The 135,628-nt window shown below is 34.3% G+C and overlaps 7 protein-coding genes and 1 long non-coding RNA gene across 11 annotated transcripts; 4 read left to right on the top strand and 4 right to left on the bottom strand.

Moving 5' to 3' along the window:
• Positions 1-19,661: 19,661 nt before the first annotated feature.
• Positions 19,662-22,907, top strand: LOC149910178 (uncharacterized). The gene is made up of 2 exons (XM_090111055.1): positions 19,662-19,901; positions 20,996-22,907. The coding sequence occupies exons 1-2, from the start codon at positions 19,878-19,880 to the stop codon at positions 21,497-21,499; spliced, it is 528 nt and encodes a 175-aa protein (XP_089967181.1). The 5' UTR covers positions 19,662-19,877; the 3' UTR covers positions 21,500-22,907.
• A 21,730-nt stretch (positions 22,908-44,637) lies between these two features.
• On the bottom strand, positions 44,638-53,484 carry LOC149910177 (centromere protein I-like). Its single transcript, XM_090111093.1, has 13 exons — positions 53,158-53,484; positions 52,897-53,049; positions 52,723-52,808; positions 52,383-52,490; positions 51,622-51,768; positions 51,478-51,540; positions 51,135-51,250; positions 49,239-49,399; positions 48,767-48,924; positions 48,364-48,510; positions 47,245-47,377; positions 46,552-46,795; positions 44,638-45,296 (listed from the first exon to the last, which is right to left on the bottom strand). Exons 1-13 carry the CDS (start codon positions 53,324-53,326, stop codon positions 44,918-44,920), a joined length of 2,064 nt encoding a protein of 687 aa, XP_089967219.1. The 5' UTR covers positions 53,327-53,484; the 3' UTR covers positions 44,638-44,917.
• A 10,297-nt stretch (positions 53,485-63,781) lies between these two features.
• Positions 63,782-74,042, top strand: LOC149910176 (uncharacterized). Of its 2 annotated transcripts, none has more exons than XM_090111072.1 (6): positions 63,782-63,945; positions 64,085-64,259; positions 68,297-68,591; positions 68,664-68,832; positions 68,922-70,805; positions 71,172-74,042. In XM_090111072.1, exons 1-6 carry the CDS (start codon positions 63,885-63,887, stop codon positions 71,333-71,335), a joined length of 2,748 nt encoding a protein of 915 aa, XP_089967198.1. In that variant the 5' UTR covers positions 63,782-63,884; the 3' UTR covers positions 71,336-74,042. The 2 variants fall into 2 exon arrangements, with proteins under 2 accessions (XP_089967198.1, XP_089967188.1); XM_090111062.1 differs by having other exon boundaries at positions 70,872-74,042.
• Positions 74,043-76,810: 2,768 nt separating this feature from the next.
• On the bottom strand, positions 76,811-89,165 carry Got2 (glutamate oxaloacetate transaminase 2). Its single transcript, XM_090111084.1, has 9 exons — positions 88,954-89,165; positions 88,466-88,622; positions 88,084-88,227; positions 86,321-86,527; positions 83,717-83,812; positions 83,014-83,164; positions 80,570-80,744; positions 79,604-79,754; positions 76,811-77,099 (listed from the first exon to the last, which is right to left on the bottom strand). Exons 1-9 carry the CDS (start codon positions 89,043-89,045, stop codon positions 76,977-76,979), a joined length of 1,296 nt encoding a protein of 431 aa, XP_089967210.1. The 5' UTR covers positions 89,046-89,165; the 3' UTR covers positions 76,811-76,976.
• An 11,523-nt stretch (positions 89,166-100,688) lies between these two features.
• On the top strand, positions 100,689-101,924 carry LOC149910174 (uncharacterized). Its single transcript, XM_090111020.1, has one exon. The coding sequence runs from the start codon at positions 100,759-100,761 to the stop codon at positions 101,902-101,904; it is 1,146 nt and encodes a 381-aa protein (XP_089967146.1). The 5' UTR covers positions 100,689-100,758; the 3' UTR covers positions 101,905-101,924.
• On the bottom strand, positions 100,994-105,475 carry LOC149910173 (uncharacterized). Of its 3 annotated transcripts, none has more exons than XR_016457616.1 (5): positions 105,402-105,475; positions 103,485-103,586; positions 102,665-102,837; positions 101,610-101,674; positions 100,994-101,121 (listed from the first exon to the last, which is right to left on the bottom strand). It is a non-coding gene; the product is annotated as an uncharacterized LOC149910173 (long non-coding RNA). The 3 variants fall into 3 exon arrangements; XR_016457614.1 differs by having other exon boundaries at positions 102,665-102,826; XR_016457621.1 differs by lacking the exons at positions 100,994-101,121; positions 101,610-101,674 and having other exon boundaries at positions 102,249-102,837.
• Positions 105,476-105,769: 294 nt separating this feature from the next.
• Wdfy2 (WD repeat and FYVE domain containing 2) lies at positions 105,770-124,626 on the top strand. Its single transcript, XM_090111008.1, has 9 exons — positions 105,770-106,007; positions 106,326-106,506; positions 107,232-107,398; positions 107,670-107,783; positions 108,065-108,190; positions 108,514-108,710; positions 110,870-111,011; positions 111,739-111,847; positions 122,108-124,626. The coding sequence occupies exons 1-9, from the start codon at positions 105,847-105,849 to the stop codon at positions 122,165-122,167; spliced, it is 1,257 nt and encodes a 418-aa protein (XP_089967134.1). The 5' UTR covers positions 105,770-105,846; the 3' UTR covers positions 122,168-124,626.
• Positions 123,234-126,932, bottom strand: LOC149910171 (chitin-binding domain protein cbd-1-like). The gene is made up of 3 exons (XM_090110997.1): positions 126,856-126,932; positions 125,395-126,700; positions 123,234-125,227 (listed from the first exon to the last, which is right to left on the bottom strand). Exons 1-3 carry the CDS (start codon positions 126,923-126,925, stop codon positions 124,930-124,932), a joined length of 1,674 nt encoding a protein of 557 aa, XP_089967123.1. The 5' UTR covers positions 126,926-126,932; the 3' UTR covers positions 123,234-124,929.
• Between the last annotated feature and the right edge of the window lie 8,696 nt (positions 126,933-135,628).

Here is a 135,628-nt window from a genome sequence, read left to right as displayed (position 1 = left end):
TTATATAAATTTATTGTACATCTTAATTGCTCTACCGGCCACTTATATATTTTTTTTATAACAGCAATCTTACATATACTTGCACATTTTATTTAAAAATGGCAAGCATTTTAAAGGTTATAGCAAAAAGGTGTTTATAAACAGCGATCGTGCAATGAAGGGGCAATGATCTATACGAAAGGGTCAACTGGCGTGGCGGTGCGCGGAAGTTGGCAAGGGCTTCCCTCTTCTCGTCCACTTGCACCCTCGGCCTTATGTAACTTATACTTGAATCATAGTCTAAGTGTTCGTATGGACTTGCTATAACAATTTTAATAGAATTGTTTGTTTATGTAGTATTTTCTGTGTCAAATGATTATTATTAATTAATCGTATTTAAATGATAATTATTTTCAAAGAATAGAGCTATTTAATCAATGCTATAAAATAAAAAAAAATATAATAACTATATACATTAATATATCAGAATAAAAATAAGTCTAAACAAAACTAGTAGATTGTAAGAAGAATGATTTAAACCTTATAACAATAAACTCTATACGTACCTATTACCGCTACAAATAAAATGTATTATCGTACGTGTTAACGTTACCAATTAGAGGTTATTCAACAAAAATGTTAAAAGAACCTAATCCGAACATGATACCGTGGAACTAACATAAATATTTGAAATGCCAACAACAAAACGCAGCAAATTTATGTTAAGTACTGTTACAGGTCATTTGTGGTAACGTCATTATAGAGGTGCACATTTTTCTGCCCCTTTAATCTCTTTTAAGCCTTGAATCACATTCTACAATCGATCAAACTACGTATTATTAAATTGGATATGGAATCTTAAAATAGCAGATTGCTATTCTCGTTTAATTTGTATCTTATTACATATTTTAATCAGTATACAGTAACATAAAGTAATTATAGTCTATCTAGATTTTTCTTTTACGTATTTTTATCAAGATACTTTTTCAATTTAATTACCAATAAATAAGACTTGTCGTAGTTTCTCTTTAATTAATTAAATAATTTTTCTTTTCACGACAGTTTCAATACATTGATAAAGCCATTCCATAAAACATAATCGAATTGATAGACTTACCACAAGGCTAATCACAAAACTCCGGCTACTTAAGGTGTACTATAGACAGCCCCTCAGTGACCCCACGTGAAATAATTACCCATTGTTTACATGCTTTCACCATGGTGAGTGCAGTACAGCCCTTGTCCACTATTTGACTACTCAGAGTGTGATTGACCAGAGCAAACTAGGGGAAAATCGGTAGAAATGTTACACGTTTTAGTGTATTTGTATCACAATATGTATCTAACACTCAATGTAAAATGGTTATTTTACAAAATGTAGAGAGAGTTTATTCGGACGGTTATAAGCTTAATAATTTTATTACATTTGTAAAATCTATTCAAAATAAAGGTTTAATTTTTAAAATACTTTTGTATAAAAACTAACAACTGCTTTTTTATTTGAGGTATTTGCATTGACAAACGCGTATAAGCTTTGGAAATATTTCATTTTAATTAATATTGTTAAAATAACAATTAATAGGTATTTTTTTAATAGAGATAGGTACTAGAACAAAGAAAGTTCTTTAGTGATCATTGATCACATTTCTAAACCTTATTCTCTATACAATTTACAAGTAAACATAACGACAATTACTGCTTCTCATTAAAATTGAAAGCCATAAGTCCGCCTTTGAAATCAATCTATTTGTATTACAATTTACCTGTATTGAAACAAAACCGATCAATGCCCACACTAACCTAATCGTTTATTTTGTTTACTTAAAATGATTGAACGCGGTTTGAATACGAAGCAAACGTAGTTTATTGTGGTGCTTAGATATTCTATAAATTAAAATTTAATACGATAGAAATATTCAAGTATAAATATTGAAAATATGTAACGTCGGAAATTTAATCACATTATTTAGATTTCAACTTATAACATTCTGTAATGTATTGTCTTAAGATTATCACTGTAAAAATTTAAAATTAAAATTTATATATTGAGATATAAAATGTGTGTTTATTATGTACATGAAATGTAACGTCTCGTGATTTCAAATATGTAATTATGATATGATTTCGTTTGAGATTGAGATTTAATAAGAATTTATTGAGCATTTAGTACCGTCTATTAATTTAAACATGTCTTCAAAATTATCAATCATTAAAATAAAATAAATTGCTATTCCCATTAAAAAAAAACAATTTACAATTTACTTCGTTCAGAAACGAGAAAATTCATTAATTATCTACTCAACTATCTTAACTTGAAAACTTCAGCAAAGCTAGCGTGCCTACGAATTGTGAAGGAAAACGAAAGTATCGTAAGGGCTGTGACGAGTGATCGCGATCAATGGTACCTCACTCCGCCAGCTACAGACCTAATATCTGTTATAAATAGATTTTGTTTCTTCTACACACGAACCTTTTTGTCTTCAATATGCCTTAAATCTTAGTCGTTCTAAACATAAAAGTCGAACTTGCTCCAAATCTGGTTTCTTATAATACTTTACTTTTCAATGAAATATTAATAATAAATTATAATAATAAATACAACTGAATCTTAATTTTCATACTTTTTATTTATCTTTGTGATGTAAAACGTAAAAGTAAGTAAAAATATTTATATAGAGACAAAAGCATATAAACTTGCAAATAGTATAGCAAAAATATTTCATGTAACTTACGATATAGAATTACGATATTATAGTAATAATTTACACAAATATAATTCTAACTAGTAATATGAATTCAAGTACAAAATGAACGAAAGAAAATGAACGTTGATATAAATCCTCTATAATTCTAGATGAATACAACTTACATAACCAAACCAAAAATAATAATTTATGTGCATCTAATCAAAACAGCATATTATATTTTTATACCCGTCTAACAAAATAAGTAGCCAAATGATTCCCTGCGCGTGTGACAATACGACAGCTGCATCTCTAGCCTTTGTACTATGCACCCCAACTAACGGTAGTGTGTGTAGAATGCGCATGTCTATGAAAAAACTAACTTTCCAGTTTGATGGGGTTCACTGGCCGTTTTAGAGTAAAAGCCGTGCCGTTTTTTAATGTTTAAAAACATTTCTAAACTGACGTCACTGTGAGAACCGTGGATGGAACAGTTAAAGCATGTTTTATTCAACGTTTGACGACTCAAGGAATAGAGCATGAACTACATGAGAACCCATATTTTATGGAAACCAAGTACAAACCAAAGTAATGTTACGAATTTTTATGTGGCGCCTAATTCTGTAATTTGAATTTTTACATGAGTTACGATAGTGTAAATATTTATGTGTAGAGTAAGAAATGCAACAAAGGAAACGAATAAAAGGAGCTTTTTACGTAAACTTTAAATAGTTTATGAGTTTTAATAATTTATTTAAATAATAATTGTATCCTTTACGCTTTCATGCATATATATGACTTACTGAATAAAAACATTGTACATAATGTAGGTTAAGTTAAAAACTTAGGGTTTTTTAAGGAACTTTAACTTTTTATTAATTTTGAATATAAGACAAAATTATCTATTAATAGAAACCATATTATTCAAAAGCATATTATAAAGTCAAAACTAATAGTCTCATACAGCATATTATAATTAAAATTTGTGTTAATATGTTATCTACTTAAAAACTTGCGCCTACAGAACGTACAATTCAAACTTTTGTACTCCTGAATAAAGTTTAGGCGCAAAAATTATGCAGTAATTTATTGTTTTTTTTTTTTCATTCTTTCTGTTGATCCATTTTAAATGGTCAGGTTTACTTACGTGATACCTATGAAATCAAAACAACTTTGCGGATTACTAATACATATTATTATAATGTGTGAAAATATCAAGAAGACAACTTGAGAGAAAAGAGAAGAAAGGAAGACTCAGGAAAATTACAGAAGAAAACAGTCCACCTCCTCGCGTTCACTGCTGGCCGTTATGTTTATAACACAGTCATAAGGCACGCGGTGAATGCCAAGAGCGGGCTCATACGACGATCAGATAGAAGAGAGAAGAAAGAAGACAGACAAGAGAAGATTACAATATCAACTCTATATTTTGTGTATATAAATTAAGTGTTACTTTGCGCTGACGCAGCATATTTAAAATAGTAATTTGTTTATTTTGATGATTAAAGTTATAAACACCTAATTATCTATTCTTATTATATTGTACTGTAAGTTATGACTATAAAAATCACCAGAATTCCTAGCATTCTCTGTAACTTACCATTTCTTAGAACTTCTCACGGTTTTATAAATCTTAAGATGTATTAATAAATAAACTTATGTTTTTATTTACCATATTTGTATTGTCCTACAAACCAACAAGAACCAGAATTGGCCTTAAATGTGACATTATCTTCCGCAAAAAGGATTGCTTACGTCATTTACCTTAAATTTAAACAAGCAAAATTAAAAGTCTCTATACGCTTACTATATATTATGTATGTATATGTGTATTATATATATATATATATATATATATATATATATATATATATATATATATATATATATATACACAATTTCCTTCCTTTTATTCTCGAACTCAGATCCGAAATGTAGATTTTTCAATTTTATAATGTGTCATTGTATACGAATGAATATCGTTATACAATATTAAGTTGGTCGGTTACCTCGTTCTAAATAAAACAGCTGAATTTGCAACTAAAATATGCAATGTAGAGACGAGAGACATCCGTGACAGCGGTTCTGGGTCGACGATCGTTGTGTAGCTACTTTGGCGAATTTGTTCTAAATCACCGTATGTTACAGTCTTATTGATGTTTTCATAGCAGATATATTAAGTAATAGACGATTAATACGTTCTACTTTTTTACGTACGTGCTTAAAATATTTTTTTTTTTTCAATATTATGTTCGCCTGGATGTGCGTTAGCAAGCATTAAAATATTGAGTCATTTTTATTAGATTTTGGTCCATTTTTATCAAAATTTTAGTCTATTCTAAATCTTTGTATTTTCAAAAGCAATGAGGTAATTGCCAATGTCCTTCTCCTGGCTCTAAACTACCTCCCTGCCAATTTTCAGCTTAATCAGTTCAGCCGTTCTTGAGTTATAAGTGGAGTAACTAACACGACTTTCTTTTATATATATATAGACTAGCTTCCGCCCACGACTTTGTACGTGCATCCCCGTTTTTCCCCGTTCCCGCAAGAATTTCGGGAAATCCTTTCTTAGCGGATGTCTACGTCCTAAGTCCTAACATCTGCATGCCAAATTTCAGCCCGATACGTTCACTGGTTTGGGCTGTGCGTTGATAGATCACTCATCAGTCACCTTTGAGTTTTATATATGTGGGTGATTATACAAAAATGGGGTAACTCGATGTCATCAGCCAATTTAAACAAAGTCTTATTATATTTTATTCAAATAACAATCTATTTTAAAACAATGAAGCGTCCTTTATTTGGTCACTCAATTTCACTTCTTTATCTTATATATAAAAATGAATCGCAAAATGTGTTGGTAAGCGCATAACTCGAGAACGGCTGAACCGATTTCGATAATTCTTTTTTTATTATATTCCTTGAAGTACGAGGATGGTTTTTATGTAGAGAAAACGTAAACATGTACCACGGGCGAAGCCGGGGCGGACCGCTAGTGTATAATATATGCATCAAAAATGAATATAACTACCTCTATAATATGCTGGCTGGTTATATAATAATTATGTCACGTCACACTAAATTCAAGATGGCGGCCTTTACACAAAGCACTATTTTAGAGCTCAAATTCTTAACAATGAGCACTAATACACGGTCTTGGTACATTTGTTAATTAATGAGTGCATAATCATTATGTTTTCTTTGATATTTATAAAAATAAATACCTGATTAAAATACCACCATTTTCTTCCAAAGAACAACGCAGTGCCGGATGGTCCATAATTGCTGAAAATTGGCGCGTAAGGGTTGACGTTCATGTGGTCACCGTCCATCTAGAATTGCGTAATTTAATATTAAATTTAGTCATTGAATGGAATGCTATACTAACGAGTTAGAGTACAATGATTCAATTTTCTCTACTTGAAAAATTACAATTAAATGATGTTTTTACCAAAAACTAAAAACTGCAAATTAAAACATGTACTTAAGTCCAATCGTGCTTATAGTTTACGTGTTTTTAATATAATAACTGTATTAACTCCTGTGTATTTGTCTAATATCGATGAATTCTAGCTCGCATAAGCGGATATTTTTAAGGCTATAACCATAGATATAATCTATTATGTAATACCTTATGATTCCACATCCAGTTTTGTTTATATTTATCCTTGTGTAGGGTATACGGGTTTCCAGGGTTCTTCTCATAATCTGAGCTCGCTGATGATGGAGACGTTTCAGAGGAAGACGTCGATTCACTGGAATGACGGATCCTGTATGCTGACTTTATTTTTCTGGTTCTTCGTAGATTTACCTTAAAAAATTGTTAAGCTGTTTTGCTGCTTGTTTAAAATACAAATGAATAAAAATAATAAATTAATACCTCAAATGTCAGTACTTTGGCATGTCACAACTCCGAAAACCAACAATCAAGTGACTATCGTTTAAACATTATCATCGATTTAAGAAAACTTACTAATTCACTACAATCTTTGATGTACATAGTATTATATACTACAACTTTCATAACGCAATGTTTTCCATTTTATTTAAAAAATAAAATTAAACTTTGTCATCGTTTTCACTAGTCAGTCCGTTGTGTGTTTTTTAAATTCGAAATTCTCGCTAAATATCACCAAGTCGAGGTCAAATCCCTGTCTAAGTATTAATGTTGGTAATGAAGTTACTTGTGCACCGCATATTTTGACGGCCGTCATAACTGTACCAGCGCTAGGGTTGTGTTTGTCCTCAAAAATCTTGCTGCGCCAGTCAACATTTCAGTCCTATGGTGAGTCGTTATTTTATTGTTAATCCGATTTTTATTTTCATTTATAAATGGTTAACTATGATTTGTAAAAATATAGTTTGTTGATATTAGAAATTAGGAAAAAAAACCTAATTTGTGATTATAACCTCATATTAAGTCCCTTTTCATCAATCCGCTGGCATCAGTCCTTTGTCAGATATCGCGCCAGAGGACTGACGCGGCCCCATAGTACTGATGACTCTATCATTTTTGAGAACTTTTATCTTGATTGCTATTGGTATAAGCATTTCTATATTATATTTCAGTTAAAAACATCATGCGCCACGCTAAAAGAAACTGAATTTGACTAGGGAAGAAACATTTAAAAAAGAGTAGCAAAGAAAAGAGCTATTGAAACAAACTACTAATAATTTTATTAAAAAGATCTTATTTTCTTTTAATTATTGATTTTGATGCTTTCAGGGCATAGCTTTTTATATTTATCAGATAAATACGTATACGTATAATACTGTGAAGTAAAATTACCTCAAAATAACATAAAAGTTAATTAATATACTTAATAACATTATAAAAATGTCAAGGGGCTCTTATGAAAACTCAGATGAGACTTTCATTCGAGCCTTTGGTTTTTAATTTTATAATAATTAGTACTTTTAACATAAATATTGGTAGATTTTTAGGGCTCCGAACCTCAAAAGGAAAAAACAGAATCCTTATAGGATCACTTTGTTGTCCGTTTGTCTGTTAAGACGTTTTTTTTGGAACGCGTGGAGGTATCAATCTGAAATTTATATTGGATACTCAAGATTAAGAACCCTTGGGGCTGTAAAAAAATCAAACTTATAACGCAACGCAATCAAAAGATACCTACATCCGTTAATACTACAAATTTCCACAAAATTCAATATTCGCAAGGGAATAAAAAAATACACAGGATGCTTGCCGTGTATACAGTCTACTATAGTTTACTTCTACTCGGTAAATAGCAACGTCTTATAACACAGATAAAGGAAAAATTGCTAAAAGTGTAAATTTTAAGTTACAAACATAATAAACAATAGGTTTGTTAGGAGTCCAACTCGCACTTGGCCGTTTTTTTGTTTCTATTGTTTGTGAATTAACTAATTCAAAGTAGTAAAAGTTAAGTAAGAGAGTAAGAATATTCACGTTGCGTTAAATGTCAGAAGGCTGTTTTGAAAATTGAGACATTGTTTTTCCCAGTATCACATATTATTAATTATCATTTTTAAACATGTTAAGTACGTAAAAGACATGTGCCATTATTAAAACTGAGAGATTTGTAGTAATTTTCATTGAATTTCTTTAAGAATATTACAAGTTATAGTTTTTTATCAGTACCATGTTAGCCTCGTCAGTCCCCTGGAGGCCAAATCCAGAAAATTTAAAATATCTCACAATCTATTTAAAAAAGTGGCTGGCCCGATTTGGAACAATATATTCATTAGATTAGCTATCATATACACCCTAATTTGTAACAATCTGATATAAAAAATATAGTAAACAAAATATCCTCAAAAGTTACCCCATTTTTGTATAATGACCCATATAGATGAAGATTAAATATCTATCCTCATAGGACATAGATGAATATTATAGAGTCTATGTTTTCACAGTAGTTATGCTTTTTATATTGAACAAAAGGGCTACTGCCGCTTTAAATAGAAATTAAGAACTATTAAATAATAAATATAAGGACTCATTATACAAAATATAAAGCTATTTACTACATAGTATGTTACTTTGTAATAATAAGTACCCGTAATTCAGATCTAGTAGGTAGGTAGAGATGGTTTGACCATCTTGTTTTGTAACTGTTTATTATATGGCTGAGAAGTATTTTTATTATTTAAATTAAAAGTGGTGCTATTGAAGTTTATTCATACTACTAGCTTTAGCTGGCTGTTTCGTTCACGGATAAAAGTATGCCTGATAAAAGTAATGTTTCTATTTTAGGCCTTAGTCTATCTGCATACCAAATTTCAGTGAAACCAGTTCTATACATACGTCATAAAGGCTTTACACCTTTTTATTTTTGTTATTTGGATTTATTATATTCATTGTATTAAATATATAAAAATTGTGAAGGAAACCTCAACAGGATGAGTTAAATTAATTTTTTAACATATAAATTATATATCCTATATCTTAATATATATAAATCTCGTGTCACAATGTTTGTCCTCAATGGACTCCTAAACCACTGATTATAATAAAATTCGCACACCATGTGCAGTTCGATCCAACTTGAGAGATAGGATAGGTTTTATCCCGGAAATCCCACGGGAAAGGGAACTATGCGGGGTTTTCTCTGAAAACGCGGGCGAAGCCGCGGGCGGAAAGCTAGTATTAAAATATATTATGAATATTTATGTGACGTCATCAACATTAAAGTTATAATATGTACATACAATGACAAAGTGGCATGTACATACGTTTGATGTCTATTACAGCTAGGTTGAACTTTCTCTCGTCGTCCTACATCCTTTTCCTTTTTTCCGATTCCCATCGCCCGTTATATTTAGCATGATTTTTTTTTAATAAAAAGGACATAGAATAATATCTCTATCGACGCACTGCCACAATTTTTGTTGATTAAATGAAATTACAGTGAAAGAAATTTTCGATTAGTGTTTTGTAGAGTCAATTTTTGACGTCACGATCGCGTTATTTTCCAATTTTGAAAGAGTATTTTTTATATTTAAGTAAAGTTATATTTTTGCAGTGTTTTTTCAATTGTATTAAATTGACTTCTTCTTAAGTCTTCTTCTATATCCTTTATAGTTTATAGTATAAATTTAGATTCTAATGAATAAATAATGAGTGATAAGATTTTATATTATAAAAATATTACGCAATCATCAGAGTATTGTTGACAAGTATGATTATTTTTGCATTTACAGTTTTGTTTATTATAGTATAAATAAAAATGTTCGAAATGAGAATACAATAAGTAAACCACAAGCAGGAAAGTCACGTAGAGCAAGGTCCAATATGTTTGTTTCGATTGACTTGTTGGATAATACTGATTTATATACTTATAAGGACTTGACGCAATAATCTAAGAGCTTCGTCAAGGATATACGTCGCAGGAGATTCATATGATTTTTTTTATCTGAAAATAAAGGGTGGCTTTGGATTTTCAACTTTTTTATTTTTTAATTCAATTTTTTTGGGTGTGCTCCCCGATTTTGTTTAGTTATGACAAATTGAAGACTGTTTATTTTGAAAAGTGTATTACTTGTACAATATATACTTAGATAATTTAAATAAAATGATTGGAATCATTGATCGTGAAAAGTTTAATTTGTTGATAACATAGAGTACATAGAGACACTTGGACAAAACATACAGTTATTTTTGTTAAATATAGATAAATTATATAAACGATGAATATGAAAACGAAAAAGAACATCCTGGTAGCTCTCATTACAAGCAGAAAAAAGAAAATCTATACTAATATAAAAAGGGAGTTTCGATTAAGATCGAGGTAAGATCCGATTCTGAAAATTTCGGGAGTGACTTAGGTTACATATGTGTTTTATCGTGAGTTCAAATCCAGTTGAGGTTTTTTTTCTTCATTTTAATAAAAAATATTTTACACCAAGATTTTAATAACAATATAGAGCGCAACAAAGTGGGCAAAGACCAGCTTGTTAATATATTTATAGCATATAAGATCTTATGTGTTAAATGACATTTATAATTGCTCTGCACAAAAGCCTAGTCATAGTCACGTCACAAATATTGGTTAGGGAGCCAGGTGCAAATTTGGTTAACTATTTCCTCTCAAGAGATAATTCGTCAGACGCATGAGAGTATAGTATTATAAAGCCTCGTGAACGTCAGCTGGCGCTCGGTTGGGGGGGGTGAGCGGTTGTAGCCTCCCACGCACATAGGAAAAAAAATACATTCATTCATTCATTTCCTCTCAGCTAAAAATTTGTCAAATTGTAGCTAACCCAATATCTCAACGAAAAAAATAGTCAGCTGGTTACAACATGGTGTATTATACGTCAGCTGGTGTCTCGAACATGAAAGTTAAATTTAAAGAAAAATTTATTTTCCGTTATTTCCTCTCAAACAAAAATTTACCTGATGATAGCTTATATGTAACTGTGGATAAATATATATGTCAGCTGGCTGTATCTTGGTGGAAAAACCGTCAGCTGATACGGGAGGCTACAACCGCTCTTCCCCCCAACCGAGCTCCAGCTGACGTTCACGAGGCTTCATAATACTATACTTTGATGCATTTTACTAATTACCGCTTGAGAGGAACTTGGTCATAAAATCTGCTGCTGGCTCCCGGACCATATCTTAATACTAGCCTTATATAAAGGCGAAAGTTTGTAAGGATGTATGGATGTATGGATGTTTGTTACTCTTTCACGTAAAAACTACTGAACCGATTACAATGAAATTTAGCACACATATAGAGGGTAACTTGGATTAACACATAGGATAGGTTTTATCCCTGAAATCCCACGGGAACGGGAACTATGCGGGTTTTCCTTTGAAAACGCGGGCGGAAATCTAGTATTTAATAATGCACAGGTTCTTGAACAAGGAGTAATAAACATTGTGAAATAACTACAATTTACAGAAACAATATCACGAATCCGTGATGTCTATGCAATATTATGCAAACGCCACATTACTTTCAATTGTTAAAGGAGAATGGGCAAATTGGGCCTGAAACTTTGGCTAAGACCAATACACACGAAATATTGTTTTTGTGATAGATCATTACACATAACTTACGAAAAAAATAAAATAAAAAAATAAATCAACCGGGTTCTTGTACAGTCAAGGCAAAAAGTTTTATTTATTTGGCTATTATTTTGCGCACAATAATGGTGTTTTTAATTCGAGTGAAGTAAATATAAATCTAAATGTCACTGAAGTGACTGAGCTTAACCACAAAAAACGTCTAACTACGTTGAATTATAATAAACACGGTATAGGTACCTGTTACAAAACATAATATTAGTGTATTTCGGTTATTAGAAGGCTTAAGATTAGTACGTATTTGTAAGTGAAAGTGAATTGGAGTAACATAAAGATATTGTCATTGTCTTATAACAGTTATTTATTGCAAAAAATATTAAAGACAAAGAAATAAAACTTGATGTGACTGTACAAAAACCCGGTTGATTATTTTTTTATATATATTTTTCCCGTTATGTATGTGTTATGATCTATTATAAAAACAATATCTCATGTGTATTGGTCCAACTCAAGGGTTCAGGCCCAACTTCCATAGTAAAATGCCCATTCTCCTTTCTTCAGAAATTACCCGACCAAAACTTATTATTTACTTATTTTTTTATTTCTCTTCAATAATGTGACCTTTAACAGCCAATATTGAATTATTATCACATTCAATATAGAAAATTATCAATTAAATTGTTTTCAATAAGATTTTATTTACAAAATATATAATAAAATACGTTTCCCTATCTATAAAATACATTTGCTTATATTTTAATTGCTTATTAATTACTTCACTAAACTCTAACAATTATTTAATCTTCCGCAATTATTCTAATTATCTACATTAGGACCACATTAGTACTATATTTGGCAAATGTCTATTTGCAACCTTCATGATAAGAAATTTTGATTAGAAAATTTTGTCATTCAAGACATTTGTGTCGAAGGCAATCACACACATGTAAATTCTGAAACCTATAAAAATACGATTGCGCGAATTGGCAAGTGTATCTATAGATAGTGCTGAAGTGAAGAAACATGCGATAAGATCTTATCAGTCGCGGTCGCTACACCACGTACTGAAACTGATAGCTATGAACATGTTCACGCTTTTATATTTATACAATTCCTTTTATAGTTCTATATTTTTCTATAATTACATGTATTTTTGTTACATACTTGATTGGAGCCAGTGTGGTGATCTCTAAAAGTCAGCAAACAGCTGATAGAAATTCCTGTCATAGTTATCGTAATTAAAATAAAACTGTAATTAATTTCACTGTATTCGTTAATATGTATTAAGCATTGAGTTACTATGCACTACGTACTAGAGAGGACATCGCTACTAGTAACACGAGTTAGAGTCAATCGCCTCAAACCAATTTTTATTTTTACATTGATTGGTTTTAATCGATAAGTTTATACATATTTTTTTTAATAAGATAACCAAAATTTATTGATTGGTTTTAATTTATAGGTAATAAGAGGCAGAATATCTACAAAGTGTATGACTCTAGCCGCCCCACGCGCGCCGCGCTTGTCGCACAGATTTTTTTCGTGGTGTTACTTTTCTCTGTATACGTAGTAATAATACCTCAATGGTATTAAGTAGGTATTTTCTTAACTAAGTTATTCATAACTACATATTCTTACAACACATTTTTCAAGTTTTATACCTATTCATAAGCGATGATAATCGATCTAGATTTAAATATAGGACTTATGATGACGATGAAATAAAATAAATATTATAAGGGAATTCGTCCTCTACCGCGTGCACGCCGCGGGAGAGTTGGGGTTTAACCCGGTGACTCAGACGTTGGCTACAGTTCTACTGCGGAATTTCTTCTTTGTCATAATGTGATAAGTATTCTGGCACCACCTCAATAGTTCGATTGCAAGAAACTCAACCAGGCTCCATTTTACATACAAAAAGTGCAGCTGTAATGTTTTTATCAATATTTGTCAAACGCTCGTGTAACATTGCTTGTAGCCATAATACTGGAACGGATTGACAGATTTTTTTTTTTTGTAATAGTTATACCCTATAATACATCGTTACCTTTTATTCCTCTAAAGTCTAAGTAATAAGTGTTTCTTGGCAGAACAACGTTGGCCGGCGAGTTTCTAGTTATTTTTAAGTAAAAAAGCAATATTATTTCGAGTTATTAAACAATAAATAATAACATAATTTATGTATTAGAAATAAAGAAAAAATTGTTTTTTAGGAAATTTTTATATTTTATTGATTTTTTGTGCTGAATTTGACCATTTCATCTTTTTGTTATGTTATTCTAGACACACCGATTATATTTTAAGGCTGCAGTCTAGCAAAATTGCGTTTTAAACAAGTTATTTGACAATTTTTTCCCGGCTAATGAAATGATAAACTGAATTTTTTTTTCTTGTTTATCAATTAGTGTTATATACGCAATGCGCGTGAATTTTTTCACATTTGTAAAGTTACTTTATGTTACCTTAATCAGGCCTTCAAGATAAGTCTCTTTCCCCCAAAGACATTTCGAGCTAAGTTTGTGCACTCACTACGTTGCAACCGATTACAATTTACACAATCTGATCAGCACATTATTATCCTTATATAGTCGTTATTAAAAACTGCTGAATACAATTGCCGAAAAACTTATGATTTTCCTAATTAGAACGTTATAAATTCATTAAATTTCCCATTTTTTGCCTTACAAAATCTATTGATAAATACTGCTAAAAGTTATTGTTTCCATTAATTTATTCGAGTTGGTTGAAGACCAATGAGTATTAATCCTTTAAAATTTTTTTTTTTTTAATTTTGATAATTCTTTAAATATTAAAAAAATATTTAAAATAATTAGGAAAAATCATAGCGAATTTCTTTAGTCGCGCTCCTTGGGCCGGAGCGTTCTGACGTGTGCTCTACGCTCGATTTTCCTTCATACCGAAGTGAAAGTTGCTCTACTTCATTAAATTTAATATTTTTGTTAATTGATTATTTTTATCTTAGTTTTGTGCAAATATTCGTATTTTTAAACATTTGATTTCGATATGGAAAATAAACGAAAAAAATATGCGTGTAACTATGTACTTACTAGAAAAAAAATTATCTTCGAACATAAAGTTAATGAAACCAAATACATTACAAAGGTGATTGGCAACAATTTCTTTATTTTACGGGGTTTCAGTAAAGGGATGAATGTTTCTTTTAAACTAAAGTAAGCTCATAAATTTTCTTATAATATATTATATATTTTTTTGAAGTTCCAAAAATGTTTATTTTTCGTTTGAGAAATACGAAATATATTTAATTATATTGAGAACTTGAACTTGGGAAATACGGGGAAAATGATTTGTTTACTCCAAAATTCCAAATATGTCAAGGTGTTTTTTTTTTCTTCTAGTCATTTTAAACGTAGCGGCATGTTGTTTGATTATTAATTTTGTAACTTAAATACAGGATGTTGGTTTTATATTTTGATCTTACAGACGCGCTGACAAATTTAGTCCACCATTTCTAGTTTAGTCCACCAACTCTAAGTACCAATATTAAAACGAATGGATTATCATCACATCATAAAAACTCAGATGTAATGGAAGATCGCAATAACATAAAAAATTCAATGGGTGTTGAACTAAACAAACACAAGTAACAAGTAAAAAGAGCAACTATGGAGTTTCTTGCCGATTCTTCTCCGTAGATACTGCTTTCCGAATCGGTGGTAAATGTTAAAAATATGTACCTAATGACGTTTCAAAAGTGCTTCTAGAAGAAGTCTAATTGAATAAATAAATGTTTGAGTTTGAGTTTTGAGTTTAACAGAGACGCGAAGAATAAAAAAAGAGGACGAAAACGATAATTCGTTGATGCTTTCCCTTTTCGACGTATTGTTAGGGTACATCACCAATCTGCAAAAAACAAAACTGATGATTCCCAATTGCTGATTGAAAATGAAAAACAAATAATCGACAACAGTGGTGAAAATTTGCTGATCACAATGAAACATCCTTCAGTGGTAGCAGATTTACTCATTTAAAATGTATCGGTGAACAGCGTAAAGGAGAGGAGGACAGGAAAACATTATGAATGTGGATGGTGGATTGTATACAGGGTGTAATCGATAAGTATGTGCAGGCGATTATGACGTTATTATTGCAGGTATCAAAAAACTTAAAACTGATATCGAAATTACTTTACCTAATGAGCAAAATGACAATAATAACTTTTTAAAAGTATAACGAGAAAAATTTACTTTATACACTCCCATATCAAGAAGGGAAAATGGGACTAGTAGAAGTTAAATGTCTAATTCCGGCAAAAGAGATGAATGCGGAAGATGCGGTTAAAAATAAAAAATTTAATATTTGAAATACAATGCAAAAAAATAACACTTTTGTCATAGATAAGAATCATGACTATTTTTTCAAAATTCAGGGACAACTAAACGTTGCAGAAGCAGAAGTCTGCTTATTTGCTGTTTGGACTGGAGTGAATCATTCGTTAAAAATAGAATATATAAGTTTAGGCAAAAAAAATAAAATGATGGACCATTATCAAGATTTTACATAAATTGCCTACTGTCAGAATTGATTGATTCGAGATTTCAGCATTCCATGCCCATCAAGGACCCATCCTATGTCATTCAAGCGATTGAAAAAAGAAAAGAAAAATCCAGTGCAACCGATAAAGCATCAGACTGCTAGCAAAATATTTATTAGGTTTATCCATATAAATATATATATTATACATAATATAATAAATCCGTAGAAGAGTCAATTCTGTACTTTGAAAATATGTATTTAAAAAATAAATAGCAGTGTTACTGGATCGATACCAAACACAAATATGTGATTAAAAAAATTTTTGTCTGTCTGTCTGTCTGTATGTGAAGGCATCACGTGAAAACTAATCGTTCGATTTCAATGAAACTTGGTATAATTATACCTTATTATCCTGGTCATAAAATGGAATACTTTTTATCCTGGAAAAATACGAAGAAAAAAAATAAATCTTAATTTTTCAGTTTTATCCATAGACGTTGTTCTGTAGAACCGCGAACACACGTTGCGTTACCCGCAGTGGATTCAGCGATGTAACCTGTAGCGCCAAAAGTCGGATTTGGCTTGAACCGTTTGCGGCACACGCGGGCCGCACGACACCACGCCTCCTCGACTCCTATATAAGGACGGCGTTCCGCGCGATGCATATATGTAGTTTATGAATTTTGATGCGAGCGGACGTGTTAACATTACATTTTTTTTTATTATATACAAAATTTGTTTATCCGTTTTATTAGTTAAACTGAACAACTTTCACTAAGAAACTTAGGTCGAAAAAAATGTATAGAGTTATGCATTTGAAGATATCAATAGAACGTATTCGCAAATTTTGTGTACTGATAAAAAAAATCACCTGGTGTAATTTTCACGAAAATTGTTTCAAATTGTCATGTCTGGTACTTATTACGAATATTAAATTATGCATACGAATGATTTAATTTTTAAAAATGAAGTGGAGCAACTTTCCCATAGTACATTTGTATTATTTACATATAGGATGACAGGATGCATTTGTTTGCACTACTAGACCAAGCCCTTAAGAGAAGTTTTTAATGGTAAGTTAAGTTATACAATTTTAATAATATACTAGTGGTCCGCCCCGGCTTCGCCCTACATGTTTAACCTACATGTATCTCTCAAGTTGGATCGAACTGCACATGGTGTGCGAATTTTATTATAATCGGTTAAGTGGTTTAGGAGTCCATTGAGGACAAACATTGTGACACGAGATTTATATATATTAAGATTTGTATTCGTATAAGTCAATAAATCATGTATTGTCACGTTATGATAAGTTATCAAAGAACTGATTTAAGAAAAGCTCTACTGAAAACAGCATCGACCAGATATATTTAGATAATGGAGAAGAAGTAGCAATCTAACAGCTATGATATTAGATGCGGGTCTTCCCCTTAATCTCCTGTATATCTGCGTGCAAAGGAAAAACTTATTCTACTGTTATATTATGGAACTCTACATCTTCTAAGTGATAGTTTAATGACAATTTTATGGAATTTCTATGGAAGCAGAACTCTTGAATGCATTCTTAGGAACATTTTACACAAAGGTATTTGTGTAAAATAGGTACTCTTTACATGAAAATTGCACACAGACAACTGAGAAATGAGAGTATAAACTAGAGAACTACCACATTATGAATACGACCTATAAAGATTTTTTTTCATCTATTAAATTTCAGAATTACTTATTTTGCCGAATTTACCTACCAATATTTCACTATTTGCAGTAAAATCAATTTCATGATAAGATTTTCACTCAATTTTCAAACGAACCCGAAATTGTAGATGAATATAATATTTTTTAATCTTAAAAAAAACAAGCACCAGATAATTAAAACAATGTTATTGCGCTTTGTTTTGCAATTCTACAAATGTCATTGCAGTTGTTGCCCTTAATTTATAATATCAATAAGTGCAAATTATATCGGGTCGGTTTCTTAGTGTTTATAAAAAAGGTTAATCACCCTGTTTGATAACATGTAAAATGTGCTAATAGTTAATACGAGAATGTAAATGAACCTTATATCAAATTATTTCTGGTTAGTTTAATTTTGTATGTGGCTTTAACAAGTTTCGCTTAATACGCAGCTATTGCTATAATAATGACTAGCTTTTGAGCTGTATCAGCCAAGCAAACGTGGATACTTTTGTTTACATTCAAATGAATGTTAATTTTTAACAAACACGTTCCCTAATGATGTCCGCAATTAGCGCAGTAACAATGTTGCTAAATAGCTGTTGCTACATGTGTATAGTACTCCATTTTAACCATTAATAAATAATCACTGAAAGTAAAACGTATGTTGTTTGTTGGCGCTTCAGGTGACACCAATGAGATGTGCTGATTCATCACAACTGCAACGTCGGATTAAAGAATGAATGAATTGAAAGTAATAACACTTTTATACTAGGCATAGGCTCCTAAAACAAAGACTACCGATTTGTATAGCGCTATGTTTGTTCTCAATTGATTGCTGGTTAACGAAATGTTAATTAATAAATGCTAATTAGTGGTATGTGCGCAAGCCATTGAGCACTGTAAATGCACATGCAAAACCAGATTGCCTTTTCAGTACATAACATTTGATTGGACAAAGGAAGGCGATAATTAGTAGTGGACAAAAATAGTCGTACAGCCGGGCCCTGGGCCAGGTGACGTAAGCGCGTCAGGGCCGCGGAGGGGCAAGACGGGCCCCGCGCCAGTGTCGCGCGCGCCGTCAGCCGGGTCGCACGCAGTCTCGCAGCTCCTCCACCCGCCGCCCGCCAGCGCCACTCTGCCGCCTCCGCTGCCGACAGCCGCCTCCATCACTCACCCTCGACTACTCCGACGCCTCCTCTCGTGAGTACACCCCTTTCACCCTCGACCTGCGAAAGCGACTGAAAGCCACTTTCCACTCGGTGCATCGCAAATCGTGTTACTATCGTCCATCGATGCAGTTTCACTCATGAGCATATACTACTATGATGAGATTCCTCGTCGTTTTGTTCGCGCTCCACCGAGATCCACAATGTCGTTAGTTCGTATTATTCTCATAATTAACTAGGTCTTAGGTTTCTTGTATCGACACGGAGGAGCGTGGCAACCTTGGCGCATCGTGCAATGCAGCGGGGACCTTGCAAGTCACACGTCACAGTAACCTCGGCTCACGCTGTGCTCGTGCCGCCACTGTGACGTGTATCTATCTATCTTTGTGTTGTTTTCCCGCATTGCACGTCATCCATTGCTTTATGCTTAGATTGTACAGTATAAATAGATTGATTATAATGGACGATGTACTCCTAGCATCGTTTTTATTGGCGAATCACATCTGTTGTTATTAAGGTAAATTGATGGATGCGTATGCATCGAATACAACAGCTGAGCGTCGACGTCGTTGTGATACAGATAAAAAATAAGACGCGGTCACTCAAGGACGGTCAACTACTATCGAGTGGTATTTCCCGTTCAACGGGCGCCGGAGTGACACACTATTCACCAATGACGTGGGATTATAATCGCAAAGGAATTATATCCAAACGTAGTGTATGCATTCGTAGTGGAAGCTTGTGGATGTTTTCTATGAAGGGGCCTCAGTTTCCCGAGTTATCGCAAAGGAAAAACACGCCATACTTAATCGCGTATTGTGCTCACTATCAGCTGTTGCGACGATGCGGTGTGCGGTCGCTAACTCGGTTAGTCACTTCATTGTATACCATTATCAGTCTTATTGCAAGCGGATACCGTGCATTGTTCTTTGCCTTTTTTTGACAGCTAATAACAACTACATACCTATATTTTATATTTTTTTCTTCAGTATCCTCTGTGAACGCTCGTAAAGTATAGTTATCTACATGTTAATAAGGCTTTCCACACTTATTTGTAATTCAAGATAATTTTTCGCTTAACCTTTTCTTATTTACATATTAATGACTTATTAAAAATTAAACTTGTCTGTTAATTTTAATTGGTTACTAAGGCTATTTATATTTTGTATTTATACAACTACGCAACGCGATTAACTAAGCATCTCCATGACCCATGTTGTTTATTTTTGTCATGATTTAAGAATTAAATAAATGATAATGTCTATAGTAGATAAACAGTTTTGTTTTTAATTGTTAGTAGTACATATTTTTTTTAAATCCATATGACAAAATAAATAGATTAGCTGTACAATGTGATACACCCTACCTTAAAATAGATTCTTGTTTTGATATATTTATGTTATTTATTTAAGATATTATAAGAAGTATGACATGGTTTCAGCTTGAAGGTATTAGGTAGATTGAATTAAGTAAGCGGCTTACGACCGTATTATACTATAACAATGAAAAAATCTCAGTTGTTATTATCAACACACATAGTGGCGCAAAGTGGGAAGGAGTAATATTTACATATTCATCAATGTTGCTTCAAAGTAACATTGAAGATAGCCTCTAAACATCTTTAGTCACATTTTTTTTACCTCGGTTCGACATTGATCGAAGTTTATAAAACCGGTAGGCCACGGTTACCCTTCGCTGGACACTAAACATGGCAAAATAAATGTAATGAACACTGGACACCACGATAAATTTAATTATGTAAAGACGTTAATTGTTGCAATCTAATTTAATATTTTTAAGGAAATTCTTATAATAGAGCCACTCAATTTCCAAAATTTAACGGTTAATTATTGTAATATATGGACATTTTTGCATAATCTAGTTAACCTTGAATCATACCATATGCTGTATTATGAAATATCTAAACATAAAATTATAATGATGTATATTTTTACTTGCAGATAGCCATGGTAAGAAAATATGAAAGGATAAGCGGACGCTTGTCATGGAGCGAAGAAGAAATGGCTAAAGCGGTAGCGGCTGTGGTCTCAGGTAAGATGGGCTACAAGCTCGCCGCCAGAACCTTTCACATACCTCGCTCCACACTCCAGAGGAGGGCCAGTAAGGTCCGCTACCAACAGCCGGACGACCCCAAACCCCTTATGGGCCACTATAGACGAGTATTCACAGACAGTCAAGAAAAAGATTTAGTCGGATACATAAAAAGCATGGAGCAGTACTTCATGGGGGTCTCTCGAAGGGATATACGCGAGCTAGCGTTTCAATATGCCGAAGATAATCATTTAAATCATCCCTTCGATGTCAACACTAGAATGGCTGGTGAAGATTGGGTCAGGAATTTCTTAAAAAGGAATCCTGAGTTATTGCACAAGTCGGAGAAGGAACACGAGCTGGAGCCTGTAAACTTTGACCAATTCTATCACTTCATGTGTCAGTCGTCATGATGACTAGTCGCCGAGGAACTTGAAACAATCTAGTTGTAAGCAAAGGTCATGTGCCCACCCACCCGAGAGAGCCTCTCGATAAACGCATGGTAGTCCCAACTTGTATATAAACATTAGCATCGGTTAATGCAACGAATTTTTCTCCTTTTTAAATTTTTTACTTGCCTGACGACCTTTATGTGCGAGGTAAACTGATTTCCTTATGATTAAATCGCACTCACGATACATGGCCAGGAAGTGATAGCGGTGAATGTTAAAAATGAATATTTTATATACAATTTGCAGTTCGGACTTCGGATCATAATTAATACTAGGTAGGTAATTTTTGAGGTTTTTACGCAATTTAATTAGTTAAACAAACGGGAGCATAGCTCAATATAGATATCAAATCCATGTTTAACATAATATTTAAATAATATGTTCAATGTCAAAATAATTATATTATATAGTTGAAATTTTGCATGCGTACCGTACTTACTGAATGTCAACGTTTGAAAGTTATTTCTTATTTATAGTTTAACTTATGTTATTTATTGATAATAGCAAAATTAAGGGCTGTGATAAGGAGAAATTGTATTTATGGGAACATATCATCGTCTTTCGATGTTTTGTATAAGCAAATGGCTAGTAGGTATACTAAGTATATATTACAAGGGAAAATATCCAAAACTGTTACTGTTACGTCATACCATATTATAATTAGAAATATTGAATTGCGTTGATTGATTGATGATTGTTTTTATTATACAAATTATAGCAAATTATTGGATAGAAGATACATACATATTTTAAATGTTTAGCATACCTAGTTAGATACTTTTATAAATTTGATAAAGAGTTTCAAAAACAGAAATTAAATACTTAAACATAGATACGTATAAGTGAAATTGTATCCAAAATAGTTCGATTTAAAAAATAATCAGTAAGTAACTGAATAATTCGTGATTACTTTCATTAAATATACGTTATGACGATGTCTTGTCTTGCTTATAAAGCCCTAATTAAGAAATGTGATAATGGTGAATGGTGATAGTAGCGGGATTACACTTTAGGAAAATTCTTTTATAAACTTTTTAAGAGTTGTACTTATTCCAATATAACCTTTGGGATATATTTCTTATTTCCTTCATAAATTATCTACATATTATTACAAGAAGTACCTTTGTGAAGTACCTACAAAGAAGATGTTACCTGATTTAAGTTTGATCTCTTAAACTTAGTTTTAATAAATAGTAAATTATATATTTTATTCCTTTGTGTATATGTGATTGGGAAAGGAAATTTTATTTGATCTATATTTATGGGGTGGAAATATATATGGATAATAATGTCGAATGCCAAACTACGTTGTTAATTTTAAACTAATTTTATTATTTAAGTACTTAAGTTTTTAATACAATAAAATGATTATACAAAAATCTCTCTTGTTTTTATATCCCTTTGTAAGTTATGAAATATCAAACAATCTAGAAAAAAGATAAAGTTAAGTATATAGGTATAAAATTTTCGTGGCACAATGTAAGTTACCATTCTTTTCTGAAACGACTGGACCGATTCTCATGAAATTTTATGATCCTATCTGAGAATTGGCCAACGTCTATTTTTCATATCCCTGTGATGTTAGACTCAGTATTATTATATTATTATTCAATTAAATTATGAACAATTATTATGGAAGAGAATTGCTCTCGCTTCATTGGCTTTCTTGTTCACAATACCTTCATATTCTATGTCCATTGTTCATCATCTATCCCATAAGTTCAAGATTCTATCTATCTTAATTACAAAATTCATCGAAATTGTTTCCTGAATTCCTTGATGAAAAAGTTAATAATAAACGGATATTGGTGGATTCATTAAACATCTGAAATTAAACTTGTAAAATCTACCGTCTGGTCACTGAATAATAAAAATAGTTTGGAAAATCCAAAAGTGCACGCCTCATAATTTTTTTTTAATAATTATTTATTAATTATTATTTTTGTTTATTTAATAACAATTAAACCACATCGAATCAGACCCTGAAAAATGAAAGGGTTCTATTCCTGAGCATACTCAAGCGTAAGAGAAAAAAAAAGACTCGATTAGTAAAGTATTTCGGTCGCTATCGTGTTAACAAGAAAAAGGATCCGCACATACAGACACACGGACGTCCAAGACAGAACTTTTTTAAACTGTTTTTTAACTAGTTTAAATAACAAAAATGACATCAAAAATATCATGAACGTTAAAAATAGTGTTTTTTCTTAATATGTGTGTGTATGTATTATCTTACAAGTGCAATGTATGATACATAAAGACATTTTAAGTTTGAAAAATCAGATGTTTTGCGCGAAGTGACAGTAGTACCCAGTACCCACCTCAACGCTTCGCTTATGAGGCGTGCAAAATAGTAAAGGTCAAAGGTCAAAATAGGTTTTTCGCAATTTTCACCAAAACAGTACTTACCTAAGTTTTATCATAAAATCACATAATCTAAACTGTACCTAGAGCATCATTACGTTTTTCTAAAAGGATAAAAAGGTGAAAACTTACGACCTAAAGGTGATAAATGATTACTTGAAAATTAAAACTCATTAGAATGAGTTTTAATTTTTGTAGTTCTCTCATCATGTAGTATGTGATAGATCACATACTACATAATTACATAATATAATGTAATAAATAGGTATATTAGGCAATAATTTTTACTGTCATTTGGCTTTTTTATGGAGCGCTCTTAAGTAAGTATATTTCTATTGAGTATATGAATAACCTAGAACTAACAAAACTTCAGGTACACTAAGTGACGTATAATTATAGTTTACTCTGAATAAGCTTTATCCTGCTTCAATTAGTGCCCTGAGTTTTCCAACATAATGAGTTTACAACTTGTAGACAAGCTTTGCACTGAATACTTTATAATTCTACGAAAGCTTATAAACTATTATAAACTTCCAAACTTGCTCTTTTCGAGCTGCATTATATTTAATCAAAAGGCTTTTAACTAATTGCAACTTTGGTAGCATTAAGGAATACAGATCTGTTGGGAGTACGGCTCTATAAATTCGCTACAATTCTACTGTTACGACGCTGTCCTAAACGTTATGATTTTACAATTTTCAAGGGAATTTTCAAGAACTATGAATAAAAATATCATAAAGAAATGAACCAACAAGAAGTAAAAGCTAATTAAAGAAGAACTTCTTATTCCTCTACCGCATAGTCTTTGACGGAAGATCTGACATAAGCAATGAAAGAGATTTCGCAATCGGAGCTCTATATTCTAGCTGTTTAGTAAAGATAACTTGAGCTTAAAACAAAACATTATAAACATTTGCTCTGTATTTTTTTTATATTAAGAATAAGGATACAAGGATAAGGATGAGAGCGATAATTTCGAGTAAGTAATTAAGTGTTTCTATGAAGAACAATCTCATAGGCTCTTTTATTAAATAATACCTAAATTTTAGGTACACAATAACTTGATTACATATATATAAGCTTTCGGTGGCTTCGCTAGCTTTGTCTAAAACCCTAATGAATTATATACTAAAACCTTTCTCGAGAATCACTCTATCTATTAAAAGAAAACCGCATCAAAATCACTTGCGTAGTTTTAAAGATTTAAGTATACACAGGGATAGAGAAAGCTACTTTGTTTCATACTGATATCTAACTATTTATATGAGTATCCACTTCCACTTGTACAAACTATCATACAACGTAATTTCTCTTCAACAAACTACTCTAGAATAAGCCAAATTAATCGGATTTAAGTGAACGTAAAAAGCAAGCTCTTTCAGAAAATATTCCTTGACTTGAGTATTGCGCATGTTATTCCTTAGAGGTCCTCCACAAAGAGCTTAGCGGAAAATAATAATGAGATGCTTATAGAAAAGATCTATTGTACAAAGAAAGCGACACGAGTCTGGTTTGAATTTTGCTGCGGTATTACAATAAAAATAACTGTAAAATCTGCTGAGGTCCTTACTATTTTATGTTCTATTACTACGATATGTTAAACCTAGATTTTACGATCAACGAGAATCAATAAACTTACTCCCGTCGGAAGTATTATTTTAACTGTTTTCGAATATTTCAGTAGGTTTTACATAATTAGGATAATAAATTGAAAACAAGTGGCGACATATATTACTAGCTCCTACCCGCGATTTTTTTCACGTGGACTTTAGACGTGACCAATTGGAGGATTTCAATTAAAATAGGTACCTGTAACTTAGATATAAAGGTATAAAACTTTTGATTGCATCGAAGTATTCATTAGTTTTTAACTTTTCGAATTCAAAAATAAAAATCAATTTTAAAATAAATGTGGTAAAGTTACAAAAGTATACGGAACTGCATTTTTTTAAACTAGGTAAAAACCTAAGATTGTTAAGTTGACATAAATAAATTTATATTTATATTAAAATAATTATTGGCATTTTCACGTTGCCTCAAAAAAACATCACACGAATTTCAAAGAAATCGGAGCTAGTCAGACCTTTCTCATAATTAAAAGTGTATTGAATCATTGGCTGCTGGTACAGTCCATTCCCCGAGCAAAAGTAAGTCGGTATCGAGTTCGTTGTTTAGTTAAGCATCCCGAGGCAATCCAATTACATCGATGTTTGCTGCCTCAAAGGCAGGGTCTCAAAGCTCACAGCGCACCTCCTTCCGCCCCGGTGCACTGTTGAAAGGATCCAAGATCCACCCATCTGTAGTTTGTACCAAAGGTCTTTTAACCGAAGAAAAGCCAATGTTTCATGTTCCAATGCTCGTTAGCTACTGTAATGGTATTGACGACGTCTATCGAGGAATTTAACAAATGTACTTTTGAAGATGTCAAAGGTAAGTGAGCGACGAACATTTTATGAATTAATGTTGGTATCGATCAAGTATATGCCGCTCTATGTGCAATTTTTATTCACTCCAGCAAATAATTGAATGCTGATATGAAACATGGTGATTTTAAATCTGAAAGATTTAGTTGTGTTATGAATGAATATGAACTAAGCAAATCTGTTTTAAATGCGTCTTGAAATTTAGAATCCATCCGATTTAAATAGGAGATGGAAAATCTAGGATTACTAAATCTAGGTTCTAGGTCTATATAAAATATGAATTATTATTACCATATTTATTATACAGGGTGTCCCACTGTTGGTATACTAAGCGCAAAGGAGGTTATAGTTTTGCATACGCTGAGTACGTAAAAAATACTTATATAATTCCAGACGCATTTTTTTTTTCAAATAGATGAATTCTTAAAACTCTATGTGTACACCCATAACAAGCAACCCGCCCAACTTTGCCACCAACACGTGAGCTATCATTTAAGATTATGTTTTCATAGACAAAATGCTCACATTAGAGAAGCGGTATATGCCGGCTGCGCGAAGCTAGAGAAGAAAACATGAATTTTCAGGAAAAATTTAACAAAAAATTTTTGACGTAATTTTGTTGTTTAAGTATTTTTTACGTGATCAGTGTATACAAAACTACAAGTCCCTTCGCGCTTAGTATACCAATAGTGGGACACCCTGTATAAGTTCGATATCGACAACGCATTGCTCCCAAGAGAGCTTTAATGTTATCATATTATTTGTTATCATATTATTTAACAGCTATGGTAAATATGGTATGGTAATGCGTTGAACGAAAAAATAACGTGCCTCCCAGAATAGTATTGACTATTGACTTTAAGTAACTTATGCTCATATTATGTGTAAGTGCGTAATTTTATACAGTAAACTTATTAAATAACAGAGCTACTAAGTAGAATAGAATAAAATTTTTATTTATTCGTTGTAAAAAAATAGCAAGACATGCACATAACAAGAGACCGTTTACCACGAAAAAGAAAACCTAAAGGAATTAGAAAAATATTGACAAAATTTAAATAAAATATCAGCATCTTATGTTTCTTTTGAATAAACACAGCAGCTTAACACTGCTACCTATATCTATTGTATTACAATAATATGTCTAGGGACCAGCCGCCACATCACTACTTGTCGATACTGCATCTCATTAGCGTCTCATGGATGATGGAACCGAATATCTTTACAAACACCCCAAGTTTTTTGCTTATACATATTTTCAATTTGATATACCTACCTGCACCAAAAAAATTTCTTATTTCCAAATCGTTAATATTTCAATACCTAGTATTTCACCATCACCATAAAATACATAATCCTTATGGTTTTGCGGGTTGTCTGGCAGAAATCGCTTACAGCGATAAGACCGCCCTCTGCACATATTTTAACTTGTATCGCTCTTATTTTGTAATCCTGTATGTGTGCACAATAAAGAATTTTTCATTCATTCATTCATTCATTCATCCTTTATTTCTAGATATAATAGAAATAATACAAGATTTTTTTTTCCTCGATAATAGCTTCTTTGTTCGTAAGCTACGTGTTTCCCGCAGCTTGTCATGACAAATTTTCTCATTTTAATTTCTCAAAGTAGAAACCTCCTTCGTATAGCACGTAGGTATACCTACGTAGATGAAAACATAAATGCTTCTCCAATAACACACAGATCGTAAACTTTAAAAGAAAAGGGGATCCCTTTCCATTATCCTAAAGGTAAGAAAAATGACGCCTCAAATTTTTCAAACTTGTTGACGCATAACAATGGGCAAGTACTCACGTCGTAAGAAAATATTTTTCGGTTAACTTTTCTTATTTACCATAACTATATATAACCATATCTAAGATTACATACAGAATATAATACTAAGTTATATAAAGTTTCTCGCTGTTCACAGATCTAGAATTGCTATGTCATCAATTCTATGCCCTGGAGAAATAGGTTGAGTTCGCAATGTGAAGTACAAATTCATGAAAATATACCTCATATACTAGACTGTGTATAATACACAGTCTATATGTACATTGTACGTACCTATTACTTATATAACATCTATTCTACTATTTTCAGCAAAGTCCAAATCACAAAATTCAGCTATTGCGTTTTAAACAGAAAATTGCTATTAAACATTTCTTCCCTTAGTTACAAAAGTGTTTTTATAAAAACATTTTTGTGAAAAAACAGGGACAGTTCTAAAGTTTAATAAAATGCAATATGAACGCAACAAAACGAAAAATGCTGTTCCACGGCCACTCGAGAGACAAAAGCTCACCGCGAGATAAATATTCATGTAAAAAGCACTAAAAAACATTTGAATGTGAATTCTATCATCCGATATTTAAATCTGGCAGCGGGTGTGCGGTCGGGCGGGAGTCTCCTCGGGCAGGGCGGGCGCGGCGCGGGCGCGCGGGGGGGCCGGCCCGGTAATTAGGCGGCCCGGCGGAGGCTGTATTGATCGCCCGGTCTCCTAGCAACGCGCGAGATGGCAGCACATCCCTCGCACCGGTGCCGGGATCGCGTTTTTTGTTCAAGTTCGCTCTAGGTGAGACCGTATTGATGTAATCTCAAAGGAAATGATTCAATTCGATTCGCTATATTCAGCGGGAGATTATGCTCCTATTAGTCAAAGCGTTTCGGAACGAGTCGTATCTAAGTAGGTAATTCCTTAAATTATTTCTCTGTCGTTCTGTAAATACGTGGCGTGCAGCTGTTCTGTGAGGAAAAATTTAATAAAGAATCAGTCGTGGCAGCAATCCAAGCGGTGGCGTTGCGAAGGCTGTGTAAACATAATTACAGAAATATTATGAGGAGCCGCACATTTATCTAGATCATCCGAAGCATCCGCTGCAAGGCACGTCTCGGCGCCCTTGTTTGTTTCTCACTTATATCTGTAATATATCGTTACACAAGAAAACGGAGAATTATAGCATTGTAAGGGGACATGTAGAAACTGTAGAGTCTCCGCTGACATTAAATTATTGCGAGAATGCTGTACTCTCAGGTTTCATCTTAAATTTTACCATAATATATTTTATACTAATATATAATATTATAAATGCGAAAGTAACTCTGTCTGTCTGTCTGTCTGTTACTCAATCACGACTTAACTACTGAACCAATTTGCATGAAATTTGGTATAGAGATATTTTGATATTCGAGAAAGGACATAGGCTACTTTTTATCCCGGGAAATAGGATAGGTTTTATCCCGGAAATCCCACGGGAACGGGAACTATGCGGGTTTTTCTTTGACTGCGCGGGCGAAGCTGGAAAACTAGTATTTTATATACCTTGAAGTCAGATGTAAGGAACATGAACATCATTATACAGCATAGTACGATTAATTACAGTGAAACCTGGTTAAGTGAGACATCAAGGGACCTGCAATGTCGTTTCACTTATAGAGGTATTCCACTTACCCAGTGTCTCAGATATACAGGTATAAATAAATATCTGTCTCATTTACAGAGGGTTGATAACGATTGTAGCTTTCGTTTTGACATTTTTCAAATAAACATCTGTATGATAGTAAATCGAAACTAAAACTGCAGGTAATTGAAGCTCAAAATTTGTACTTACGTACTTGGAATTACGTGTGGAATTTGTGGGTAGAATAAGAATGAGTAAACAAACAATGTTATCTCAGTTACAGAGGTATATGCATATAAAATTTACTCGCTGTCTCAGTTATAGAGGTAACTATGATGATAAATCGAAAGAACAAATCCCAGATATAGAGGTTTACCTCGTCCCACTAACAGAGGTAATTCAGTGCCAAAGTGTTGGGACCTCAGCATGAGTTCCAGTTATGGAGGTTTCTCACTTATCCAGGTCCCACTTAACCAAGTTTCACTGTATTTGTATTTATTGTCCTTTATTGTCTAATATAAATGTGTGAAATGATGAAGCGAAGGGAAAGTTATAAATTATATCCATTATTCAGATAAAAAATAAAATGAATAAACGTGTGTCGTATGTAACAATGGAGCATGTAATAAAAGTGATCATAAATAGAAAAGTGTAATAATTCCACGAACGTAAGCTATAATAATGGAAATCCGTATTATATTCGAGTAGGTATTCGTTCTTGCAAGCGCGTATTTTTGAGACTCAAGCAAAATGTAATAATGTCGTAGCGCCATCCTTGCGCTCCGCATTTTATCTGACATATTTCACCCTGTCCTACTTCCTTATAAGTATTCCCCCTATAGTAGAGAATGATAAGTCGCAAACAATTTTTAGTTATAAGTATCAACGTCGGACTTGAACTCTGATAGTTTGTTATACAGGGGATGATAGATTGTTGATAAATTGTAGGTTCATTATGGGCAAATATTATGTTATAATTTATTTCTTAGCTACTTGTATTGAAATACCATCATATAAAACTATTTTATGCAATGATATTTTATTCAACACATTCTCTCGACGACGGGAATTTGTATAAAAAATAAAGTTTAAATACCGTCATATTAATTCATACCACGAGCAATATTTTATGTAAACAAAACATCTATGTTTTCTTCGTCTATTCAATGTTCCTATTATACTAAAGAAAAAATAAACAAAGGAATATCAATGCTCGTATAAGCCGAGAGCAGACTTGCAAGTAACGTCGTAGCGGTTCTACAAAGAACAACTTGGTAACGAAAACGAACCGTTTCCCAGCGATAGTCTTTGTGTTTATGTACTCAGCATTCTCAGTGAGCCGAGAAATTGATGCTTAGAGCTAGAATTTATACTTCATTGTGCTGGTAATTACCATATACTGATGTTGTGCATTTCGTTTCTCTTTTCGCTCCACTAGTGCCTTTGCATCGACTTTTTACTTTGTTCTAACATTCTATAGGTAAAATAGTGGATGTAATTATCAACCATTTGATGAGTTCTTTGCAATATTTACTATATATACAATTGAACATTGCAGTAAACATTAGCTTTATTAAATTCGATTTCAGAAATAGCACAAAATAAGAACTCTTGTATAAGCCCGGTTTTAGTACAGTTTTTAATTCCAATAAAAATAAGCAATGAGTACATACGAGTGTGAGATTGCGGTTGCCAAAATTCATGATTAAAAATCCACCCCAACGTCCATCATTTCTGTGATGCTTGTCGAACGGGCGACCAAATAACTTCGCTAATTGAAAAATAATATGCTTTGATACATAGCAGACGAAAAAAGATATGCAAATTATATTTCATCATTTTATTAGAATTCATGAATTATGACTAGTAGGAATAAACGTAAAATAAAAAAAAGTTCTTTTTGCTTTTTCTCGTCCCAATAATCGATTTCTTTGTTTGGCTTTCAAAATTAAATTGAAAATTAAATAAACAGAGGTATAAATCTCCTTCTATTTCTTACCCTATATTGTCTAAATCAAAAGCAGACTTCGGGTAAACACTACATGGGGTCTTTGCAGTGGAAAATTTTGTAGTCGAAAGCACTCGAACTGCGTAGTACGTTTAATTTTAAATAAGACCCGTACCAAATTGGAGAAATATATTATTATCACTCATGGAAATGACCATAATCGAAAAAATAATGTTATGTGCTCTTATTGATAAAACTGAAATATGTGAATGGAGCTGAAGAAGCAAAGTTTCAATGACATTCTAGAAATTGAAAAATACTTAGTTGATGGATATTCACAAAAATATTGAAATGTTAATGTTCATTAAAAGTTTTCAATAACTAGTGCCACCTATACTGCCGACTCCTTTTCATGGGTTTTTTTTTCGTTTCTTTTCTCCTTGTTATCAGCTAAGATACCTATTTATAGATATATATACGTTAATTACCGTTTGCCAAAGATATTTTTAAATTTGAAAGACGGTTGGCTACAACACTGAACCTAGATTAGATGTTAATTTAATCAATTAGCAGACTCGTCACTCCCAAGTTATAATTTAATATAATCAGTAATTCGATATAAATTTAGCCCTCTGAATAATTAAATATTGTAGAAATAACGATGAATCCAATTTATAAAATATAACGTAGAACGGGCTAACGGGCTTACCGAATCACTAATCAGAAAAGCAATTTTATTCATGAACATATAATATTTACCAATAATAAAGCGATGATCGAAATATTCAACGCTACAGTAAACTTCAATCAGTACATTAAAGGGTGGCTCTCCTTTGTAAGCTCCAATCCAATATCAATATATAATTTAGGTACGTTCCCCGAGCGGAGTATTAATTTACAGCTCCGAATTGCTAGCACAGAACTAGGTATTTACCATTAATATATAATAATCCATGTATAAATGTTAGCTGACTGGAACATGTCGGCCCGGATGTAACTATTGGCAACAGCCACCCGGCGAACCTCCTAACGCCCTCTGCGACCCATTTTAGCGAATAAACCAATAGATATACAGACTGGAATTGCATGGTGTAAGGGTGCCGGTTACGATTGTATCCCGTTGTCAATTGCATCACCTCGCTGCCACCTGATTCCCGTTGCCGGGAGGGCGCCTCTGGCTGTTTGCCGGTTGCCTTCGCTTTGTGCCCGCTTAATAAGTATATTCAGCCATGTTGACTGCACACGACAGCGTTGATGTGTAGTAATTACTTTTCGAGTAGATGTTCGATATAACCATTGTTATGAACGTCCGACGCTAAATGGAAACCCGACGTATTTATGCTAGCGTTTAGGCCAAAGTGGGTGTAATTCGATGTCCAGTTGTCGAAGTTAATAATTTAAGTGTACAATTACCCACTTTTCTGTTTTGAAAATGGTTAAAGAGTTTTTAAATAAAACCATAAGCATCAGAATTATATTTTCATCTCAAAATAAACATTCAGAAGGCAATGTGATGGAATTGAATGAAAACAACCTAACTAGAGAGGTAGTGATGTCTTTGTTACCATCCACTCATTTATGAATAATAAAAAGACAATTTTACACAAAAAATCTTGCTATTTCTGCCAAAGTTTCAAGGAGAAAAGTAATCAAAAAGCGCGCCATAGAATATAACTGTTCACATTATATCATCTCATTTGTAATTATCTATCACCAAAATTCAAAGCCAAAGCACTATATAATAATACAAATTAATCCAAAATTAACTGAAGCGCGTTTGAAATCTCACGAAACCCATCCGTTAATTGTGTACGAACCGAGACACGTGCTACAACTATGCGAGGCATGTACGAGCATTGTGCGATATGTGCAGTATGTATGCCCGCCATGTAGCTATGCTTTGTTCTAATTTACGCGTCTTGGAGATGTTGCAGCAGCTACTAATTAAACATTACCACATAGCATGTGCTCCAAATTCCCTCTCAGTACATAATTGCCTTATTTACATAAATGCAAAGTCATGAGTGTTGCCGTATTTAGTAAAATTTAATTATGTTGAGGGCCTATGAGGGTGTAATGACATTTTCATTTATATTACCTACAGTGCTTATCGGTTTTTAGATGTTGACAAAGTTTTTGGATATAAAATCATGTTAAATATATGTATGTAAATTGTAAACCTATTTACCTACAAACGTATACACTTACACTTTTAATAATATAATTGCTACGAAGAAAAAATACGATATAAAGGCTTATCACCGCTTTCCATTGTAGGTACAACAAACACTAAATTAACTTGCATGTTTGTGATGTACAATATTTAACCAAATTGATTTGATTCCTTTGTTCTTAACGTCTTTGTGTAAAGGCGTCGGCGTGTAAATGACTCGAGCACCAGATCCATTAGGGCCAGCAAATGGGCCCTAAGAGAGATGAGGCGCCGTCCGCATGCCTCGATGGATGATATAACTTGATTGAATATCCTCCCGTCCGCCCGAGTCTGTTTATTATGATGTAGGTTTATCTTTTAGGTAGGACTACGAAATTTCAAATGGGTTGGGGAAGCGTTAAATCTTTTTAGAGATGGTTAGATGCACGCGTAATTAAAAGAAGTTCATGAAAATAGGGTAAAACGAATATGTAGAGCCTTACGTAGAGCAGCAACAAATGCTCTTTATCAGTACTAATATAGAGGGACACGAAAAAGTAACATGCAAAGGAGCTTGTTCAAATAATTAAACACTTTTATTATAAATTTCTTATTTATTTTTAAATTATAATTTTTTATCATTATAATTTAATCAAACAATTCATTTGTCGCATATAATTTCTGCAAGACAGAGGGCTGCTCTACTCTACCTTCCTTTTCGGTCTAATAACTTCATTCAGCCTCAATAATTTTTTTTCCTTTTAGAGCTTTCAAAATAATATCATCAGGTGACAGTTTTCCCTCTACTTATGTGTTATATTTTTACTTCGTTATGAAAATTTGTTAGAAAATATTTTACCAAACTTATTTTATATAAGACCCTTCTTGTTTAGGTAATATAATATGAGACATTAGACAAAATTAACTTGAACGTATTGTATATGTGTCTTATGAATGCTATAAATAGTTAAGACAACCACTACGCAATGTATTTGTTATATTATATTTATTCACGACAAACTCTCTGATCACTGAACACCAGGCTACATTCCAACAGCTGTGCAAACCACATCTATTTAATAATTTACAACAAATACAAGCTGAGCTTTTTTATAGATAATGAATAGCAAAGGATTGCCCGTATTTTTCTGCGTCAGCGGTTAGGAGACACAATAAGATTGATGTCGTAGAGCTAAGAGATAGCCCTAACAAATAGACATTTACAATAAACGGATTACACGTCGATACCATGTGGGGTCAAAGAGATCAGTGATTCTGGGCATCCTTAAATGATCCTATTTTTCCCATTTGGAGAAATTTCTCGTTTTCTGGCAGCTGTTTCAAAAAATAGTTTGGTAAGGTTGGTAAGTATTCTTTCACATTCTGAAAAATTACTCGTTCTCTAGAAGTCATTTCATAAATAGGAGTCGGAATATCCAAGAGTAAAGGTGTTTGGATAAAACAGGATTGTGTAAGTACAAGCATATATTTTTTAATAACAACTTTCAAAGAACTTTGTATGTTATAACGTCATGCATCAAATATGTAGGTAATAGGTTCCTGCTCCTAGCACCCATTGACAACCGATCCTCAAATATAATCATATAAAATGATTACATCACATATATCTTATTAGTAAGAAAATCGGGTTACTTTCATTTTAAACGATTTTGGTTTGTTGAAAACTTACAATAGTTTTAATAGATATTTTATATATTTTTTCAAATAAGCAACAAACAATATAATTTTGCTGCAAAAATCGACTGGAATGCTGTATGGAAGGCGGATTCTATAGAAGAAAAAGTGTCAGTATTTAGCAATCTTTTAGTAAATCTATATGATGTTCACGCTCCTATAAAGCCTGTTAAAATTAAACACCTCCCTGCTCCATGGCTTACGCACGAATTAAGAGTCCTTTTGCACAAGAAGAATAAATCTAAAACTCAATATAAGATGAAGCCGTCAGATATTAATCGAGAGAAATATAAAATCATCCGTAACAAATGCAACACTGCTTGTAGAGATGCACAGAGGCGTCATATACATACCTCTATTGAAAACGGCGATCCAGCCAAGGTATGGAAGTTTCTGAAATCACTGGGAGTAGGGAGTAAGGATAGTAGCTGCCCTTCAAAGAACATCAATCTAGAATCATTAAATCAACACTTTACTTCATCATCTTTTTCCCTTAATAATAGCAACAAAACTAAAACTTTAAACTACTTATCTTCCTTGCCCTCTTCTAATTTCCCATCTTTTCATTTTAAATCTTTCTCTATTAGTGAAGTTGAGAAAACTATTTTGTCTATTACCTCAAATTCTGTTGGTGTGGATGGCATTAGTCGTAATATGATCGTTCCAATCCTAGACATCATCAATCCTGTCATAACCCACATCCTGAATACCTCTATTACATCTAGTGTTTTTCCTCAAATGTGGAAAAAGGCTAATGTTATTCCTATCCCCAAAATTAATTCACCTAAATCCTCATCTGACTATAGGCCTATTTCCATCTTACCCTTCCTGTCCAAAATCCTAGAGCGTCTTATTCACCAACAACTCAGTTCCTTTCTAAATAAAAATTCCCTTCTTAATCCTTTCCAATCTGGTTTCCGCCCCGGTCATAGTACGACTACTGCCCTTCTCAAAATCACGGATGACATACGCTGGGGTATGGACAATAGGATGCTCACAGTTCTTGTACTCTTAGACTTTAGCAACGCCTTCAATACCGTAGACTTCGATTTATTATTGGCCATGCTTCGATCTATTAACTTATCTCCCAATGTCCTTCAATGGTTTCAGAGCTACTTGGCTGGTCGTCAGCAACGCGTTCTTGTTGACAACTCCTTCTCTACATGGCGCAATGTAACTGCTGGCGTGCCGCAGGGTGGTGTGCTTTCTCCTTTACTGTTTGCCATGTTTATTAACTTCTTAACTCCCCATCTGACTTCCTTATATCATCTTTATGCAGATGACCTCCAAATATATGCACAGTCATCCTTAGCTGATCTTAATACTGCAATTGATAGCATCAACGATAACCTAAACAAGGTGTCCGACTGGTGTGTGAGCTATGGACTCAAGCTTAACCCTCTTAAGTCGCAAGCAATTATTATTGGCAGCCAGAGTCTTGTGGCCAGAATTAACTGGACTACCTTACCACCTATAATTATTGATAGCGTAATCGTGCCTTATAGCAAATCCGTTAAGAACTTGGGTTTACATATGGATGAAACACTGTCTTGGTCTGTACACCTAAAAAATATAAGTAGAAAAATATTTTTTACAGCATCTAGTTTAAGAAGGCTGCGCAATTTCTTGCCTATTCCCACCAAAATTATGCTTGCCCAGACCCTAATGCTTCCAACACTGGATTATGCCGATGTTTGTTTCTCAAACCTTACACAGGCGCAACTAGATAAACTCGAACGCTTACAGAACCTTGCTGTGCGCTTCGTTTTTGGGTTAAGGAAATATGATCATGTCACAGCCTTCCGGAAACAGTTACATTGGTTACCCATCCGGCTTCGTCGTAACGCTCATGTTCTTTCTCTCCTTTACTCTATCCTATTTGATCCCCGTATCCCGTGCTACTTAAAAGATAATTTTGAATTTTTATCTGCCAGGAGTCTGAACCTACGTTCTAATGATAACCTAATGCTAAGTATTCCAGTCCATCATACGAAATTCTACAACGCCTCTTTCGCCGTAAAAGCTGTTCAACTATGGAACCAATTGCCCACTAGCATTAGGAAAGCTCAAACGCTTCATTCTTTCAAAAATATGGTCAAGAGTCATTATTTGCATACCTGTTAAATATTTTGCTTATTAATTTTTATTTTCTTTTTGTTTGCTGTTATACTGTTTGTTTATCAACTTCTTTTTTTTTGCTGTGTGTTTATATGTATAATTTTTTGATTATTTTTTTTGATTATTTTTCTCGGTTTGTTTTTGGTTATTTTTTTTTTTTTATTTTGTTTTTTTTAGAATTGTTTTCTTTTTTATAATTATGTTTTTACGTAATATTTTATGTGATGTCCTTTTTTTTTTTTTGTTCTATTTTATTGTGTACATAATCATCCCTAGTACTTTTAACTATGTCACTGATCGAATGGGTTGCTTGGAAGAAATTGCTTGTAGCAATAAAGCCGCCTTTTGACTAAATATGTCCTATTAAGTAAAATTTGTATTTTCTGTTTGTGTGCAATAAAGCTTATAAATAAAATAAAAAATAAAAAACAATATAATTTTCAACAGTATTCATCGAAATATTTTCAACCACTCTCCAACCAAAAATCACCCAGCTTCCTTTATTAAAAAAGTATCGATTCGATTTTTTGTGGAAAGAGGGTGCGTCCATCAAGGCTGGTCGCATCACGCGCTGATAGCGGTCCCTCCGGCTCGCGGAGGATGGAGCAGCCCAATAAATCACTAATAAGATTCATGGCTGCACGTCACACAACCCCTTTGCGATTTCCTGTTTTTTGGCATTGTACTTTTAACATTTATAGATGTATGTTAAAAAAAAGAATGTGTTGAAATAACATCAGTTCATGTGCTTGATTTTACGCGAGTATTATCTATACCTACATTTAGAAATTAAAGAATTTAACGGATTTTAAACGCGATTTATTCATTATATTATTATCCTGACGTTTCTCACACTTTACAGCATCTCACAGGGAGATGTTAATTTCTAAGCATCAGTTCAGATAATTATCACGTTTTCTTCGATTAAAGGACGTCATCTGTCAAGGAAGAAAGTAATGTATCCGTTAATTAATATGTTGTAGGTTATTGTAATTTTCCTTTTCTTACAACGTGTGTTAATTACCTTCTAATTAAGCCCCGGTAATTGAGTATTGTATCTGACAAAAAATACCTAGTGTGTTTGAAACAGCTAGGCAAAGCCTTATAAAACTTCTACTCGTTTACATCCCTGGTACACATTTATGAAGCACTCTTCAACTTACCTTGAACTTAAAGTAATTAAACGTTAATTAAAGTTCTACCAAAGCAAAGTGACTCAAAGTCGGTGTTTTCATTTAAAGTAACAAATATTTCGTTAAAATATCACATTTACAAAGCCCACGTAACTAAGTAGGTACGTCATTATTGCTTTCCTTATTATCTGGCCCTCAGCGCTGAAACAACAGTGTGTCGTGCGTTACGGGCTCTGAAAGTGGCATAAAAGAGAATAATTAAAAACCTCGTTACTCTCAAAGCAATAAGAGGGACCGGCAAAGGAACGTCGAGCGCTCAAAATAAAGCAAGAACCGTTTTAGACGTTCCGTGGAACCTGTATAAATGCAAGCACATTTGCAGGCGTCTGCCTCTTTATTGCCTGCCGTGCAAGACAAAAGAGCTAAAAGTGCGCCCGGGGAATATTAATAAGAATTTATCCCGACGCTTTTAAATTTAAAACATAGAGCTACAAAACCTACATAATGTACGCGTCGCGCCAGAAATCCGTTTTCACTTTAAATGCAATTTACTTATTCATCGCTGAATAATCCCGACCCGCAAAGAAATGTTTAAGCTCTCAGTGGGTAAACAGGGTTTATGAGTGAGAGAAAGTTTGCGCGCCCCCGCGGAGGTGGCCGGGCGCCCGGGCTCGCCGAGCGGCCCGGCCGGGGACCGCCACTGTGTACTGTGATACCTAAATATACATTTATAATTATCTGTTCCTTGTCACATGAATCGAAAACGTTTTGCCATGCTCTGTTCTCTGTAAGGACCTATTACAATATTGCGTAGATTGCCTTTGTAATAATTTTGCGTAATTTTATTCCCTCTGCAATTTTAATAATGAAATTGAATTAAGTGTTAGGTAATTATTAACTATTATTGCATATATGAATAAGTATGTTGAAATTACTGAAGGATAAATAATTATCTAATATTTTCTTGAATTAATGCATTAATGCTATATTGATTCATATTTTTAATAAACTGGTGACACATTTATAAAATCATGAATGGCTACAACCCGTAACAGCACAACAAGGAAAGCACAAATGTGCAAACTCACGCAAAACGTAGCGTTGATAAATAGCACTACGAACGTATAATTTGAAATGGCGTCATGCCGTCTACCAAAATGGTGAACCGACCTTCACAAGCAGCCGGGAGAAAACGAGAAACGGATATTATAATTCATTTATTTTCTTTCCAAACAGTAAGACGTAACTCGTAAGGACTCTTCAGAAAATTTTCGTTAACCTAAACGTCAAACACTTTAAACTCCTTTTACATGTAACCTAAAACCATTAATAAGCCTCTTACCCTATCCGTCTAAGTCAACATCGGTGTAGCCCGAGCCTGAGATGTGAGGGGGAGGCCCGGAGGGTTGTCATGGCGACGTACGGGGGCGCGGACCCGAATTTTATCGATTCTGCTACAGACAGCAGCCGAGTTCGCCCACACTAACGCGATTCAACGCTCGTGTTTGTAGATCTCAGGGTTTTAGAGAGCTTTGACATCCAGCAACACGTACCACCGCTTCTGTTTAAATAGCTATTTACAGGCTCTCCGCCCGCGCCGTCGTCGTGTGCAAATTTTAGGCTAAACGTTTTATGCTCTTGACGTGGGTTAGTTTTTAAAATGCGCTGAATTATTCATTATCTTAGATGCAAAAGTTACATCACGTGCTCTGCTTCAAACTCTCTTGAGAATATTTGCAATTTTAATTAAACACTGGAGATATTTTCAACCTAGATATTTGCTAAGATAGAAATGAAAGTCAATATCTTCCTAGTCTATCTAACAAATTGAATCTAGATTGGAGACTTGTTTTCTTATAGAGAGGTGGTTTTAATTTTAATAAATAACAAAAACAGAAGCTACCTATAATATTCTAATTTGACTTACCTACCTACTTAATTTTTTTTCTTCTTGAAAGCTTCTTGGTAGGTTGGTAGGTAGATACGATTTCGATAGGAAATATAGGAATAGGTACTATTCATTATTTAAATAAGTACATGTTTTTACAAAAGAGAAATATACTGTATTTAATAATACAATGTTTTATTTAAAACCTAGCCTGCCTAAACAAGAAAAAAACAAATATATGCTAATAAATTTTTCGATAAAATCAACATATAGGAACAAAAAACAAACACGAAGCACGCGTCAAGTTGAGAAAACCGATTCACCCTTAGGGAATCGAGATCAGTAGTGTAGTTCCGAAAACACAAGCCTCGAAGCGATTTTTGAGTAGGGATAAAAGGAATGGGATCACAAAGGGTTCCGCGATATCAACTACTTTACCCTTCGCACAGTTCCCCTATCAATTGTTACCAGTTACGCATATTTTTACCCGCAAAACCCGGGCCGTGGGACGACGTCACATTGCGTGAGTATGCGAATACCATATAACACAGCATTTGTAGCAAGCTATATAATATGTAGCTAGTAAATCTGCTAGCGATCTTTAATATGTTTAATGTTGTCTCCTTTTTTATATACAATGAATTGTATTAAAAATGATCAACATAAAGTTTTTGTGATGCAGATATTTTATGTCAAACATTCCTCAGTCTCCTATAACAGAAATTCCAAAAATATATGAATGTAGGTAACAATATACGACGCCAACTGAACCAGATGACATCATTTCTTCCAAACGACTTAAAGAAAAATTCGGCAAAGTATCGCAGGGTCCGATTAACACAATATCTTTGACGATGTCGTTCACAAAAAGGGGCATAAGGGGACAAAAGTCCCTGAAACATTTCTCATTGAAGCGTGGGGGCTCCCCACACCACTTGCATAGCGCCCAGCTTCGTAGCACTCTAACCACGGTGTCCATAATTTATGCTAGCGAGCGGACCACGAAAAATAAATGAGCATCAGTAAGGAGAGGAAATGGAAAAAATAAGTTACGAAGCGGGATTGCGATTGCATTATGAAAGCAAACATGGACGGGTTATCTGTAGACTGTAGTTGAGTTCCGTCTTCCATTTCTTTGCTACCGTTCGTTAGACTGGTTTCATTTCCAGAGCCACTATTCTGAGTTAACTATCTTTTTATTGGCTTTAAATCTAGAACATAAAATACCGTTTGATTGTTGATATTCCCGAAACCTAAAATCTGTTGCGAATTACGAGTATTGCTTCGACGATATTTACTACCATCTTTCCAGTAGGTCCCTACAAGTTGGCATTCGTAGGAGGACCGTACTAAATTAATTTATTGCGTATGTGCTTTATTTTTCAATTGACGAACATAGACATAAAAATATTCAAAAGTTTCCAAGTAGGTATGTATAAAACCTTCAAATGTAAAGCTTAGGCAGTTGCGCTTATCCCCAATGTTCCCACGCTCGAGGCAACAGCGAAAACTTTTTAGGAAGGTAGGTACGCGTATTTAATGGGGCCCCAAGCACCTCTCCAGCTTGTTTTAATTCCTCGTTTCTTTACAACTCTGTCAAAATATAATGGATGGGCACGGGCCGGCTAATTGAATCCATTTTTCATAATTGACGAAACTGTAAGTACTTTTTGTGTTGTGTTGCTATTTAAAATAAATGAGCGACTGCTAACTATTCGCTCTTTACTTCTGTTTAGAAAAAGTTTAGTTTAAATTTTAATGAATCGTACACTAAACAGAGTGGTCAATTTAGAGATAAATGCAGTTTTTCCTTTTAGAAAGTATTTTAATAAATGCTTGCAGAATTTGTTATCTTTCTAATTATTGTACACTAGCTTCCGCCCGCGACTCCGTCCGCGCGGAAAAATTAAGATTTTTTTTTTTCTACGTATTTTTCCGGGATAAAAAGTATCCTATTTTATGCCCAGGATAATAAGGTATAATTATATCAAGTTTCATCGAAATCGAACCGTTAGTTTTCACGTGATGCCTTCACATACAGACAGACAGACAGACAAAAATTTTTTTTATCACATATTTGGGTTTAGTATCGATCCAGTAACACCCCCTACTATTTATTTTTTCAATATTTTCAATGTACAGAATTGACCCTTCTACAGATTTATTATATGTACCTATAGATAACAAGGGGCGTTTTATGGGCGGATTTGCTCATATCTAACCATTTCAGTTTTCACGTTACAATGCAAAAGCGATTTTTTTATCTTCTTTTGCACGCTATGGTAATCAAATTCCCTAATTAGGCCACAGGATTCATATCTGAACATGTACATATTTGATGGTAATTGGTATCCCACGTTCGAGTAGGTACCTACATCTGATCTAATACTAAATATTTTTAACTTGGTACACAACTACCTACATATAATCTTGGTAGAGCACTTTTTAAAGCGATTAGTTTCAATAATCTTTTTACAGGTATTACTTTCATCATGTGTATGCGAGTCTGAATTAATGTCTGAAAGAAACAGATTTTTTAATATGCTACATTTTCGGTGGCTTCATGAATGCATTTTTTGGATATCGCAAATCGTTGATAGTTAGTCCATTCAGGATGAGTATGAAAAGCGATTACTAGAGAAAATGTATGGGTATTAAATAAAACACAAAATAAAACAAAACTTACATAGGTAATATTATTTATCTTACAAAGGTGGGCTTACAGTACATGCGACTCGTACAATTGTACTTAACAATCATTAATTAATATAAATTATCACCATAACAAAAATATTAGCAATTTGAGTTTTTGGTGGTTTTTTCTTATACATATTTCCTATTTGGAAAGGCAACGTATATTTTTGAGTCATAAATGTTCCATTTTCACATTTTCAAATTGCATCAGTTAGTAATTATTTTATCTAATGTTATCACTGAAAAGTATAGAACAAGACTTTTAATTATTTATTATGAGGGTTTTATGTGAAAAAGGATATATTTAGTTATATTCAATTCTAATGTAATAACATTAAGCAAATATTGAAATGTTCGCTAGATATTCAGTAACGGTCAAAAGGGTAATCCAGTGTTCGCATACAAATTTGTAGAATTACGAAATTGGACATTAATCATATATTTTTACGAAAAGGATTTTACCTTTTTTTTCTTGATTTAGGAGAAAAAGAATTTTACCTTATTCCTCAATTTTGATAAAAAATAATTTCGTCTTTATTTTACATGTTATAAGTATACTAGCTGTTCCCCGCGGTTTTTTTACCCGCAGTGCTTCGCTCCTGTTTATCTTAGCGTGATGATATATATATCCTATAGCCTTACTCGATAAATGTGCTATCTAACACCGAAAGAATTTTTCAAATCGGACCAGTAGTTCCCGAGATTAGCGCGTTCAAACAAACAAACAAACAATCAAACAAACTCTTCAGATTTATAATATTAGTATAGATTATTAAAATTTGAAACTTATATCGAGCGCGGTCATTGACAGGCGTGTGAAAAACATTCGAAGAATAACTTCTTTTTTATAAAACGCAATTAAATGTATTTTTAAAATACCTTTTTATACAAATTAATAGCTATCACTTAAAATGAACATTTGCTTAAAATTTAACTTTGTTTGAAAAATAATTCGTTTTGATCACATTCCAGTGTTTTTTGTGTAATGACAGTGTGTGTATGTATAAATCTTATCTATATTTATCGATATTATAACTTAATCTAAAAGAAAATAAAAATTAAGGCGGCATTGTTTTTCCTCCACATAACCTAATTATTAAATATCACTCGTATTATCTTTTAAAAGCATGCTTTGATTGTAGGTATAATTTACTTCGTATATAAATAAACTAGTCGTATATACCGGTTCTGCCAATAGCAACCCGGTATATAGACAAAAAAGAGACGGGTTGCACTCCGGGAGTGCCGGCAGAAGTGAAAACTTGATTATTAACATGTTTGATATTTTGGAATGGTATCCGTCATACGCTTTTTCGATCAGGTCACGTGTCCTGACGCGAGTTTAAGATTTTATACCCATTACAGAAAAAGTGCTCAACGCCGCTAAAGAAGTTTTCGCTTCAAAATCATAGCTTTCAAACTCAGGAACAGTGTATCTACAATCAATTAAAGAATTACAATTGGTCCGTTTCATATGAGATGAAAACCCGATGACACTTTCCGTTTCAACAAAAACTTACAAATACGTGAATCAAAGGCACATTTAACTTAATTACAAATCAACACAAGTCCGGCATAGCCATTTTGACAAACTCGCTCAAGTTGACAAACTCATTATCTATAACCGTATCAAAAAGCAACTTGTTCTCTGCATCCAACTGATTAATCGCTTGCAATTTCATATACGTGTATGGGGAAAACGCCAAATGATTGCGTATACTCAATTTCGCGTCAACATCGGGCAACAAATTGGCCAACTTGTTGACGATTTGCGGCTGCAGGTTGCTGAAAATCAGGCCTTTTTCTCGATTCGCTAGAAGCTGTTCATAGTAGCAGCTGACGAAATCAGACGTATACGCTTGGAGCATACGCATCGGTCGTTGGTAACGATCGTCTTTGCCGTAACTCGCTTTCATGGTAGAGAAGATTTGTTTGTACCTGCAAATAAAATTTAATTATACTATTTTTTGTAACATATTACATAATGTTGGATATAAGTTATACTTGCATTGAAGTATTTATAAAAAAATATACTCATATTAAAAAAAAAAAAAGAAAATTCACAAAAAATGCATCGATATTCGATATGATAATATTAGAATTGTAATATCGATTAGCGAATAATTACAAAATATTATATGTATTATAAAGTTAGAGGTAGGTACATTGACACAGAGGTGAAAAGATATTTTCTAGCAATTTATCTCATTTGTAATCAGAATGAACAGCCACTGTTCAAGGAATCCTTCGCAGACAATAAAAATTTATTGGGTATTGTAGCCATTTTTTTTCTTACTCAACGAGGCGTTAAGATGTTATTTCGCCTTTTTCCTTGTTTTTTCTTGAATTTTGTGTGTTCAGTGAGCTTAATGAAAACATGAACCACTAAACTAGCCGATTATACGGTAACCTTGTCGATTTGCAATGTAGCTTTATTTACCACCAAAACAATAATGCTTCTCATAAATTATTGTGTTGACAGTTTATCTTAATATATATAAATCTAGTGTCACAATGTTTGTCCTCAATGGACTCCTAAACCACTTAACCGATTATAATAAAATTCGCACATCCATGTGCAGTTCGATCCAACTTGAGAGATAGGATAGTTTAAATATGTAGGTACCACGGGCGAAGCCGGGGCGGACCGCTAGTATTACAATAAAAAAGTAAAATAAACTTTTATAACGAAAAATTAAACACCGCCTTTGAAAAAGCAGAATGGAACTTCATTCTATTTTTTCCTATATTTTGAAGACAGCTCAGATTTTTATTATCAAAACAAGTACATAAAAACAATTAGTTATGAATTTAGTAACATGAAATTTTTGATTCAAAACTGTTCCATGCCGTGTGCAAGGAGACATTTCAGTCAGATACCACATACTTACTGTGGCGTTGCCACTTTTATTATCAATATTTTATTAACTGTGGCGTTACGAAAGGGACCGTTAATTTTCTCTAGTCAATGCGCAGTTAATACTGATTACTGAAACACAATTCATTGTCTTCTGTTGTATGTACTGAACTCATTGTGGTGAAACATTGTATAGTATTAACATATTGTAATAGTAAAAGATTGATTAAAAGTTTAATCAACAAAGATCTTTCATTTGACATGGGTAACAAAACCCCATACTACCAACTGAAAAATTTACCTTTAACCTTAAAAATAATAAAAAACCATACTTACAACAATATCAATTCAGCGAGGTTATCCTGCAACACAGCAGAGGGCGCTAGCAGCGGCAGCGCGAGCGGCAATAGCGCGGGGGGTCGGCAAGCACCAACCCCCTCCCGACCCCCAACCCCCGTGACCATAACCCCTTGCTGGTTCTTTCGACCCCTGTGACCCCCTTGAGCTGCACACGCGAGTGCATCGCTGCGGGCGCTCTGACGTAAGGAGCGCACGGATGAGAATAGTACACGCGCATCTTCTACGGAAGAAAAACATAATTTCAACAAAAATTATAGTTAGCTAACATAGGAAATTAGGAATGACAAGGAATTTTTCATTGGTTTTTACTGGTATGGAGAAAAACGAGAGTATTTTACAAAGTTTGATTACAAATTATAGAAAACTAGCTGTGCCCTGATATATAACCTATAGCCTTGCTCGATAAATGGTCTGTCTGACACCGAAATAATTTTTAAAATCGGACCAGTAGTTCCTTAGATTAGCGCGTTCAAACAAACAAACCAATTCTTTAGCTTTACAATATTAGTATAGATAATTCATAAAACTCAATAAGAGAACATATTACTTGTTTTGTAGAAGCATAGTCTTCATCAATGATCACTCATTCAATAACATTAAATATAGGCTCCTCATTGCTCCTGACGTTAGCTAATTAATTAATTCTAATGTAAGGAAAAAAGTACTAACCAGGATTAGCCTGCAGTGCTTTGCTGCACATATCATTCAGTTTCGACGCAACCATCTGTATAGTTGCTGCAAAGCTGGCGGCCGATGTCTCCATACTTAAAAAGTATTGTCGAGATCTCGTACTAGCATATACCTGAGAAAAAACTGCATTGAAATAAACATTTTGTAATTTGTAAAAACTAGTGGATATAAAAGTCTAAATAATCATTTCGAAAAGCAGTATAAGATAATGCAATACATACGTCATACTATTATATTAAATATATTAAATATTTCGTCGGCGCGGAAAAAGTTCATGCATTAAAATAGCGACATATTATACGTCCCATAAAATAATTATGAGTTAAGAAGAAGTACTCAACATGATAATTAATTTTATCCGAAAATTGAAGAAAATACTTAAGGTGCCTAAGGGCGTTTGTCCACTACAAGGAATTTTACGGTCCGGCATTCCGATTTTTTACGGTCCGGTATGGCACGCCATTAATCTATATACTAGCTTGTGCACTATAAGTAATTTTACTGTCCGACATTTTACTTTTCCCTATTCCGGATGGTTTTTTGTGTCTACGAGTCGCTGTAGGTATAATTGTTTTCGAATGCCCACTTGCTTGGATTTTACTGGTTTTTACTGCATATGCCAATTAAAAGCAAGCTTTTGTTTTACTTTCTTTTAGTTGGCAATGTGATTTGAGAAGTCGGTATTGTTATTTTATATACATTGACCAAGCATTAACCTATAATTATTATCTAAGTAAGTGTTGGTAAGTTAAAGTTCAAGTGGGAATAGCTTTAGCTCCTCGTCACCGATTAAAATAAATAAGTGAAACACGCATTTTAAATCTCTTACGGAACTTTACTTTTTATTATAACGAAGTAATATAATATTTCACCTTCTATATTTTTTACTCGTTTCTTGTAAAATGCAAAAACAATCATTTATGATAGCATTATACCGCCAAACTTCCTTGAACTGTACCGCACTGATCCGAGTAAAAACGGACAGGTGCACAAGCCAATTCATCGGTTTTTTCATGCCACACCGGACCGTAAAAAATCGGAATGCCGGACAGTAAAATTCCCTGTAGTGCACAAGCGCCCTTAAAATACTTTTCTTACCAAGTTAGTATACATAGCTGTGATACTCTTGAGTATAGCACACTGTCGAATCGGGTGCGCTCTGCAATATATCTTTGTGAATGCATCCAATATGTCACCGATGTGCTCTGGACTCTCCACGTTGACCCATTCTATTAGATCTAGTATCTGAAAATATTTTTATTGTTTAATATGAGCTTCAATTAAAACAATATATTATCAATTTTAGTGAAATTGAGAATTTTCTTTTATTAATTCGGCTGTGTTATTGGCGCACTACAAGCCAAGGGTTGTTGTAAAATTTAACAATACAAAAATTATTAATTTGAATTTTTAACTTCAAATTTTTATGCAAAATGTATAAACTTCAAAAGTGGACACCACAAAATTTTTTCGGTAAAAATAAATCAATACAGCATTTTACCTCGACAAAATAGTCATCTTCATTCCAGAAAGGCAAGAACTGCGCTAAGAATCTTGTGATAACTGGTAACCCTTGCATCAGGGTTGATTGGAAGACGTCCAACTGACGAAGTAAATTCTGTTTCTCAGTATAAGTGTGGGGCGATATGTCCAGGAAACCTGCAATTTTTTATAAAAATATAACCCTGTGTTTTTTTTTTAATCATAATCAGACCTGTTGCTTGTTAAAGAGGAAAATATTATTTATTAAATTCTTATTAATGTGTGCCAATCACAACACAATACAATTTACTTTAACACAATATATAATATTTATGTACATAATATTATTCTAAAAATTATCTGTTTTAAATTGTATTTTCACTAAGTTAATAGTCAAGGAAAATTAATTAACTATTACTGCTACATAGTACCTATATGAAAGAAATTTACAAATTACCCTTACGGCATTTTAATATACATAAAATACTTACAATTAATAAGCAAATGGTGCAAATCGTGTGTGAAGAACGCTTGATCGGTTTGATCGGCCAACGCAAGCAGGGTGAGGCCAGTTTCGTTACACAGCAAAGCGCGAAGACGCGCCGGCCGAGACACGTTGTGGTTCAAACTATATTGCAACAGTGATACTGGCCTGAAATATAAGAGTATTATAATCTATTAACAGTTATTTTTTTAAATTTAGCATTTACTGGAAACACTGCTTCCTGCTCAGGGGCGTAGCTACCGGCGTATCTGCCGTATCAATTATACGGAGCCCCCGTGCCAAGAGGGCCCCCAACGTGCGCTTTTGTGAGAAATCTTTACCCTTTCTAAGGGCCCCCAAACAAATTTTTATACGGGGCCCCGCCATGGTACGCTACGCTTCTGTTCCTGCTTCTAGCATAAAAGATATCTAAAATTCTATAATATAGGCAGTTGCAGTGGGCAATACATATAAAAGGGTACAATTATGCAAATAAAATCAAATGCTTTTCCTAGCATTTATTTTCTAATGAACAGTTTACAGTACAAGCAATCTCTGGTCAAATTTTTTTTTATTTTATTTATTTTATTTATTTAACATAATATTAATTCTTAGAGCGTATACGCACTATGCGGGTAGCCGCATTGCGGGTAGCCGTCCGGCTGACCGCAATCACAATTATGTATGTAATATTCATTTCTATGTGCACTGCGATGCGGCTACCGCAGACCGCACAGTGCGCATAGAAATGAATATTACGTACATAATTGTGATTGGGGTCAGCCGGACGGCTACCCGCAATGCGGCTACCCGCATAGTGCGTATACGCTCTTAGATGATATAATTTACATTGATGCAATCATAAACTCATTCAAGTTTTTCTGTGCACCATTAGCCCACAAACCGCTACATATTATGTTTTAATACTTATTGTTAGTTCTTAATCCTAATGAGGGTACTTAGAAAATTTTTAGTAACGAGCGACATCGGTAATCTTGCTGGCCGTGTAAAGTGTAAACATACAGTATGCTCCTTTCGTGAATCTATAATTTTGTATTATTTGTATTTATATTTAGATAAAATCTATACTTATAATAAATCTGTAGAGAGGCCAATTCTGTACATGAAATATATTTAAAAAAAAACTATGAAGGGGTGATAAGGGATCGCTACTGATGCCAAAAATGCAATCAGTAAAATTTTTGTCTGTCTGTCTGTCTGTCTGTCTGTATATTCGTTATAGAAACAAAAACTACACGACGGATTTTAACCAAATTTGGCACAATTATTCTTCATACTCCTGGGCAGGTTATAGTAAAAGAATCATGTAAATCGGTGTAGAAACACCAAAGTTATACATAAAATACGCTATAAGTCATCGCGCGTGAATAACAGAATCATGCCATAAGGATTATTTTTGTGTATCAGTTGCCGCGTTCGACGCGCTTCGCGGCGGGAGCTATAAAAAGGCGGCGGGTCCGCACCCGTTTCGCGTTGTCACGGCATCACGTGTGAACGGCTGAACCGATTTCGATAATTCTTTTCTATTATATTCCTTGAAGTACGAGGATGGTTCTTATGTAGAGAAAACGTAAATATGTACCACGGGCGAAGCCGGGGCGGACCGCTAGTTAGTAATAAGTTCTTATTATTTTATGAATGAACAGATTAATTATATTTTAGAGTTATTAGAAGGTTAGAGTTAGAGTTATTATATTTTAGAGTTATTAGAAGGTTTTTTTTATAATAGTTTATTTATATTTACTAAAAAGTATTGCTTTAGTTTGAATTTTAGATTTTTGTGAGTGAATCTCTTAAAGATATAGGTAGTTTGTTGATGAGAGAAATAAAAAATATATAATAAGTATTCTCAACGCTTACTAAAAATTTAAAAACAACTTACTCAGAAAAGTCCAAATAGTTCTTCTGAGGTGCTTTATTGTTGTATTGCATTGAACCCACATGAAGGAATTCCATTTTAGGCACAAGTGGCTCCGCTTTCTTATTTCTGCTGTTTTCCTACAAAGATAATGTTTAAAATCACTTTCAGATAGGAAAATTTTAGTGTCAAATGTATCTTTTTTATAAAATGATGTGAAATAATGTTGGAAAAGATTGTAAAATTTTATTGAGATTTGAACGTAGACTGAAATAAGTGCAGATCAGCAGTTTCTAAAAAACTACAGAGTTAATCAAGCACTTAATATGGATATATGAGTAGCAGGATAATACTAGAATAGACTTACCATATTCATGGCATTAACCCAAATAAGTCTCTGTTTTTCTTCAGTTTTTATATTTCTCCTGTTCTGCAAATAAATATTCATTAATTTAATTATTTTTTTAAATAAAGTGTATGTATAATTAATAGAGCAGATAAACAAACTTACCTGACAATTTTGGAATCTCATCAATAAATTAGCATTTATTTTCCTAAATGCAGTGTGTATAGATATAGAAGGAATATCTTCTGGGCAACATTCTGGTTTGTAGGATTTGAACAAACCTATGAGAACTTGCAACTGTCTGAATAAATTCTATAAAATAAAAAAAACATATTTAAGAAATAACAAACATAAATCATCAAAATATATTACATAGTTAAATAGTTAAAAGATAAATTTACCTTTCTGTCATATTGCCAACGGCCAATATGACCAACTATTCCATAATATGCCAGAGAAAAAGAGAAATATTTCTTGAAAATACAGATAAAAATATGGATACTTAGTTATTAATGTGTTTATTATAAACTGCCCCCTAGTCAAGTGGCTTTCTGTTAGCGCAGCGTTCAATAGAATAGACTACGAATGTATGAGATTGACGTAAGCTGTAGATACGTTTTATCTACAGCTTACGTCAATCTCATTATCTACAGCTTACGTCAATCTCATACATTCGTAGTCTATTCTATTGAACGCTACGCTAACAGAAAGCCACTTGACTAGGGGGGCAGATCATTCAAAAAACTATGTAATTTCATAGTAGCATTTGTGTAGTATGTTTACACAAAAATATCTAGTAGTGAATTACACAAGTCACAACTGCACTAAATCATAATTTTTTGGTTCAATACCTTTGCCAACAGTTACTTTACTTTTAAATATATTGGGTTCAACTTAGTATAAAACACAATAATATGTGTACTAACCTTTTTGCTTTCCCTATTTTTAGCATGCTCCATCAATTCTAAAACTCTATTCCTTGTAACATCCGATGGTTTTGTCAACATATAAACAAGTTTCATTGCATGTACAGTCTGAAATAATAGTAAAGCTCACATTATAATTAAACTCAAACTTTTATTTATTCAATTAGACTTCTTATAAAAGCACTTTTGAATCATCAAAACATTTTTTAACATTTACCACCGATTTGGACAGCAGTTCTATGTTTAAACCTGTACATAACAATACATAATATTAAGCATGCCTGTACATTATAAATTCACATTCATATACATTATATATTATTCTTTAATAAATACTCACAAGCACTTCATATGTCAAAAATGTATAAAACAATTCATAGCCCATGTCCAATGCAGTCATATCTATAGAGTCTGCATCCATTGCCGCTGCAATGAATGAAAATATTTATAGTTATTAAAAAATATACCAATATAAAAAAAAATATTCCATACCTATTGTTTGTGTGATACCCACCTGTGAGCCAATCCAATACATGACCAATTCTAGGGAAATTGTTCAGGTTTTTATGATTGGCTAAGAGCCATTTTAAGCAATACTCTACGGTATTTTGAGCTACTTTTTCTTGAGGCACGATACAAGAGCCAAGGTTCACCCATTTTGTAATGGCTATAAAAATCAGGTCAATCAAAACATATAACAATATTATACAATAAAATATTATAATAGTTTGGAAATTGTATCAGAAAATAAAAACATATAAGAACAGCTCCTTACGTATACTTAGATTCAGCCAGACTTTAAACAAAGTATGGAAATCATCGTAATCTAAACCAGAAGTATCGGCGAGTGAAGCTAACTCTTCTATTTTACTTTCAAACAATTCCTTATCGAATCCTTTCTTTAGAGATTTTATGTAATCAATAATGTCTTCGACGTCCGTCATGTTAAAATCACCAACAAAGTATTAAATTATCACTTAAAATTAAATGAAAACACTAAAATTGAATTTCAATTTCAAAATTTAAATTATACGTTGACAATTTGACATTAAACATTCAAAATCATTGAACTTTTCAAGTGACAAGAGCTCGGGACAAGAGAGAAGACGAGATGTTTGCAAACACGATCAGTGTTGCACTATTTCTCTTAAATCTTTGTGGATAATAATTGACTACCTATTGAAATTTGAAAATATAGCTCTATTACATACACATCCTTTTTTCAACGGAGGTTGAAGTGCTCCACCTGCAGCAGTTCCTGTTAATCCATTTATGGTATATGTATTAAAATAAATAAATTATTTTATTAGTTAGTTCTTTAAAGAAACGAATCTTCAATGGCGGCGCTTATCATTCCCTCTCGCTCACACACGGCCGTACGGTATGCAAAAATAAAATGGAAAAATAAAATTACTAAAATGTATTTGATTTTCCCTATAATAGTTTTTATCATAAATTTACAATGACAATTATGCATTTGCGAAAGTAAATAATGTTTTATTGGAATTTGACAAAATATGTTCTTTGGGAAAAGTTGTTCAGTTTTATGGGCTTATTACAAGTATTATGGGGATTTTATTACATTCTGTATACGCAAATATGATAATTCATATAAATACACAAATACAATAACAAAAAAGTTTGTCAACAAACAATTTGAAATAATTAATAAAATAATTATCAATTTACGTTATTTTTATTTTCTTTTTTGATGATCCTACCATGGACGTATAAAAAAAGACGGACGCCGTTTTACGAACAAACAACGTGAAGCCACCGTAGTAAGCTAGCGATCGTGTAAAGACAATGAACACGCACACACTCTCACCATAGTAAGCTAGTCGGCCGCCATTACGTCGTGAACTACCGACTGATTAACTGCGTCACTGTTTCCCAAAAAATATTTAAAATGCTGTCTTGCGTGGTTAAATGGTGTCGCAACAGTACAATTTTAAATAACAAAACACAAGGGATTACATTCCACAGGGAAGCAAGTTATTTCTTTTATGTTTTAATGACAAAATTATTACGGCAAAATTTATAGAAAAAAATACAGCCGCCATTGTCAGGACAGCTGTTGCCATAGTGTTGCCATGGCAACATGGCACACACACATGTATGTGTCACCGCCATTACTAGGCTTCACTCAATGTTTAGGCGATACTCCAGTTACTCTATGGATACTCCGTCCGTCGTAGAGTGAGAATGAACCATAGAGGAGGCACTAAAATGACAAGTAATGCGTGAGAGAAATACACTTATGACTATAAAGCTAAGAGCAAGCGAGACAGAAACATTGTTTTTTGTTTCTCTCATGTTATGCGATTTCTTTTGTTGGGGACAAAGGCAGTTTGTCCCAAACAAGCGGCTACAGTCCATTGTTTTGCTAGTTTTCTGTTTTTTCTCGCTGTTAGGTGACTTCAAAGTTTAATAAACGTTGACAGTGATCTGTTTTAATCCGACTTTAAGTGAAAATATGGTGCGTTGTAGTGTGATTGGTTGTAAAAATCGGCCGGAACGAAGATTACCAAATATTACCTTTCACACGTAAGTAAACTTATTTGAAGTATATTGTTTTATAGAACTGGATATAGTTGATACATTTTCATTAACTGTAATGTGAAATTATCTACAAATATATAATATTTTCATCGAAATAGACGTAAACATTTCTTTGTGTTATCCGACTAAATTACGAAGTATTCTTGTTGTTCAGGACGCCATTTGTTTTTACGTAGTTTCAAATTTATGGTATAATCATGTGATTAACATTAGGGATACCAGTACAGGGTAAAATTTTCCCCAAAATCGTGAAATGTTTTTTTAATATTAAATGCTAATGTTTGTGTAAAGTTTGTTACACGGTTCGGTTTTCCGGTTCAGTTTTCCTCATTTGCATTGGTTTAAGTATTTTTTTTCAATGTCGGTTTTTTTGTATATTCCAGGTTACGATGCACATCATAACGCTGAAGACTGCGAAGCTGGCCCTTTCACACGAGCTGCAGCTGCCACTGAAGGCAGCGAGGACGCTGCACTGCCCCGTCAGGAGAGGCCGTGTTGGAGTAAAATCCGGAAGGCCACCCCCCGTGCCTTCCTCACCGCGGTGCGGCGCGCCTTTATAAGAACGAACGAGCGGCGGAGTCGTCCATTTTCGTCTGCTACTCGCGCGCACATTATCGCGGAACCTCTGCCCATTTATTTCTACCGTCACTTTGCTGTTCATTTTCAAATAAATGTATTTCGTTTAATTTGCTTTTAATTTGAACTATTTCCAGTACTTTTTTATTAAAGTAGGTCGTTTTTATGGTGGGTCGCTAGTTAAGTTAATAAATAACAAAATCTTTTCAAATCTGTCTTTTTCTTCATAAACCTATCTTACAAAAAAATACCCAAACATTTATAGATATTTTGCCAGTTTTTCGGATAAAAAGTTTTTGTAATAGTTGGCAACATTGACGTAAGCATTCGCCATCTCGTTCGGGTATACGCCGATGTCGTCTCTATAGTTCATTCTCACTCTACGCCGTCCGTCTTTTTCGTAGAGTGAGAATGAACCATAGAGGAGGCACTAAAATGACAAGTAATGCGTGAGAGAAATACACATATGACTATAAAGCTAAGAGCAAGCGAGACAGAAACATTGTTTTTTGTTTCTCTCATGTTATGCGATTTCTTTTGTTGGGGACAAAGGCAGTTTGTCCCAAACAAGCGGCTACAGTCCATTGTTTTGCTAGTTTTTTGTTTTTTCTCGCTGTTATGTGACTTCAAAGTTTAATAAACATTGACAGTGATCTGTTTTAATCCGACTTTAAGTGAAAATATGGTGCGTTGTAGTGTGATTGGTTGTAAAAATCGGCCGGAACGAAGATTACCAAATATTACCTTTCACACGTAAGTAAACTTATTTGAAGTATATTGTTTTATAGAACTGGATATAGTTGATACATTTTCATTAACTCTAATGTGAAATTATCTACAAATATATAATATTTTCATCGAAATAGACGTAAACATTTTTTTGTGTTATCCGACTAAATTACGAAGTGTTCTTGTTGTTCAGGACGCCATTTGTTTTTACGTAGTTTCAAATTTATGGTATAATCATGTGATTAACATGAGGGATACCAGTACAGGGTAAAATTTTCCCCAAAATCGTGAAATGTTTTTTTTAATATTAAATGTTAATGTTTGTGTAAAGTTTGTTACACGGTTCGGTTTTCCGGTTCAGTTTTCCTCATTTGCATTGGTTTAAGTATTTTTTTTTCAATGTCGGTTTTTTTGTATATTCCAGGTTACGATGCACATCATAACGCTGAAGACTGCGAAGCTGGCCCTTCCACACGAGCTGCAGCTGCCACTGAAGGCAGCGAGGACGCTGCCCCGTCAGGAGAGGCCGTGTTGGAGTAAAATCCGGAAGGCCACCCCCCGCGCCTTCCTCACCGCGGTGCGGCGCGCTTTCGTCTGCTACTCGCGCGCACATTATCGCGGAACCTCTACCCATTTATTTCTACCGTCATTTTGCTGTTCAAGTGTTCATTTTCAAATAAATGTATTTCGTTTAATTTGCTTTTAATTTGAACTATTCCCAGTACTTTTTTATAAAAAGTACTGGGAATAATAGGCACTAAAATGACAAGTAATGCGTGAGAGAAATACACTTATGACTATAAAGCTAAGTTTTTGATGTGAATATCAATTGAATACATTACAATATTTGCGTTCATGAGTAAAGGGGTTATAAGTTAAAAATAAAAATATTTTTTTTTTATATAACGTAATAAAAAATTTTTGTCTTTCGTAATTATTCCCGTATCTGTTTTATAACATATTATTCTGTCTTCTGATTCAAATTCAATTTGAATTTGAATCAGAAGAAATAGCAATTAAAACCGCATATTCTGAAACTAGCAACTACTTGCAAGGGAATCACAACCTACAAGGTACTCCCCACGTCCAATAGCACAGACAAACAAAAAATTGCTACAAGCAACATTTAAAGATACAACAGTCAACATAATAAAACAATTACCTAAGTTTGTTCGAAGCCCTCGGTGCGCGAGTCCGACTCGCACTTGACCTTTTTTGTCCTAATTTTACTGTATTTTCTATTATTATTTACCATTGATTGAAATGATATCTAAACTTTAGCCTTGTTTTTTTATAAAAAATATATGAACTGGGATATTTCGATATTTGTGGTTAATTGCGAGAAGTGTAAAAGCAAAAGTTGTAATAAATATTTTAAATACCTACAACTTTACCATTAAACTTTATTCCACAGTTATAGTTTTTTTTAATCCCGATCTCAGATCGATCGTAAATAACTTTTCCTCTAATTTTTGTTACCTATATTCTCTTCCGTTTGAAATTGATTTCATTGTTCTATAATATTACTTTTATGTTTCAAAAGTTAATAAAAAATCATGTTGAACAATATTACTTTGTTAATTTCAAAAGTTAATATTATATTGCCCGACTATATATTTTATACCCGTGCGAAGCCGGAGCGGGCCGCTATGTTTTTATATACAACGTTCACAGTTTTTCTGTAGTGTATTTACTATTTAGTATCAGCATTGCACCCGTGCGAAGCCGGGGCGGGTCGCTAGTTAAGTTAATAAATAACAAAATCTTTTCAAATCTGTCTTTTTCTTCATAAACCTATCTTACAAAAAAATACCCAAACATTTATAGACATTTTGCCAGTTTTTCGGATAAAAAGTTTTTGTAATAGTTGGCAACATTGACGTAGGGATTCGCCATCTCGTTCGGGTATACGCCGATGTCGTCTCTATAGTTCATTCTCACTCTACGGTCTTTTTTTATACGTCCATGGATCCTACCATCTGTCAAAGTCAGCTTTGGCCGCCATTGAAGATTCGTTTCTTTATTGAATTTTAACATTTTATAAGCGTCGTATTCACGGTCCATCTTGACGTACGTCCCGCCAAGGTCATACACGATGCACGATGCAAAACGACAGTGAATAGTGTTGACGTACGTCAATAATTATTATTATTATCTTGCTGGATGTGCACGACCAATTTTTCATCCAGCGAGCACCCCCACCACCGCGAACGTCGTGCAGATGGACAGTGAATAGGCTTGCTGTACAGCAGATCAGTGTTGCCAACAGAAATTAATGTAAATACTTGGAAACGTGGCCTATTGATATGATTTTTTTGTGATAACTTAGTGAGTAGTGAGTACATGAGCAAGCACGAAACAGTTATTTTATATTTTTATGTACACAGGAAATACCCAATTATCATTACTTTTGGATCAACCTAGTGCACATGGACAGTATATATTCAGAAGTTATAATTTTAAAAGAACTCCAAGGCGAATTGATGAATAACACAGATTTTATGCAAAAGTCCACTGCAGAAAAATGGCAATTTATTTAAAAAAAATGTTTAATTAAATAAGAATTAAATTAAATTAAATTTTAATTTGTTTGTTTAAAAAAATGATTAGCTATATACTCTCTGTTCCTGCCACTTCAGCATTTACTGAAAGAGTCTTTTCGGTCATGAATGTGAAGTGGCGGGAAGAGAGAAACCGAGCTTCATTAAAAATTAATTAAAAATGAGCTCTTGAAATATATAAATTAAGATTTGGAATGTTTGGATTCATATAATTCATTTAAAAATAATGAAAAATTGTTAGGTACTGCAAAAAGTACAAAAAATACATTTTTAAAAATATTTATTTACTCTATATTTACCTCCTTTAACATCAGATAGAAAAATATATCTCTATACTCTATACTCTATATCTTCAAATAAAAGTTGGCAACCCTAGCCATGCTTGATGAGCGCACGATCGTCAGTAGGATACATCCAGCACTGCGGCCTTGAGCCGACGTACGTCGGGGATGGACCGTGAATAAGACGCTTGAGGCAACATTTGACAGTTCAACAAAATTCAACAACGTAACCTAGTAACGACGACATAGAATAACATGATATTTCATTTTGTTAGAACTGCATATTTGCTTAACTTTTTTAACAATTTCGATTACATATTTATAATAATAATGACCGATACAAGTAATATAGACATTTCATTTTACTGATAAACCATTCTAAACATAGTAAACAATTTCTGATTTAAAGAACTGACGTCGCTACAATTTTGTGTCAATAAACCTTTTCTTTTTAAATACCAGAGACGTTGCATCTGACATTTAGAATCGAATGCATTGATTACTTGTGAATTGCTTGTGAATAAAAATCACCATAAATTATTATAATAAATGCGTTGTTTTTTTTGACTTATGTATTATACTTATCATATTTTACTCCTTAATTTTACGAAAGAAAGTGTGAAAGAAAGTATATTACTGGGACAGGGATTTGCCTGATGAATTTTAAAAATGACATGTGTTTAAAGTTCGATTGACAAATGTTTGAAGTCCGTATCGATTAATTCACTTTAATCGATGTTTCTAAGCAGGTTAGGTACCTCTCTTCGAAGATAAAATTGATAGACGTCAAATGTTGCCTATTTTAATTGGCTCGACTATAATTTGATCAAATTAGAGCGAGCGCCCACGAGCAACTTTGTCTCCGCAACAATTTTGTCTCCGCAACTATTTTGTCTCTCCAGCCATGGGCTAGTATGAAAGTGCGCGTACGTAGCGACGCAACTCCCGGGAGACTTTTTTGTCCGCGGGTTCGGAGACAAGCCCGCGACGCAACTGTCGCCCTATCTATTGGTTTCAATGCAAGTGCGCGCACGGCGACAAAAATGTTGCCAGGCGACGGCCGCCGGCCAGTTGCCGCGTAACCGGCGTAGCGATAATACCTATTTATGTCAACGTATTTATTCTCGTACACTGTAGTTTTAACCGACTTAAAAAAAAGGAGGAGGTTATCAATTCGGCCGGTATATTTTTTTATGTATGGACACCGATTACTCCGAGGTTTCTGAACCGGTTTACGTGATTCTTTTTTTTTTTGATGCGGAAGGTGTGGAATTGGTCCCATAAATTAAAATGGCTCTAATATAGACAGAAAAACTACTAATAATAAAAATAACTTCATTAAAAACAATATTATTTAGATGTGTTATTTATTAAATAGGTTTGAAGTTGGTGCCAAGCACTAAGCACTTAGTATTAAGCCCGTGCACCGACATCAAACCTTATTAGTAAATAACACATCTAAATAATATGTAGTAATGATTAATATCAAACCTTTTTTATTTTTTACTTTTCCGTTTTTGAAGTAGGTTGTTTTTAACGAAGTTATTTTTATTTAATACTTTTTAGTTTATTTTTCAACACGAATCAAACGAGCCCAAACTCGATAAAGTTGAGTCAATATATTACTAAGTTCCTATGGCCACCTTCCGATTCCATCATCAAATCAGTGCTATGTCATAATAATGTTTCATCGCTATCCAATTTACATACGTATACAAAATTTCAGCTCAATCGGTTACCTGGAAATGAATCAAAGTTACTTGCTACATTTCAATTAAGTCATCGAGACCAGACGAAAATGCTCATAAAATAAAAACTACTGGGCTTATCCGAATAAAATTTATGGGACCAATTCCACACCATTCCGCATCAAAAAAAAAAAGAATCACGTAAACCGGTTCAGAAACCTCGGAGTAATCGGTGTCCATACATAAAAAAATATACCGGCCGAATTGATAACCTCCTCCTTTTTTTTAAGTCGGTTAAAACTACAGTGTACGAGAATAAATACGTTGACATAAATAGGTATTATCGCTACGCCGGTTACGCGGCAACTGGCCGGCGGCCGTCGCCTGGCAACATTTTTGTCGCCGTGCGCGCACTTGCATTGAAACCAATAGATAGGGCGACAGTTGCGTCGCGGGCTTGTCTCCGAACCCGCGGACAAAAAAGTCTCCCGGGAGTTGCGTCGCTACGTACGCGCACTTTCATACTAGCCCATGGCTGGAGAGACAAAATAGTTGCGGAGACAAAATTGTTGCGGAGACAAAGTTGCTCGTGGGCGCTCGCTCTAATAGTAGCTAAACGCTACAGAACGGGCACTCTCCACCTCCCGCCAAAATTAAAATACCTCACCCTGCGCGATCGTGGTTAAAATGGGCCATATTTTTCTGCAAGGACGATACGCAACGAAGATTGACAACATTAAGGTGATGAATTAATTTTTCTAACATTTACGGCCCTTTTTAAACCTTCGTAATTTTTATATTATTAAAGTTGTCGTGATGAAAATTCTTGACAAGAAAGTTCAATAGTAACACAATACGTCTACATGATTCCATGATATTTTCTCGATAGAAAAAAAATACAAAGTTCTCATTGTTATTTTTTTTTAATCTCTGGCATCTTCAAAATAACAAACGTAAAGTTACGACTTTTTGGATATTAACTATAAAATATACAACCTATACGTCTACCGATTTAGAATTTTGAAATATGTGATGGTTTTGAAATAAACAAAAAATACTTGAAATTAGCGCGCGACCAGCCAATATAGCGAGAGCCGCCCTGTACCTTCCTACCCCGATCGCTGCACGAGTCATTAGGGATGTGACCTGGATTCAGAAAAATCGATTACTCAATAATCGATTTTTTTTGTTTAGAAATAAATCGATTTGTGAAAAATCGATTAAAAAAATCGATTTTTGTTTTCACCTCGATTTTTTATGCGAAAAAACCTATTCGATGTAAGGTAAAAGCCCCAATACCGGACCATGTACCAGTACCAGAACACTCATTTATATATATACCTATATATTTGTGAATATAGATATACAAATACATGGAGTACAGATGGCGCTGATTTTTTTATCGACTTGTTCAGTAAACTAACTTACCAATTTTTTCATAATACTGAAGTTAGCTGTCAGGTGTAAATTTTAAAATTTATCACAAATTAATTACAGTAAAAAAATACTTCTAAAAATTTTCATTTGTAATTTTTATTAATTTTCACGTGAAAATTTTGAATTAATTTTTTGAAGTGAAACTTCTTTATCGGGGTTGGAAAAAATATTTAGTGTAAGTAACATTTTTTCGTTACGCGTGACATTTTTCCGTTACGCGCCATCTTTTTCTTATCCCTACCACGCGTGATTTGACGTATTTCTGTAAAGTTGCATATATAGTAAATTATTTTTTGAAAAATAAGGTCATAAAGAAGTTTCACTTCTTACGTGTGTACACTAGTACACGCACACATTTTTTTTTGAAGTGAAACTTCTTTATCGGGGTTGGAAAAAAATGTAGTGTAACATTTATTCGTTACGCATGACATTTTTCCGTTACGCGCCATCTTTTTCTTATCCCTACCACGCGTGATTCGATGTATTTCTGTAAAGTTGCATATAGTAAATTATTTTTTGAAAAATAAGGTCATAAAGAAGTTTCACTTCTTACGTGTGTACACTAGTACACGCATACATTTTTTTAAGCTATTGCATAGCTTCTATCGCAGGCCTTAAGCGCGGGGACTGAATCGAGAAACTACTACTACTAAGTAGTAGTAGTAGCTTTTTGCCTCGTGCTACGGAAATTTGGAATCTGCTCCCGCGGGCAGTGTTTCCAATGAGATACGATTTGGGGACCTTCAAGAAAAGAGCGTACACATTCCTTAAAGGCCGGCAACACACTCGCCATACCCCTGGTATTGTGGGTGCAAGTGGGCGACGATGTTCACTTAACATCAGGTGACCCGTCTGCTCGTTTGCCTGCTATTAACATAAAAAAAAAAAAAAAAAAAAAAAAAAAAAAGTAATCCGCTTAAAGTATGATGAATGATCAGCGTGTTTTACTGTGAATAATCAAATACACCAGACTTGCACCAGACAATATCCTTGTTGTAATAAAATTACTCGTACAATGTCTAAAATTTTAATAATATTCTGATTTTATTACAATTTACAATATTATTGAATGAAAACGTCATAATGACATTAGTCTTAATTTTAAAACAGTCTCCGTAAATGCATAGAAACGCAAAACTTCGTCTATGGTTATAGTAAACAGTGTGGTGCACTAAAAAAACTTCGCCTAAAATAGGAACAATTAAGTTTTAATATTAAGTTAACACTTATTTATTAAAATGAATATGGAATTTTAAAAATATACGGAAAAAAATAACATACAAACTAAAGTAAATGTTTTTAATATAAGGTTCAATATCGGAATTTAAAACATATTATAAATCATTTATCAATGTAATGTGTATCTAAAATTTGAAGAAACATTAATAAACTTTTAAAATTATCTTAATGTAACATTCTCAAGTAACAATATTCCATCAAATAATACAATTTAGTATAAATTATTTCAAATTTTAGAAAAGTATTGTAAACCCTTAACCATAGACAATACTCAAGCCATCCGTTAATCGCATCTGAAATGTCAAAATGAACGAATTGTCGTTTGAAGTAAACAGTATGGATATTTGCCAGTAAGATATTCTAATGAAATATGGTCAAAATCATATAATCAAGAAGTGATTTAAAAGTGTTTTATTCCAAGGAATAAACATGTGGCCCATGCTCTTAGACCTGACCCGCGATGAATGCCGCCGGACGCTTAGAAGACTCGGTATATATTTAGTTTTATAAATGGCATTCGTTTTCCCTCCTATGGTTTTCTTGTGTCCAACACAAGCATTTTAACAATTGAATCCTATAATATTATTTACTTTTTCTGTGCAAATGAGTGCTTATATCCTTGTTTATAGAATTGGAGGCCTACTCGAATATGGTAAATGTGTTTAGAGCACAGGGGGCATTAGAAGACAACAGAAAAAAGTTGTTGGAGGAACTGCGCGCCGTTTTGCATATAAGCCACGATCGTCACAGTGCTGAGGCGCGGCGCGTGTCCAATGATGAGCTGTTAGCTACTATTGCTGAACAGTAAGTTAAGATTTAGCATATTATCTATAAAACTTATGATTTATTTTCAATGATGTACCCTGTACAGTTAAAGATGGCTGATCACACTTTAGTAATGCTTATGTTGCAAAGCTAATTTTAGTACAAATTTCCCCAAATTCATTACATTTCTGATCAGAAAAAAGAATTGAAAAGTTTTAATTATATTATTTTTATATTTTATGTCATTTCTCTCCATGGCCATATAGAAGTTGGTACCTGTAGTAATATGGGTATGTTTTACAATGTATTATTGGGAAATAGAGGTAATAATAATAAATTTATTTCATAAAATATATTTTGTATTAATATTAATATAATGACAAGCATTGACAGATAGATAACCTATCAAAATGACATTCTTTAATTTCAGTTTTTAAAGAGTGAAAAAAGGATATAATATCTATTGTCACAAAAAAAAATATTGAAATGTAGTTATGCAATTTTTAAATATATTTTGTGAATGAAACTTAATTTCAAGAACTTTCTTTATTCAATTCGATTTAATTCATATAAAGTACAATTGATGAGTAAGTAAATGAAAGAAAAATAAGAGAAAAAAGAAGATACTCAAAATTTTTCATGATACAAATATTGGTTTGTGTAGAAAAGTTTTATAATTTAATAAATCATAATTGCACGCCTCATAAGCGAAGCGTTGAGGTGGGTACTAATGCAAAACATCTGATTTTTCAAACTTAAAATGTCTTTATATATCATACATTGCACTTATAAGATAATACATACACACACATATTAAGAAAAAACACTATTTTTAACATTCATGATATTTTTGATGTCATTTTTGTTATTTAAACAAGTTAAAAAACAGTTTAAAAAAGTAAAGTGGACGTCCGTGTGTCTGTATGTGCGGAGGATTTTCTTGTTAATACGATAGCGACCGAAATACTTTACTAAACGAGTCTTTTTTTTTCTCTTACGCTTGAGTATGCTCAGGAATAGAACCCTTTCATTTTTCAGGGTCTGATTCGATGTGGTTTAATTGTTATTAAATAAACAAAAATAATAATTAATAAATATTTATTAAAAAAAAATTATGAGGCGTGCACTTTTGGATTTTCCAAATTATTTTTTAAAGTTTTTAATCTTAAATTTCTAACTGAACTATTTAATGGATTAAATTTTATAAGCTCTTCTTGAAGCTATTCCCGATATAGAATAAGGGTGCACTCACACACATCAGTCACCGTCACGGCACGTCACCGGACAGGATTAAAAAAAAATATGTATCAATAGTTCTAGTATGACTCTGTTCCCACACGACAGTCGCCGGCACGAAATCTATCAGTGACGTCACCGGTCAGGCACGTCAAATAATCTTTCCATACATGTATCATACTTTTATCCCCACTCACCCGGTGCCGTCACGTCTCAGTTCAGTCAGCGTCGTGCTACCGTCAATTGCTACATGTTCTCTAGCGTGACACACGTCTAATCACTGACTAACCTGATGTATGTGTTCAATGATTCAGTCAAACCGGCGACGTGACTGACGGACAACATGACGGTGACTGGTGTTTGTGGATACGTACACGAACCGTCACCGATCAGTCATCGGTGACTTGACGGTGACTGATGTGTGTGAGTGCACCCTAAAGGTCAAAACACTTTTTTAAATATTTTCTAATACATATATCATTCTACAAATATATTATATATACTATATAGGTATGTAATACAATTTATATAAAATATAAATTATACATAGTATGTTAATGCTACATATTTATATGATAATATGAAAACTAGGTAAAGGCAAATGCTTCCAGGTTGCAGATGCTGTGACAATTCATAATACAATGTGTAAAACCTTTTTGGAATAATATATAAGTATTGTATATGTATGTATGTATAATACCTATTAGGGTATTATGTATAATACACAGGGTGGAATTTTATAATGAAACTTGAAGAGAAAGTAGTGTTCATACTATAGATAGAAAATATCTTATACAGTGGAATCCATTTATAATGACATCGAAGGGAATCGACAAACACGTCATAATAAGCGGACGTCATACAAAGCGTTATGTGAAATGAAAAATCTTTTTTATGTAAATATGTATGTATTTAAGTATTTTAATACAGAAACATAGTATACTTGCATATGTATACGTACATATTAAATCAAAATCAAAATTGCACGTAATCAGCAGATTATTATAATAACACATACAAGTGTATTTTTTACTGTAAGTACATTGTAATTTTTGTGTGATTTTTTTTTCACCTAATTGTAAAAACAGTCTCTAATACTATTGTGTAAAGAAGACAAAGCTATGGTCAAATTATCATTTTCAATATTTCTGTGAACAAATCGAGATAATAATTCTGCAGCTTTTAATGCCTCTTCTGCGGTAGGTAATACTCACTGAGATTCAAAACAAAAACGAGCCACGTGCCGAACGTCGTCGAGAATCAACGAACATTATTGAAGGTGTAAAGAATCATGCCGGTCATTATAACCAGACATAATTTATTAAAAATGGGTCATAATAACCAGCATGTCACTGTAAGGGAAGTCAATATATCCGACTTTTTTATAAAGAATTTAATATGAAAACCAAACTTCGTAGTGTAATTACGTCATAATAACCTGTTGGTCAATATAAGCGGAGTTTATAATAAACGGATTCTACTGTACTTAAAAATACTCTTTAAAAAAAAACTCATAGAAAACTTACCTTTATTTTTGATAGAAACGCAAACTGCAATCAAAGATTTCTGAAGATTGCTTGCTAGTGCCTTAGAATCGAATAGATTAAAATCTGTGTGATACACAGTTCAACCCTGTATATATAAATAAAAATGTACAATGTGTTGCTAAGAGCGACTCAACCACTAAGACTCTTATTAACATTATTATTCGTATGCATTTTTGAAAAATGATAAAACTTAATATTTTAACAGACTTAGAATCAGCCAATACTAGCTTTGCGCCCACGGCTTAGCTTGCGTCGACTGCTAGGTACTTTGTGGATTTTATAACAAATTGTATCATTTTTGATGACTATTTATATATATAATTAGCAAAGAACTGTTTTTATTAAAATTTTCCAAGTGGTGTTTACAAGAGTATACATATACACACAAACAGATAAACGTAAAAAAAACTAACATAGTTTTGGGGTCTATAAATCGTGCATATTGCGTAGCAATTAATCTTTTTAAAAAATATACATAAAATACATATATGTACATATACTTAGGTAAAAATGAAAAGGCTTACCAAAATTTAAATCTAACAATAATCTTGTTGGGTTATCAATTATGGACCCATCCTTGAACCTACGCATATATTTGGGTATTGACATTACACAAGTTAAGTTGGGAAAATAAGTGTACATATGTATAGTCAATTTCTCATCATATACAATATTCTGTTGTTTATAAATAAATATTAACAACTCTGAATATAATTTTTGCATTATTATTTACTAGCTTTCCGCCCGCGGCTTCGCCCGCGTTTTCAAAGAAAAACCCGTTCCCGTAGGATTTCCGGGATAAAACCTATCCTATGTCCTTTCTCGAGTATCAAAATATCTCTATACCAAAATTCATGCAAATTGGTTCAGTAGTTAAGGCGTGATTGAGTAACAGACAGACAGACAGACAGAGTTACTTTCGCATTTATAATATTAATAATATAGTATGGATTTGTTACAAATAAATAGTATTATTGCACTGTTGCAGTTATTACAATAATGCAATGTGGCTTTATATTTCATTTTATTGTATGATTTGATGAATAGGCCTAAAATACATTTCACTTAAATTAAATAAATAGTGACAAAGATTTGTGTTAAATATATGATAGTCATAGTCAGGTAATATAAAAAAATTATGTATTGTAAAATTTAACTTTTCAACCGAATACTTCGTAATAAATAAATAATCCAGAATCTAGATATTATGAGTCAAAATTTACAACAATTTTACTTATGGGTAAGTTCACACATTAGTATCTATTTTCTTAAAGTTTATTTGGAATATTGCAGACTATCTGGCCCAAACACAGGTCTAGGATGGATCATCGAAGGTCGCAGAAAAATTCCCTTAATGCCGCGTGGCATCGCGCAGACTATGTACACCGAGATTGCGGATAAAGTGCAAGAAGCCACAGTGGCAGAAAATAAAGAATTACAAATGAAAATTGACGCTGAAGAACTTGTTGCGCCAAAGTCTAATGAAGAAGAGATTCGTGATTCGGAATCAGCTGACGCGGCGCTGCAGTGCAATGAAAGCATGGAGGAGATATACCCTCCAGTTGCCATGGAAGACCACTCAGCCAAAGTTGGTGATCACTTTATTGTCGTAATTCTTCTGCTAAGTACTTTAGTTCTAATAACCCTCCACTTTTTCTAGATCTGGGAAACTGAATTAATATGTCGTAAAAGAAAAATTCCCGAAAGTAGCGTATCAAATGAAGATGTGCCGCCACCAGTAAAGAACATGAGAAATATACCTGTGAATGTAAATCAGAAACATCTCAATATATCACAAGTATACTCGAAATATTCACAACCAACTATCAGTAAGTATATAATATAATGCAATAATTATTAATTATTTATACTATGTAGCATAATTTATAATTACTAACTTAAACTTTTGTTTTTACAGGCAAGTCCTCAAGTCAATCCAAGCATTCATATAATCAAGTTAGCAAACTTTCTTCGACTAAATCAAGTCAAACACAAGCACAACGCTCACAACACAGACATAGAGCGCATAAACAAAGAATGCCAAAGTCTCATAAAAAATCTCAAGAATTACAAATGTCGCCTAATAAACAATATAACCCAGTTTCAATGCAGCTAGAATACTCAGGGCCGCCTAACTCATTCCAGGCTTCCTATGCTCAGTCCGTATTGGGAAATAAAAACAAATCTGATTATATTGAGGAAATGAAAACAAAAGTAAAATCATCACCTGGTATGGTGAGCGAATCGCCTACAATGCATTTGCTAAGTCAGCCGGCGACTGTACCTCATGAATTAGGCGTATCAGAAAACGCACACCCTGACGATCATTCGTCATTACAAGCTCAAAGTACCCCAATACCTAAACAGTCCGCTGCGGGCAAACAATGCCAACTATTAATTAAAAATAGAGCTGAAGCAGACAAAAAAGTACAAATGCAAGACTTTAAAATTGTACAAAAGCCTAATGATAACATAAAGATTCTCTCTAATCGACAAGTCGTCGTTGCGCCAAGTTCTACTCAAAAGGCGTTGAATACACGAAAACTTGTCACAACAAAAGTTATCGGTTCGATACCAAAGGGGCGATCGTCCACAACTCCAGTTAAATCCATGTCAGAAAAGATGGTTGTGGTATCAAAACCTATTGACAACAGAATATCACATCCAAAATTTGTTATAACCTCTTCATCTAGTACATCAATGAAAAACCTAACACCAATAAGTGCAAATAACTTATCACCCCCGACATCGGAGCCTTTGACTCCCAAAGGGATTCCAGCGACCGATTTGAAAGTATCAGCAAAAACATTTGTTCTAAATCCGAAATCTGGACAAAAAATGGTTGTTTTACCGGCGAAACAAAGCAAAGAGGGTCAAGTACCAATGTTCCATTTTAAAGGAATACCCACTGCAATGAAGCTAGTGTCTGTAAGCTCGCAGCCAAACACGCCCGTTGCTAAATTAAATCCAGGCATTGCAACACCGAAGCCAGCCGTTCCTTTACCTTCAAGCACAAAAATAGTAGGTGTTGAGCCTATTAAAACTGCAAACTTAGCAGATATCGTCCCAGTGAAGGGATCAACGCCAGTGACGACACAGAAAATGACGAATCCCATTGTTCGACCTGTCAATACGAAAGGAAATGTCATTGTTGTTCCGAAAGGCGCCACAATCGGAAAAGCATTGACTTTTACCAAAAACGGGAATGATATGTCAAAAATTATTATGGGAAAAAATGTAAATAAACTTCTACAGGCTAAATCCGAACAAGGAGAGTCGTCTAAGTCAGGCAATGTAATCGTTTTAGAACTTAACAATGAACAGTCCGGTAGAACCACTACCATGTCTGAAATACTAGATGGTCGCGTAACTAATACTACGCGTTCTCATGAAGAGAGTAAACAAGGTGTCAATCAAACGATTACTCAAGATACGCCTGTATTATTTGAAAATCAAATCGCCGCAGAGAGTTGCACCACGGCGAGTCTAGACTCGTCTACGAGTATGGGTGATATAGTTCCTATGGAAGAAAGTTCTCTCAACATGATTGAAAAAAGTGAAGAACCGAAGTCCACATTTAGTCGAGATACCGAAGTCGCAAAAGATTCTGCAAGCGTCACCGATTGGGAAATGGAGCTCGAAACGGTGACATCGAGAAAAGAGAAGGACGACGATAAACTGAACTCTTTACATCTAGATCTGGGCATGTCCAGTGAAAGTGAAAGCGAATACATGGGTGACAACGGGAAGAACAAGAGCGAGCACTCGTCTCAAGACAGCATACAACAAGAGACACAGCGAGGTAAGTTGCGTTCCTAGCTACTTAACTTACCGAGAGATCCTAGTTTAACATTGATGCCATTTTTAGGGATGAGCAGTGAAATATATAGCGGGTCGGGTCTCTCGCTAGCGACGAGAACGTTGCTCAGCCAGTTGCAGGACGAGGGCTCGTCCAGCAACGACTCCTCGTTCGCGCTCAAATCCAAAAAGGCGGACGACGGCGAGGGTTGCGGCAAAGCGGACAAGTCCGAGTCGGACGCGCTGTCCAAGGCGAAAGCGAAGCTCACGCAAAAGGTGGCGGAAGCGCAGTCCCGGCAAAAGCGGATAGACGTGTATAGTACGGCAATAACGACGTCGGAGATAAACCTAGAATCGTTTTCGTATTTAGATGAGAGCCTGATGGCGGGCGACGACGAGTTCGACTCGAAGCGGGCGCCGCGCCGCAGCACGCTGGACGAGCAGCTCAGCCGCTTGCTCGGCGAAGACTCGCAGGACTCCACCGACTCGCAAACTGTAAGTGAACGATTGCCTCTAGCCAGTAACGACCAGTGAGCGGGGGCGCTGTGCGAGGTTGTGCTTGTGATATGCCGTGTATATATTATTACTGTCCGTGGTGAACTCTCTTGTTTTCTGTGAAAATATATTGACACTCGCGTGCGTTGCGTCTTTGAATGTGAAGAGGCTAAATTGAACGACATGACCTGACTAATATTTGTATGAAATGGAACTTCATATTTTTATATACTTGTATGTACATTATATATCGTTTATTCTTTTTGTATTGTTTTACTCGAAATGTTTACAAGGATTGGTGTAAAGTTTCAGTGATCTTGTACGTTATCGCCAAAACAAGTAACGTGTGCTCGCTAAATTGCCTTAAGAAAAGTAACAATTGAATAGTTGCGTGTCTTTTACGATAGTCTTTCTAAAATCTTATCTTCTCGCACCTGTTTATAATATGGAAAACACTGACGGTATTTTAAATAATCAGGAATAATTTTACTAAGTACTAAGTTAAATTTCAAATGTATTAATTCATTATGTTCAAACATGAAATAAATCAAGATCAAATAATATGATTAAAAAAGATCTTCAATTAAAAATCAGTCTTGATAAATCTTATGTAGTAGTTTTTCAATTATTATTTTACTTGGTGCAACTTGCTTCAGCTATTTTTACAATAAAATGAACATATTAAATTAATATATATTTGTTATTATGTAATAAAACTCAAGAACTTCCTTGCCTGTATACCACAGGGTTGAAATGTAGTAACATAAAACTTTATTACCCTAGATTCAAAACCAAAACTATAACAATTCGTCAATAATCAATTATAACATGCATGCAACCCTTGAATAGCCCATAAATTCACACTTTTTAGCGTATCTTGCCTTCTTTTCCTGTCGTAAGCAATAACATTAATATATTTACTATATAAAATACAAAACCAAATAATATATTCATAATATTATGTAGATACATTGTTATATAAATCCATTAAATATTTATTACAATAAATGTACTTTTTCATAACAAAATATAGATTATTATACAATATGTATTAGGGCAACTATAATGTTAGTTATTTTATTTTACGAAGCATTATTCTGTATTTAATTTGCTTGGCAACAAAACTTGAATATCTTTTACTTGGTGTTTATAAAAACTTTTTAAATTAACATATCCATTTTTATATGAATAAAATAATTAAACCAATGGCATAATAAAAAACTATATATTACTAATAAGTGGAAGGAAATGCTCAAGCAATAAATTAATTATTTATATAAATTAATAATAGGTCTATTTATTTGGATAGAATTTGGAAATATTTATTATATTATTGTCATTGTAAGATAATTCATGTTTTTATGCCTGGAATGTTGTCTTTGGGATATAAATAAGTACAATATAATGTATTATAACCATTGAGTTACTATGTACTAGAGAGGACATTGCTACTACACTATTTGTAACACGAGTTAGAGTCAATCGTCTCAAACCATTTTTTTTGTTACATTTATTGGTTTTAATTGATTAGTGTATTCATATTTTTAATAAGATAAACAATATTTATTTGTTACATTGATTGGTTTTAATTTACTTATAAGTAATAAGAGGTAGATTATCTACAAAGTGTATGTATATAGTCACTAGCCGCCCCGCGCCGCCGCGCTTGTCGCACAGATTTTGTTCCTGGTGTCCTCTATACGTAGTAATAATACCTCAATGATTATAACTTAGAATATTCACTACGAAATGTGTCAGTAAAAACGCACTCTTCTTTAATGACGCAAATTTTAAAATATCAAAATTACTATTGTAATCATTATAACTTCGTTTCAATATAAAATCAAACTTTAGCAATCATTATAATATCAATTCTCTGTAAGTAGAATAATATATTTTTATTTTATCAGGAATAAAATGTAAGTGATGTTATGAAATATAACCATTGTGCATAGATTTCAAATGAGACCAATGTTTGTTGGTGCAAAGTTACATCTTAGCTGGAGTCATTCAAATTTGTAAATTGTCTTCATCAAGTTAGTCATTCATAAATTCAATTATTTTCGACCAAAACACAAAGTAATAATTTTCCTCTTTTCTTTTAATTGAAATTTAAAAAAAATACCTACATGACATTTGTACAATTAGGTACCTATATTTTTATTGCATTTTTGAAGCGATGTCAGTATTTCTAAATCCATATATTTCGTAGGATTAACATTATAATAATTGTAATGTAATGAATATGGAAAAGGATCATTTAGACTTATTATTTTCATACAAAATAGATGTCTATAGTCTGTCCACTATAAGAATTGCTTTTTGACAGCTCGATGGGTGATACCAGAAGTGATGTTCAAAAGATTATCGATTGTGAAACCATTTCAATTATAAATTCAAAATATTATCATAAATCGAATCAGGTACGTAAATAATAATTACAACGTAAACGTACTAGTAAGATATGTAATAATAAGACCACATATCAATGCATTGTATGTTAAAACTAAACTAAACTAATATTTTATTATTTATTGGTTTCTATCTTACAATTTGGTTGTCTTTACGTTTAATTTATATACCATAATAGTAGAGTTTTTCTGTATCGGATATATTTTACAGAGTATTTCTATCGATTATTTTAATGTATCGACCTATCATTGAATAGTTCTGTGTGGGCATCACTAAGTGGGCGGGACCTGTCCATGAAGTACGACATTTATTTGTATGACATTTTAACATAGATAATACATAGGCGTGAAGCTGTCAAAAAGCAAATAATATAATGGACAGAGTATAGCACATTTTAACTTTTGTTCATTACAATTCTATTTAAAATAGCATCCATATATTAAAATTACACGATAGTTTTCTTATCGTGTTCCTGCAATAGTTGTCTATAAAATAATAATGTTATTTGTTAGTTTCATGTAAAATACACTAAGTAACGATCAGTGTTTTATGGACATGTTTTGATTTACAATCATTATATCATAGCATTGTATATTACGCATACGCACAAATTAAAATACTTTTAGTTTTATTTAAAGCTCTTGGCAAAAAACGAACACTCACATTGATAATATATTATTGTGTAAATCTCATAAGTTTTGAACCTAAGATACAGTGTGATTTCCAAACAATTAGATTTCAACGCAAATAATGCATTCAAATTGACATTAGCAAATCTCTTATCTCAAAAGTACCAGGAAATAGTGTAGTTACAGTGGATTCAAGTTCTCATAGAGCGGGTTGTATGTTCAATGGTGCATAATTATTTTAGGCTAATCAATCTGTTATAGCAATATTATTTGTTTTAGTTTAATTTTATACTTGACTCTGTCCAGGCCGCTAGAGTATTTGTTAATATTTTATTTATTTAATCTTTATTCTTATACAATTTTATTCCTTGCTAACAAAAAACTGTTTTTACACATTTATGCCTACATAGTTACATACAAAACATTAAATTGCCAATAAGTGGTTTTAGTAGTAGTTACCCAATTAAGATTTTATTTTTATTTAGATTTCGTTTTCAAAGAAAAACTCGCATAGTTCCCGTTCCTGTGAGATTTCCGGGGTAAAACCTATCCTTTGTGTTAATCCACGTTACCCTCTATATGTGTGCTAAATTTCATTGTAATCGGTTCAGTAGTATTTGCGTGAAAGAGTAACAAACACACACACATCCTCACAAACTTTCGCATTTATAATATTAGTAGGATAGATTTACACTAACCTAAATAAACTTCTGGCAGCTTGGAGAGAGTTAAGTAATATTAGTTTATAAACATCGCAATGGTATATGAGCAGGGTTTTATTGAAACGTTAAATGTAGTGACTTTGGTCCAACGAAGATGTGGGAAGCAATGTTCCAATAGGAAAATATATTTAGTCTCATTGAATTTTTATTCAAAGACAAACATGAATGATAGGTTTTTCTTCAATTTTAGCGTAACGTCATTTGTGCACTAACACCAATTTTTAAATGAATTTCATTAATTCTTAGCACCATTTTCGTTAAAATTTACAGTATTGTAAAAAATAAACACTGTTTAATAATTTTATCTGTTGCCAATGTTCAATATACAATATTCGAATTAAGTGGTGAATAAAATAATACATAGGGGTACGGAATTGTATTACTGTTTTTTGTTAGTAACAAATGAGAAATGTACATATTTTATTAATGTTTTAGTTTCGCAACTGTTGATGTGCTATAGTGTAATAAAAGTTATTGGTAAACTTTTCCACCTTTCTTTTCTTTGATTGTATTATACATATATTCAATCGGCCGAGCAGTTATCGGCTTTGTTGTTAAAGCCTCAGATGTAAATCTTTGAGTTGAGAGTTATATACGCGCAAAAATGAAACTTATTTACCTGTACATTATTCACAACACTATTTATAATCGATAATAGATTAAATCGGTTAGGCGCGAACTCACGACACTAAAAAAAACTCAAAGTAACTAAGTACAAATAAGCTGAAGAGCGTCTGAAAAAAAGTCCCCAATCCCACTTATGTCCGCCAACCATTTATGTGTTGCTTTAGCGGCAACAGAAATACATCACCTCTGATAACTTGAACTACCTTATTCTGTCCTCAATCCTTTTGTAGTGGAATCCAATATAGGATGATGATACTATAAATCTACATAAATACATATTATAGAATAATAATTGGATTGTATTTTTTGTTTGGGACAATCATGTTGTAGTTTTGAATTACGATGAAAGTTTATCAACAAAAACAAGTTGTACGCACAAATGCATAGTAGCACATCAACCATCGCTGTTAGGTAAATTTTTTTGATGAGCATTATCATTGGAACGATTCTTTTAAAACTCTTGAATAAAACAAATTAATTATCAAAGTCGTAACACAGCATGTTCGGTAATATGGTACATATTTTATAATGAAACGAAAAATGTGCATTAATATATATAGTGCCATTATTAGATATAGAAAAAACAAATTGTAAATATTATATTATTGTTTTTATTGATATATCAATAATAATAAAATGAGTTAGTATATTTGTATTATATTATTACTAAAAGTAATTTTATTAAACACATTTTGTATGTGTATGTACGTACTACAAGTAGTATAGTCTAGCGAAATGTTATAGTCTTACATTTTGTATGGATGCAGGTGAATATGCTTAAGATTGTTACCACGATGCGATCGAGTCGTGGATAAAATGTGTTCCAAAATATATTTAGGCCGCAACCGCAAGGCGTTGTTGTAAAAATTGTACATTTATTTCGTTCAATGCAATGTTAACGATTGACCTGCATCAAGTTTTTAAAATAGAATAAGGATTTTCATTTGTTTGTCGGCTGTAAATATATCGCATAGAATTAGTTTCGTTCTAGAATCACTGCAAACATGTTAATACAATTTTGTGTTTTTGGCATCGAGTTTATTTTATCTACTTATTTTAAAAATAAACAGTTAAATAATTTGGTGTGTTTCATTGGGGTCGGACGGGTGGAATAAAATACGTCATAAAAAGTTATACTTTTATTAACGCTAACAAATAAAGTAAATAGTATATAAATCTCGATTGGGTGATTTCTATGAAGTAAAAGGCTAGTGAAGCATAAATACTGCATTCATCTGGTACAGTGAAACAAAAAACATTTAATGCTTATGGCAGTGCCTATGCTTATATCTAAGAGGTGACCTTGTGCATGGCTTCGGCAACATAGTCCACGTTCTTGGAGGAGATGCCGGCGACAGAGATACGACCGTCCTTGGTCAGGTAGATGTGGAACTCCTTGGTGAGACGGTCCACCTGCAATTATTAAGATGAAATTAGTTTTTATATGAAAAAATAGGATAATATGGCTGGCCAATCATGTAGTAGGGCTGTGCATATAATTTATTTTTGTACTATTAATTGTATACAAATGCATAATGCACGCTAAATAATTTCAACAGTAAAAAGCAAATTTTATTATGATATTTAATTATATCTACATTCAATAACAATCAAAGCTTACATTAATACCTGCTATAGCAGAGATTTTTATTGGATTGATAATCTTAATAAGTGTAAAAATTGGCCGTCATAAGTCTGCAAATATCTATGACAAGCTCATTACGATCACACAAACCTGTCTATTAATATTTTTTTTTTTTTCACTTTTTTTGTACTCAAATAGCCCATTTGTAACACAAAACTGTACAGGTAAATTAGCTTGGAGAAATTTTTGCATATGTAGTGGTGTGTATATTACTCAGATCTTAGAGCGCGTTTCCACTATATCGTTCTGGCCTATACAAAAATGTTTCGATATCCTAACATTACTATTGCACGCCTCATAAGCGAAGCGTTGAGGTGGGTACTACTGTCACTTCGCGCAAAACATCTGATTTTTCAAACTTAAAATGTCTTTATGTATCATACATTGCACTTGTAAGATAATACATACACACACATATTAATAAAAAACACTATTTTTAACGTTCATGATATTTTTGATGTCATTTTTGTTATTTAAACTAGTTAAAAAACAGTTTAAAAAAGTTCTGTCTTGGACGTCCGTGTGTCTGTATGTGCGGATCCTTTTTCTTGTTAACAAGATAGCGACCGAAATACTTTACTAATCGAGTCTTTTTTTTTCTCTTACGCTTGAGTATGCTCAGGAATAGAACCCTTTCATTTTTCAGGGTCTGATTCGATGTGGTTTAATTGTTATTAAATAAACAAAAATAATAATTAATAAATATTTATTAAAAAAAATTATGAGGCGTGCACTTTTGGATTTTCCAAACGAATTTAATTTTATACTTATTCCTAGCAACACTTTTGTTTTCAATAAAAACAAGTTTTTATTTGAAAGAAAATGGTTTTGACTTTATAAAAAAAAATATATCATTCAATTTTACGTCCTTGAGCAAACGACAAGGCGACTACCGTGAAACAATAAAATATCGTGTCCATAATAATTTGTTTCATAATTAATATTTGACCATAATAATTACGAAACAAAACAAATAAATAAATCGTCACTTGATAGTGGAAAGTGGAAACACGCACAAAACCAGAATAAACCAGTTTACGCTGTCCGCAGGTGCCACGTGCAGTCGTTTGGTAACGTTAGAACATAAAGCACATTTCATTCAAAAATTATAATTATTATGTACGTAGTTTAATTGATAAATTTTGTATTTGTTGATTGTTGTTATTATTTGATATTATTGTTATAATATTTGTTGAAGTGAATTACATGTCCCGCAGCCGGAGGCCCCAAATGAAAACTCAGATGTACTTAAAAACTACATTTAATAGCTAAAATGAGACTTTTACACCCATGTCTGCACGATGCAGACCGGAGTTAAAGAATGAATTTATACAGTTTAATAATTATAAAGACGTAAGCTTGGATGCTAACTAAGGGAAATCGCATCCACATTCTATTCCCGTGCGAACGGCGTATTCAGCAGTTTTGTATGAAGGCAGGGCCATAACTAGTGTTTAATTTGTGTGTAAGTGTTGTAACTTTATATTGTTAATTCAATATGGCTCCAGTGTTAAAACATGGTCGAGGCAAGCCTTTGACTTCTCAAAGTAAAGAATTAAACTTTAAATGTCGTTTCTTTTTCAGGTTAGTAAATTTTTCATTTTAGTAACATTGTTAATGTAAAAGTTATATGTATGTTAAATGTGCAAATATTAAAATAAAGTCTCATCTTTTTCAGAGGAGAAACACATATAGTTTAATTTAAAATCCCTTATACATATATACAGGGTTACTTGTAAAACACCGGCAACCTCGCAGGACAAGATAGCTAACATCATAAGTAACAACATTTCGACTTTTGATAATTTGTTAGATTTTATTTTCATACAAAAATAAATATTCATTTAATTTTCCGTCTGAATATTATAAACTCTACGCCTCCCAAAAATTACGTAAACAAAAAGCGAACGAGAGGGGGAAGGGGGTGTCGCGTCGTCCATCCGATAATTAATAGAACATAGACTTACAAATGTAAGGAGAGTACAATAAAAGTTTAAAAAATCATTTAAAAATAATTTATTGCGTTATGCCAAAAGTCGTAGAACAAATGTTGTTACTTATGATGTTAGCTATCTTGTCCTGCGAGGTTGCTGGTGTTTTACAAGTAACCCTGTATGTATAAAATAAAAACTAAAAATAAAATGTTGTTTTATTTTATTTGCTGACCATACACTACTACAAACGCAAAAATTTCTCCAAGCTAATTTACCTGTATTTTTCTATTAAGTTGGTGCACAATCAGGTATTTTTAATTAAAAAGTTAAAAACGCACCTGTTCAGGCGTAAGGCCGGTGTAGCAGAACATGCCGATCTGGTCGGTGATGTGTTTCCACGGCAGCTTGTTGCCCGCGCCCTCGATGCCGGCGCGCAACTTGGTGCGCATCGAGATGATGCGGTCCGCCATTAGCTTTACGTCCTTCAACCTGTGTAAATGATTATTTAGGTTATAATAGACTAGAGGGCCGCCCCGGCTTCGCCCGTGGTACATATTTCGCAATAAAAGGTAGCCTATGTCCTTTCTCTGGTATCAAAATATCTCCATACCAAATTACATGCAAATTGGTTCAGTAGTTCAGGCGTGATTGAGTAACAGACAGACAGACAGAGTTACTTTCGCATTTATAATATTAGTATGGATTAACAAAGAGAAAAGTTAATTTTATCGTTCTTTAGTAACAGGTATGGATTAACAGAAATACAAGTTAATTTTATCTTATTTCTTAAAATAGGAAAACTTCAAATTGGTAGATTTATTTAAAATCATTCTCGATAAAAGATTCTCACATTGTTTTATATTGTAAATTTAAGTAACAACAAATAACGATACCTACAAACAAGAATAAAAATTGTCCAAAACAACACTCTGCCTATGCGTCTATTAGGCGGAGTTTTATAATGAGCTGAGAGATTTTATATAATCAAATTTGAACATTACTACCACAAAATAAAGTGTCATTTTACAGCACCGTACCGATTTCTTTGACGACGTTTTAAATTGATGATTATTGATAATGTAATTTAAAGCACGTCAATACACCTTTAAGAAGTTTTTTATTATTATTAGCAATTTAATAAGAGTTTAACAAGATTGTGAGTAGTAAATGGATATTAGGATAACAGTTCTGAAGTACAACGCGAAAAAAACAAACAACTTTTTTTCTATTTTTTGAGAAACATTTTTAAATAATCAGGTACAAAGACTTGGAATTTTTAAAGTGTCTCTAGTAAATAAACTCACCACTGCTGCTTCAATTCCGGCGTGTTCAATATCTCCTGCACCAACCTCGCCCCGTACAGCGGCGGGTTGGAGTACATGACGCGGATCATGATCTTCACCTGCGACATCACCTTCGCGGCGGTGCCCTCGTCGCCGCACAGGAATGTGAGCGCGCCCGCACGCTCGCCGTACAAACCTGTACATCGAGTTTGAGTTTACTTATTTAGAATGGAAAAATATCTTATTAAGGGCCCTTAGTAGGTTAAAACGGAATAAAACCGGCCAAGTGCGAGTCGGGCTCGCGCACAAAGGGTTCCGTAGCAGCAAATATAATAAATTACAGTTAAATCAACCTATCTCAAAAACTATAAGAGATACTTTGATCAAACCAAAAATCGTTGAAAGAGTTAATTAGCATGCATCACCTCTATTTTTTTTAGAATTTTATACCCCGTAGTTATAAAAATAGAGGGGGGGGGACATACTTTTTACGACTTTGAGAGCTGATATCTCAAAAACCGTTCACTTTAAGAAAAATGTTTTTTAGAAAACTTTATATCATTTTAAAAGACCTTTCCATTGATACCCCACACGGGTATGTACATCGAAAAAAAAAATTTCATCCCTCAGTTACATGTATGGGGGGCCCCACCCCCAATTCTTTTTTTTACTATTTAGTGTCATATTTTTGTAGCGGTTCATACAACACATATTCCCATCAAATTTCATCACTGTAGTACTTATAGTTTCCGAGTAAATCGGCTGTGACAGACGGACAGACGGACAGACGGACAGACGGACATGACGAAACTATAAGGGTTCCGTTTTTGCCATTTTGGCTACGGAACCCTAAAAATGGACTATTTTCTATGAGCTATAATTGAAAATATTGAAGTATTTTCGCACTGAAATTTCTAATATGTATTACAGAACGTATGTGTGATGGGATGATTGTTTCCAAAACACGATTGGAAAAATTTTGCTCGATAAAAAAAATCCTGAAGTTACCTCTAAAATATATCATATAAATGCTCATTACAACCGTATTTTACGATAATAATTCGTATAAAATCACAAATACATACGTATTTACTATTTACCTTCTCGATTTCGTGACTGTTTTAGATTTATAAAATATTAAATATATTCATTCACTTTTTGATAAAAATGTGAATGGCGCTTACGATTTTTAGTTTCAAGCACGTTGATTCCATACTAAACGCGGACCCCCTCAAATGCCCCCCTGTTTTAATTACGAATCTAGCTTTCCGTAACCGACTTGGGCCGCGTCTTCAGAAAAAAATTAGCATAGTTTCCATTTACATGCAAGTTCCGGCCTCCACGATAAAACTTATCCCATATTATCCATTCTCAGATGGCAATATACAATGATCTTACATCTATAACATCCTAGGTACTATCCTACTAATATTATAAATGCGAAAGTGTGTGAGGTTGTGTGTGTGTTTGTTACTCTTTCACGCAAATGCAAATATGTACTAGTAAACCGATTACAATGATATTTAGCACAAATATAGAGAGTAACTTGGATTAACACATAGGATAGGTTCCACGGGAACGGGAACTATGCGGGTTTTTCTTTGAAAATGCGGGCGAAGCCGCGGACTGAAATCTAGTAGACGATGTATCTTATGGAACAATTGCTTAAATAATTGTTAAACTAACTAGTGCCTAAAATATTCCGATGACCAACATAATAAATACATAACATGATAAAAAGGTCGAAAGTGTGAACGTAAGGAAACCGGTTCTTATCAAATTTTGTTATTATTTAGTTATTTTGGATACATATTTTTCTACAATAATTATGATCATAAGTGTTATCATGTGACATTTTATTACGTCAAGAAATTTGTGGGGTATAATATGATAAATAAACAACATGCTTTGAAATTATTTCGCAATGGGTGATGTACAATACATACCATAGCTTAGTGAGCTATAATTTGGTATGTAGTTAATAACTACACTCCTACACTCTTTATTTTTTATACCTACATAACTACTAGTTATGTAGGTATAAAAAATAAAGAGAACTGAATTTTCATGTAAAATATTTCTAAAACGCTTTTTACGGCTGGATCGTTATCAAACTATCACTTGGTATTATGGGCCCTCTTCACAATCGAGAAAGAAATCTAAATTTCAATCATTTTCCTATATATTTTTATCAATTTCAATTTATCGCCAACAGTATGTTCAAATTTTCCTCAAGAATACATTCCACTATTTTATCTATACTTATAAGTTATAAGTTATAACACAAAATATTAATTTCCTGTTTTTTAGTGAAGACCTTTATATTTTTTATTCACGTTATTGAGCTCACATGATTGAGTAACAAATTAAAAAAAATTACCAAAATGGTCGCCTTACTCCATGACGTGACAGTATTGGAAGCGACCTTGTTTTACTCTCAACGTGCCTAAAGAAGTTTCACTCACCCATATTCTTAGCGAAGCTCTGCGAAAGCGCAATCTGGTGTCCATCTTTAACGAACAGACGCACCGCGAACGCGTCGTTGTCGACATCGCCCGTCGCGAAGCCCTGGTACGCCATGTCGAAGAACGGGTAAAGCTTTCTGTCTTTTACAACCTGGGGAATAGGTTAATTATTATATTATTATGTGTAGAATAAGCCACCTCCTTGGTACAGTGGTTGACGCGTGGGGTCCTGAGTTCGATTCCCGGTGGAGACGAAGAAAAAAAAATGTCTCGGTCTGGCAGGACACAGAAGGCTGATCCCCTACTTGTCCTTAAAGAAAATCGATCAGTGAAACAGATGTATAATGCATCTGCCCCTTACCTAGGGGACATGGGACTTCACAAACATGTATAGAATAAGACATATTTTAAAGAAGTCGATTAAATAGAAAACAATTTATTTTTATCTATAGAGGAAAATGACGAAAACTCGCACACACAGTGTCGAAAGCCAAGAGTCTGTTTGGGTCGCAGAGCTTATTAAGTAGGATTGGTGCATAAAGAATTAAAAAAAATGATAATTTAAAAGATGTATATAATACACGTAATTAATAACATTTCTTAATTAATTATAAAGAATGTCAGCATTGGTCTACCATCACTGATTCCTTGCAAATTTAGTCATTTCTATATTTGGATAAGAATAGAAATTCATAGCATTTACCTGAGACAATTGTTGCCATTCTTCAGGCCTAGGGTCGACACCAGTGGGGTTGTGAGCGCAAGCGTGGAGCAGGATTATGGAGCCTTCCGGAATTTTCTGTAAACGACAAAATTGTACTAACAATTATTATTTAATTTAGCAATGCTGACTGAAAATATACCAAAACGTTACATGTGAAGTGAAAATGAACGCTGTAGAAAAGGAATTTAGACTCTACTTTCACATGGTTGGAATTGCATATAGCATTATATCAAATAGCATAGCAATTGAATCTTCACTATTACGAGCTTATACAGTTGTTAGTCCATGTATGAGTAAATGGCTAATACGTGACGCAAAGCCGGTATTAACGTGTTACTATATCTAGCCAGACTTTATTATGTAACAGATCTATACTCGTAATAGTAAACTAGGACACCCATTCCATTAATTTGTGAATTAGTGAGGTATCTACATATTATGTGCATATGATATTTTTCATTAAAAAGACAACAAAAAGTTTGAGATTTAGTTTTATAGTATTCAAAGCCTTTAAAATGAGAAATCGATCACCGAGCGGGATTCTAACCACAGTATTACCATTATTTCCTACAGTAAGGAATCGCCTTTGATGTCGCGCGATGCCGCCGCCAGCGTAGGTAATGACGCTGCCACACGAAAATACGCTAGGGTTGCAACAAATGGGAAATAAAACAATTGTGATTATTAATATTATGATGAAATCTTTATTCATATGTACATTCAAAATAATTGCGATTATTAAATCTGATGTAATTATTTGTTCATAAATATATAATTACAGATATTGCACTGCTAAATATTATTTACGTGGACACTTTATTTTTGGATGTTCTTAATTGTATATTATAACATTTAACTAAGTAATGCATTCGCATTGGGATGTACAATCTGATTAGAAAATAATGAGGACAACATATATACATAGCTTTGATTTTAATTCAACAGATACAATTAATACAATCTTTCTGAAATATTGTTTCCTTCTGGGATTTCAATGTAGATTTACATCCGTAAACCGAACAGTTTGTGCGCGCCATAATAGAATATGTAAGTACCTATGTATAATAAAATTATTACACAAAAAATACGACTGCGTCATCCTTTCGCGCTAGGTAAAGCAAACTAAGCGTGTTTGCTTTACGCGGCCCGCGTCGCCCGACCCCCGCCAGTTCCCCTCCGTTTCTCTGCACAAGTACATTCGTCGCACTACTGTAGGAAATAATGGTAATACTGTGATTCTAACCGGCCGCGGCGGGATTCTCCCCGGATAGACGAAAGATGCGGGTTCGAATCCTGCCTCGTGATCGAATGTTTATGTATGTATTACTTATGTATTTAAATGTTCTACTTAAAATAATTCTTAATGTGTTCTTATTGATTTTATATTGACATAATAACAGCTGATCAACATACACATATTTACAATCTTAAAGATAATGTAACTTTGTAGATAATCGCAAGCGCCGTTGCCGCTGGATTATATAGATATCGTCTTAGATAATATTATATTTTATTGTTTCTTGTGTTTTTTTACACGTGTTAGATGTTATTTAAAAATAAATAACGTCTTTTTTTCATAATATAAATAAGCTTATATATAATACTGATATGGAAGGAGATTAAGAAAAATTCAAGTTTAAGCATAATTGTTAAAGAGAATTACCTATGTTACGTGTAGATATATGAAAGAAAAACATTGAACCTATCAATCGAATTTGCAACCTCATCTTTTATTTTATATTTTTTAGAGATATGGATTTGTTTTATATCCGCTGCATTTCTTTTGGTTTCAACTTTCAAGTCGATTAATTTTTTTTCAAACTAGAAAGCAATTTTGAATTGACGCTTACATGCAGATTGCAGTTAACATTTTTATTCATAACAAAAAACATCAAATACGGATATAAACCCATGAATTGTAAAAAATAAAAATCTAACCACATAGAAGCATTTGTATGAAACATAAATTATCTACGTAACTAGGCGTACGTGCTGAAACCCCTTAAAACCATAAAAGCACCGAAATAAAGATAACAATTTCTATAACACCATAACAGCTATCTATTATAACCCTGACATTGTATTACGCAATGACCTCCCGCTAAAACTGGTTAATGTACGTAATGCGTTATCAATCATGCCGGCACTGCGTGATCGTTATCACAAATATGGTCTATAAGTTGTTTTAGTTCTGAGTGGATAAGATCAGAACCTAACTTAACAAATACTTTAATTATATTGTAAATTAAGCGATTAGGACTAATCTGTCAAGTTACCAAGTGTAAACATTGCAATGGTGCTTTATGTAATCTAATAGTATATTCGCTGTAAATGATTAGATATGATATCAATAGATTATTATTAGTATTAGAAATGTAACATTATAAACAACTGTTTTATTCAGATGAAAATATTCAAATAAGTACTATAGTATCTCACTCACTCGTCTCTACAAGTCGGGCAATTGCCTGACTTTCATATTATTATATTTTCGTTTTGGAGAGTGCATTTAACTTGTTTATGACTTGTAGATGGCAGAGGCACCGTATAATAATTAAAAAGAAGCCAACATAAAATACTTACAGAGATATCTTCAATAGCTCCCTTCAGATCGAAACCGTTTGTTTTGGGGTCATAGTAGCGGTACTTCTTGTGTGTGAGATTGAGTGTGTTGCAGATTTGCGGGTGATTTCCCCAGGTCGGTGTCGGCATCCATAGTTCCTTGGTCTTCGCGTAGTGTTTGGTGATGAATTCGAAACCCAGTCGTAGGGCTCCAGTGCCGGACAGTGTCTGGAGAGAAAAATAAGCTTTTTCATTTGTTTATTTTGAGAATTTTGTACAGGGAGATGTCCTTTAATTCAAAAACTTATAAATTTTTTTGAAGTGAAAACTTCTTTAGCGGCGTTGGGTATAAAATCTTAAACTCGCGTCAGGTCACGTGACCTGATCGAAAAAGCGTAAGACGGATGGATATCAAACATGCTCAACGTTAATAATCAAGTTTTCACTTCTGCCGGCACTCCCGGGGTGCAACCCGTTTTTTTTTTTAAATTAAGGTTAAAAGTATACATTAGATTTTAGATTTGTATTAAAAAGTACTGTGCTTTGTTGCACAGCGCGAAAATATGTAGGAAAGTAAAGAAAAGTTTTGGCTTGAAAAATTGTTGTAAGCTAGGTGTATTACATTATAGTTGCTAGTATGAGTGTGATGATTATAGTAAAATCGACTTTAAAATGCTTTACAACGTTTTATATTTATAAAATTTAGAACCTGTTCTAGCATATCATAGCATGATTTTAGTCCATGTTTTTATATGTCGGCGAATTCTAATTCTAAAACTAGTTCGATAAACGATTATTTATCAAAGGAATATTTTGCTCCACAAGCACCGATATAGATAAAATATTATATCATTTTATAGCCCGCTTATCTTGCGAATTCGTAATGATGTATAAATAAGACTAGACTCTTGTGTGTATCTCTATTTTATAAGAATTATAAAAATATTATTATCATATAATTTGTTTTTTATAAAAAAAAATACATACAAATTTCATTATTTTTACATTTTGGACACAAATTTTACCTTTCATATTTGTTTTATCACATTTTGTGTACATGAATGTGAGAAACAAATCAATTTCTTCAAATAAAACCATACCTATGGGCTTTTGCACATATGTGTATGTAGGAAAAACATTCAAATCCTGTTTGATTAAGAGATGAATTCAACTTAAAAAAAGGTTATAAGTAACTAAGATCTTAATCATTTTTTGTAATAGATATCCTCAATACATGAGACCTTGCAAATACACAATATTTACAAGCTCCAATGTGCAAAGTTCTCCATACATTATAATCTGCACAAAAATAACATTCCTACGGCAACTGTTTATCAATTTTGGCAGTATTCCATGAGCCCACACCATCCTAATTCCTACCTTGACACACTGTATTTAGTTTTGGAGTCAATGTCAAGAACTTTGTTACCAAGCATAACATGTTTACAAGTCAAAAATATACAGTTCAATATTTAGTCAATATTTAGTTTTATTTATAGAATGAAGAAATTGTTAATTTGTAACACTGACCTAGAAAGATAACTGTTTCAAGGCCTCTTTAGGGGTGAGACATGAGATCTAGGGTAGTATGATTTTTAGATATTTTAATAGGATTATAGTTATAGAACATAGATAATCTTCAATTATGTTGCATTTGTGGTTGCATTAATATATCTTTAAAAGAATAACTGGCAATAAAAAAAATTATGATGAGAATATTATAAAAAAAGTTTTGATATTATTTAAAAAAAACAATGTTTAATTGTTATGAAAGTAATACTTACTTGAACAGTAACATTAGACTTGTTTTGAAGGACAGGGCTGTTTTCACCGAAGGCGAGCTTGGCCACAGCATCCGTGTAGCTGGTTTCACCTCCGATGGGTGCATACTCGTGATTTAAAGATTTCTTGAGCAGGATTTCTTCAGCCTAGCCAAAAAAAAATACTCTTAAGTACTATTGAACTACACAACTCGACAATACGACATACAATACTTAACACACTGTTAAACAGTACAATTTTTTAAGATTTTAATTGTTTAATAATTTCTGTATTTATTAATATCTTTGGATATTATTATATTAACTAGTCAATTGTATAGTATAATATTAAGAAAAACAATATAAAAACTCAAGAAATTGTAAACAAAAATCAAAATGTGTGTACCTTTCTGACTGACGGTAAAACGAAGGGGTTTCCATTATCGTCACGGTAGGCACCTGCACCAAGGTTCACTTTTTTGGGATTTGTGTCCCTTTTATATGCCTCAGTTATTCCCAGAATAACGTCTGGTGGTCCCATCTCCACATTGCTCCACCATGTGCTGATTAAATCAATGAAGTAAATTAAAATTAAATAAAATGCAGTATAATAACATTTATTGTCAATCTTTAGTAAGTCATAACCGGTAAATTAAACATCTTTCTTAATTTAATTTGCTTACGATTATAAAAAAAATTCACTACTTATAAATTCCAATAAGAAATTTTACCCATGGCCATGTTAAACGTATAAATTTTATCCATATTCAAATTTCTCGACGCCAAACACTTCCATATATGTTTGTTAAAGTAAATAAACAAATATTACACGTTAAATACGTGTCAATATGGTGTTACGTAAAATAACCAAAAAGCCGGTGCCCGGTACTCTACCTGTTTGCCCGCACAGCGGTATTTCCAATTATCGCATCAACATTATTATTTTTTAGCACGTGCACAGTTAATTTCCTCACAACTTGTGCCATTGTAATACTGTTCGACACTGGAGAACGACTGATTTGTTTCCAATATGCGAAACTTTAAACTGTCTGAAATTAGCAAGTACCAAGTAGGTAGATAAAATTGATAGATTTGCGGATATCATATGTTGGGGATACCGCACTCTCCACAATGTTTTTCCATAATTTTTTACCAGGAGCTGGATTCATTTTTTTATTTTGAAATAAAAGTTATATTAAAATATATCGAAATGGCATAGATTCAAAATATTTGTAATAAGTGTGTAAAACTAAAAAAAATCACTGTATGTAAAACAATCACTACACTGTAAGTACTAAGATACAATTTAATGATTAAAATACTCATTAGCCGCGTCCAGACCGACCGAGCGCGGCTCGCGAGTCCCGCTCGCGAGCCAATAGCTCGGCCGGTGTGGACGGCGCTCGGGCTTCCTCGGGCGCACGTTGGCTCGGCCGAGCGCCGCTCGACCCCGAGCCATGCGTTGTCGGTTTTTGGCGATGCTCAAAGGCGGCTCAGTCCGAGCGGCTCGCCCGGTGTGGACGGACATAACGACGCTCGCGAGCCAGAATCAAAAATGGATAAAGAAGACAGTATTCGCTTAATACAACTTTACGGAAGCTTCAAAATGTTATGGGATTCGAAAGATCCAGATCATTTAAATAAAAACAAGCGAGTTCCTGTTTCTTTAACAAACTGTTACCGTATTGGTTTCGGTTTTGGTACAATTTTTTTATCCAGATTTTTTGTTTCTTTTTTTTTTATGATATATCCAGACAACACAAGCGCCGCAGCAGCTAATAAAACGTGGTTTTCCATCGTTATACGGAGATAAACTGAATGCTCAAACCGGCTCACCTTGGCTCGCGAGCGCGGCTCGGAACTTTTCACAAATAGCTCTGGTGCCACGGCTCGCGAGCAGGAAGTCTGAGCGCGGCTCGCGAGCCGCGCTCAGCCGGTCTGGACGCGGCTATTTGTTACGATATGTATTTAACTCAAAAACGACTCGATCAATAAAAAAATGTTGACTTTATACTAAGGCAGTAGGTACATTGTACATTACAATCTTTTCATTTGGGACAAACGGCTAATGTTTATTGTTGAATAAATGCAATGCATAGCCTTTGACCCAAAGATTTAAACATCGGTGACAATATAATTTCAATATTAGAGGTAAGTATAAAAGTAAGTTCTATTAATAATTATTGATAGGTGCAATTAAAACTTATCAATATATTTTTTCCTTAAATTCGGAAATCTTTTGAGAGCTGGCAATATTACAAATCAACTTGAAAATTGCAGAGGCAAAAACAAACGTCATTGAAGCAATGTCGTTGGGAGGTCATGCTAAAGTAAAGATTCTTTCATAATGTTATTTTAAAATATTATACAAACGACTTAATTTATTCACATTTAAATCTGATACTGCACGTAACATGGCAAAAATGCCACTAAACTGTATAATTGATACATGGAACGTATCGTATCGAAAATTTTTAAATTAAAAGATGACAATATGACAATAAAAAAGAAAAGCAATTATTACAAAAAATAATATCAGCTTTTTTTACAATTATAAAATGTCGCTTGATTATTAGTTTATTATTAAATATGTATTGAAATTTTTAATTATTAAATACGAAGTGAAAGTTGTTAATTTCATCAAATTTAAACTTAATGTTTAATTAGTATCATTAACGAGTGTTTCTGTGTACACATCCTAACATTAATTTTAGTTAAAACAAATAACGTTCCATTTTACGTTTAACCACAGACTAATAATAATATACTACGGTTTAAACCAGTGCAAACTTAGCACCCCATCAATGGAATTTTGGGTCGAAAATGACCTTGATCGTTAGGTCCCCGTTAGGTCCTTTAAGGTCCCACAATTTTTTCGTTAGGTCCCCTTTAGTTTTTTTTTAAATATTTTTTTAAATTTTAGGTATAAAAAAAAATGCACTTTAGCACCCCATCCATAGAATTTTGGGTCAAAAATGACCTCAATCGATAGGTCTCCGTTAGGTCCTATAAGGTCCCACAGTTTTTTCGTTAGGTCCCCTTTAGTTTTTTTTTAAATAATTTTTTTTTAATTTTAGGTATAAAAAAGTTACACTTTAGCACCCCATCCATAGCAAAATTGGCAAATTTTATCAAAATCGTATTCTTTACCGTTAGGTCCGTATGGGCTCATCATTGAAATTGTTGAATTATTTATTTTATTAAAATTATAAAATAATAAAAACCTGCGCATGCGCCTTAGAGCATTAAGGCATGCGCACATCATACATAAACAGCGCGAAATTTAAAATGGTATCGTTTCATTTATTAAATAAATCTATTGTTCTGAGAGTGCTTATTTATTAAAAACCTACTTTTCAACCTAGAATTAAAATAACCTGGTATTAGTGTCAATCTATGGTGTCAATATATTTTTTGTAGCGGCCACAGGGCCACACTACGGTCGAGGTATAGATTCGGAAAGAATAAAGCGTCTTATTCACGGTCAATCCCCGACGTACGTCGGCTCAAGGCCGCGGTGCTGGATGTATCCTACTGACGATCGTGCGCGCATCAAGCATGGCTAGGGTTGCCAACTTTTATTTGAAGAAATAGAGTATATCTGATTTTAAAGGAGGTAAATAAAGAGTAAATAAATATTTTTAAAAATGTATTTTTTTGTACTTTTTGCAGTAACTAAGAATTTTTCATTATTTTTAAATGAATTATATGAATCCAAACATTCCAAATCTAAATTTATATATTTCAAGAGCTCATTTTTAATTAATTTTTAATGAAGCTCGGTTTCTCTCTTCCCGCCACTTCACATTCATGACCGAAAAGACTCTTTCAGTAAATGCTAAAGTGGCAGGAACAGAGAGTATATAGCTAATCATTTTTTTTTAAACAAACAAATTCGTCAAGATATTTTTTTTAAATAAATTGCCATTTTTCTGCAGTGGACTTTTGCATAAAATCTGTGTTATTCAACAATTCGCCTTGGAGTTCTTTTCAAATAATAACTTCTGAATATAAACTGTCCATGTGTACAAGGTTGATCCAAAAGTAATGATAATTGGGATTTCCTGTGTACATAAAAATCAAAAATAACCGTTTCTTGCTTGCTCATGTACTCACTAAGTTATCACAAAAAAATCATATCAATAGGCCACGTTTCCAAGTATTTACATTAATTTCTGTTGGCAACACTAATCTGCTGTACGTCCGCGCTATTCACTGTCCATCTGCACGACGTTCGCGGTGGTGGGGGTGCTTGCTGGATGAAAAGTTGGTCGTGCACATCCAGCAAGATAATAATAATAATTATTGACGTACGTCAACGCTATTCACTGTCGTTTTGCGTCGTGCATCGTGTATGACCTTGGCGGGACGTACGTCAAGATGGACCGTAAATAAGACGCTTAACATGCAACAAATCATTAAAGCGTCTTATTCACGGTCAATCCCCGACGTACGTCGGCTCAAGGCCGCGGTGCTGGATGTATCCTACTGACGATCGTGCGCGCATCAAGCATGGCTAGGGTTGCCAACTTTTATTTGAAGAAATAGAGTATATCTGATTTTAAAGGAGGTAAATAAAGAGTAAATAAATATTTTTAAAAATGTATTTTTTTGTACTTTTTGCAGTAACTAAGAATTTTTCATTATTTTTAAATGAATTATATGAATCCAAACATTCCAAATCTAAATTTATATATTTCAAGAGCTCATTTTTAATTAATTTTTAATGAAGCTCGGTTTCTCTCTTCCCGCCACTTCACATTCATGACCGAAAAGACTCTTTCAGTAAATGCTAAAGTGGCAGGAACAGAGAGTATATAGCTAATCATTTTTTTTTAAACAAACAAATTCGTCAAGATATTTTTTTTAAATAAATTGCCATTTTTCTGCAGTGGACTTTTGCATAAAATCTGTGTTATTCAACAATTCGCCTTGGAGTTCTTTTCAAATAATAACTTCTGAATATAAACTGTCCATGTGTACAAGGTTGATCCAAAAGTAATGATAATTGGGATTTCCTGTGTACATAAAAATCAAAAATAACCGTTTCTTGCTTGCTCATGTACTCACTAAGTTATCACAAAAAAATCATATCAATAGGCCACGTTTCCAAGTATTTACATTAATTTCTGTTGGCAACACTAATCTGCTGTACGTCCGCGCTATTCACTGTCCATCTGCACGACGTTCGCGGTGGTGGGGGTGCTTGCTGGATGAAAAGTTGGTCGTGCACATCCAGCAAGATAATAATAATAATTATTGACGTACGTCAACGCTATTCACTGTCGTTTTGCGTCGTGCATCGTGTATGACCTTGGCGGGACGTACGTCAAGATGGACCGTAAATAAGACGCTTAATTTGATTCGGGATGACCTTCGCGTGGACACTCGAGGGGGCGGTATTCCAGTGGAACTGCAAGTGATGGCAGTTATTCGATATTGGGGCCGGCATGAGGTAGATGTGACTTGTGCTCTAGTTTTGGATATATACAATAGAAAAGCCTGTATAACGATCTATTACATTACAGATCCAAGAAGATTGTGCTGACATTCACAGAATGAGTCAACAGACACTTTCCCGTTTGTCCCGAAATGTTGCTATTGCGTTAGCTTCTAAAAGTTCGCGTTATATTAATATGCCGTCGAACTCAACCGAGGAAGCCAAAGCAATTAGGAAATTTGAGGCCATAATATGCGGGATGAAGCGTATCATTGGTGCAATAGATTGCACTCATATTAAGATACGCAAAGTGAGTGGAGAGGCTGGACAGTACTATGTTAATAGGAAGGGACATTACTCCATTAACACTCAAGTATGAACATTGTACAATAACATTTTAGTTTGATCATAGTGTATTTAAAGTAATAAATTTTCATTGTTATGTGTGCTATTATGTGTTTCTAATTTATAATAATATTGATGACAATAATTACAGGTAGTATGTGACTCTGACCTTAAAATCTGCGATATTGTGTGTCACTGGAGAGGAAGTACACATGATTCCCGCATATATAGAGAAAGCTCAATAAAGCGGAGGTTTGAGGAGAATGAATTTCATGGGAAGCTGATTGGAGATAGCGGGTATCCTTGTACTTCGCATCTTCTAACACCAATATTAAGACCAAGGACACAGGCAGAAGAAAGGTACAACCTGAGTCACATACGAACGAGGAATACTGTTGAGCGTTGCTTTGGGGTGTGGAAGCAAAGATTCCGCATACTCAACGAAACAATGCGAGGGTCTCTGCAAGTGATCAAGACCACTATTGTTGCTTGTGCAGTTTTGCACAATTTAGCAATACTCTTTAATGAGTCTATTTTAAATCAAGGTATTTGTGCAAACTAATATGTAAACAAAGTATATTTAATAATGCCAATACATAAAAAATAAGCATATTTTAATTCTTTATTTTGTATTTTTCTAGATCCTTCAGGCCTTGAAAATCAATTATTAATCGATCCAACTATCCCTGATAATATAGAAGATGAAGACGAAAATATAAACAGGGCCATTTATATTGAAACTTATTTTAATCAATAAAAACCATATTTTATTATTTTTCAAAATTTATTTTTTTTAAATATTCCTCCTCTAATGCAAGTATTTGGAGCTTCTTCTCGTGAAGCTCCCTCTCTTGTTCTATTCTTAATAGGTGAAGCTCCCTCTCTTGCTCTATTCTTAATAGATGCAACTCTTGTTGTTGCTTCATTAATTCCTCCCTGCTTTTTTTTGCAAGGAGGAATAATTGATGCTCGTAATTGGAATTTGATTTCCCACTGTAAAAATAACATAAACATTAAACATTATTTCACATAAATCACAGCTGAACAATAAGCACAGGAAATTTCATGAAATTCTATTTTCAACATTACATACTTACGTTTTTTTTGGTTTAGCTTTGAAAATATGATGTGTAGGATTTATACGTGGCAATTCAGTGGAGAAATTTGGCAATTCAGGCTAAAAATAAAAAAATAATAATTATTTTAAAATAATATAAATTTTATTTATAATACTGATATTTTTGTATAACATAACTGATAAAAATATTATACAAATTATTATATAATATGATTACCTATGCATGTGCAGTGCTTTCATCATTTTCATTCAATTTCAATGTATCATCAGCAGACTCCTTAGTAACTTCCTATAAATATACAGGGTGTACCAAAAAGTAGTGATGAACGGAAGCTGAGAGGTAGAGGACCTAGAGGGCTATCCGAATCACCCCCATGTATGTTATGCGATTTTTCGTATTTTCGGAGTTATGACGTTTTTTTCAATTTTTCACCTATCGCCGAGTACGATGATATTTTCACTCATGCTGACGTCAATGATTGCGGAAGATGCTTGATTTTTTTTGTGTGCTAAGCTGAAAGATAGGCCAATTCAGTATGGTAACATTTACTATCGTTAGATCTTTGAATGGAATAAAAAAAAGAATTAAATGGCAAGAAAGATAAAATTACCCAGTATGTTCACCACTTCAAGGGCCCGTAAAAAAATAAAATCACATAAAAAAAGTTTTCCGTTTGACTTTTAAAAACTTGCTCTATCTATCAGATAGCTACCCTGAAAATTTCATTTACTTATTCAGAAGGCTTCAATAGAAAAATTTAAATCTAAATGTGGTAAGTGCAAAAATTGAATTAACATGATGATCATTAAAACCAATAAATAGGTGTTTATTTACCAGAAATTTTTAAAATAACCCCGCTGTTGCTCAATGCAAGTGCGACATCACCGTAAAAAGTTGTCTTTTAAATGTCTGAATGCCCTTTTATCATTTTTAATGGTTTCTTCTGCTACTATGAATTTCCGGGTTATTTCGTCCAAATTGTGGCAGTCTCTCGTCTTTGTAGTATCCCCACGGAAAAAAATCAATAGGGTTTATGTCCGGAGACCGAGCAGGCCAGGCTAAAGGGCAAAGATACCCTGAAAGATGGATTGGTCGTTGCAGCCTGCGCATGCGCCGGTGACGCCTGCCTTAAAGCCTGGCCTCTACGGTCCCTCGACCTAAACCCCATTGATTTGTTTCAATGGGAATACTAAAAAGACCTCGGCTACTTGAGAGAATGCCACGATTTGGACGAAATAACCCGGAAATTCATAGTAGCAGAAGAAACCATTAAAAATGATAAAAGGGCATTCAGACATTTAAAAGACAACTTTTTACGGTGATGTCGCACTTGCATTGAGCAACAGCGGGGTTATTTTAAAAATTTCTGGTAATTAAACACCTATTTATTGGTTTTAATGATCATCATGTTAATTCAATTTTTGCACTTACCACATTTAGATTTAAATTTTTCTATTGAAGCCTTCTGAATAAGTAAATGAAATTTTCAGGGTAGCTATCTGATAGATAGAGCAAGTTTTTAAAAGTCAAACGGAAAACTTTTTTTATGTGATTTTATTTTTTTACGGGCCCTTGAAGTGGTGAACATACTGGGTAATTTTATCTTTCTTGCCATTTAATTCTTTTTTTTATTCCATTCAAAGATCTAACGATAGTAAATGTTACCATACTGAATTGGCCTATCTTTCAGCTTAGCACACAAAAAAAAATCAAGCATCTTCCGCAATCATTGACGTCAGCATGAGTGAAAATATCATCGTACTCGGCGATAGGTGAAAAATTGAAAAAAACGTCATAACTCCGAAAATACGAAAAATCGCATAACATACATGGGGGTGATTCGGATAGCCCTCTAGGTCCTCTACCTCTCAGCTTCCGTTCATCACTCCTTTTTGGTACACCCTGTATAAAATATAATTACTCAATCTCACAATAAAAAACTATATATGCATAGCGCTATTATCCCTTAATGGATATTCCAAATTAAGGAATAATAGCAGTAGAAAATGTAAAAAATATAAACCTGTTGGCCATGTGTTGCATCGCTATCGAAAGGATTGTTATCAACCACAAACTCATTAGGAAGAGCTGCTATAAGCTCTTGATCTTCAGGCGGAGGACTTGGTGGCGGAGGTCCCCCGCCTGTCATGTTTCTTGCCATTCTAAATTTGTGTTCCAAAGCCTTAGCTTTCTTCAAATTCCTCCACTGATTTTGTATTTGGCTTAAGTCCCTTTTATGGAGTGAAATGATATTATAACTGAAATATAAATACAATAATAATGTTATTACACTGTAACAATTTATTAAATACAAGAAACTGTTAGAATAAGTAAAACTAAAATAACCAAGACAAAACATCTTCCCATGCAAGTTTTTTTGCTGTATTTGTATTAGTCGACGTATCCTTATTCTCTAATATAATATGTGCTCGCTCGAGCACTAATTATTTTCGAAGCACTTTCTAAAGAGCAATATATATTTATTAATAAGCATTAAAACATGTAAGGAAATAAGTACATTCTATTAGATTTCTTGTGTACATTACGTACCTTATCCTCCTCACTCCAATTCGTCGAACGAGAACGTTTATTGATCATTGAACTCATTTTAAATTAAAACTGAATTTGAATTTATCAAAAATCTCAAATCTGTACAAATGTTTGAAATTTGAAAGTTATCAATATCCTGTCAGTTAAACGTCATACAAAATAAAGTCTACCATTCATATTTGTCAAAAAGTACATTTTTAGTCAAGTTTTACGTGAATAGCGGGTTTTATTTCGATAATGTTACTAGAAAAAAATACATATATTGACGTAACTTAGTTGAGAGACTGCTGAGATAGGTTTATAAGTACCTAAGATTATTTTAATCATTGTTTAAGGAGTTGAGAGTTATTTAACTGAGAGGTGTTTATGCAACAGATCAGTCAGTTTTTATAAGTAAGGCTGGTAATTTTTTACGACATCACATTAGAAACCTCAAAAATAGCAGTACTTCTCCACTATTTAATGGATGTTATTATACATATAAACCTTCCTCTTGAATCACTCTATCTATTAAAAGAAACTGCATCAAAATCCGTTGCGTAGTTTCAAAGATTTAAGCGTACAAAGGGACATAGGGACAGAGAAAGCGACTTTGTTTTATACTATGTATAATATAATAATGATAGTGATAGCACAGTATTACAATATTATTTCCTAAAGTAAGGAAACGCCTTTGATGTCGCGCGATGCCGCCGCCAGCGTAGGTACTTACGCTGCCACACGAAAATACGCTAGGGTTGCAACAAATGGGAAATAAAACAAAATTGTGATTATTAATATTATGATGAAATCATTTATTCATATGTACATTCAAAATAATTGCGATTATTAAATCTGATGTAATCATTTGTTCATAAATATATAATTACAGATATTGCACTGCTAAATATTATTTACGTGGACACTTTATTTTTGGATGTTCTTAATTGTATATTATACCATTTAAGAAGTAATGCATTCGCATTGGGATGTACAATCTGATTAGAAAATAATGAGGACAACATATACATAGCTTTGATTTTAATTCAACAGATACAATTATTAATACAATCTTTCTGAAATATTGTTTCCTTCTGGGATTTCAATGTAGATTTACATCCGTAAACGGAACAGTTTTTGCGCGCCATAATAGAATATGTAAGTACCTATGTATAATAAAATTATTACACAAAAAATACGACTGCGTCGTCCTTTCGCGATAGTTAATGCAAACTCAGCGTGATTGCATTAAGCGGCCCGCGTCGCCCGACCCCCCGCCAGTTCCCCTCCGTTTCTCTGCACAAGTACATTCGTCGCCATACTGTAGGAAATATGGTGATACTGTGGTGATAGTCCGGCTAACGAAAGATAAGACTGGAAAAGGCGGCAAATTCAAAAAATCATCATATTAAGGTAACCTAATGGTAACTTAGGTTATAGTTGGAAATAAAGTTTTGATACTTTAATTTATTATTACGAGCTTTGTTTTTTTGAGAGATTAACAACCTCTACAAACTCTTCATCTATATAATATTATATATATGTAATCTGGTACAGTTATCTGATACAGATAAAAAAAAGAACAGCTAGTGAAAGTAATAAAAAACATAATAAAATACAATTAAATTTTGTTTAATCAATATAATCATATTAAATCTAAAAGCCGCGTTCAGCCGCGAATAAAGAATAAGAATCACTATCATTATCTCTGACATCATTAACTCTTCCATTTCTGCAGTTATTCCATCTTGTTTTTTTTGTACTGCTCTTCAACATGAATAACATGGTTCGGTCATAGAAGAAATCTCGTTGAGATACTGATTTTGTGTCTTTAAACATTTTGAACGGACAGATCGTTCAATTTTATATTGTTGCTTTAATAGTTTATAACTGGATTACTGGTATCATCCATGCAAAATAATAATAATAATATTAAACAAATCATATAATGTGCAATGCAATCAAGATGAAAAGTATCAAAATATCAAGTCACACTGTGTGTTTTTCCTTGAAAACTACATCTCTTTCAAATTGTTTCTTTTTAAATTTATTAATCATAGTTTAAAGTTTTCGTCATGTTTTCAACTCAGTTTTCAATTATTAGAAATCACTAAAATCCTAAGCTAAAATCGCAGAAAATAAAATCACTTTGACAAGCTTTGACACATCAACACTCGGAGCAATCAACAACTCAGGTTTTAATGACAGTTAACTGTTAAGTGTTGCCAAATAAATTTTCGAAATAAAAAGCCAGTCTCATCTTTCGAACCAGACGTGACTAGTATAGATTTATTTATTGATTTAATAAATGAAACGATACCAATTTAAATTTCGCGCTGTTTATGTATGATGTGCGCATGTCTTAATGCTCTAAGGCGCATGCGCAGGTTTCAATTATTTTATAACTAGTGCCCCGGCTTCGCCCGTGGTACATATTTAGTATCCTATATCCTTCTCCTGGCTCTAAACTACCTCCCTGCCAATTTTCAGCTAAATCGGTTCAGCCGTTCTTGAGTTATAAGTGGAGTAACTAACACGACTTTCTTATAAATATATAGATTTTAATAAAATAAATAATTTAACAATTTCAATGATGGACCTATACGGACCTAACGGTAAAGAATACGATTTTGATAAAATTCGCCAATTTTGATATGGATGAGGTGCTAAAGTGTAATTTTTTTATACCCAAAATTAAAAAAAAAATATTTTAAAAAAAACTAAAGGGGACCTAACGAAAAAATTGTGGGACCTTATAGGACCTAACGAAGACCTATAGATTAAGGTCATTTTTGACCCAAAATTCTATGGATGGGGTGCTAAAGTGTAATTTTTTTATACCTAAAATTTAAAAAATTATTTAAAAAAAAACTAAAGGGGACCTAACGAAAAAATTGGTGGACCTTAAAGGACCTAACGGGGACCTAACGATCAAGGTCATTTTCGACCCAAAATTCCATAGATGGGGTGCTAAGTTTGCACTGGTACGGTTTAACTAAAAAAAAAAAATTGATATTTATTTTTTATTAAATTTAAAACGTCCTTTTAATTTATATACTTATATTTCAAATATTCAGCTTCCATTATTTTTAAATAGCGTTTTGAAATTTTCAGTAACAATGAGTGTTACACACTAATAAATTATATTTCAGAACGATTTTCGGTTTAGTCACTTTATGGCTTGGCGGGAATTTGAAAAAGCGCGGTTCATAGTTTTGAAATTTAAATTAAATTAAATACAATTTCTTCATAAATAAGTGTAAATAAGTTAAAAATTAGAACATTAATATAGCGTATTCATAAAAAATGGATGGAAATGAGGGGGGCGGCGATAACCCGCCCAAATCTAAGAAGAGACCACGACATCCAGAAGATCGAGATGTTTCGGGTACTGGCGGCGGTGGTGAGAGTGACTCCTCTTTTCTACCTTTCCGTAAACCAAATTATAAAAGACTCTATCCGGACAGTAACATAAACATGCAATTCAAAGTATTTGTGGAAAGTAAAAACAAAGAAGAAAGAATAGGAAATAAAAGTCCAGTCTATTTAAATCATATATTTAGTAATATTAAAGGTGTGATAGCACTGAGGCGTATTAGCGCGAATAAAATAGTTGTGATCTTCAACCAGCACAATACAGCTAATAATTTTCTCAACCACGGCAACTTCCTGGAAAAATACAACATAAAAGCATACATTCCAGCAGCACAAATAGAAAAGACTGGTATAATCAGATTCGTACCAACTAATCTATCAAATAAAGAATTGTTTACAAAGTTAACCTCAGTATATGAAATAATTGCAGTTAGGCGATTTATGAAAAAAGTAGGACATGAGTTAGTAGGAACACAAACTGTCAGTATCACATTTCTGACAAATTCCTTACCGGAGAACGTACAATATGATTTATTCTCATATAGAGTTTTTGATTATATTCCTCCTCTTCAACAATGTTACAAATGTTTTAAATTTAATCATTCTGCTAATATATGTAATGGCAAACAGCGGTGTTCAATCTGTTCAGGTGATCACTCATATAAAGAATGCAATAGACCAGATGAGATTTGCTGTGTGAATTGCAGTGGACCTCATTTAGCTATTTCTAAAGTATGTCCCATTAAAATGAATAAAATATTAGAGAAGAAAAATAAAATTACCTATGCTAGTGTTGCTAAGACAAAAGAAAGTACTGACTTCCCTTCTCTGCCATCACGTGGCATCCCTGTAAATAAAAATGTAAATATTGTACAAAAACCTGTAAATAAGTCTGTAAATATTAAACCTGTATTAAAGAATGTAAATATTCACGATATAAAATCACAAATCATTGGAAACAGTGATGTACTTATGGCCCTAGTACACACACTGGTCCAAATAGGCAATAAAAGTGATAACGAACCAATTACTTCTTCATTAATTAAAGATGTCCTCATTAAAAATTTGTCAACATAATGGATACACAAACTCATAGAACTCCCTCTTTACGTATTGCGCAATTCAATGTCCAAGGTGCAAATCACAAAAAACCTCTTCTTACAAAATTTTTAAATGAAAAAGATATTGATATATGTTTATTAAATGAGACATGGTTGAAAGATCATCAATCATTTCATATTCCTAATTACAATTTTTACAACAGAAATTCTAAAAATGCTCGTAATGGTGTGGGAATATTAGTTAGGGAACATTTGAAATACAACGTTTTAAATACCTCTTTTTATGAAGATATACAAAATATAGCAATAAGTTTATATACAGAAAATACTACACTATCTATTCTTTGTGTATACTGCCCTCCCTCAAGCGGACATATAAGAATGAATAGATTGCGCAATATTATAAGAGATTTACCAAAACCTCTTTTTGTGAGTGGTGATTTCAATGCACATCATATTGCTTTTGGATGTCTATCTACTAAAGCTCGTGGTCAAAACTTGTATGATATAATTGATGAATATGATTTATGTATTTTGAATAATGGTAGCTTCACTACTGTAAATTATCCTACACGCAATCCTTCAGCAATAGATGTCAGTTTTATTAGCCCCGAATTGACCCCACTTTGTGAGTGGTCTGTGTATGATGATCCTATGGGTAGTTATCATTACCCAACCATCACAGACATTACTATGTGCATTGAAAGATACACAATCAATAAACATGTTGACAAATTTTTATATAACAAAACTGATTGGACTCATTATGCAGAAACCTCATATTCAGTCTTCCAAGACATGATAGTCAGTGCAGAGAACCCGATGAAATCTTATGAGGAGTTCTGTAATCGGCTTGATAAACTCAAAGAAATTGTGATTCCTAGATTCACCAGGACCAACTTCAGGAGTAGACCACCAGCTCCCTGGTGGAACAGCATCTGTGAACAATCTGTTATTAAATCTTATGAAGCATTGAAATTGTACAGAAATGATCCAACCATTAATAATTACATTAACTATAAAAAATTAGATGCTTTAAAAAAAAGGACTATCAAGGAGCAAAAAAGAATTAGCTGGAATAGTTTCTGTAACAGTTTCAATAGAACTACTCCCATCAGTCAAATCTGGAATCTGATTAAAAGATTTAAGAACATCAGAAATAGTAATAAGTCATATAAAGATGAATTTGTGCAACCACTACTGGATAGACTATCAGATAGCACCAATTTGACTGACCGGGTTCAATTAGACAATTATTTTAATATTAATAATGAAAATCCGCAATCACGGTTTTTATTGGATCCTTTTTCATGGTCTGAATTCCTAATGAGTTTACAATCTAGGAGAAATACTAGTCCTGGTTTAGACGGTTTTCCATATTTATTGATTAAACATCTACCTGAATCAATACAAAATTTATTTTTGAATGTTCTTAATAATCTTTGGCATAAAAAGTTAATACCAAGTTCATGGAAAACTCAATGTGTTCTACCTATACTTAAAAAAGATAAACCACCTGAACAGGCTAGTTCCTATCGTCCAATTTCACTGTCGTCATGTCTTGGAAAGATATTTGAAAACATGGTGAAAACTCGCCTTGATTGGTATGCAGAATCGAACAGTGTTATCCCTTATGTTCAATATGGATTCCGCAGAGGACGAAGTTGTGCTGACAGTTTCGTTTCTCTTATAAGTGATCTGAAAAATGCAAAAGACAAGAGATTACACACAGTTTGTGTATTTCTAGATGTGCAAGGTGCATTTGATAATGTAGATCCTGGCATACTGGTGAAGGTTTTAAGCAATGCAGGTGTACCTGGACAATTGTGTAAATGGATTTATGATTTTCTTAATAATAGAATATTATATGTTAAGCATAACAATATCTTACATGGACCCAAAACTGTCTCAAAGGGTACTATGCAGGGTGCAACTTTATCACCCTTATTATATAATTTGTATACTTGTGAGATATGTAAATATGTAAATACTAAAAATGTAAATATACTTCAGTTTGCAGATGATTTAGCATTGTACAGTTCAGATGTGAATTTAACCGTAGCCATTAGTAATGTTAACATTGCTCTAAGGCAGTTGAGTAACTACTATCACCACAAATTAAATTTAAAAATAAATGTTGCTAAAAGTAATGTAATGATATTTGGTAAGGATTCACCACTAATCAATGTTGTTTTTAATGGTGAAATTATTCCAAGAGTAATGTCCCACAAATTCTTAGGTATCGTAATTGATCACAAGCTTACATTTGAAGAACATATTAAACATATATCTAGAAATGCATTAAATGGTGTTAACATTTTGAGATGTCTAGCAGGTGTAGCATGGGGTGCTGATCCCAAAATACTTTCAATTTTATATAAATCCATAGTCAGAAGTCATTTTGATTATAGTTCCTTGGCATATTTAAATAGCACTCATACTCATAAACTGGATATAATACAGAACAAAGCTTTGAGGATCATATCAGGGGCAATGTGTTCGACTCCCATAAGGGCCATGGAAGTTGAAACAAATATTATGCCTCTGTTATTGAGACGAATCAAACTTGCAAAAAGATATTGTTTAAAACTACTATCATCAAATAATCTCCTTATTATAAATAAAATCACCTCACCTCATTTAATAAGCACAGATGGTCCACTGACTTCACCTAATGATCTGTTAAAAGGTATATGCCCAACTTTGTGCCATATTTTCCTGGAAATAAAATCTCAATGTTCAAATATCAAAAAACAATCTCACTGGTCATGTTACACTCATTCATTCAATAGTATTATACATCCAATGTCAATTTTATCTAGGACAATTGATAACAACTCTGATTTTCTAGCATTCTTAGAAGAGAACCAAAACTATTATACAGTCTACACTGATGGTAGTAAAGGTACAGGTTATGTGAGAAGTGCAGTGTATGATCCCCAAAGGGGTACTGCTCAAAGCTTTGTTCTACATCAACAGTGCTCTATTTATACAGCAGAGGCATATGCAGTTTTTGAAGCTTTAAGATTGATTAGTTGTGTAAATAATTGTAAATATTTTCTAATCTTAACAGATTCTTTAAGTCTTATAAATAGTCTGAAACTTGTAAATCTTAATTTTAAAAGTAATTATATTATCTATTTCATTAAGGATTTTGTATGGCGGTTACATAATAAAGGAGCTACAGTTGCCTTTATGTGGGTTCCCTCACATAAAGGTATTTTGGGCAATGAAATAGCGGACAAAACTGCTTATGTAGGGGTCGATGCTATTGACGTCAGAAATGTGGTACATGTTCCTATGACGGATTATTATTATGATGCAAATGTTTCATTAAATAGTATATGGTTAGAATTCTGGAAGGAGGATCAGAAATTTAAAGGAAAATGGTATGGAAATATTCAAGAGGATTTACAGAGAAGACCTTGGTATGATGAGCTGGATATAGCTAGTCGTGAGTTTATCACCACAATCAATAGACTAAGATTTGGCCACAATAAAACACCCTCACACCTTGCAAGACTGAACATAATTAATAGCAATATATGCACTTTTTGTAATGAGAGGATCGCCGATATGAACCATATTTTTTTCAACTGTCAAAACCACATGTTCATATTTCATAGACTAGTATTGGCAAGTGAAATAGTAGAGTACGTAAGTGATTCCTCCCGCCGCCAGTTGAGTGATTTATTGAAAAACAAGAAGTGTTATAAGGCATTGTACAGATACATTAAAGGCACTGTCGGAGCGATCTGATTACGGACAAGGGAATGAAAAATATCTCGAACATTATTGATAAATAAATAAGAATTGGCTTAAAGGTCTAGTAACCAGGCCATTAAATATTCAAAAAAAAAAAAAAAGTCACTTTATGCCGGAATGTCAAAATTATTATGACGTTTTTCTTTTCGTAGAGAAGTGACGACAAGTGTTTATTTGCAAGAAAATTAAAAATATGGCTGCAGAAATTAAGCCTGCTCCTAGAACACCCAATGATAGATTTTCTACAACCAAAAAACCAGCACTTCTGAGTAAATTGGAAGGTTGTACCGACGACGTTAATGCTGCAGTTGTGATACCTGGGGAGGATGGAGTAATTAGCGTTTGCGATGATAAGTAAGTGTTTTTCAGCGTTTTTACAAACAATATTGCGTACTTTATCAATGTTAAGTCGTCATCATCAAATTAATATTCCGATTTACTCGATAAAAAGCTAACGACTGTCATTGGAAAAACTGGTTAAACGCCCTAGAGAGAGAGAGTATTTCAAAGTTCTTCGGGGTTGTTTATAAAGGAGGACTGATATTCAATAATTTTAAACGAACAAATTTTCATAATATGGATGGCATTTCAGAACTGTTTTTTAGAATTATTTATATTTTGTTTACTCAAATCTATACTAAACATAATCTACAATATTTCTAATTTCTATAGAACTGTACGAGTATGGCTGAAGAGAGATTCGGGGCAGTATTGGCCAAGTATCTGTCAATACATGCCCTCTGGATGCACCTCAATGTTCTACACTCCAGAAACGAGGCAACTGTTTATTGGTCAAGAAAATGGGACAATATCAGAGTTTACTCTGGCTCCAGATTGTAATAGGATAAATCCTGTAAGTTGGTCATATTTAAGTTTATTAAGTTCATCTAATAATATGTCAAAGAAAATTAATGAAATTTATAGGGAGGCTTAGAATAAATCATTATTTTCCAAGTTGAAGTAATTTGAACCTCTAATAATTTTATTACTATCAATTGATATTTACCACAGAAACCACAGGATAAACAATATATTATTTCTCTATTGTCATGTATATTTCAAGTATGAGGCTCATTGGCAAGATCTCTACTATAATTTTTTACACTTTAAATTTTACATTGTAGTAAAAATATGTTTAGTGGTGTGTTATAATGTTAATTGATGTGTTAATGTTGTTGTTTGCTTATGGATTCTTGGTTTTTTCACCAAAATTTACAATTTTGTACAAAGGCATAATATCATAGATAGGATATTTGAATTGTCTTAATATATAGCTATAATAATGTAAAACAAATGTATGTTGTGCCATTTTAACATTTTGTTTGGCATACATAGATAAGTTTTAATTTAAACAAGAGAAAGTGGGCTAATTAATATGTTAATTTGATATTTACAAATAATCTTTTTCTGTACTAAGTAAAAAAACCTAAAAAACAGCAATAAATTTTCTGTCCTATGAATTATATTGATAGCTACCACAGAAAATAAACCTAATACATCTCAGTTAATATTCACACATTTAACTATTTCACCAAACTAGAAGTTTCACTCTTATCTATTCATAACTTTTTTCAACAGAGTCGAGAATACTTAGCACACACAGCCAGAGTAACAGCAGTTGTCTTCTCGTTAAGTTGCGAATGGGTTCTGTCTGTGAGTCGAGACAAAATGTTCTCATACCACTGTAGTGAAACTGGCCGCAGGATTGGTGGTTACTCCTTTGAGGCGTGGTGTACAGCTTTGCAGTATCCTTTTTAAATGGATTTTCGATGTTGTTCATACAATTTGTTATATTGTAGAAAATATTGTAAGATTTATGAAACTGTTTCATGTTCTATTTCCTCAGATTTTAATTTCTATGATAAATTGTAGACTTTATGCACATTCAGGTATCAAGTATCAAGTACATATTATGTTTGTTCTAAGTTATAATTCAGGTTTTTGTTGAAAGATATTATGTTGATATATTGTGAGTTTTGCTTTATCAATGTGAAATTTCCTAAACAAATAAAACAGATTTGATTCTCAATCAAAATATGCATTTGTTGGAGACTACAGTGGTCAAATAACAATGTTGAAATTAGACAATAATGGAGCTACACTCGTCACTACATTGAAGGGACATACTGGGTAAGAATCTTAATTAATAAAACAATATGCCTATTTTTTTAAAAACAAGATCAAAGTATCATGAACAAGAAAATTATGTATATGATAAGAAGAAAATTATAATAATTATGCATATGTACAAAAATCATTTCTGTGTCTCGTTTTTAAGATTGTTTTTTTTAAACAATTTTAATGTGTCTTGCAGTTAATAAAGTAAAATTGTTTATTGATTTACATTAATTGATATTCTAATTCTAATCGATATTCTAAATTCAAATAATTTTTTTATTTATAAATTTCAGTTCTGTAAGAGTTTTGAATTGGGCCGCAATACCTCAGTTACTATTTAGTGGTTCCTTTGACCAGACAATAATTGTGTGGGATATAGGTGGACAGAAGGGCACGGCTTACGAACTTCAAGGACATAGGTATGGATAGCTTATACTGACAAAATACGACAACACATTACAATAAAAAACATTTACTATTTGACTAGATTTTTTATTACATATTTGATAAAGTTAGAACATTTTTTTTTACTTTAAGTGACGCATCATCACTATTTTATTTTATATCTTGTTTTAAGAATTTCTGTTATAGATTTGTAGTCGATTCCTTGTTTTATTGATAGCAATTTATCCGATTTTTAATACATCACTTTCGCATCACAGTTATATATTAAAAATCAAAACATCTTCCATTATCTGTGCTGAAATTTCAAATTTGAAATTTCGAATGTTCTTTTTTTTAGCAACAAAGTGACCGGGCTCTGGTACGTGGGCGGGTGCCAGCGGCTCATATCGAGCGGTGAGGATGGTGCGCTTGGTGTGTGGGAGATGGGTGTGCCGCGCAAGGAGACGCCCGCGTGGCGCGAGTCGGACACGTGCCAGTTGTGCCGTGCGCCGTTCATATGGAACGTGCGCGCCATGATGGAGAAGAAACAGCTGGGTGAGTTTTATAAGAAAAAATACACCCAAAAATTTGTAAATATATGTGGAGGATCAAGTACAGCGGGTAGCCCGCATAAAATTAATTAAAGTGCGAAACAGTGGGGAGGAAACCGGCATGTCAAATAATCAAAAGTTGGGCGACATGTGACATCTGCCAACCCGCACTCGGCAAGCTTGGTGGATTACGGCCTGATCTGATCCCTTATGGTAGTGTTCCAGGAGTGAGAATATAAACAACTGATGATAATAAAGAAGTGTTTGGGTCTGTGGGTATATATTTTTTTCTGCAGAATTTTTCCACTACAAATTTTCCCATGATCATCTTATAGCTGCTGCTGCAACCTCCTTGATATTGTTGAATGTGTATATTTCAATCTATTTCTATCAACCTACCTGTTAATTGTTAAAAATATGACGACTCCCAAGCAGGGGCGTGCACAGAGTTTTTGGACAGGGTAGGCAGAAATATTGTAATGATAAAACTAATATTTCATATTGCAGTACTGATATTTGATTGGATACATAGTATTTCCGCAAAATAATGGAAGACATATTACGAACATAGGTCATTTATAAATGCGAAAGTAACTCTGTCTGTCTGTCTGTTAGGTACTCAATCACGCCTAAACTACTGAACCAATTTGCATGAAATTTGGTATGGAGATATTTTGATACCCGAGAAAGGACATAGGCTACCTTTTATTGCAAAATATGTACCACGAGCGAAGCCGGGGCGGACCACTAGTTATCTATAAAATAATTGTCAAAGTAGGTATGATATCCTAACTAGTATTCCATATTATGAAATTAATGATTAACTTTACCTTTGTGTATTACAAATTCCGGTATAGATCCATTTATAGATCGGCCTTTTTCCAATCACTCTCTGTTTGATAAAAGTTTATTCATAAAACAAAAATAAGAATTTTTCGTTAAATTAGGTATACCTTATTATCTTACAAGATACACTGATGATATACATGTAATCTATTTAGTTACTCTCAAAACACTTCACTTGCAAATTGTCGTAGTAAACATTATTAATTTTCTCAAAAAACAAATTTAACCTCAAAGTAAACGTTTTTTATTTCCAAAACAAAACAAACGAATAATGATACTATTTGCAGATGGGCTTAACCGCTACAAATTTGTATAAATTATCACACTTCTTAAATTGGTCGCATATTCAACTTTAGTTTCGACTTTCGATGTAGTTCCGAATTCGGTTCGTACCTAATTCGTATATCTTCGTAAAAAGACACTGCCTACCTTGTGTGTTTGTGTGCGTGGTTTTATAACATCAGTGTGCCGTGTTTATAGGCACGCACACATATAAAATATGCGTAGACACGCAGAGCACACATATAAAAACTTAGACACGGATAGTTTGTGTCTTTGCCGTCCCGTGACGTACTGGGTCCTGTGGCGGCGCTAGTGCAGCGCATGAATAGTGACTTGAGCCGAGCGGTGTTATAGAAATTAGATAATAATGCTACCAAAATACCGATAGATGGATCTAAAATATATTTGAAATATATTTTTATTTCATAACTACTTACATGGCGCAATTAATAAAATTTAATGACGCTGTGAATTTCATTTATGCATATTAAATATTGATCAGAGTTTGGTTAATGGTAGGGTAGGCAGTGTCTTTATGTCTTTATGGAATGCACGCCACTGCTCCCAAGTGCTTCTAAAAGAAGTCTAATTGAACAAATACATGTTTGAGTTTGAGTTTATCAATTGAATAACTCAGGCCCCGGAATCACAGACACAATAGAAAATCTATTGTGTCGTGGACCGATCGGGCCGTTCGGGACTCAATATAAATATAAATAAATATTATAGGACATTATTACACAAATCGACCTAGTCCCACAGTAAGCTCAATTAAGGCTTGTGTTGTGGGTACTAGGCGACGATAAATATAATATTTAATAAATACATATATAGATAATAACACCCAGACCCAAGAACAAATAATTGAGTTCATCACACAAATATTTGCCCTGACCGGGGATCGAACCCGGGACCGTCGGCTCAGTAGGCAGTTACTTTCCACTGCACCAACCGCGTCGTCTGCACCAACCGCGGCGTCAATGGGTTAAGGTGAAGACATACTGTTTCATGCTGGAATATAAAACTTGCGTGCAGGTCTCCGGCAGCACCACTGCCGCTGGTGCGGCGCGGCGGTGTGCGGCGCGTGCTCGCCGCACCGCCTGCCGCTGCCCGTCATGGGCTTCGAGTTCCCGCAGCGCGTGTGCTCCGCGTGCTATGATACGCTGCGTCATGAGCCGTGAGTACAGCTATATTAATTATGATTTTAGTTGATAAAAAAATAAATAAATAAATAGTATGGAATTTTGATACAACTCAAAAGTGGATTTCTTTTATTATTTGATTTTTTTTGCCCGATGTCCTGTATCACACTATGACCGTATAAAGAATGTTTCGTGTAAAAAATATTATTTCATATTTGCAATGCAAAATTGTCAACCAGCACTTTTGTGTGCCATACACGCGCTCCGGATGCAGCATATTTAATTAAAACTAACACGTTACGCATACGGCGTGCGACGTTGCCAGACCGCTGCACGCATGCGACTCACTTTTTAGAGCAGCTTATGCGGGTACTACGTCTGACCGTAGAAGAAGCGTTTTAAACAGATTCTTCTTTTACGAGTACCTACAACATTTCAAGATGTAACGACTAACGCTTTTAGCCATTGAGGAATGAACCGGTATTATTGCTTGTTATAGAATTTATTCCTACAATTTTGATGAATGTTGTATATAGACGTCAAACGGATAACACGTTTCTATTACCGTCATGGTGTGATACGAGCTAGTGCACAAAAATCTTTATGTTCTGCTTTATAAGTTTCGCAATAAAGTTACAAAGTCTTGAAAAGAACCAATAAAGTTTTAAAAATAACTTTTCATTGGCCAAATGACACTTTATTTAATAAAAATAAAATACTGAATTAGAATTTAATATAAATTGTGTCTCGTTCCTATTTCAGACGAGAATCACTCGCATCATTCCACGATATGAAGCACGCAGTGGCGTCCCTATATGTCGATGAGGCTACGGGCAGAATGTGTACCGCTGGCAAGGATAGAGTTATTAAGGTAAATTAACTTTTTATTTTTGAGGTTTATATGATTTTTCTAAATTTCAGATCCGAATTTATCTTTTATCTTTAATTTGATTATGACATTTATACGATATTTCGATCTTTTTTTTATTTCTTAAGGAGGAAGGGACATTCTTTTATGCTTTTACATTTTTGAAATCTGTTCTTTCGATTAAGTAACTAAAAATAAAAAAAAGATGAGATATATTGCATATACTTACCCTGTTAGGGGAATGTACGCAATTTTTATCTCTTGATAATTGATTGTATGGAATCAAGGTCGACAGTTAAGAGTAGAATTTTAATTTCGTCATTTAAATGTTGATTGATTTAAAAGTTTGATGATATTTTTATATTTTTTCAAATTTTATTGAACTGGACTAAGATTATAAAAACACTGTAAAACTTAATTACTTTACTACGAAAATACGCAGTTAAATCGAATTGAAAAAACAGGAAAACATATATAAATTCTGTTGAAACTTCGTCCTACATATTCAAGTCTTTTACATAACATGTAATATTATGACAAATACAATTATTATAGAAATTAGTAGAAATACAAAAGTATTTTCAAGGTGTGGTAATTTCCTAATAAAATCTTATGACCTTGCAAATTCAAACAATATGTGATTTAAATTCACACATGAGTCACAGTCGCTAAGTAAATATGACCTAAAAGTGATCAAGATTACCTACGTCACCTTTTGTTTTTCTTCTAGATATTAATCCATCAGTCCTCGGAATCACAGACACAATAGAAAATCTATTGTGTCGCGCCCCGATCGGGGCTTACGGTGGTCAATGGGTTAATATTGGATAATATTAATTCACGCTTCTGGCGAGATGTCCTTGTCGATTCCATGTAATTTATGACTATGTGAAATAGTTGTGATAAGGTTATATCCGATTATACCGAATGTCCAGCGGGTTTTGATTTATTATGAAATAAATTGTGAATTTTTTTTTTTTTTTTTTTTTTTTTTTTATTGTGTGATAGGGAAGCGCTTGACCACGATCTCGCCTGATGGTAAGCTGAGATGTGGCCTATGATGAAGCGCGCTTCCCTAGAAGGTACCCGTTCACTCTTCGCTTGAAGACCCCCATATTGTACTCGTCGGGGAACACATACTCAGGAAGCATGTTCCAGTCCCTCGCGGTTCGGATGAAGAATGTCGATCCGAACCGCTTTGTCCGGGTACATGGAACATCCACCATATGGCGATGCCTAGAGTCTGTGCGCCTCGACGATCGAAGGAAAAAAGGGGATGGCGGAATTAAATCGTGCAATTCCGCAGCGCACTCACCAAAGTGTATCCGATAAAATACCGATAAACTTGCCACTCTGCGACGGTGGGCGAGGCTCTGGAGTTTTTTGCCTACTAGCTCATCGTCGTTTATTAGCCTCTTGGCACGCCTCTCTATCGCCTCAAGCGCCTCCAGCTGGTACTTGGCGGAACCGTCCCAGAGGTGAGAGCAGTACTCCATGCACGATCGGACTTGTGCTTGATAAAGGTTGAGCAGCTGTCCCGGGCTGAAATACTGTCTCACCTTCGCCAGAATTCCAAGCTTTTTTGAGGCTACTTGGGCTTTGGATTCTATATACGAACCAAAGTTCAGAGTAGGCGTCAGGGTAATGCCAAGAAGCTCGAGGTGGTTGGTTATCGGCACGGATACACCCTGGAAAGTCGGAGTCAGGTGGAATGGACTCCGTTTAGCGGAGAATAGACACGCCTGGGTCTTAGTCGCATTGAACTTGACCAGATTGGCATCGCCCCAATCGGAGACCGCCTGTAAGGACAAGTTCATGCGATCGACCATCGACTCTCGTAGAGACTGGATTTGTGCCGTACTGGTTCGCGCGCTGGATACATATCTCTCCACAACAGTGCTATCGTCTGCGTACCCATAGATACCGGGTTTCAGCAGATCGTTGATGTGTAGCAAGAAGAGTGTTGCGGAGAGAACTGATCCCTGAGGGACCCCGGCATTAATAGCCATTTGGTCGGACGAGCAGCCGTCGACGACTACCCGAAGCGACCGGTCTCTCAGAAAATCTGAGATCCAGGCGCAGAGACCAGCAGGCAGACCGTAGGATGGAAGCTTGCCAATAAGACTATCATGCCAGACCCTATCAAAGGCCTTCGAGATATCAAGGGAGACAGCAAGTGCTTCACCATGATTCGCGATGGCCTCGCTCCAGATGTAGGTGGCGTACGCTAGAAGATCCCCAGTGGACCGGTTTCGGCGGAACCCGTACTGACGGTCACTGAGGAGGTCATTCGCTTCTAGGTGAGCCAGGAGCCGGCTGTTCAGTACACGTTCCATAGTCTTACAGAGTATGGACGTGACTGAAATTGGCCTATAGTTGGAGGGGTCGGCACGACTGCCTTTTTTGGGCACGGGCTGCACGTTGGCAAGTTTCCAAGATTTCGGTACTATTCCAGTCGTCATCGAGAGACGAAAGAGGCGTGTCAGAACAGGAGCAAGTTCAGGCGCACAGGTTTTAAGTACTATGGCTGGAATTCCATCAGGGCCGCTGGCTTTATTCACGTCAAGATTCCGCAGCGTTTTAAGAACCTCAGTCTGACGGATGCGAATTTCGGGCATGTTCACCTCGCATCCAGGTAGACTGGGAGGTTTCGCATTTGCAGGATCAAGACGAGAATTTTCCGCGAAAAGAGAAGCAAAGAGGTTCGCTTTCTCTACGGCGGTGTGAGCCAGCGATCCATCCGGTTTCAGCAGTGGAGGAAGTGAGGGGCGGCAGAAATTCGATTCAACCGTCTTAGCCAGGGACCAAAACGCTTTGCTACCAGAGGGGTAAGAAGCCAGTTTGTTCCCTATTCGGCTGACATGGTCAAATCGAGCTTTCCGTAGAGCCTTTTTGCAGGACTTGGCGGCTCGGTTGAAGGCTTTCTTCTTTTCCGACACGTCCTTGGCCTTGCGGTGTCGAGCATCAACCCAAGCCAGGTATGCTTCATGCTTTAGCGCTTCTGCGCGTCTGCAGTCGGCTCTGAACCAGGGTTGAGCTTTGCCGGACATAGCTACGTCTGAGAATGGGATGAAATACTCCATTCCCTGTCGCAGCACATCTGTCACAGCATCCGCGCAGGTCGAAGGATCATCAGAAGAAAAGCAGACCGGTCGCCAGGGATAAGACGCAAAGAAGGAGCGCATCTCATCCCAATCTGCTGACTTGTATCGCCACACGCGCCGAGAGCCCCTAGGACTGGGATCGGGCGGCGAGTAGACAGATACAGATTTCACCAGACAGTGATCGGAGCTGCCAAGCGGCGAAGAAATCGCCACCGAGTAACGGTCTGGATCTGTTGTCAGCAGAAGGTCCAAGCAATTGGCTGTATGGCTCTCAACATCAGGAACCCGCGTCGCTCCTTGAACCAGCTGGGTGAGATTTAATGCTATGGAGAGTTTACGCATCTCTCTCCCAGCCAGGTCAGTGCACTGGTATGGGTATAGCCACTCCTGGTGGTGGGCATTAAAATCCCCCAGTAACACAAGCTGAGCGGAAGGGTATTTGTGTTGAGCAGCATCCGCCACCTCACTAAGGTACTCTGTGAGCCTGATCGTCTCCTGGTCTCCGCTGTGCGCCCGGTAGACACAGGCATAGAGAAGTTTCTCTGGGCCTGTGTCCACCAGCATCCATAGCACGGAAAAATGGGGGTCTTCAAGATGTCGGAGACGCCGACAACAGATGTCATCTCGGACGTACGCGCACACACCTGACCGAGCCTTAAAATTATGCTCCAGGGTGTAGCCGGGATAGGATAGGTACGCCAAGTCAGACGGACATCTAATCTGCGTCTCCGTGAGGAACAAGATACACGGTTTGCTAGTCTCAAGGTGGAAGTGGACTGCAGCGAGATTAGAGTGGAGACCTCTGATGTTGGTTAGGTCCACTTTTAGCGAGAGGGAGTGCTGCCGCTGTGCAACCTTATACTTGTATCTTGCCTTTTTCATGATCGATTGATAAGAGAGTGAAGTAGGTATGAAGACGGCAGTGAGTCGAGGCGCTTAACATCAGGACCGGGACACACACTTAGTAGCCGCATTATTGGGGACTAGTCTGGAGACTGCGGGGACGCCCGAGCCCCCCCAAGTTGTCCATAGGGCCCTCTCATCCGGTCGCCAACCGGCACTATGACGCAACTTGGGATTTTTCGCTGGTTGGCGGGGCAGCCTTTCGCGTGTGGCTAGCACGCTACTTGGGCCCCCTACTGACCAGCGGTCGGCCAGCGGTGCACCGTGCCTCGGATCCCGCTAACCTCCATGACTAGGCACCAGATGCAGCAACATCAGTGTGTGTCAGATCGTCCCGATTGTCAAAGTGCAACTGACTCGACCCGTCTTCACTAAGGCTACATCAGCTTCATCGAGTCGGAACACGGACGCTTGGCGACTCGTCTTCAGCTGATGGGTGGTCATTATAGCCGCGACAACTGTCTCCCACCATGTCACCTGTTTAGCACCACCCAGGGGCCACGTGTAGGGTTTCTGAGTTCTGGGTATACTCCTACGGACGGAGGTGACTCGGCCCCTAAAACGTGGACTTTATGAACGTGGGCTGAATCATGATGTATTGGGTTTTTTAAATGTTGCAATTCAGTATTGAAGAGGTTTTATCTAAAGTTTAGAGTATTTCTTTATGTTTTAAAGAAATGTTGCAAATGATGTTTCTTATAAATTGTTTTGAATAATTTCAAAACACTGATGATTATGGGTATTATGAACTTTTTAATAACTCAGGCCCCGGAATCACAGACACAATAGAAAATCTATTGTGTCGTGGACCGATCGGGCCGTTCGGGGCTCAATGGGTTAAATGAAATTTAACTAAATACGGCGGAACTCTTCGATAGTACGGATACTAAAATCTATAACCAATAAACCCTCTAAAAATATGTTACCCTTTTCTTATCTACTTTTGCAATCTGTTTACTACATTATTGCAGGTTGTTAGTTAGATTAAAAATCAATACAAATAAGAAAGCCTTTTGGGGCATTAAAATTTCTTGTGAAAACGTCGCTAAATATTTTTCAGAAAATAGGAAAATTTCTCAAGTTTACGATAATCTCCTGTGGGACGATCAATTCAACAACATAAATATAACATGAAACGTATGTGTATGTAATAACGGTAGTATAGAATAAGTAACAAATTAATTAGTATGGTTGAGGGTAAATCTGTTTCTTCGTAATAAATCAGTCTGTCGTTGAAGCCCGCCTTTCATTTACGTATCATTGGCGACGAGGCAGGATTTTTTTTTTTCTTTGTGTTTAAACTGTTTGTTCTTCGCGAAATCCAAGATGCCTATCGGTAAAATAGAACCTTTCAATTTGAGTTCGAAGCAGTGGCCTGCGTATATACGACGAGTAAATCAGTACATTAAATTGAACGAAATTGGTGACGATTTAAAGGTGTCCATGTTGATAACGGTCGTGGGCGAAGAAACATACGCGTTGATGTGCGATCTATGTGCCCCGAGTTTCCCTGAAAATAAAACTTATGAACAATTAATACAAATCGTGACGGAACATTTGGAACCTCAGCGCTCCGAAATCGCCGAGAGACACGTGTTTCGATTGCGGCGTCAGCGTGCCGGCGAATCGCTCACTGAGTACCTACAAGCGTTGAAGCATCTCGCGGCTACTTGCAATTTTGGTAAATGCAGTTCGTGTTCAACTCTGGAGGAGAACCTGCGCGATCAATTCGTGTCGGGACTATCGAACGATGCGATGCGTTCCAGAATATTCGCCGAGAAAAAAATTCAGTACAGGGAGGCCGTGGAACTCGCGCTAGCTTTAGAGGCTGCGGAGAAGCACGCAGAAGTGAGCGGCTCCACCGGGGCGGGGACGACGGATTCAACGGCAGCGGCGAGCAGCGAGGCGGGCGAGGGCCTGCACTACGCGCGCGGCGGCGGCGGCTCGGCCGGCCAGCGCGCGCGGCCGCTGCGGGCTGCCGGCGCGCGGGGCGCGGGCCGCACGCTCGAGGCGCGGCCGGCCGCCGGCGCGGAGGCGCTCGGTCACCGCGGGCGCAACTGTTGGCGCTGCGGCAAGGCGCATGCGGCAGAAAAGTGTCGGTTTAAGCATTACAACTGTGATGAGTGCGGCCAGCGGGGCCATATAAAAGTGATGTGCAAACGAGTGTCAGGTCGGCAAAATTTTGTAAGCGACGAGTCGGACGACGGTTTGTACAACATCGACGTCACGACACGAGGTAACCGACCATTCTTTGTTGACTTGTTAATTGACAATAAACTTATTCAATGTGAAGTGGACACGGGAAGTCGTATTTCGGCAATAAGCGAGGATATGTATAATCGTTTGTTCTCGCATAAATTAATAAAAGCTGATAATTTAATTTTACGTTGTTATTCGGGTTCACGAATTCAGTCTCTGGGTTTCATCGAGGTGGACGTACGTCTGGGCAGAGTGTATAAAAATAAATTACGATTATATGTAATTCAACAGGGCGCACGGCCTTTATTAGGAAGAGAGTGGATGCGCGCGTTAAACATTACAGAAATCCGCCTCAATGAAATCAGTGAGGATGAATTCGTGAACCAGTTATGTAAAGAATTCCCTGAAGTATTTTGTGATAAGTTAGGCACTTGTAAACAAACAATTCGATTACGACTCGCGGATAGCGAACCGGTTTACGTGCGAGCGAGACCGGTGCCGCTAGCGCTGCGCGAGAGGGTTGAGAAGGAGCTAGCTCGTCTCGAGGCTGACGGCTCGATCTATCGCGTTGAATATTCAGACTATGGGACCCCAATCGTACCCGTTGTAAAAAAGAATGGGGAAATTCGAATCTGTGGTGATTACAAAATTACAATTAATCCAAAATTAAAGAGGGATTTTTATCCGTTACCGCGTATTGAAGAATTGTTTGCTAACTTAAGGGGAGGTGAGAAATTTACAAAGATTGATTTAACGCACGCTTATGAACAGTGTATTCTTTCGGATGATTCACAACCGTACACCGCTATCACTACGCATATGGGCACGTTTGCATACCGGCGCACCCCGTACGGTTTATCTTGTATACCCGAAAAATTTCAAAAATTAATGGAAGAAACCCTCCGGGGAGTGACGGGATGTGTCGTATTTTTAGATGATATTTGTATAACGGGTTCCAATAATTCGGAACATATGAAAAATTTGAAATTAGTGCTCGAACGGTTACGGGAAATGGGGCTCACTGTTAAATTAAGTAAATGTAAATTTTTGCAAGATTATGTGAAATATTTAGGGTTTATTATAAATAAGGAGGGATTACGGCCGGATCCAGAAAAGTTGGAAGCTATTTCCAGTGCACCCACACCTAATAATGTTTCGCAACTTAAGAGTTTCCTAGGCATGCTTAACTATTACGGCCGATTTATTCCTAATTTAAGTACTATATTACAACCTTTACATAATTTATTAAAAAAGAACGTGAACTGGAAATGGGATTCAAACTGTAGGGAAGCGTTTAATGAGGCAAAGCGAGCACTCTTAAATGAACGGTGTTTGGCACATTACGAGGAAGGACGCGAGTTAGTATTAGCGGTGGATAGTAGCGCGTACGGGCTGGGCGCTGTGCTGGCGCATCGCTACGCGGACGGCAGCGAACGGCCGGTAAGCTGTGTGTCGCGCACGCTTAACTCGGCTGAACGTAATTACAGTCAACTTGACAAAGAAGCGCTCGCTATTTTGTTCGGTGTAACGAAACACCACCAGTATTTATTCGGTAGACGATTCACATTACGCACAGATCACCAACCACTAACATATATTTTTGGCAGTAAGGGCGGTATTCCGCAGACGGCAGCGAACCGTTTGCAACGATGGGCAGCGCGTCTGGCTGCATACGATTTTAAGATTGAATTTGTTAGGTCAGCGGACAACGGGCCGGCTGATGCGTTATCGAGGTTACCGTTAACACGAGAGGGTCGCATTACAGATTCAGTAGATTATTTAAATTTAGTTGCGGACGCATTACCTGTTTGTTACAGCGATGTCGCCGCGGAAACAGAACGTGACAACTTATTGTGTAAAATTAAGCGGTATATTCTTTTTGGCTGGCCGCTTAGTCCGAGTTGCGATGAGGAGAAACCCTATTTTGCTAGAAAACCGGATTTTGTAGTTGAACAGGGGTGCGTTATATATAAATATAGAATAGTCATTCCGTACGTTTTACAAAACAAAATTTTAGAGGAGATTCATGAGGGGCACCTTGGTATGAATAAAATGAAAACCTTATCACGAAATTATGTATACTGGGCGAGTTTAGATAAGGATATTGAAGAAACATGTAGGTCGTGTCCAGCGTGCCGCTCGGTGCTGGACGCGCCGGCGCGCACACAGCTGCACCCGTGGGAGTTCCCGCTGCACCCGTGGCAGCGCGTTCACGCAGATTTTGCAGATTGCGGGGGTGTACGCTATTTAATTTTAGTGGACGCACATTCTAAGTGGATTGAAGCTTATTCAATGCGGTATACGAATGCTGATTTCACTATAAAAGTTTTGAGAGGCATATTCGCAAGGTTCGGTCTACCATCGCAACTTGTAACTGATAACGGTCCACCCTTTTCTTCGTATGAGTTTAAAACTTATTGTAAAAATAATTGTATTAGGCACACGACTTCGGCCCCTTATCGGCCACAAGGGAACGGGGCGGCGGAAAACGCCGTCAAAATTATTAAAAAAACAATTAAAAGAGCGTTATTTGAAGGCGAGGACGTGAGCACAGCACTAAATAAATTTCTTTTTAAATATCGAAATTGTGAGCACGCCACGACGGGTATATCACCAGCATTAGCACTACAAGGACGACGCCTACGCAGTCGCCTGGACGCATTGCGACCCGACGTGGCGGCTGCGGTTCGCGATAAACAGGAAAAGCAAATCGCGCGCAGTTCGGCGACGCTACGGGAGTTTAGCGTGGGGGATGCTGTGCTTGCGAGGGATTATAGGTCTAAGGAAGATAAGTGGGTAGAGGGCACTGTTTCTAAAAAGACAGGACCGGTTTCATATAAGGTCGAGTTAGGTAACGGCATCGAGTGGCGAAGGCACGTCGATCAAATAATATCCGCGAAAAATAGGTTCTCGTTAACACGCACAAATGCCACCGGTACAGACAACGCGGGTGACCTTGAGGCCGGTAAAAAACTCGAGGGGGAGACGTGGGAAGACGCAGCCAGTGGTGACGAAACAAATCACCAGTCAGAGACTGCAGGGCTGTCCCCACCGGCCCGCGTAGAGGCGGCACCAAAAGCGTCGCAGGTTAGCCCTGAGACACCACAAATGTCCGCTCGTGCTCTGCGTGCAATTAATCGAGCAAAAAAATTATTGTAACGAAGTATATGTAATTTAGGTTCTAGTAGTATTTATATAATATTAATTATTAAGTATATGTAATTTGGGTTATGGTATTTATATGTATAATTGTGCAATCAAGGCGTTTCCTTATGTTTATTATGTTCCAAGCTGTCTTTTAAGTTTGTATGTTAATTACTGTTGTATCTTTTAAGTTTGTGTGTTAATTACTTGTCCTGTATTATGTTATTGTGATCTTGTTGCGGAGGAGTGTAATAACGGTAGTATAGAATAAGTAACAAATTAATTAGTATGGTTGAGGGTAAATCTGTTTCTTCGTAATAAATCAGTCTGTCGTTGAAGCCCGCCTTTCATTTACGTATCAGTTTATGCTATATAAATTAATTTATCATCATTAATGTCATGCTTGCAGTGATGCAGGCTATTTTTACGACGGCCTACAAATACCAATGTGGACTGATTGATTTATCATATTATAACTGCAAGGTAAAATAACCGGATCTTATATTTTGCGTGATTGTCGCAAAATAACGTTTTTTGTACCCGCTTTCTATAGTAATTTTAATAATAGAGTGAAGTCAATGAACTAGATAGCAAGATCTTTGAAAAGAAAAAAAAATACTTAAGTGAGACACATTTATGAAAAAACATACATTCAAGATATAAAAAAATAATTTATGAAAATAGTCATAAATAAGGTTTGTATATTTAGATCTACGTTTTTAATATTTGGATATTTGTTACACGTGCAAAAACAGTTAAACGTACCTACTTGATACTTTTTGCCCCGTAATTGATATTGAACTATGTAAACAAAGTCATTGATCAGTCAAAGAATAAGTTATTCTTGTTACTTATTACATAACTTGCTTTGCGTGTTTTAATTTTTGATGATTTTTGATAATATTTTGCTCAGGTATGGGACATCAGCGTACTGCTAGCGCCGGCCCCGAAGCCGGGCACCAGCGACCAATAACCTCTATGATGTGCTTCGTCCACACGATCGAGACTCGCTTGTCACACCAGGTTGTATGTATAGTCTGTGGCGGCCGATCTAATCGACGCGCATTATCTGTGCAACTATGGCATGTTCGAATTTCAAACGAAAATTATTCTTCTTTTAAGCGTGAGATGTATAATCCTCTAAATTAACGTTTACTATACATAGTAAATTTATTTTTGTAATTTCGTGCCTACGCAGTAACCAAATACAGAAAGGTCGCTTTCAAGGTCGAATAGGTAATAATGACCATCTTATAGTTTTTAAAGGATGCGTTAATCTTCGGAGATTAGTCATTGTATTAAAGCAAACTGTAGCGGACATAAAAGATAGATTTTTTTATTATTTTGCATTCTTAAATAGTCGCTATTTATATTATTTGATTGTATTGATGTAAAATGTACATGGTCCAACGAATGTTTTAATGTAATTTTACGTTTATGGCTATATTATGTATTATAATGTAAGACTGAATCTTTCAGGATAATAAATTATGAAAAGATCTTGAGTGTAGTCGTGTGTATCTCGTAGACGTATTAAATGTTAAAAAAAATATTTTCTATGTTATAAATGTATTTCATTTTAAAACTTAAAATACCATTTGTTAGTTATATATTTTTTGTAAAGCACATTTGTCTATATTTTGTAAAATCACACGCAACATTATTAATATTTATAAAGCTTATCACATTTATTTTTATAGATTTGTTTTCACGAGATTTTATTTAAATTCGTATAATAATAGTTTTCACATGGATGGTCGGAAAATGGTTTTTAACTATTATCATTTATGTGCATCACGCTGTGGTAAAGACAATATTTGAAATAGTGGATAATATATTATTTTTAATATAATATCATATTTTAATTTTGAATGTTTCACATCATGAAATTTCCTAAAGAAGTATTTTTATTTTTTATTGTTAGCATATATGTATTTTGATTTACACGTAAAGATCTCTTAAATGCTTGAAAATTGATGGTTACTTAATAAAAAATACAGTTTCTGTGAAAAGGAAACAGGGTTAAAGAATAAATTAAAACAAATTTAAAAATATAATTGAATTTTACTAGATTCTCTGAAATTAAATTGTATTACCTTAAAAATAAATACTTTTCTCTAAATATTTTCTATTGATGCGTTAAAAATACCTGTTCCGTAGTTATCTTCTTTTGGGGGCAAATTGTCACTTTGTTCAATTGTTACAATAAATAACTTCAACTACGTAATGTTCTAGATCTAAATTTTAGATGAAATATACAACTTTTAGGCCCTGTATAAAGCATTTAATGAATGCCTATACATTTATTATAAATATTAGTGTGTATCCTCATAAATAAACCATTCTAAAATTATAATTTTGTAAACAGCTTTTGACAACATAATTTTTGGGTCGATTACAATAATATCAACTATCATCTGGTATGAAAACGTAATTAAATGAAACAGCCGTCAAAAAAGCCCCAGAAATATAAACAAAAAAAAGCCTGAAGCCTATATTTTTTAATCTATAATTGCTAAAAATGACGAAATAGTAACAAATCATTTGGCAACACTGCGTTACATAACTGGTCTATATTCTAACAAGATCTATATTACAACTTATTAATAAATATAACATGGCATTTAATTAAGCAGTAGTTAATCATAGTAATTGCTACGTCAAGTCGAACGGTACGCGGCACATTTGAAGTTTTTATAAGTTCAATTAATATTTTATTCACTTCCGGCGTGGACCAATTATTTTTCACTGGTATAAAAATTGGTGTAATGGTTTCAATCTATTGCTATATATTGTATGTACACACGGAAGGGTTCGATATTACTGCAAACTGTTAGAACAAATAAATCAAATTGAGTCAACGGTTGCTATTTTTTCAGGCAACTTGTTTTAATTTAAGTAGTTGTAATAGTGCTTTTTGAATATGTAAAATTTCAAGGAAAGTCCTTTATTTAAATGGTTTTGAATGCTACAATTCGCTTGGTAATCACAAAACTCATGGATCATTCTTGAATTAGATGTGCGTTGCGTAAAAATTAGCATGCCCATATGTATGCCAACAACACAGTATGAGACCTGCTAATGAGTATTGTGTTTTTCAAGCGATAGATACTGTGTAGTTATAATATTGGAGGTAATTATAAATATATACAAAAAAATTTATATAGAGAAACTTGCTTTTATAAAAAAAACTATCGCCAAAATTATGTATCTAACGGGAAAGTGGTCTTAGCGAGACTAGTCTATTTGTAGTTTGGTAACATTGTATTTAAAAATATTTTATCATTGTGCTACTTATTAAAAATATTTATAATTTAAAAGTAGTATATTATACTATACTAATTCTTAAGTATGTTATGTAAGTTTTTGTTGATTAAGGTTTGTATTAAAGATATATTTCTAAATAAATAAATTACGTTTATGTTATCAAAAGATTTTTTTTATTTGAGCTTATGCGTTTGTAACTTAACTTTATATTGTAATTATTAGAAATAGTTATATCTATATAGGATGCTTAAAGTTTTTATGCCAATAAAATAATGAGTAAAAAGCGCCTATCATTGCATACATCGAGGTAGATTGAAACATACTGCTAAAAGATAAGTTATGAATAATTCTATACTGTGATAAAGTGGTCTTTGTATTCACAGTCTTTTAATCAGGTACACCGTGGACTCCTTCCCTTAGCTCGATTGGCTTAGCCATGATAAAATTGACCAATATTTACCGTTTGGTTCAATCGGGGCACACGTACTGTTCGTTTGGGACGCAAATCTGTCCGTTGAATACTTGGCCAATAGGGCAAGTGAGGTATGTCCTTTGGCCTCCTAAACAGAAGTAGTAATTCTTGCATTCGGTGCCGGCGACGATAAAGAAACCGTTGTGTTCGCATGGTTTCCCGTGCTCTAGGTTCTCTCTCCTCGGCCCTCCGCATTCGTGACGCGTTGGTTCTACACACGCGTGACCATCGAATATTTTTCCTCCAAGACAGGACAATGTTGCAAGACGATCTCCTCCTTCGCAGAAAAAGTATCTGAAATTGAGAGAACGAATGGTAAAATATAAAAAAATGGTTAAAAAATAAAAAAAAAGTAATTAAAAATGTAGAGTTAAATGTTAAAGTTCAGTTATTGAATACTTATAGTGAAATTTTGGATTTTATTGAATTAATTGGTATGAATTTTTGTAAACAAAAATTACCTGTGGCAATTAGAATCGATTTCTGCATGGTATCCATCACTGAGACCCGAACATGAATAGTCTTTAGATGGACATAGGTCAAGACGTTCTGGTATACAAGATTCTCCATCGAAAACATGTCCCGTTGGGCATGCGTACATTGCTTTTTCCCCGTTTATGCACGCATAAAATGCCCGACAACTAGCATCTTTCGCCCTGTAGCGCCCATCAGAGCGGCCATAGCAAGAATCTCTTTCTAAATTTGGACATAGATGTTGTGAAGAAGGCACACATTTTACACCGTCATACACTTCACCAAACGGACACGCAAATAAAGTCTGCAGGGATCCCTCACAATGATAATATTGGCTGCAGTTAGACTCTAGGTGTTGATAAGTTCCACTTGGCATACCTTGACAAAGTTTAGACACCTCGGGTCCTTTGCAATAAAAGCTGTTCTGTGATACACATTTCGCGCCATCAAAAACCTTTCCTTGATCACACATCCCTCGAGAGATTACTCTTCCTCGACGACAATCGTAATAAGATAAACAGCTTTTCCAATCTCTATATCGACCATCCTGACGGTTGAAGCAGGGGCTTCTCGCTGGCGGTGGACAGTAGGTCAATTCTGCGGGCTCACAACCGGATCCCGAAAATAAGAAGCCGGGTTCACAGACCCCGCGTCCTATAACTCCATGCGCTTTACATACAAAGTACTCGCGACAGCCTGTCGATCGATCAGCGTAAGCACCGTCAGCTGCGCTCTGACATAGCGAAGCGCATGCTTCATCAGAACAAAAGTCAGCATCTCCGACCGGTATGGGTATTGCTGTCGATCGTGGGGCTGGACAATCATTGGTGCAAAACCCTTGACAAGATTCCACTGACCTCACTTCCGATCCACGACAATGCAATATCCGTCGACAGTCATTAGACGAATCAGGATATTTGCCGTTAGGTAAACCGGCACAGACGGGTTCATAACATGTACCTGCGCCTCGCGAGCACGCCTGGCGATCTGTATCGAACCAAGACCCAGATGGGCAGGTGTGATCTGTGACTGTGCCATTTTCACACCGATAGTAATGGCGACATGCAGTCGTCGGTGTCGTATACGCGAACGTATCTCCGGGTGCGCAAATGCGTTGTACACAAGTGCGACTCGGGCTCATTATACACGCACCTGCAACTTCACTGAACACTCTTCCCGGGGCACAAGTGTATCGTCCTTTCACTTTTCCATTTAAACACCGCACATATTTTTCACAATCTGAATCGTAGTCGGCGTACAGCCCATCTTTAACGCATGAAATTTTTTCCTCATCTGTAAATGAAAATAAAAATGAAATTCATCTATTTATTTCCAAACATATAGTATAGATATGCAAATACAAATGTGATGTAATATTGATCGCTATCTTTCATAATATTATAATGAACCTCGAAAAGGCGCATAACTGGTATCGTTGAATCACTTACGTGTGTAAGCTGCGAGGAGCAAAAGCACAGCGAGGCTGGTGCGGCAGCGGGCAGGCGCTCGCGCAGACATTTCGGCTGCGACTGATCGGAGCGCCGGCCGCTGGCAGCAGCCGCAGCCCGCAGTGGCACGCGGCGTGACGCAAACCCTCGCGATCCGCATATAGGGTTCCTTGACATTCGCACTCGAGCCTGCGCCGTAACCTGATCCCTGCGGCCCGGATGCAACCTACGAGTTAGGAATCTAGACACGCCTCGCTCTGCGGAGCTTTCGAGGCTCCTTGTTGAGAGTTTCGTGTGACCGTGAACTTTTATCTTCGTATTATGTAACTAATGTGGAACCGCTACCGAGTGAAAGGATTTGCTGAGACTTCCGTTTTTTGATATTTCAGTATTACCTACCATTCTAAGTACATACTTGAGTTATCGATATACCTAATCGCTGACTCGACTGTTCCGTAATCGTAGTCGTGGGAAAATGGTGCAAAAAATAAATGGAAAAGATAATATCGAAACGTCATATACTCGGTATTAAAGCAGAATCTCCGAGAATTTGTCTCTATTAGTGCTTCCATGGGATTCTTTAGTATAATGACTAATAATTTTCTTCATATATCTTTGCATGTTTTGTTCAGATGAATAAAAAGTTAGTTATACCTGCTTAGTTACTAGTTTGAACACTTCCATTTCTGCACTTCCACTTTAGTGCAACATTTATGCATTCCTTTCATGAGACATTATTTATTTCTTCATTAAATAAATCGTACTAGGCGTATAAAGTTAATAAAGTTATCACATATAAAGACTAAATGTGTTAAACATTTGCTTATTAAAACATCATTCCTTGAATTCCTACAATAAAAATTATTATGAAATTATACATGGCTAGGTTATTGGCGTGTAATCTGATACCAGAGATCAGTGGAATGTTGAAAATTCTCACGTAATTATTATTAAAAATTTCAAATGGCAAAATCTTGTTAATTTTCGTAAATTCCAGATTTGTAATCGACACCCTCGAACGTTTAAATTATGCAAAGAATGTGATCCGTCAAAATGACGAGTCAAAAAGTCCACTGAACTGGCAGATCTCTACAGGGGGCTTCAATAAACGATTTTATTGTAGGTATACTGCTAAAAGCCTAACGCTAGTTCCGCAACCAAGTCATGTTGAAATTGAGTTGCATTTAAATTTTAAATGTTTCCAAATGTTAAAGACAACAATAAAGTTTGAACGATTGTTATTTATTAAATTTATCAATTGATAAACTTCAACAACATCCTGGTAGTACGCGGCCTAGGTCAACATTTTAATAAGTAGTTAACATCTAATTTTAAATATAATATTATGGTATGTTTACAATTATTCAAATGAATTGTAGTAAATATAAAAAATATATAACTAAAAGTTACGAAACATTATATGTTCATAAAAATGTAAAGTTATCAAAGGTTTATCCGGTTGTCTTATTACCAAAAAATAATAGAAAAAGAACGTTTATTAGTCACTGCAAAAACCTAGCTAGTAAAGAAAATTACACAGTTCGTCAATTCCATTCCCATTACGTTGTGGAAAATAATAGTAAGAAGAAAAAATAATCGCGTCATTTAACCGCAGCAATTTAGCCAACATTCAGCAAATAAATGTTGGCGGAACTCGTGCGAGAGTCATCTTCTCACATGGAACGCTCTAAAAAGCCAATTACAGACTAAAATAAATATAATCGATCAACGATAATTTTGTTGGGAATTCCATATGTAGAAATTCGGAATGGGTAATAATTTGCGCCTTTATAAATATTTAATTTACTAACGATTTTAAATTAGGCGAACACGAATTTTATCATTTTCCTATCGAATATATCAACACGTGTATTGCATATTATTATCTAACAATAAGCAGAATACAGAAGTACATTAAATATATTATGTCGAACGTGCAGATAGTTAGGTACCTACTTCTTTACATGCTTCATTCTTTACTGCTGAACAATTACCCATTAAAGGATACTTAGGTATATGCGAGATACGTATGATAGAGTATTTAACATATATATATTTCCACTTTTTACAAAAATATATGCAAGTTATGAAAAAATTGTTAAAACTAACTCCTGTGTCCACGAGATCGTATAGTTCACATAAATTTGTGCTATCAAATTATGACTATTTAGTCTGTCCATAATTAATATACCTCTGTTTTACGCGTTTGTTCTTCGTCAGTGACGAAGAACACAATACACATACGTTTTATACTAGTCACCATTGTGGTTGTTTATTTCAAACTACGTTGACATAAAGTAATAAATGTAATAATATTTAAATCAAATCAAATCAATCATGGTCTATATTCACATAATGCAGTCAATAAATCAAACGAGGATAATGGGCAACAATTGGCATAAACGCGTTCAATGAATTATTCAATAATTGGAACAAATAATTAATTTTTATAGTATCAAGCGAATTTAATTTAAATATGTATAATGGCGTGTTTTGTTACTATATTTCAATGTATTTAAGTACATATTGTCATTTTCTTTTTTCTGCACTAAAGTTCTGCTACAAAGGAGAAGTTAATTCTAAATGTAGGTTTTGAAAGAATACTGTAGACTGTAGTACCTATCCATATAAAATTAATGTTACCCTGCCTGCAATAACGCAAAAGAACGGCGAACACAATGGTATATCATATTGAATTCAAGAGACGAATTTGAAGAAAGTCTAATTTCGGCCATTCACTTCCTCATTACGATTTCGCAAGGAGGTGTCAATTAGCCCTGACATGAACATGAATGTAGTTGGACATGGCTCAGCAACACACGGTGACCAGATCACGTCTAATCACTGGCACAAGGTCGTTCAACTCACGTATATCATGCTGATCATAACAATATGATCATGTTTTTATTGGTATTTAGCTCTCCATTACAAGAACCGTACCGTTTGCATTGTCGGGTAGGTCGTATGAAAGTCAAGGGTTTATTGATCATTAGCTTTTTGTTGGCGAATGATTGTGCACCTACATTAAAGTTTGATGACACCGAAAATATAACTTCTATAGTAACTTTGTGTGTTCGTAGGAGCTAATCTTCTAATTCGACCATGAAAAGTATTCCACTAAGGGCGCGTTCCCACCGTGTCGTGACGACAGATAATCGTGTAGTTTTAAGTGTCGTGGCTTATATGTTTAAATGGAGGTGTTCACATTTAGAACGACACAATTTACTGTCGTCTACGACAGTTTTTGCAGTGACGACACTTTGTCGTGACAGTGGGAACGGCAAACACGACAGTCGTAAAACGATAAAAAAATCGTGGACGGCAACTCTATGACGTCCATTGAACTCAGGAGAGTAAACGCACTAGTAATCACCAAGCGAACGCAGAGGCGACTAGATTTGTAGATTGCTTATGATGTGTAAACGACAAAGCGACTGCCAGGAAACGATAAAATGTCGTCGTGATCCAATGGGAACAGCTAGATACGACAGTCGCTAAACGATAAAAAATGTTGACGACAAACAATCGTTATAATGGGAACAGGTAGAGATGACAGTCGTCGAACGATAAATTAGTCGTTACGACATAGTGGGAACGCGCCCTAACAGAAAGCTACACTGTTCACGAGTGAAATATTTTTTCTTTGCCCAGATCGAGCCGAGACAAGCAGGCCAGTTTAATCTAAAGAAAAGTTCCTACCTTATTACGGGATCAGTTTACTGAAAGCTGTTGTCCAGTTATTTTATTGACTCTTTCATTATATCTTGAATAGTTAAAGTTTCATCTAACTCATGCTGAATAATAATTGATGTATAAGGTTGTATCACCTCAATTATTTCAATTTTTTCCTCATACGGTTCAATATCCGCTTCATTTGAACTGTTGATTGGTCACGGGACACTTGAAGAGTTGTTTGATATGGAAAATATATCGTATCAGATCGAAGATATAATCGGTATACTAGATCAGCCGAATTATCGCGGATGTATTGTTTTTATGCGCATTCCTAACTCATAAATATTGATGGACGCGGTTCCGCGCTTCGATAATTTTTCTCATCCGGGTTAAATGATGCCTCAAGGACATTTTTCGAAGAAAGGAATTCGAAATTTCTGTTTTATCATAATCTATAGATTTATGATTTGATATATTTTTTATTAATGCTAATTTAGAATGTTATCTCTATAAAGACATCGTTTCAAACTTTTTGCGATAAACGATAGAAAAAAGGTGGAATCAAAATAATACCTATTAAATTGTCTAACTTGATATCACGAATACAATTCGAAATGATTTTTTAAACTTTTTATAATAAAACACACTTATTAAAAGGTTAAAATGTTAAATAAGTTAGGTGTTTTTCGACAAGATGACCGCAAGCGGATGTTGGCAAAGTTCGCAGGCTAGCGTCGCGCTGTCTACTAAATATTTATAGTGTGACAAGAAACAAGATTCAATTTATTCAGAACCACTATTGATGCGATTTTATTAGCTTATATTCGATGTTATATTGGATGAAATCTGATAGAAATCTGAGCTTTAATTATTTCAATATTCAATCCTAAAATAAAATTTGAATTTTTATCGTCGTTTTTATTTTAAATTATTATCGATGTTGTGTATTACATAATTGTAATTGCGATGAAAACCTGAGACCTAAAATATTTTGTTGGTTAAAAATCAATGATTTAATCACACAATAAATTACATGACATGTATTATTCATCTATTATGGTTTAACTAGAAGCTATGTAGAGCAATAGGCTACTCGCGATAGAAGCAGGAATATTGTAGTGTATTGTATTGGGTTTTAAATAACTGGATAGTAGGGAAGGTATATAAGCATACATCGGTTTAAGAGTAAAAGAAACTAATTGCATTTGCAAATTTTGCTAAAATCCAAAATACTTCAAGATAATGCTTTACAAATTCGGTAGGTAAGCGCCTGATTACTGAGTAGGTGTAATATGCCTGAACAATTGACAGACATGCCGGTGTCGCATCACTTTTAAATGTTATTTCAGATACCTACAGGAGTAAAGGCAATCCAAAGGTGAGGATGGGACCTCTTTCCAAAAATTTGGATAACAAGTCCTTGACTTCTCGCCACAAACTCACAGATTGCTAAATAGCTACTTACAAAATGCCCTACAGACTTAATATACATATGTATATGTAGTTATTATTATGTTTTTACATTTGTACATGTAGCTATATATTTAAAACACAATTATGTACATACATTATCGTTCATATCATTATGCAATCGTTTACAATGTTTATAGCTTAATTAAACTTTATAATTCACCGATTTATAATTATTCTCGTTTGTATGTACACATATTGCAATACAATATTTTGACGGAGCATGCATACTTTTTAATATAATTTGATATATTCGTGATTTGATATATTGATGTATAAGTATGTATTAAGTATCCGGGACGTTAACCAGGCAATAGACTTAAAATAACATTTATCTAAAATGTCTATGTTTCTTGATATTTAATGATAATATTAGATCCTGCAGGCTACATATTTGGATACGAGAATGTGAGATGCGTGCTAAGCGGAACTCTACTACCATAAAGCGATGTGCAAGCGCTGTTGGTATATAGTTTTTAACTGAGTTATTTGTTCAAGCGCTTAAATAGCTTTGTAATAGTGGAACGTGCATGGCGATTCATTGTCGTGGTATTTCTACTGTTTCTTGGTTCATTGCCATTGATATTACCTTGTTAGATAATCAGCTAAACAAGAAAGTTCACATCCGTATTCTATTGTCCTGTATCACGAGATAACTTACCGTTAGATTATAGAGCTAGACTTAAATATAAGGTACGATATACCTAAACGAATAAATTACGACGTATTTTCATAGTTAAAAATATTAAACCTAACTGTTTGTTTTTTTTAGATTTGAGAAATTGTATTTAGTTATATTGGAAGTTCAACTGGCAGTTTTCAAAACGAATTGCCCATCATTTGTATATTTCTTCTTGCTACCTTGCTACGCTACCTTTGGGGGTATGAATACATACATCCACCCACGAGAGTATGTGGGGTTATATTTTTATTTATTCATTTATATGCAGGCATACAAAAATTTACTTAAATTAATTACCTAAGGCATTAGGCTAACGTTACAAGTTTTACATGTCCGAAAAAAATGGTTGTCTGTAAAGTCGGTTTACTGACGATAGTTGAACGTGACAACGGCCGATTGTGCTTCTTTGTCGCTCGTTCCGCGCTCTCGCTTGCACGGAACGCCTCAGAGCGAGGTAACGCCGCATGCGTCATGTTTTTTCGTGCGTGCATCCGGCTCTATCAAATTATAAGACGTTGTCACGTCAAAAAAATTACACAACATAGTTTTACAACAGGTCAATAATATTTGAACAGGTGCACATAAAGATTATATTATAAAATAATATATCTTAGCCCATGCGGATGTGCGGCGAAGTATGCATAATTACGAAGATATTATTATCAACAGAGCTTTATTATATGACGCATTCAAATTTGTTTATAATCAGATCTAAAATATTGTATACTGGATAATTAACTAACTATTTTCCTTTTATATACGCATCGAATAGGCACGTTTAGATCAATTACTGTGTGTCCGTAGAGGGAGGACTTGAACTTGTACCTGTATAAAATATTGTTTTCAGTATCTGCTTACTTACAAGTTACAAGTTACAACACCTTAGCTGGATTTACCTACCAAAAGCGGATGTCACATTCAATATTATTCTTGGCAATATAACATAATAATTGTATCACTATAATAGGGAATGTTTTCTGAACAAAAAACTCTTTTAAATATTCGCTGTAGATTTTATCTGTGGTTAGATACAGCGTTGAAAAATATATCTGGTTGATTGATATCTTGCGGTTGAATACATTTATTTATTCAGCTATTTATAAATATAAATAACTATCTGCGCTCCGCGGTTTCACCCGCGTGGCTCCGCTCCTGTTGGTCTTAGCGTGATGATATTGCCTATAGCCCTCCTCGATAAATAGGCTATATAACACCGAAGGAATTTTTCAAATCGGACCAGTTGTTCCTGAGATTAGCGCGTTCAAACAAACAAACAAACTCTTCAGCTTCATAATATTAGTATATAGATATGTTACAATAACAACAATAGGAGTATAGTGTTAAGATCTTGACACTGTTACATAACCTCAACCCTGTTTGTCCTCAAGTAACAACTTCATATATTAATATTTATTGCATTAATCTGCATAAGGACCATATGTTTCATGACTAATCGTTCGAGGGAACAAAAATATTTGACTCGTCTTGCTTTTCCAGTTTTACAAGGAAAGCAGCTTGAGATAAAAAAGATGTACGTTGTTTTCTTTTTATCAGATAGGTTAGTAGCTATTTCAGACTAAAAGCTGTGCTAGAGCGCGTAAGTTTTTATTTCAAACATATGAACTTTCATACTTCGCATGGAATTATTTGTATGGACTTTGTAATTATTATCATGTAACTATTCTCTCGAGCGACGAACCCCTATTAGTATCTATATGTACCTACACGAATTAAATTGCATACGACCTTAGCCATAAACGATTACTAAATGTATGGTAATAACTTCGCAATACAAACACTATTTACATATGAAAAGATTTTTAAATAAAACGTTCTTAGATAAATTCGTCGTATCCTGTTTCGAACTAATGATTTGGTTTTTTTTAGCTTGCTGTGTAACATAAATTTGTCAATATTTAACATGCTAAGTTAGATTTTAATATTCTATTAATATTTATTTTATTGCTATTATTGATCTTCAGTGAGATTGCGTTATATGGTAGATAGAGGTTAAGGCATTTTGTACAAAAAATTTTTTTTATGAAACTTTTCGCAACAGAGGTTCTCTATAGCTGTTGTTTGTTGGAAGCATATTTTAAAGTTAAATGTTTAAAACAGCAAATTAATGGCTTGATATATCTATATATACATATAAAAGAAAGTCGTGTTAGTTACTCCACTTATAACTCAAGAACGGCTGAACCGATTTAGCTGAAAATTGGCAGGGAGGTAGTTTAGAGCCAGGAGAAGGACATATGATAAATATGTACCACGGGCGAAGCCGGGGCGGACCACTAGTTATTGTATATAAAGTACATCTACTGACTATGACAAAACATACGACTATCGGGCGAAAGTGACTCAAAACTGTCTTCTCGCATTTCGCGAAATAAAGAAATATTTAGATACAGTTAAATTTATTTTGAATTTACTTCAGTAAAACTAGGTTGGTATATCAAATTGCACAATAATTAGAATCCAGAATCAGGCATAGGTACATGGAATGCAATAGCTAGAGTAAAATACATATCATCAGTATGTATCATACGGTTAATATATCCTCTCCAAGTATATAATTTGCAAACATTGTCAATGCTAATCAATCTTTAACACGGATGTGTACAAATAAGCGAGTGGGACAATTCCGCACGTCACATATACCTTATGTTAATACTGATTGACCACGTGGCATGTCAATTATTGCCTTATAGACAATGACTTATCGTTTTAAATATTGAGTTACGTATATGCCATATTGAAATAAGCGCCCTCTAACGGCGCGAGAGAGTACCTCTTGTATACTTTGTTCGCAGCCTTAAAGGCTTTGAAGGTTCGAATCTGTGATATAGATCATTGATCTGTCATTTGTTTTTGTCATATTATGCATTGTTTAAAATTTCGTTTCCGAATTCTGAACTCACGATAAACGTTATTAAAATAAAATGG

Source organism: Colias eurytheme, chromosome 2 (assembly GCF_061535395.1).
Source record: "Colias eurytheme isolate Ceu_HAF_F1 chromosome 2, ilColEury1 Martin Lab GWU primary, whole genome shotgun sequence".
Classification (NCBI taxonomy): Eukaryota; Metazoa; Arthropoda; class Insecta; order Lepidoptera; family Pieridae; genus Colias; species Colias eurytheme.
This window is presented reverse-complemented; position numbering and strand designations above follow the sequence as displayed.

Coding starts and splice junctions, on each gene's coding strand:
- LOC149910177 (XM_090111093.1), bottom strand. CDS start 53,326: ATGACGGACGTCGAAGACATTATTGATTACATAAAATCTCTAAAGAAA. Junction 51,251..51,477: donor GGGTTAATGCCATGAATATG/GTAAGTCTATTC, acceptor TTATCTTTGTAG/GAAAACAGCAGAAATAAGAA. Junction 47,378..48,363: donor CAGCTATGTATACTAACTTG/GTAAGAAAAGTA, acceptor GTTTTTTCTCAG/GTATATGCTAGTACGAGATC.
- LOC149910174 (XM_090111020.1), top strand. CDS start 100,759: ATGGATGGAAATGAGGGGGGCGGCGATAACCCGCCCAAATCTAAGAAG.
- Wdfy2 (XM_090111008.1), top strand. CDS start 105,847: ATGGCTGCAGAAATTAAGCCTGCTCCTAGAACACCCAATGATAGATTT. Junction 106,507..107,231: donor ATTGTAATAGGATAAATCCT/GTAAGTTGGTCA, acceptor TTTTTTCAACAG/AGTCGAGAATACTTAGCACA. Junction 111,848..122,107: donor GCAAGGATAGAGTTATTAAG/GTAAATTAACTT, acceptor TATTTTGCTCAG/GTATGGGACATCAGCGTACT.
- LOC149910176 (XM_090111062.1), top strand. CDS start 63,885: ATGTGGCCCATGCTCTTAGACCTGACCCGCGATGAATGCCGCCGGACG. Junction 64,260..68,296: donor TTAGCTACTATTGCTGAACA/GTAAGTTAAGAT, acceptor GGAATATTGCAG/ACTATCTGGCCCAAACACAG. Junction 68,592..68,663: donor TGGAAGACCACTCAGCCAAA/GTTGGTGATCAC, acceptor CACTTTTTCTAG/ATCTGGGAAACTGAATTAAT.
- LOC149910178 (XM_090111055.1), top strand. CDS start 19,878: ATGCGGTGTGCGGTCGCTAACTCG. Junction 19,902..20,995: donor GGTGTGCGGTCGCTAACTCG/GTTAGTCACTTC, acceptor TTTTACTTGCAG/ATAGCCATGGTAAGAAAATA.
- LOC149910171 (XM_090110997.1), bottom strand. CDS start 126,925: ATGTCTGCGCGAGCGCCTGCCCGCTGCCGCACCAGCCTCGCTGTGCTT. Junction 126,701..126,855: donor GCTCCTCGCAGCTTACACAC/GTAAGTGATTCA, acceptor TTTCATTTACAG/ATGAGGAAAAAATTTCATGC. Junction 125,228..125,394: donor ATCGATTCTAATTGCCACAG/GTAATTTTTGTT, acceptor TCTCAATTTCAG/ATACTTTTTCTGCGAAGGAG.
- Got2 (XM_090111084.1), bottom strand. CDS start 89,045: ATGGCACAAGTTGTGAGGAAATTAACTGTGCACGTGCTAAAAAATAAT. Junction 88,623..88,953: donor ACCGCTGTGCGGGCAAACAG/GTAGAGTACCGG, acceptor TGATTTAATCAG/CACATGGTGGAGCAATGTGG. Junction 86,528..88,083: donor AGTCTAATGTTACTGTTCAA/GTAAGTATTACT, acceptor TTTTCTCTCCAG/ACACTGTCCGGCACTGGAGC.